Here is a 104,609-nt window from a genome sequence, read left to right as displayed (position 1 = left end):
TGTAAATAATTTCGTCAATCACAATGCTTGACAGTTTATTTTAATTAGATGCAAACACTCGCGGCGATCTTGTAAGCTGGTTTTTGTCACGAAAAGTTTTATTAGTTAGGGTTTTACCTCAGTGGGTTTTGCCCCAAGCAAACAAAAGGGCCATTAGCTTATTCTATTGTTTCATTGTTCTATTGTATTGTTTTCTATAATTTATGAATATATGCAAAACGTTTTTCGTTGCTTTTCTTGGCAAACTAAAATTCTCATTCCCTTTTTTTTGGCCGGAAAAGATAACTCAAAAAGTAAGGCATAAAGCTAACTTTATACTAACTTGATAAAATTTTCATGCTAGGCTTTTAATACATTTGGGTCGGACGTAGAATGAACGAAATACTACACTTTTAGGTTCAAGTAAAATAACGACTGTATATTTTAGATAGATCGTAGAAGTTTTATATTTATAGTCTGTAACTGAAACGTTTCATACTGGAAAGGTTTTATTTATTCGAGGTTCAGCTCCGAGGCAAAAATATTTAGAAATAAATAAAACCAATTCCGTCGTTCTAGCGTTAAAACCTAGTTTGTTATCATTTTTACAAAAATCGTCAATTTTCCACCATTGGATGTGTCTGGTATGAGTAACTATAATGATTGAAGACTCTTTTTTCACTCAGAGCAACTTGGCCTACAATATGGCATGAAAAGATTTCTATATTTTTCAAAATAAAAGAAAAAAAAATGTGTACAATAGCGTTTTGGTATCAGTGAGATACAGACTCTCTCAAACTAGATTAACCTTCCAAATGGCGTGATCGTCTTATTCTCCGGAGTCTATATCCCACTGATCCCATTTGACCAATACTCGGTACCCTACACATAAAATTATCACATTTTTACAAAAAAACTGTGCCTGCTGTTCTTGTTAGGTCGACTGTGTATGTTCTCAATGTCAGATTTGACTTCTTTTTAGCTAAAAAAGTTAGGAAAACAGTCTTCACTCTTCAGGATCCTTGCTGATCAACCCATAACCTTCAGCAGTTCTGGGGCCAGTTGTATAAAACTCTTCACTACATTTTGCATGGTTAAATTCTGGTTAACTCAGAAATTCACGATTCTGATTGGCCAATTCTGTCACGAACAGTGCAATCAGTAAAATAACGAAATAAAATTATTGGAGTTCACTGGTCACGAACTACAGTTAAAAGTTAACCACTAACCAGCTTTTTATACAACTCGCCCCAGCTCATAATCTTACCTTCAAGTACATATGAGATAGACACAGATGTGAAACTGAAGCCAAATTACACGATTTTACTTTCGTACAATGTGCGCATGCGTAATTTGCTTGGCAACTGTCATGTTAGAACTTTTAACTGAGTAAATCGGTAGAAGAATTGAGAATTTTTGACAAATAAATGCCGATTTAAACAAAAAACTTTAGTGCGATGTCCTGATTTGATTTAACATTTTTCAAAAGAAGGATGGAGGGGGTCTTCAGATTTTTCACAAAAGCAACTTTCATCTTGAAAAAATCTTCATGACACTTGTCTAGGCGTCTTGCCAAGCTCACCGAAAGTTAGCACGTGCGGCCAACACATGTGACACAAAACAATGAGCAAAAACACTGAGCTATACCGTAGATATAATGTCTATGAGCTATACTTATGGCTAAAAGTACCATCATCCAGCTGATCTGAGATCATGACGTCATAAGGCGTCTCGACAAAACTGAGTTATCATGTGCCTGGTGTTATTTGTCCTTATTTTTCTAACTAATAGTATAAAGGGTGAAAAATTTAAATTCTAATTTACAGTTGAGAAAAAATAAGCGTGTTTTTGCCTAAATATAATAAAATTACTTGATATTTCGAGTGTCGAAGTCATAATGCAATGAAGGAAATGATAATTCAGTTTTGTCGAAGATCTGGCTTCTGATTAGTTAATTTTTATACCCAGATCAGCTAAATAGACAATCCAGAAGACATTGTCCTGAAAGCCGGGCTGAAAAGACTCTAAAGACAGCCGGCACAGCCCATAGAAGAAAAGACAGCCCCTAAAAGAAAAGCTACACCAGTGGTACCATAGAGTAGCCAATAAAACTTAACCATTTCAGACCATGTGATCTAAAATGGTTTCAAATCACGTGGTCTATGCTAGAAATTAGAAAAATAAGAAAATAGCACAAATTGATACATTTTACAGAATCTGATGAGACTATGTCGGTCAAATACAGGCATTTGCAAATTCAGTCAAGTATTCACTGTGCTTCTTCTCTCGACAAGGGAGGGCCGGGAAGCATTAAGTTGTACGGCGACAAAGAAGAAGTGGAACGACTCTCTGAAATAATTAAAAAGACTGGAGTGTTTCCATGTTCGCACAGAAATGGGGAAAACTTTTATAATGTTATAGGATTAACATTAACTCTCCTAGAAGAAAAGGGCAACGACAATAAATTCCAATTGATGAAAATGGAACTCATTCGTATTTTAGAAAATGAAGGTTTTCAGGTGAAAAGTATGACGTCTACTCTGGTTGGAGTGGTCCTATTGGAAAGGCTAATAATGTACAAAGAGTTTCCGGCATAAAAAGGTAAATGAAAAAAAATAAAGAATTTTATTTTGTGCTATGTTTTGTGGGAAACGATCGCTGAGCTCTGCTATAATTCCTGCTGGAAGTGCTCGCCATCTGGCCCATCTCCAAGTGAAGCAGAAAGCATGGCGGATTTTAGGCTTTGCCCTAGGAATTTTTCCGCAACTTACTTGCATATGACTGTTCTTATAGGGGCATAGCAATGACAAAAGAAAGAGACAAAGAACTTTTGAAAACAATGCATAATATATCCTATTTGCACAGATTCCTCCCCTCCCTAGTGGTTGTCATTTTTAAATTCTGGCTATGGGCTTTGCCCATGCCACAGCCCAAAGCCCACGCCACAGCCCAAATGGTCCTAAATGACCATGGTAATGATCACATTCACAGACATACCACAATCCAATTATATCATGCCCATCTGCTTCTGGGGTTTTGACTAAAAATACTTTTGGTGCTTGGTGAATATTTTCCCCCCCAATTTTTGTTTTTAAACTAAGAAGTTCAAATTGTTTCCTTTCGGGCTTTCCTTTTTTTAAAAATTGAACAAAGAAGTGGTTTCTTGCTGTTCTTGTGATGCGCTCTAAATGCTTTATTGAGGAGGAAATCAGGTAAGCAACTACAAAGGGTTTTAAAAAATTAAAATATCTTCATTTCTTCTGTTTGGACTTTAGTATATAAAGCATCTATCAGTAGTTATATTTTCTAATAATATTTTCTTTGACAAAATTTATCAGGGTTTAATAATTATTCTTTCTGTACCTTAATTGTACCCACTATTAACTATCAATAAAGGGTAGACTAAATTGAGCACTGTGAGACTTATCAGATCCCTCTTATTTTGCAGGTATAAGATGCTAATTGGAAAAAAAGCAAGAGATAGCTTGCATTTTCTGTTCTGAAACATTGCAATGAAGCAAAATACAATGTATCATACATATGAACTGCACATTGATTAAGAATTGTGTCTCATCAAATCTTTAACAAACCTTCTTAATTTCCTAAACCATACCCCCAAGAGGGCTAGGTAATGCATGGGGTCATTAAGGATAATCAAGAGTGAGAACCCCCCTTGCATTTGTCAAAGTTTGAAACATGAAATCACTGCAACTAAAAGAAAAGCTACACCAGGTGCCATATTAGCAGCTATAGTCAGGGACTGATATAGGATTTCTAGAAGGGGGTGGTGAAAGCAGATGACTGGAGGGCAACTTATAAGTGTCTAAAATAATTTGGAAGTCAATTTTGTAACAAGTTTGAAAAGTAGAAAATATATTGTAGGTTTCCATAACACAGTCCAGTAACTGGATCTCCACTTTTGGGCTGGCCCTGATATAGTTGCTGAGACATTACCTAAATTTCTTAAAATTCCTTGGTATTGCCTTGATAAATGATGATCTGCATATATTATGTCAATTTTATTTTCAAATTGGGCAGTGTAATAGTAATAATCATGGACAACATCACAGGTATTACCATAGGCAGTCTAATAAGCGATTTTTACTTATGCGCTAAAACAATGCACTGACAGATGCAAGTAACAGTGTGTCAATTTCATCAAAGATCAAAGTGAAAGATTTGAAAACTATGACCTTTTCCCCCCAAAATGGCGGGTAATGCAAGTGGTCTATAGCGATTAGCGAAAGCATTGTGGAAATTCATTGATTCTTAAAATAATTTCAAAATGTCAGCATATTTTGAGATATGAGGGATTCCATCTATTTCAGCGCGTCGGTTCTGATCAAAGGATTGAGCGAGTCTATTGATTCAAAAGTTGTCCAAATTTCACATGTTTTTAATTTCTTTGAACAAACACTCCGTCATTAAGAAATAGAGCGAACAGAATTGGTGTTGAATAAACCGACAGGACCGAATATTTTAAGAAATATCGCAGTTTAATATGCGAACAAATCTCTCTAATATAGGGAATATTTCTGAAAATATTCCCAGTGAACAAAATAAAAGAAACTATGTAGATATTAATTTTACAACACTGTGATTTTACAAATAGTTATAGACTTGACTCCAAATGTATATTTTTTAAAGAGTGTAAAATATGTCAGTTCTGTTTTTTTAAAATTCGTTTGAAATTTTTCCCTTTCTCTGCAACACAGTGACACTGTTTATTATTTTTTTAGCCCAATGGACCATGCTGGCATGCTCATGAACATTTTATTCTAATGTTTACTTATATTCCTGTAAAGTTTGTTGTCTTATTATAAAGGCCCTGTTACACGGTGCAATTTTTCCTGCAACTTGCAATGCAATTCCTCTTTTGAGTGATGTAAATTTGGCAACGACCAAACTTTTGTCATTACATTCCATGGCGTTTCTTACACTTACATTTTCAAGACTCTTTACTAATTTACATCTTTTAAAAGTAAAAGTGCATTGCAACTTGTCCTTTAGTCGGGCCATTGTAACATGGCCTTTAGTCGGTCGGATTACGAGTAATGTGGCCATTCCAAAATTGCAATTGGAAGACTGGTGACTAGGAGATTAACGTAAAGTACAACTGAAATAAATAATATTGAAAAAATGTATCAAAATGTTGCTGTCGTTTATATCTTGAGACTGACAGTGGCGTAGGAAGGGGGGGGCACTGGGGGCACGTGCCCCCCCAAGATTTTTCAAGGGACCAAAAGTTCCCTTTATGTGAAAAAAAAAGCCTTTTTGGGAAGCGAAAAGAAACAAAAAAGTATCTACTGTTTCCCAATATCCCTTAAATTGAGAGGGATTTGCGCCCATTTCAGAGGCCTATATCTCAAAATTTTCTCGGGGGAGCATGCCTTCGGACCCCCTAGCAGTACGAAGCCCAAGAAATACGAAAAATGCTCTCCGGTCGGCGGTCCCTGAATCAAACCGTCCCCTATATATATATTTTTACTTACCATTTAACCGTCATTTTTATTAACCAAAAGTGCCCCTAGAAGCTGGTGCCCCCCCCAACCTCTGGATGCTTCCTACGCCCTTGTTGAGACAATTTGGATTGCATGAGTAAAATAACCCGCGCGCGTGGTGTAATTTGGCTACTTTTGCCTACAGAACTTACAGTTTCAATTTATACAATGACAATTTAAAGGAAAACTGAATATCAGATAAGAGCATCTTGATGTGTCTATCCTAACTAAGTAAAATTGACAATTACAACAACCAATACCCGGTCAGAAGGTTTACAGCTGTTTCTATGACCAGAGAGGTCTCAATCACTGAAACAATTAATTTCTAAGAGGAAGATCTATACTATACTCAAAATCTTGTACGTAACGATAATCCAGGCAGCATAATAAAGAAAACATTTATTAATACAGAAATGTACAGTTTCAAATTACGGGAGAGTGATTGACTATAGCTCAAAATATTTAATGCAATTTCTTTGAGAATGTTCAAATTTTGGTATATTACAGTGTTGCACAAGTAACAAAAGGGACAGGTTTAAATAGAAACAGTTAAATAAATTGTCTTATAGTTATCTTCTTAGTCGGTTAATTTTACTCCTTCTGCAAAAGAATGCAGATTATATGAAACTAGTTGCCAGTCTTATACGCTAGTGCGCTGTTGTCGTTAATGTTGTCTATTAACATGACCCGTTAGTGCGAGTTCTTCTTGTGGTGGCGGAGTTTGCGGAGGACTTTGGAACGCTTCAGGATCGTTTCTTCCATTTCTTGGCCAGGTGATTTGACATCGCTGGTTTCTTTTTCTTTGTCGTCTGCGAAAAAGAAATCGCACTTATAACCCATGCATCCTCTCTCCATGAAATCCATCATCAGGGTGACCATGTATGCAATTCTATAGAAATTGAAAACCAATAGCTGGCTATTAAAGTATTTTGAAATTAAAATTAAGCCTCGTAATTTATTCAGCCTAACCCTGGATCCGCCTGAAATGGAAACGTACAAACATAAATAAAAGCGTACATAAACCAAAACGTAAAAACATAAATAACTTAACGCAAGTTCTCTGGCACGTTTTCTAAGATGCACAGAGATGATTTTTCTCAAAAATCAAAGCGATTTTAAAAGACGTACTGAATTCGTATAGACTATAGAATAACAAAAACAGACGCGGATGAAGTTTACAGTTTAGATTATAATTTCCAAATCATTTATTAAACATGTTTTTCAATAATACGTTTATGTCACAATACAACTGCTTTTTTATTATGTTAATCGCCAATTGGCTGGAAAAATCAACTTTAGTCCCGTTTACACTACACTCAATTTATTGGCACGGCACGGCTAAAATGGGCACCCGTACCCATTTCATCTGTACTCGGCCTTTGTTTTGGTAGCCTGAACACTAATAAAATTGGGTACGGGTGCCCATTTTAGCCGTGCCGTGCTGATAAATTTAGTGTAGTGTAAACGGGGCTTTTATCAACTAAACTTAACTTTGCAAGTATCTTACAATACACACGACAAGAGTCTCGCTATTCATAATCGTTCCTGTCACAAACGTTTATCAGAAAACTAGAATTCGAATCACGTCGCAAACACCTCTTGCGACAAAGTCTGGAGAAACATTTAAGACAAGCCCTGCTGCACACGAAAAGAAAACGAGCGAATATCGAAATAATTGCAAAGCATACAAGAAGAACAAGAATTGCAGGAAACATCCCTAAAATAAGAACCTCCAGCCATATGAAAGCTTTGAAAACTGACACGAAAGGTCCCTCGATGTTTTGATGAGAATTAGAAAACACGGACCTAAATAGGTTTATCAGAGCTAAAACTATCAAAAACATCAAGGAAATGGACTCGAGGTTGTTCGAGAAAGAATTTTGAAATGGTTTAATTTTGAGATGAAGCCATAGAATGAAAAGGCAAGCAAGCGTCATGCAGAATAATCTGATGGATGGCTCGGTCACCACGCAAAATATTACAACAAAAATAAATCGACGAGCAATCAAAATGCTCTGCCAATACAAAGCTCCACGCTTGCTCGTTTCATTTGGCTGTGCGTATGGACCTAGAAGCAACTCTTTTAAAGCGCTCAAATTTTCGCTTTCCTCGGCATGTTCATCTTCAAATCGACAAACAATGCGGACTAGCATTTGAAACACGAACGACAGAGGACAAACAACAGCTAGAAGGACATTTCTGACGGTTATTTTATTATGGTAAAGTTTGAACGGAATCCAAGCGAGAACTAATATGAATGGAACGACAAAGATGGCATTGAAAATAAACGATGCATATTGCCACCATTCATAGCATACGACGTTCCCATTGTAAAACCATCTGAGCTTGCCTGCAACGGGGACACAACGAATTAGCGAAATACTGACAGTAGCCAGGGTCACGTAGCCAAGGAACACTGTTTTGACGCTGGCTTGAAGGTAGGGAGAAATGTCAGGTCGACGAAAACCTCTCTTGCAACGTATGAGGACGTGGAAGGCATAGAGAAGAAAGATTGCAGCGAGCGTCCCGAAGATCGGAGCAACTTTAAAAAGAAGCTTTGTTTTTGGTGTCAGCCCTGGAATGGGACAGACAAAACCACGATTTGTTACACCTGGTTGGAAGTTGAAGAAGCCAAGGACGGGCATGAGAAATTCAGTTTCAAAGAATTCGGTCAGCGAAGTCGACCAGAGAAGCAGTTGTGAAATTTGGTAGAAATAAAAGATGATCTCCAATAAACCCGAAAATTGTCTTTTATCTTGTTTTGTTTGCTCTGATGAAGACAGCGATGGATTGTTTTGTTCAGTGTCGTCCTCAGGAGCCAGATCAACGTGACGGTACAAAGCCGTTTGCCAGTTTGCGAAGCGACTGCCATCTATAAACGTTTTAAACCAAATAATCTGTCGTAAAGGATATTTTATCATTGGAGGTTTAAAGACGACGAGAGCTGCCATTAAGAAGACATACACTAGAAATACAATCCAGAACCAATAGTCGTTGCATTTTCGTGTTAAAGTACAGTTCGTTGACCAGATAGCCTCTGAATAGCCAGATGAACACAACCCACACATAAAACCAGTACGTTTACCTTGACATGCATTGTTCTCAGTGCTGTCAGATGGCGGGGACCTGCAGTAGCCAAACGGGCAAGTGAGGAAAGCCAACGTAGGTGGATTCGAACTTGTTTTATATCCCCAAAAGTTTGGCTTTGATCTAATGTATGGAACACATACTGCGCCTCGCGGGCATGGGAGGCACTGAAAACCAGAGTCTACCTTCAATCCTCTTGCCGTCCCTCTTTGCAAAGAGTAGAAGTTATAGTCACATTTCCTGCATGAGAGAGCGAGTGCGCTGTCATCCCGACTGTTTAGGCTGAAGTATTTATAATTAGTCTTTTCAATGGCGTTAGCCAAGGGACAGATACTCAGGGAAGAGTTGTCCAATGATATTTGCTCAGCTTTGGGTATCAGGATTATTGGTTCGTCGACAGGTTCAGTGATGCGATTGAATGTTGTATTATATATGTCCGCCTTTCCAGTGCTGTAAAATCGTAGGAAAGATGAGGCTACAAATCCCGTCCCATCACTCGTAATGATGTTGGGAATAGTTTGCCTAAACACACAATGATATAAACTCAGATCCGATTGACCACGATTAACAATTTGACCGCCTTGGAACCGGGAAAAATTATTCAAAATTGTGCAATTTGTTAATTTCACTTTTACTCCTGTGACCGCCAAAACGCTGGAAACTAAAGCGATATTTTCTTTGAACAATACATTGACAATAACAACCTGAAAGATCCGGTTAAAACAGTTTTCTTCCTGCGACTTATAACTGAACAAATCGGGGAGAAATGCTAATTCTATTGCGCCCCCTGAACTGTCCAAATTCCTGTTCCGGAAAAACGAGGAATCTTCTATTCTTAGCGAGGTAGTTCCTTCCAATAAAACATTAAGTGCTTTGCAGGAATTGTTCTTAAATGTTGTATTTGTAATCAGAATCTTTGAATTGTTCAATAACAGCAATATTACGGCCGTCGTGCAAGGAATAATCCTGTTTGAATCGATGATAGAATTTTTGCATGTCAGTGAAGTTTGACCTATGATTGTTATTATTCCTGTCAAGCCAATATTCTCCCGAAATACACAGTCATCCAAAGTTACATTATTTAATCTAGATTTATTTGAAGAAACAAAAATACTGCTACCAGCCATATTTAGGTTCCCGAGGAAACGCGTATTTTTTAAAGTGACATCACCTGGTGTATCTTCAAGTGCCAAATACAATACACCTAAAGCACCATTTCCTGACAGTTTGTTTCGAACGAAGCTCACGTTGTTGGTTTGAAGATTAAATGTCGACGTTTCAGGTGAGACATCTGCTTGCACAATACCAAAATCAATGGCGCTATTTTCAAGAAAATTATCATCGTCAAGACGAACTGTAGCAGCTTCGTGGATAATAAGAAACAAAACCCCGCCAATATTTCTCAGAAATGAACTGCCACGAACAATTGCAATAAGGTTGTTGGCAAGTATGAACACCGCAGCATTGGCTCCCGTTACGATTTCTGAGAACGATGAGTTAATTATACTTAGAAAGACGGAACTCTTCGATTCTGGTGGTTTTTGCTTACCAGTATATACCACGTTACCAATATATACCACGCCACCGTAATTTGATGTCGAAATGTTCTCAAAATTTGAGTTTTGGATAGTTAGCATCGAAAACGACGCGTCGATTGTAATTATACCGCCCGAACCAGTGTTTCTGCCATTACGAAAACAAGAATCACGAATGTGAAGGTTACATTCAGCGACGACAAACACTTCAAATAAACCACCAGCGAAAATGATCGAATTGTATCTGTCCAACTGAAAGTTTGAGATGTTCATGTGCGCTGAACCTCCAATCACAGTAAGAAAAGTAGCAAATGTTTTGTAAATAAACCCGTGATCAAATGTCATGAACAATTCGTCGGTGAAAAGAGTAAACATGCTGTCATATTCGTCGCTCGCGTTTGTTTGACTATTTTCTTCCATCCTCAGTCGATTGACTGCAAGCTTCGTCGTTCCAAGTTGGTTTATAATGAAAATCATTCCGTATCCCTCAAAGAGGTTTTCCTTAAAACTGCAGTTTCTCATTTCAATGCTGATCGTAGAATTTCCCTCGCGGCAATATAAAAAAAGAATTGACGAAAGAGAATTTCCATTTTGAAGGAAAGACGTATTAGTTACGTCTATGGAAACCTCAATCCCAGTGTCGACCTCAATTCGTATGCACGCTTTATTCTGTTGGAAGATAACAGAATCCAACGTCAGATCAAATTGCCGCAGGTTCAACACTTCAATATGCATGCTGGTAAGTTTAGTCTCCGCAAATACGGTGTCCTTTGCAAATACAGAGGTGTCAAAAAAGCGAAAAGATGTATTCAAAAAGGTTAGACCGAAGAAACCAACTTGTACACCGTTGACTAGCTTAGTTCCGTTCACCAACCAGGGGTTTCCATGGAGACACGAGATGTAAGCACGTGATCTGATACTGACGAATAATATGCTTTTATTAATACGAATTCCCGGTTGTCCAGGGTCTTGGTTTTCGCATTGGTAAGGGTTTTTGGCCGTTTCTTTGCCATCCAGGTAGATTACTGACCCCTCTGTTAGTTGTAGAATGCCATAAGATATACTGCGACAAGGGAATATTGGAGTACCGCAATTTGTCGTATCATTCCCATTGAAACGCGATACATAGATTGAGTGTTGAGATGATTCACGACACACTGAAATATAATGAAAGGATTAAACAAATAGTATATATTTCGTAATACCCATACAGATGGACTATTTGGTTAGCATCTGCAGGAATTGCACTAGGCAAAGTGAGCGACGCACAAGAATTGGAAAATAAAACAGCTGTAAAATAGGAAAGTTACGCAATTCTATCGCGTAATAGTTTTTTTACAGATGTCACAAATGATGTGAAATCTCTAATCATCAGCTTGAAGTTTAAATGACAAGGTCGATTACTTAACATTTCGAAGAGAGTTTTAAAAAACAAAGATATGCTTCTTACCAGAGGAATATACTAAGACTGCATACAATCCTGCCAACCAGATCAACAGCATCTTCTGATTAAAACAAGCGCAAGCAATGACGAGCAATCAAAGTTACAGTGATATAACTGACAGCTCAATTGTACAAAGAACTTCTGAGAAAGTGAAGAAAAACAATTTATCATAAGCAGGGCATCACAGAACATAATGAAATTCCTTTTCAAACAGGAAGTCCGTTTTGCGCCTATATTTTCAATTTTATTTTTTGCTTTTTTTCGTTTTCATAATAAAGTGTTCCGTAATAAATTCAAAATTTAATTTTAAGTATATATTTAAGAGTATTTTCTTTAAAACTAACTAAAGATTCAATGCTGTGTCTTACATGGCGATTTTTGCTTGTGGCGCACATGACACTATCGGTCTGTACGTACTGTACTTAATATTAAAGCGGATATTAAATCTTGAATAATATGGGTTATTTCACTTATTTGATAGTACACTCCCTTCATATACACTGAGCAGCTGCGTAAAATATTATATGACTTGACTTAATTTCATTCTAAGCCATGCGACTTAATCTACTGACAAAAACGGCACCAAAACTTTGAGTTTCTTTTTATATTTCAAAGCACTCGGTTGGTTCCTTTATTCATTTATTTATTTAGTGAATTTCGTCGAAAACGCAAAAACATTACATGAAATATTACATTTGAAATATTACATGAAATATTAAAAGCTTATTCACACGAATTATAAAATATTTTAAATATATACAAATTATCAAAGTGAATTGGTTATATTACACATAGACGAAATAAAGGTCCGCTTGAAGCGTTCAGTCCGTATCATGGGAATATTAAGGACCCGCGCGCTTCTTCCTAATGTTGTAGCTTTCTTCTTGTAAGGGAGGTAATAGGGTGCAGTTTATGAGATTCTGAATTCATGATAGACGAGAACCACCTTTCGCATAGCTGAGAACGTCTATCTTTTAGAGAAGATAGGTTAAACGTCTGCAAGTTAGATTTGTATGGTTGGCTTGGTGAGATGATAGCAAGCGCTCTTTTCTGAACATTTTCTAAGTCATCACACTGGTATTTTGGGAGGGAATGATGGAACACTTGTGAGCAGTATTCTAACAAGGGTCTAATACAAGTGGTGAAAAAATTTCGGATTTCCACAGCTGGCACTCCAGAACGCTTCAGCAGTATTAAGAAATACATACGTTTGTTAGCTTTTTTTACTGTTTCGTCAATGTGGGAGTTCCACTGGAGGTCAGATGAGATGTTTTGACCTAGGATCTTTGCATGTTTAACAACCATAAGTGGTCGGCCATTCACTGTTAAAGGATCAAAAATGTGTTTAGAATGTTTGAAGTCGATAATAAGTTCTTTACATTTCTTAGCATTCAACTGAAGTTTGTTTTCAGCGGACTACTTTTCGACAGACGTGACTGAATTTTGGACCTGGCTATTTGCTGCACTCTGGACAATTTCCGATACAGTTGTATCATCAACGAATTTCCAGCTACTGACATTTTGGATCTTTAAGTCGTTGATCATAAGTAGGAACAGCCACGGCCCTAATTTTGTCCCCTGCGGAACACCAGAGGGGACATCTCCCCATTCAGAAAAACAATCGTGTGAGAGTTTAACACGTTGTTTACGATTCGTTAAAAAGTCGGCTACCCACCGCGCAATCCTCCGGGGGATGTTTAAACTAAAGATCTTTTGTAGAAGGTTTGGTGATCGATTAAATCGAACGCTTTTTTATAGTCAAACAAAACTACTCTGACTGCAGCTCCTGTTGCGTCCGTTGCTTGAGCCCATGCAGTGGTGTATTATGGAAATAAGGGCATGCGCTGTCGAGGACTTCGGTATGGCTCCAAACTGACAGGGATCAATAATATCCAGAATCGCAGGTGCGATATACAATTCCACAACAAACTCCTCAGCGACTTTGGAAATAGTTTGCGTTAGGGAAATGGGTCTAAGCTAGGTGATTGTTCATATCCTCGACCGGGCTTTGATTTGGTACTGGGATGACATTAGCTAATTTCCAAGATGAGGGAAGATATTGGTCAGCAAAGGAACAGTTTATAACATGGCAAATAGGGTCGGAAAGTATTACGGCGTATTCCTTTAGAATCCAGTTTGGAATCCCATCAGGTCCCTATAGTATAACAAAAAGAGACGCAGATGAAGTTTGCAGTTTCAGTATATTATATTTCCAAAACATTTATAAAACAGGTTTTCAATAAAGCATTTGTCACAATACAGTTGCTTTTTTATGATTTTAATTAGCTAGAAAGAATCATCTTTATCAACTAAACTCAACTTTGCAATACACACGAAAAGATGCGCTTATGTCACAATACAACTACTTTTTTATTATGTTACCAATTGGCTTGAAAAAATCAACTTTATCAACTAAACTTAACTTTGCAAGTATCTTACAATACACACGACAAGAGTCTCGCTATTCATCGTCGTTCCTGTCACAAACGTTTATCAGAAAACTAGAATTCGAATCACGTCGCAAACACCTCTTGTGACAAAGTCTGGAGAAACATTTAAGAAACGCCCTGCTGCAAACGTAAGGAAAACGAGCGAATATCGAAATAATTGCAAAGCATACAAAAAGAACAAGAATTGCCGGAAACATCTCTAAAATAAGAACTTCCAGCCATTTGAAAGCTTTGAAAACTGGCACCAAAGGTCCCTCGATGTTTTGATGAGAACTAGAAAACACGGACCTAAACAGGTTTATCAGAGCTAAAACTATCAAAGACATCAAGGAAATGGACTCGAGGTTGTTCGAGAAAGAATTTTGAAATGGTTTAATTTTGAGATGAAGGCATAGAATGAAAAGGCAGGCAAGCGTCATGCAGAATAATCTGATGGATGGCTCGGTCACCACGCTAAAGATTACAACCAAAATAAATCGACGAGCAATCAAAATGCTCTGCCACTACAAAGCTCCTCGCTTGCTCGTCTCATTTGGCTGTGCGTATGGAGCTAGAAGCAACTCTTTCAAGGCGCTCAAATTTTCGCTTTCCTCGGCATGTTCGTCTTCAAATCGACAAACGATATGAAATAGCCTTTGAAACAAGAACGACAGAGGTAATTTCTTTCGGTTATTTTATCTTTGTTAAGCTTGAACGGAATCCAAGCAAGAACGAATATGAATGGAACGACAAAGATAGCATTGAAAATGAACGATGCATATTGCCACCATTCGTAGCATACGACGTTTCCATTGTAGAATTATCTTAGCTTGCCTGTAACGGGGACACAGCGAATTAGCGAAATACTGACAGTAGCCAGGGTCACGTAGCCAAGGAACACTGTTTTGACGCTGGCTTGAAGGTAGGGAGAAATGTCAGGTCGAAGAAAACATCTTTTGCAACGAATGAGGACGTGGAAGGCATAGAGAAAAAAGATTGCAGCGAGCGTCCCGAAGACGGGAGCAACTTTAAAAAGAAGCTTTGTCTTAAGCTTTGGTGTCAGCCCTGGAATAGGGCAGACAAAACCACGATTTGTTACACCTGGTTGGAAGTTGAAGAAGCCAAGGACGGGCATGAGAAATTCAGTTTCAAAGAATTCGGTCAACGAAGTCGACCAGAGAAGCAGTTGTGATAGAAATAAAAGATGATCTCTAATAAACCCGAAAATTGTCTTTTATCTTGTTTTGTTTGCTCTGATGAAGACAGCGATGGATTGTTTTGTTCAGTGTCGTCCTCAGGAACCAGATCAACGTGACGGTACGAAGCCGTTTGCCAGTTTGCGAAGCGACTGTTATCTATAAACGTTTTAAAGCAAAAAATCTTTCGTAAAGGATATTTTATGATTGGAGGTTTGAAGACGAGGAGAGCTGCCATTAAGAAGACATACACTAGAAATACAATCCAGAACCAATAGTCGTTGCATTCTTGTGTTAAAGTACAGTTTGTTGACCACAGAGCCTCTGAACAGCCAGATGAACACATCCCACACTTATAACCAGTACTTTTACCTTGACATGCATTGTACTCATTGCTGTCAGATGGCGGGGACCTGCAGTAGCCAAACGGGCAAGTGATGAAAGCCAACGTAGGTGGATTCGAACTTGTTTTATATCCCCAGAAGTTCGACTTTGATCTGATGTATGGAACACATACTGCTCCTCGCGGGCATGGGAGGCATTGGAAACTAGAGTCTACCTTCAATTCTCTCGCCATTCCTCTTTGCAAAGAGTAGAAGTTATAGTCACATTTCCTACATGAGAGAGCGAGTGCGCTGTCATCACGACTGCTTAGGCTGAAGTATTGATAATTAGTCTTTTCAATGGCGTGAGCCAAAGGACAGATACTCAGGGAAGAGTTATCCAATGAGATTTGCTCTGCTTTGGGTATCAAGATTATTGGTTCGTCGACAGGCTCAGTGATACGATTGAATGTTGTATTATATATATCCGCCTTTCCAGTGCCATAAAGCCTTAGGAATAAAGAGGCTACAAATTCCATCCCATTACTCGTAGTGATCTTCAGAATAGTTTGCCTAAACACACAATCCGATTGACCACGATTACCAATTTGCCCGCCTTGGAACTGGGCAAAATTATTCAAAATTGTGCAATTTGTTAATTTCACTTTCCCTCCTATAACCGCCAAAACGCTGGAAACCGAAGCGATATTTTCTTGGAACAATACATTGACAGCCTGAAAAGTCTGATCAAAACTGTTAACTTCAGACTTATAACTGAAAAAATGGTGGGAAAATGCGATCTGTATAGCGCTTCCGAAACCGTCCAAATTCCTGTTCCGGAAGAACGAAGAATTTTCTATTCTTAGCGAGGCAGTTCCTTTCAATGAGACATAAAGTGCTCGGCAGGAATTGTTCTTAAATGTTGTATTCGTAATCAGAATCTTTGAATTGATCAAAGACAACATCATTACGGCCGTCTTGCATGGAAAAATCCTGTTTGAATCAATGATAGAATTTTTGCATGTGAATGAAGTTTGACCTATGATTGTTATTATTCCTGTCAAGCCAACATTCTCCCTAAATGCACAGGTATCCAAAGTTACATTATTGAATCCAGATTTCTTTGAATAAACAAGAATACTGCTTCGGAATATATTTAGGTATAGTTCCCGAGAAAATGCGTGTTTTTAAAAGTGATGTTAACTGGCGTACCTCCAAGTCCGAAATACAATATACCGAGAGTAATATTTACTCGTAGTTTGTTTCGAACGAAGCTAACGTTGTTGCTGTGAAAATGAAAAGTTCCACGAAGGACAACTGCTTCGACAATACCAAAATCAAAGGCACTATTTTCAAGAAAATTATCATCGTCAAGACGGACTGTAGCAGCATCGGTGATATCAAAAACCAAAACCCCGCCAATATTTCTCAGAAATGAACTGCCACGAACAGTTGCTATCAGGTTATTGGCATATATGGACACTGCAGCATTTTCGCAGAATTTTTTTATTTTAGCTATTTTTTTAACGTTGAGTTCTTTTCCGGCCAAAAATCTCTATTTTTCTTTCTTTGTTTTATTAAGGCAGAAATGAGAAAGACGTCATAAGGGGTGGTATTACAACAGATTCTGTAACAAAGCTGGCAAATTGATAATGAGAAAATGCTCATCTGGCCGTGAAGAAAAAATCGGAAACTAGCGGCCATTTGGACATGTGAAATCTAAAATTCAACCCTAGTCTTTTTCTGCATTTTTAGATCACCGGGTATTAATCTGAACTCAGTAAACCTTTTATGGATAAAAAGGACTTTGAGGGTCTCAGCTCGATGGCTTTTTCACTGGAATAACATGTTAAATGTACGTCATTTTTTTAAACGTACTTTTTTTCTTGTTTATGAGATCGTCTTGAACCAACTCCATGTCTTTCCAAACATCTTCTTCGCCCTCACTATCAACTTTGTCTTCTTCTGTATTAACATTATGTCTTCGCTTGTTTGAGTTATTTTTACCTCCGCGGAATCCTGAAAATAGTTTGGAAAGTTAGGAAACGAGGATTTGGTGTGGGCGCAGGGGCCTGGGTTACAGAAAGGGATGAGGGGGGTATTAGGTGGATACGGGGAGATAGTAGAAAATCATTTGTTTTACCTGTGTATGTGTTTTTGAAAACAAGAGACCCTTTAATCGGGATTTTAAGTATATCTAAATAAAATAGAATTATGATGATTTATTATTAAGACGCTGATCACTGACCTCATAATATACTGGATATAGCAAGCATATCTAATAAAGCTGAACGTTTTTTAACAGTACTTTGAACTTCTGTTTGATCTGGAGCCCATATTTCTCACCTTATCTACAATTTGCCGTGTATCAATGTGATGAATTCTGAGATATCTGTCCAGGCCACAAGATGCAACAAGTGGTTCTGTTTGATGGAATTGAATGTCCTGAACACTGCCAGAGAATAACTTGTATGATCCTAGATTTTTACCTGGGGTGAAGTGAAAAACAATTTAAGTGTGGGAAAACGTGAAGGTACTAAAGAGTGAAAAATATAAAACACAGCAATTAAAACACAGCAACTTTTGAGTACTCCTGTTTCACAACCAACCCAAACGTCCGCCATATGGTTTTCGTTTCACACGTGCATTGACGACATATTTTGCGCGATATTTTTGGCTGAGGATGCAACACAATTAAAGAACATGCGCAATACTTGAAAATTAAACGTAGTTACGCACGGGTAGAAATGCTGCCTGAAACCACTACTCAAACCTAGAATGTAGACTTTGTGGACTACATTCATATTTCTGGTTTGCACTTTGAATGGTCAGCAAGTTTCATGACCGGTCAGACAAAACGATGAACACTGGTACCGTCGTACAATGCGTCAAAAGGAAATTTTTATTTGCGCCTCAAATTGTCCATTAGACATTAGAATCTGTTGGGTTGTTCGCTTGCTGCGGCAGCAGTAAAAACACTGCGGTGTTTTACCAAGAAAATAAACGCACTGTATTACTTCAACTCTCGATACTTCTTTTTTTTGCGAAAGAAGTTTATTTAATATCAATTCATTTGCGGTTTTATTGGTGAAATTTGTGTGAGTTTTATTTGTGCACTATTTCCTGTCGCTATTTCATAATATATATCGCTTCTTTCAACGACAAAACATTGTTCTGAGATGAAGATAGTCTCTCTTGCATACAAAACTCATAGTGCAGATCACAAAACAAAAAATATCATACGAGTTGACATTACATCTATTTTAGGAAGGGTTTCAAACTCAATATTGGGTAAACGTTTCTTAAATATGAATTTTGCACACTAAAAGACAAGTTTATTTTTCAGTGCTAAGTTACGTCAAACGTGTGTATTTCGGCATTTGTTAGTTTGTTGTTGAAGATTTTCGTGGATAATTCGGGTTTCCATTGAATCACAATGGGAAACGTGGTGTTGAAGTTGAGGATAAAACGTCATTCCGGATCCTCGTCAGGTGTTTGTAAACATTCGTCGGAAAGCTTCGCAATTTCCTCGCGCAGTTGCATCGTGTGTTGTCGTAGTTAATCGAGATGATGCGTGATTGAGCGCATTGTTCGTTTATCTATTTATCTATTTAGCCCGAAGGTACATTCTATATGGTACATTCCATGGCGTTTCTTACACTTACACTTACATTTTGAAAACTCTTCACTAATTTACATCTCTTAAAAGTAGAAGTTCATTGCAAGTTGCAAGAAAAATTGCAGCGTGTAACATGGCCTTTAGTCAGTCGGGTTACGAGTATTTTGGCCATTCCAAAATTGCAATGGAAGACAGGTGACTAGGAGATTAACATAATGTACAACTTAAATAAATAATATTGAAAAAAAATGTATCAAAATGTTGCTGACGTTTATATCTTGACTCTTGAGACAATCTGGATTGCACAAAAATTAAAAAATAAAACAACCTGCGCGCTGGTGTAATTTGGGTAATTTTGCCTACAGAACTTACAGTTTCAATTTATACAATGACAATTTAAAGGAAAACTGAATATCAGATAAGAGCATCTTGATCTGTCTATCCCAACAAAGTAAAATTGACAATTACAACAACCAATACCCGGTCAGAAAAATAACAATTTGATGAAAAGGTTTACAGCTGCTTCTATGACCAGAGAGGTCTCAATCACTGAAACAATTCCTAAGAGGAAGATCTATACCATACTCAAAATCTTGTACGTAACGATAATCCAGGCAGCATAATAAAGAAAACATTTGAACTTTATTAATACAGAAATGTACAGTTCCAAATTACGGGAGAGTGATTGACTATAGCTCAAAATATTTACTGCAATTTCTTTGAGAATGTTCAAATTTTGGTATATTACAGTGTTGCACAAGCAACAAAAGGGACAGGTTTAAATAGAAACAGTTAAATAAATTGTCTTATAGTTATCTTCTTAGTCGGTTAATTTTACTCCTTCTGCACAAGAATGCAAATTATATGAAACTAGTTGCCAGTCTTATACGCTAGTGCGCTGTTGTCGTTAATGTTGTCTATTAACATGACCCGTTAGTGCGAGTTCTTCTTGTGGTGGCGGAGTTTGCGGAGGACTTTGGAACGCTTCAGGATCGTTTCTTCCATTTCCTGGCCAGGTGATTTGACATCGCTGGTTTCTTTTTCTTTGTCGTCTGCGGAAAAGAAATCGCTGAAACTTTAGTTCACTTTTAACCCATGTATCCTCCCTCCATTAAACCCGTCATCAGTGTGACCTTGTATGTACTTTTTTAGCAAAGCTGCTTCAAGTCTAGTAAGACTTCCCCCTCCTAATCTGATAAAGTAAAATCAGGTGAAACTGTTTATGTGAAAAAGAATAATAGATCTGATCACACTGCAGATCTGATCCTTTATGCAGTGGCAAATCCAGGTAAGGATAAAAAATTACTAAAGACAATATTCTTTAGAAATTGAAAACTAATAGCTTGCTATTAAAGTACTTTGAATTTAAAATTAAGCCTCGTAATTGATTCAGCCTAACTCTGGATCCGCCGCTGCCTTCATGTCGAAATATTTGCATAGGATAGCAATATTCTATACTTTCTTCGTTGAACGATATTTCGCACAATACATAATTCTTCATATATCTGTTCGTACATTTTTATACATAACATGTATATATGTATTTTCAGAAAATTTAGTGAAAAATTGAATTAAATGGTTTTAATATTTTCGTACGTGTAAGTAAAAAGGAAAGGCTAAATCATACCATTGATAAGTACAGCATCATGAGTCAACGAAACGGGTGGAGCAGGTGGGGCAGGTGCTCCTACTACCGCTGGTTTTGGTGCTGGGACAGGAGGTGGAGTTACGGCTGTAGTAGTGCCTCCAGCTGAAAAATGAGAAACGTTTTATGAGATTGACTTGCTGATTGGTAACATAAAGTGAATGGAGAAACAATGGTATTTCCAGCTAACATTGGGCCAAAGAGAAAATAATGCGTCCGACACTACATGCAGCTATGAAAGGTTAAAAATGTGGAAAAAATATGAGAAAAAATATGCTACGAATGAGTTTTAAGCAATTTTGTGGTGTTATTTCAACCTTGTTGCCTTATTTTTTTAAACTCATATCTTGAGTTTATTTAGTCAATGTTGTTTTTCGGAGAATGTTTTTTCTAGTATATTTCATTTAAATTGTCTGCTGGTAAATGTTGGTAAAAAAGATAGTTCTGCAAATTTCTACATTAGTATATAAAAATTAGGCACGGTAAAATAGCTAAAATTAATAGTTAGTTATAAGCCTCCCTCCTCAGTTGATATTATTTCTGAATCTTGAATCATGTATTATGGTCCAAATTATAATTTATTTAGAATTCGTTCTTGTCCCGCACGAACGTCGTTTATACTAACCTTGGAAGTTGCATTTCTTCACCATATCATCGACTTCCTTTTTGGTGACTGCATAGTTATATACGCGGAACTCGTCAACGAAACCTAATACTGGTCGGAAATTTTTGTGGTCACCAATCCCAACGCGCATGTTCCAGTCACGTGATAAGTATCCGCCATATTCGTTGACAGACATATTCTTTAAATCACCATTGACGTAGATTTTTGATTTGCCAATTGTTCCATCGTATGTGCCTGCGACGTGAACCCACGTGGCTAAAATGGTGAAGTCAAAATATGTTTTCTGACGTGTGTTTCATTAAGATTTTTTTAAAGAATCTATCATAGTGTGCATTGTTGGTCAATAGCCGACCGTGACGTTGATATGCATTTAACAACTATACTATTATAGGTTGATGCGCCGACGTGATGCGTATGAATCATATACACAAACTCGATAATCGGTAATTGGTAGCTATCTGTTTAGCCCGTAGACCTGACTTGTAGCTACGATAATTATGGTGAATTCCAAAATGAATTACCTTGTTTGACAGGGGCTCCAGTTGCCTCAACACTGAACACAGTTTGTTGAGTTTCATTTCGATGGAACCAACGGACATTACCATCGTTGATTTCGAAGTGATATTGGCCACACTCATGGCTGCTACCAATTGTATCGAAGATAGAGTGACTGCCGGGGAGCTCTAGGATCCTCACCCAAGCAGCAATTGTTATACCTTAATTCAAAAAGAAGTTGCAATTTAGTAACCTTGACACTTAAGCGTGGATATTAATATAAACCTAAGCGGACTAAATAGGTTGATTTCCCTTCGGGACGGGTACGCGATTTTGAAGTCATCATTTGAGGCGAGCTAGATTTCGGGCTTTGACGCTGGCAAGTACAAATCAATCAGCAAGTTCAAAAGAGAGAAATCCTTCGTAACGAACACTGTACGTAGTATACAACTGTTTTCCTAGACAATTGAGTATTTAGTATTACCTTCATATGGCTTTCCTTGGAAGGTATCGCCATGGAATAAAATATCTCCAGAATAGAGGTACGCAGCGTTACCGCAGCCTTTGAAATTGACCAGTAGGAGACCTTTCTCACGGTAACCATCATTTCCACTCTGCGACTTGTCTTTTATTGAGGTGCCTGTTTCAGGCTGACTCTCGAAGTCCAAGTAACATACTAGTTTACCTGAAACATATATGCACAGTACCATCAGGTCAAGTTTAGTTTTTACTTTGCAATGTAGTATACAGATAAAGAATCCTTTGCTATTACGTAAGGGACCCTCAAAAAAGTAACCAATATGTAGATAGCAAAATTTGAAAACTGAATGGGATTTGTTGGTTACGGAGTGGTGGGATTCACAATTGGCGACGCTAATGGGAGGGGGGGGGTGAAAAGGTACTGCCCAGTTTTTTTCCAGGCTATATTTATTGCAAAAAGTAACAATTAAGATGACTTTAAACCTGATAAAACTAGTGTCCTGTGTTTGCCTAAGGCTTTACCTTAGCATGCAATTACTTAAGAAAACTATATCTGTGAAAACTTACGCGTCGGAGCGGATGTATCGGCATTCATAGTGGTCGTGGCTGGTGGTGACGAAACAGCTGATGGCACTTCAGCTCGTCTGTATTTTGATTTCAAATGATTGTTATTCCTACATGATCCAGCTGCAAAAAATGTTGACTTTATCATCACCAAAAAACAGCGACATACTATCGCAAAATACCGAGCACACAATCATTGTGTCATGATGGTAGCTACATTGTGTCACAATGTACACTTGCCGAAATTGCTCTGTAGCAAAAGACTACACTATAATAAGCGTAGCTATATTGCACCATGCATCATCAGCATCAATTTTATTCCCAGGGATGAAAATAGCCTTTTTCTCTTTATCTGTTATTTAAACAATTGAATTTGCAATTTTAAACAATTTATGTCCAGTAAAATGTACGTCAAACATTTGCTGTTTATTTAACAACGAAACTATCCAGCGAATCAATATTAAAATTGTCATTGACAATCGATAAATAATTTGAAAACCATTATAAACCTTACCTTCTAATGAACCAACAAAAAGGAGCAAAAGTACAAAGTTTTGTACGAAAGTCATCGTGACTCTCTGTAATAGAAAAAAAACCCGAAACAGGTTAACAAGTTTCAGTGCAAACACTAAAATCTAAAACTAGCTGTTGAGAGTTTTTCAGATTTTGGGAAATTTTTATTTAACATTACTACATGCATATGATGATCTCTGACTTTTAGCTCGGCTTACTTAATTAAATCGACCTGTTTGTAGTTTGTGATTTTGCTGGGGCCACCTGTTCATTTTAATAGCAATACGAACCAAATGTTATTTAACGAATATAAGATTAGAAGAAATTTAAATAAATTTGGATATCATATAGCCATAACTAGACATGGCGCAATCTTTATGTTAAAATTGTCGGCAGTTAGTCTTTCAAACAGATTAGTCTTTCGTTAAACCAGATTGGTTCAAACTTATAACTATAGCTTTTATCGGTTGTCTCAGCCTCAGATGCATATATTTCACTTCGCATGCATAATTATCGTTCATGTAAGATCTAAACCCAATTCCTTTATGGCATTTACGATTCCAGAATGTGAAATAATCTCCAGTCACCATAGTTAGTATAATTCATGTTTATATATATGATTTGTAAATCACATTTCAATGTCAAAGACAAAGTTCATATATATATATATATAGTTTATTTGTCATGATTGTGTTTACATGCCTGATTGTGAATGGTAAAAAAATAAAACTAATAAAACTAGAACTAGAAGTAAAAACCTTTATTACAGCAAGTTTAGTTTGTTAGGAACTTATAGTAGGTATATGTAATAAACTTCAAGATTTATGAATATAGTAGATCCATTGTTTTGTATCGTCTAGCGTAAAATTTCGTCTGACAGAGTAAAATATACTATTATTAAAGAATGTAATACAAATTTGCTCTGGCTAGGCTACTGTAGTTAATTTTTATTCATTTCAAATGCCAGAAATCAAACATGCGAATATACGTTCTTTATACAATATAAAAACAAGTTCAGAAGGGATAAATGTAAGATTTTGATCCAATTAGAAATTAAATAAGTAAAAAGCACAATATGCCCTGATGCTTTAAGAGTATGGGCTGTAGCGTTCGCCAGGATTCAGGAACCTTATTTCTGACGCTACTAAAGTTTGCTAGCTAGAAATTCGATTGCTACTTTATTTAATAGAAAAGGGAGAGCAATCCAATGTATCATACAATAGTCTCAAAAATAAGAATTATAAAACATTCGTCGTTTAAGAAAACTATCATTCCTCATATACTACTTTATATAACTACAATTTAAAAGACTAAAAAGCGTCAAACTAAATTATTTTTATCCCCCTAAGAAAGCAGGGTGATGGTTGATTTTCGACAGATGTATAATGATAATTATGAATTTGTTTTTGCACGTTTTCAAATCATGAACAGAAATTTTCCAATTCGCATGGAAGTTTTAAAGGAATAAATTTATTTTGAGTAATGTAAGCCTTTAAATATAACTTTAGAGCCATAGAGAGCCATTTCAAGCGGCCTTATTTTAGAGTCATTCATGTGTTACAGAAAACTAATCAAGCTTGAAAAAAGACAATACTTGTGATTTTAAATTACGATTGTCCTTCGTTTTTCTTCCCGACACGTTTTGCGTCACTCTTTCGGTTTCTTTACACTTACCTCGGCCCAAATCGAGAGAATCCCTTTATCCAACAAAGATTTTAGTGTAAAAATTTCACAATCCAGCAGGACAGGTAAAATTCGATGATCTTGCTCGATTCTGATCCTGTAACATTGTCAGAATCTGACATCACAGTAAACATTCCACGCTTCATTGAGCAATCCTAGTTAATAATTCACGTCTCTCATTGGACGGTCGATATTCCGAGCCTATGCGGCTTTTTGCAACCTGTCTAGAAATCAATGAAGCGAATAAGAACCCGTAAAGCTGCCCAATCAGAAACAAGCACTGGGCTAGGAAGTAAACTAGACCATATAAAGTTATTGTTAAAAGGCTGGCACTCCTATATTGAAAAATAAATAATAAAGTGCACAGTATCATTAGGGTCCCGTTTTATCGGACGATTTGGAAAAACTGGTAGTATACGGAATGCGGAAACCGGATAATTTCGATAAAGCCTTGTGGAATATGAATCACGGTACAAAAGGTCAAACTGAACATTAAGTTTCCACTCTCAGCAATCTCCATGCACTTGCAATATTTCACTAACGTCTAATTGGATTTTACTCTCGTTTTAGAGCACTCAGCTCTGCCAACGGCAAAAGGGTAAATTCGCTTTCCCCTGAAAGTACATTGAAATAAAATAAGAACACTTGGCGAAAGATTTCACTATAGGATAGTTTGTCAAGGTGCATGGCCGGATGAAATATTGTTAATTATCTCATCGTCATGGAGAGATGTCATATCAATTTTTCACTACATACACACTGACGTTGTCCTATATAGTCCACTCTGCTCACCTCTGCCTGTAAGGCACCGTACATTGTGCAGCCGTTAGGATTTTTCTCTTAGACTTTCCATTTTCACATTTTAATTCCAATTCAAGATATTGACATTATTGCCGAGGCTCAATTTCCATTAAATTCCAAGTTACCAGTGTCAAACTTTTTATCTGCTGCATACTTTAGAAAATAAAAAGAACATTAACTAAACACAAGAAAGTTATCTTTGAAGCAAGTCTTTCTTGTTAACATTATAAACATGTTGACATTGTTTATACCTCCCCGTTTTCATGATGGTTACCATGCATTAATGTGTAGCACCTTTAGTTAAGAAATTTTACCGAGGGGCCGCCCAGTCCCCCTAATTTTTGAGAACTTAATAGATAATACTTCGTATGTTAGGTTGTGCAATTGTATTTTAATGCTCTAGCTAGCTCATATGTAAGGTAAGGGTTTAAACAAAATGTTTTTCGAATTAAAATGAAATTGACACGGAATGCCAGCCTTCGTGCACATGCATTAATTGGCTGGTTGTCTATGATTAAAGCAGTTAGCTCAGCCCCTGTCTGAGCGTTCAGCTCTAAAAATCCACAACCCGTGATCCCCCCCTGGTTGCTAAAATTCATCGCTAAGGGTGAACTGCTGGTTGCATTGTGCTATTAACAATGCATATGCCATATATAACAGTGAGTTTAGTCTCAATATAGCGGGTTGTTAGTTCTTTGTTCAACTTTTGATGCAAATTTGTAAAATTCATGGGATATATCTGACGGTAAAGCTGGGCAATTTAACTGTAAAGGTAAAGAATTTAGATTTTATGTATATAGGTTATCTTCGGGATTCGGCTGATGATCTGTAATTTCAATTAAGCATTTTTTGTGAGAATGACCCGGCTCTTAGCTATTAAAGTGATAATAATACTGATTTAATTAAAAATCACCTCAAAGCTAATATCACACAAAATTTGGAGTTTCGACTTAAAGAATCAAAGAGATACTACGTCTATATATTTTATTATGAGTTTGTTATTTTATCAGTTATGTAATGTGATTTGTAAAAATTTAAGAATATATATCTTTATGACAATTTAAATAAGCTTAGTTTGATATTTTAGGTTAGAAGAGATTAAACCTGGAAGCAATAAAGCATACTTAGGCTAATAACCATAGACAATCCAAAATTTAAAATATACTTCGGCAATCTTGTACTAGGCATAATGTGAAATATTATCTCCCAACTCCCAAGCTCCATTCTTTCCAAAGGTAATGAAACTTATTACAAACTAAATTTCTACCAAGCTATCGTAGTTGATTCAGATTAGGAAACAGTTTCTTGTACTATAACTATGAATAACCCTGCTTTGATTAAAATGATAATTTTCACATCTTTTGCAGAAAATGATAATCCGCTTGATAATTGTGTTTACTATCCTATATACGGGACATGCGCAGTTAAGTAACTTAAAACCTTTACGGGAAAGAGCCGAAGACATAATGATTCGGCGAATGATTATTGGAAAAGGCTGCCCTGAGTGCAAAGATATTCAATGCCCTGGTCGTGCAAAACAGTGTTCAAGAGGCATCTTGCGTGATGCGTGCAACTGCTGTAACATATGCGCCCGCGATGAAGGGGAGCTGTGCGGTGGAAAATTTTACATTCATGGAAAATGCGCCCAGGATACACATTGTGACATGAGAAGAGCGACCATTGAAAATCCAGTTGGAGTTTGTGTCAGCAATAATTATAACAATGAAGGAAAGAAGTAAACAAACTGAAAGACACAGTAGAAAGTAAACAAAGTTTCAGAAGTAGTCTTTCAGTATACACATTTAGAAAATAAGTAAATAAGTGCACAAAACAAGTAAACAAGTTATTAAAGTATAAACAAAGAATCAAAATTCTGGCCCGTTAACAATTGCAAATTTTGTTGCGAGTTCCGGCACGATTTTCTTCTTATTGACTGCTAGACGTGAATGAGTCTCAGAGTCCAAACACATAGGGAACAGAGTGAAAAGACAACGGGAATCTGTCGAAAATATGGTTGAGAAACATTTTGGATGACGTGATGATAATTTTATAACATTGTGCATAGGGTTATTTTGAAAATATATGTTGTATCCTTTCAACAACGCTCTCTTTTGTCTTGTTTTATTCAATTTGCAGGCCATGTTTACCCAACCAAATATTACTCGGGTCTTCAGAGAAAATCGAAGCCCAGCCATTGATTGCTATTCCAGGTAAGAAATCAGGTTTAGTCTCAATATCATAATATGTCCCTTAATTAACCAACTATACACTATTGGGAGAAACATCCAGGGGCGGCAGAACATAATATATTTTGGGGGGGGCTAATTCTTTTGGAATTTCAATGCTCTAGATCTTCGGAAATGGCCATTTCAGAGTCTTACTTGCCGCTTTCATCGTAGTTTTTCATGGGCAAACACAAACTGAAACGGCACAGCGCGTGTAGTGATATCTTCTACATTTAAAGAATCATCTCTCAGAGAAAATAATTTCTAAACAAAATGGCGGTCCGAAAATAATAACAATATACAACCACGAATATTCTGCTGTTAAAGACAACTATGAAAGATCAATTTACATTCACTTGATCCGTAACACAATATAGGATATCTTTTTAGCATTTGATACGCCAGCGAGCATTAATTTGACGACTTCGTGGTAACGTAATTTGTATATTTAATCTCCCATTCTGGCATTCTTCATGAGATTTTTAGGGGGCTTTTAGCCCCCTAGCTCCCCCCTGTTCCGCCGCCCCTGGAAACATCCAAGGGTTTGCAAGCAAATACTCTGTCTTCTAACTCTTTCAAGTTTCTATCCGTCTTTTTATTCTGTTTTGTAATCAAAAGCATAGATACAAAGCCAAAATCGCGAACATAACAATGATACCAAGGCTGTGACTCGTGTCTTTCTGCTAAATAGACCCGTGTACGGTCATTAAATCGTGGGGCATAAGCACCACTTTGACCTTGTAGACTTTCCGTGAAAAAAATGAAAAGGTCAAGGGTTTTGCAGTCAATCAGAGTGAGACCAAATTGCCGAATATGCTAAATAAAGTATACTATGTAAGTGCCCTGCACGAGAGCAACTGGCTAACGCCAATGGCTACCAAGGACTTTTTGGTAAGCATAGTTCTGGTGTGCGCCTACTTTAACACTCAGTGCTATTAACAGAGATTACTTCATGGTTGGCGAGTGCGTACGATTTTTATGCACGAGTTGTGAAGGATCGCAAAACGAAGGAGTGAGCGTAGCAAACAAGTGAGTTTGCGATCCTTCACAACGAGTTCATAATAAAAATCGTTCAAACGAGCTAACCATGAAGTAATTTGGAGACTTTGGTCATTCGTGCTACTTACGGCAAATATCTAGCATGTTTGATAATTTCTGCCTCGCGTGCCGAAATCTTCCCGTGTGCGGCTAAATGAAAGCTATTTGCTTACGCCGGATTGTCTTAACAGCGCATGCGTAGTAATATGGCCGATTGAATTGTTGGTAAACTTGAACGCTAACTCCTGAGAAACACCCCTATATTAGCTTGAACTTTGAAGCCAAAATAGTTTTTAAGGTCTTAAGAGTTAAGCTATTGAAAAGTTATATTTTTTGTCGAATTTTCAAGATTTAAACTGCACAAGAAATATATAAAATAATGATCTGGGCATTTCCATCCAAATTCTTACGTCGAAGAACCCCATCATTTCCTATCAAACATCGAGGTAGTTCCTTTTCGAGGCTTTGACGTTCGTTGTTTTCAGTGACGATCTCTTTCTTTCTCTTCCATTTCAAACATGCTTTAATCTAGTACATGACATTCGTCTTGTTGCTGACGTACACACTCGAGGTACCATTTCTCTTCTTTCTTTGTTCCAATAATTCTGACCCTACTCAAGGCATCGGCGACTGTGTTTTTATTTCCAGGAATGTGCTTCACCACATATTGAAATTCACGCATTTTATCTACCCACAGCCGACCACTATGCTCCTTAGTCCGCTTGAGTAACCATTTAAGTGAATGACGAGCAGTAGTATACAAATCGCGCTAGTAAGTACGGCCGATAGGCTTTGAGGGCTTCGATCACTGCTAATCATTCCTTAATTCTCTGTTGTTGAATAATTGGTTTCGGCTTTAGTTAGCTTTTGCCTCCAAATGAAACTGGTCTTCTTTGTCCAGATTTATCGTCTTGTTCCAAGCACAGTTATTAGAATATACATGGTTTGGAGACTAGATGGAAGTACAATACAACTCATTATCTATGTTATTGTCCAGGTTTATGCAAAAAATGGTTCCTTATCCGTCACATGTCTATTGTATTTTTGCCAAACTAACCAATAGCAATGGCTTGACTTAGCTCCTCGACCGTGACTTGAACAACATGTTAATTCAGACCTTACTATTGGTTTATTTGCTCAAAATACAACAGACACGTGACGAATAAGGAACAATTTTTTGCATAAATGTTCCCCGACATAGTTAATGAGTTCTATTGTACTTTTATGTAGTCTCCAAACCATGTATATTCTATTAATTGTGTTCCAAGTAATAGCCAACTGCGTAATCATATGCGTCACAGGTAACCGAAAAGCGAGCAAATCGCTCTGGTAGTGTTAACGTTACGGATGAGCATAGACATTCTTTCAATTCTTCAAATGCACCTTGACACTCTAGTGCCCACACAAATTGCGGCTTGTTCAACAGGTTGTGTAATGGCACCGCAACTTTCGCGAAGTCCTTTACGAATCGTCTCCAAAAGGTGCAGACTCCCAAAAATTGACGAAGCTCTGCTTCATTTTCAGGTGCCTTCCGACAGCGAATAATTTCCACATTCTCTGAAAGTGGTCACTTTTTGCCTGATTATTTGAACCCTGCCTTTCTGACCATCTGGAGCAGTCTGTTTATTCCTCTTAAATGTTCCTCGAATGTGTGTGAAAACAAATTAGATCTTCCAAATATGCCGTTATCAATAATTCCCCACGATGATTTATAATGACTCTCAATAAAATCAGCTCCCAAAACAGATTCATTTAAATTGTCCAGAACTAAGAATTTCCAATTTGTTGCCAAGTGGCCTAGACTCAAGTTCACATCAGTTTCACCTCGAATTATGATAGGTTGGTTGGTTATTGAAACTGGTGCCACACCTGATTCCTTTGTTTCTAGCCCAGGGACAGTTGCACTCATTAAACTAACTTCTGCTCCAGTGTCTAACAGGAAACTTGTTCTGCACCCATTTACAATTCCCTCTCTGCACTTGGCTTCTGATAAAGGGCTTCTATATGGGTACTTGAACCCTTCTTGACTCTTCAGGGCTAAACCGGGGATCAGCGTCCAGCCGGCCCTTCATTCGTTTAAAGAAGGACAGCTACTTGCCCAGTGTCCCGACCATTGCCCTACATATATCAGAGGGTTGAGGACCCGGTCTCTGCTTCCCAGGAAATCTCCAACCTCCCCTTTCAACTGCTGCAGCTTGCAAAGTGCGTTGATTCTTCAGGATTTCATCTAATTTGTGTTCCAGACTGGACTGCCCATCATCTTCACTGGAGGTTACAGTATTTTCCACTGGGCTACTTGATTTTCCAGTCCCTTGTGCAGCTGAAACTCTTTTAGTAGCTCCTCGTTCTTCCTCTAAGATAGATATTTGCGTAAGAACAGTTTGCACTGTTTTTTTTAGCAAATTATCTTGACTAATTAAGATTTCTCTTAGCTCTTTTCCCAAACCATTAACAAACTGGCACAAGATGTCCCTTCTCATCTCTTCTCTCATTGTAAAAAACTAAAGCCCCTTCTTGTCGGGCATACCGCATGCACCTCTTTCTCGGTGGCATTAGCTTCAGCTGATAATAGCTATACTTTGGGTGGGCTATATGCCCTTTCATACGACAGCCTTAACTCGGACAAATACGAATGCATTATCAATGCAGTGTCTCTCGTCCTGTCGACATCTTGCATCAAACTCTTTCTTATACTTTAATAAAGCCAAACCTCCCTCGTATCTCTCTTTCAGTGCTTGCGACAGCAAGTCTTTCCATCGACAGCAAGGGTTTTCCATAGTCTCATAGTTTGCGATGTAATGAGAATTTTTAATTGAATTGAATTATAATATTTGTACAAAATCTTTTTAGAAAACATTTTTCTGTGCTTCTGTGACTGTATAGACGGAAAATGTTTTCTATTTCTTAAATGCATAACACATTACACCTATTTAAACCTGTTTATACTATTCAGTCCAATGTTGTCCAATGTTCTTCTCAGGCGTTAAAATTTTAAAAATGTTATATAACGCAAATTGAACCATGTATGCGATTGTAGGCTCAGTGGTCTAGTGGTATGATTCGCGCTTCGGGTGCGCGAGGTCGCGGGTTCGATTCCCGCCTGAGCCCCCAGTTTTTATTCCACTAACTCGGTTTTTTTTCTCCATGGATTGTTCAGAAAAATTATTGTCTGTGTTTATCCAGAATTTGAAAAAGTGTGTCCTCAATTCATATACGACGAAGAAAATCTAAATCGAAAATTGGTTCTAAAAATTAGACTCGTGCCCAAGCTTCAACGAGCAAATGAGACATTTTTCGATTACGAAAGAAACTCTGAAATGATCACGATTAATATCACGATCATCTGGTTCATTTTATAAAAGCTTTTACAGTAAGAGTTGTGAATATTAACTATGTGAGGTATACAGATAAGTAGAAAAATTATTATTCTAAAAAAATCCAAGGTAAAAAGGGGGCTCAGGCGGGAATCGAACCCGCGGCCTCTCGCACCCAAAGCGAGAATCATACCACTAGACCACTGAGCCATCACCAAATTAAAACGTGAAATTTTATTTATTTTAATCAAAGAGTAACATTTGAGACAGTCGACAGTTTTGACTAGGCTGAATCTTTCGATCAAATGAAAATTATGAAATATTTCGCTTGATTTTTAGTTGTGCTATTGCCATAGGCGGCCCAGAACTGATCTCGCTGACCTCGCGCGACGCTCATGTTGTCTGAACAGTCTTATATTATGACAAGGTAGGCAACTCTCACGCCAAATCATAGGCGGCCCAAAATTGCGCGATATTTTTTTGCGCGAAAAATTTTTCGGCAATTTGTCAATGTAATGTATAATATATAATTGGCCAAATAAGCTAAAAACGCACGCCGGTTAACTCGAACACCTTCACAAAACCGCAAATATTTCATAAAAATATAGCGAATAAAAAAAAAGTACAGCACACTAAACTTGAATAATTTTACTACATTTATACTATATTTTTAGCATTCAAATGTATTCCTATGCATGTATAAAACGTGAATGTTTTTTGGGTTTGTGCAAAGGCGGCCCAGAACTGATCTCGCTGACCTCGCGCGACGCTCATGTTGTCTGAATAGTCTTATATTATGACAAGGTAGGCAACTCTCACGCTAAATAAGCTAAAAACGCATGACGGTTGACTCAAATACTTTCACAAAACCGCAAATATTTCATAAGAATATGGCGAATAAGAAAAAAAAAAGTACAACACATTAAACTTGAATAATTTTACTACATTTATACTATATTTTTAGCATTCAAATGTATTCCTATGCATGTATAAAACGTGAATGTTTTGGGGGTTTCTGGCAAATATATTTCAAAACCTATGCTGGGGACACCCAGCCTATACCTTCGTCATATTTTTAAATCGAAAATAGAAAGCTGATTGGCTCTTTTTCCAACTGAAAAAACGACAGCCAATCAGCTGGCACCAACATGAGCGTCGCGCGAGGTCAGCGAGATCAGTTCTCGGCCGCCTATGGTTGTGCCGGAAATCCGGAATGGTCAACTGTATTCAGGCTACCGGTCAAGAGAATCCTCTTATTCATCAATTCTCAAATTCGCAAACTCTAAGAATTCAAAATAATTTAGGCGAATCGAACTAAAGATTTAGATAAACTCGGCGATATCCCTATCATCCTTGTCTACTTGATAAGCTGAAATCCTTCCACCCACAAATCGATTTACATTTGAAGAATTCATCAATCATTATGATGTTCATTTCTCGGACATTTTTAAAATTTACCCACAAGGAACTACCTTATCGTAGGTCAACTGATACATACAGGAGTAACAGGGGTAACAGGACTGTTTTGAAAGTCTCCTTCTCTGATAAAAGTTCCCATATAGATATTTCGGCGCTAAGGTTGTCCTTGGTACCCGAGATAATATCAGCAGCACCTTGGGCCCTACATGGAAGACTAGTCAGTCTAGTCCTAATATAAGCGAGTTCAATAATACAAAACCAGCCTATCCTTTTTAAACTCAAATTTACGAAGATTTATTACGATCCAAATATGTAGCTCTCACTCTGCAATAATGTTCTGTCGATAATTGAGATTATCAATTACTTTACCACATGAACAGAAAATATGTCATCATAAAATAGTAAATGAATATGCCCCAATTGTAACACGTGCAAAGCGCAAATCTATAAACATCTGCTTAAACCATGGATAACGAAAGGTTTACTTAAATCAATAAGAATTACGAACAAATTATTTTATTCTGGAGAGGAAAAAAGTATAAGCTGTATAGAAACAAAATAGCAAGATTAACAACGTTCTCTTTTACACTATTTGGGCTCACATTAACGTTGTCGTCCTTCTCATTGAATCAACTGGGTTTTGCTGATCATTACTATATTAAATTAAACTAAATTGCTATTCATTTTCCTTTCTTACAAAATTATTGTGCTGTCATGTGTATTAGTTGTATTTAACACCATACCCGCTTAGATTAGACCGAAGGTGTCCTTTTCCTACGTATACCCACTTGAACCAATTTTTTTTGTGGAGCATAAATATACTTTACAGCCCAAATCTTTAGGCTGGTGCCCTTCCCCCCCTCCATCATCTCTGGATGCTTCCTACGCCCCCTGCATGGATATAAGTATACTATCTGAAATATAAATATACGAATATATATATATATATATATATAAAAATATAGATATATATACAAACAAAATACGATAACGCACGATATAAAAAATACACACGAAATATCATTCACATAAAATGGAATGCATACACCCAAAACAGATGTAGCCGCATAGTAAGAATCTCCTGTATGAACAATTATCTACGGTGAAGCTGAACCATGCATCAATTGTGACGTGGATAAACAAGGTATATAAAATATAGTTAGAAGAAGGACTGTCGGACATGCATGACATTTACTATAGTTGAAATTCGTGCGTGATAGAAATATGAAGCATACACGCTGAGGACAGTTATTGACGACTTATGCTATATATAGTGTGACGAATATAGCTACTTCGCAATTTAAAAAACAATTCACTATTCCCATGTATGCAATGATGTGATTTGTACGATATGTTTCGCTGAAATTCTCATCAATATCATAGTATGTGTGTTTATTTTTTCAGGAGCACCCCCCATTACCTGGAACACTCTCGGGAACACTAACGGTTTAGCGATCTAGGCTTCGTATTTTTTTACCATGAAACATAGCTGAATTGACTTTGCTGCAAGTTTGTATGTTGTGAGAATATTTCAATTACTACGTAAAAATTTTGACTGGAACTAAAGCTTCTTTTGACCCACTTGGTGGCCTCAAATCAGAGTTTTGTAAGAATTTTAGCGGCATATTGACAAGATGCCCTTGGATTTTCTCCAGTTCCTTTCGCGCTTGTTGAGGATCCTTGACTGCGAGGCCTTGTAGATTCTTGAGAAAAAAGCAGTAAAAAAGTAATGATTATCAACCCTATACTGTATGCATGTACGCAGCATCTTGAAACTTGCAGGTAAAAACCCATCTATACAGGGTGTATCAAAAAAAAGGAGACCTTTAGAAATCAAGCTATTGTTAAAATTTGAATGCCTTTTCAATTGTATTTGCACATATGCTGAACCGTAGTGCGTGAAATATTCATGGCATGCATGCATACATTAGAAAATGAATTGACGTTTGTACACAAGATTGTCTGCTCCTGGGAATTTGAAAATAACTTTAATAGCATAAGGAAAAATAACGACCCAAAAATATTCAAATGACTAAGCACACTACCAGAACAAAAATAGTTCAACTGACTTCGGAGCAAAGAGTTTTTGTAGTCTTAACTTAACTTAACTTAACCCAGCCTGCCGTCATCAGAAAAGCAGTTCGCGATATGCACAAGCGTACGGTAGTTTGTGTTGAGAGAAATGGAGGCCACGTTGGAGGTCATGGTCCATGACATTCAGTTCTTTTGATGTTCAATTTATCAGTAATTTTCAATCCGAATCGAAATGTCAAGTGAATGTAAACATTTTAATAGGCAGAGTTTGTAAAATGGGATGCTGAGCCATTCCGGATTCAAAGTCAATTCTAACTCATGTGAACAGCCCTAATGCTCGCACGCAGTGTTAAAAATTAATGAACAAATGATTTGTTCATGTTTTGAAGGAACAGCTAAAGCAATTTACCACGCATACTGTTATCGCTTTTGTGCTTAGTCGTTTGTGCTTAGTCATTTGAATATTTTTGGGTCGCTACTTTTCCTTATGCTATTAAAGTTATTTTCAAATTCCCAGGAGCAGACAATCTTGTGTACAAACGTCAATTCATTTTCTAAAGGTCTCCTTTTTCTAATGTATGCATGCATGCCATCAATATTTCACGCACTACGGTTTAGCATATGTGCAAATGCAATTGAAAAAGCATTCAAATTGTAACAATAGCTTGATTTCTAAAGGTCTCCTTTTTTTTGATACACCCTGTACAGGGTGTATCAAAAAAAAGGAGACCTTTAGAAATCAAGCTATTGTTAAAATTTGAATGCCTTTTCAACTGCATTTGCACATATTTATGCTGAACCGTAGTGCATTAAATATTGATGGCATTCATGCATACATTAGAAAATGAATTGACGTTTGTACACAAGATTGTCTGCTCCTGGTAATTTGAAAATAACTTTAATGGCATAAGGAAAAATAACGACCCAAAAATATTCAAATGGCTAAGCACACTACCAGAACAAAAATGGTTCAACTGACTTCGGAGCAAAGAGTTTTTGTAGTCTTAACTTATACCCAGCCTGCCGTCATCAGAAAAGCAGTTAGCGATAAGCACAAGCGTACGGTAGTTTGTGTTGAGAGAAATGGAGGCCACGTTGGAGGTCATGGTCCATGACATTCAGTTTTTGATGTTCAATTTATCAGTAATTTTCAATCCGGATCGAAATGTCAAGTGAATCTGTGTCAGATCAAGTTGTAATTCATTCCTGACTCATTTAAACATTTTAATAGGCAGAGTTTGTAAAATGGGATGCTGAGCCATTCCGGATTCAAAGTTAATTCTAACTCATGTGAACAGCCCTAATGCTCGCACGCAGTGTTAAAAATTAATGAACAAATGATTTGTTTATGTTTTGAAGGAACAGCTAAAGCAATTTACCACGCATACTGAGTTATCGCTTTTGTGCTTAGTCTTTGTGCTTAGTCATTTGAATATTTTTGGGTCGTTATTTTCCCTTATGCCATTAAAGTTATTTTCAAATTCCTAGGAGCAGACAATCTTGTGTACAAACGTCAATTCATTTTCTAAAGGTCTCCTTTTTCTAATGTATGCATGCATGCCATCAATATTTCACGCACTACGGTTTAGCATATGTGCAAATGCAATTGAAAAAGCATTCAAATTTTAACAATAGCTTGATTTCTAAAGGTCTCCTTTTTTTTGATACACCCTGTATAACCAGACGCCTGATCTTGCGTTAACTCCGGCGTGCCACGCACGTGAACATAAACAATACAGTTCATACTCATTTAATTTTAATGCCTTGCGAATCTAAATGTTGTTCGATCGCGACATTCGGAAGCACATCGTACTTTAAAAAGTATAGATGTTCATTTGTTTAAAAATGTAAATAAACCGCATGATACATTCGCTTTGTCTTACACTTTGGAATTCGCGCTTATATTAAATATTCAATCCTGTGCAAACTAAGACGTGTCAACGCGCCCATACACGACCACATCTTGTTAAGGCGATTCTCCATTACCGTCCGCTTTACCCGCGCGGGCGAAGCGTCTTTTGAAAATCAGCACATGGAACCATGACGGGTCTGAAAAACAAAGCGCGCTTTGCCCGCGCGGGCGGAGCGGACGTAATAGAGAATCGCCTTTAAACGGCGAAACAGACGCGATATTAGTAAAATAGGGCCAGAATCTACATGTATTAAAAATATTCTTACGCCAATTAAATCTAAACTTAATCGAACAGCATGAAAAGAACGGTTTATTTGTTCCTCTTGGAGGAAATGCCGTACCGTAAATTAATCAGAGATTTCGAGCTGTGCACCACAACTCTGGGAGACAAAACTGTGACGTAGATAAATACGGTCACATACACTTTTCAAATACTAGTACATTTCGCGCCAAAACACACTTGCGACGGCGAAAAATAAACCCCCAAAAAACCCAGAACCTAGGTGAATTTTCAACTCCGTCGCTCACGCCGGAGTAATTATGATAAATTTTCATGGTATCAGAAAGTAGGAATGAATTCGAATGAATTTCCCTCGTAACTTCGTAATTAAGCCAGGTCATACTTTGCATGGGGAAACTCTGCATGTTAGAATTCGTCTGCATCTGTGGCCAGCAACATTAGTAGAGTAATATACATATACATAATAATATACATTATTGTGAAATTCACCTTGTATTGAGGTAACTCGCTAAAATGTTCAACAGCGTCAGATGGGAGAGCGTGAAACACCTTCAATTGAAACACATGCATTATATAACTATGAAATTCACGAAACACAAAAATGCACCTTGTTACAACGAACATCCCCCATGCAAGTCCATTATTTTGAGGTTTTTCAATGAAAAGTGCATAAAAAAGGAAAGAATACGACCAAAAGGATAATTACTGGGAAGTATAAAATGCAGTACATGACGCATATAGTATACGTCTATTGTATAGTGTGATCTAGTAAATAGTAACCATTATGACGTAATCTGATGTATATAAACTAAGTGGATTGATATTAAAAGGGATTATTGTTCGAGACATAATTGCACATCTATAGACAAACTATCTTGAGTTGCGCGATGCTTTAGAGGAATAATCGAGTAATAAATGCTTGCCATATAATAATCTTTCCAACTTCGTTGTTAGTATTGTGTCTCAAGTATAAAGACGGGTAATACAGGATTGGTTAAACATGAAATAACTTTGGATACTCGCCTGTTCATATATTCTGGTATTAGCATCAGCAATAGCAGACCAAACGTCCTTGATTGAGAAAATGAAAACAAATCTTAGCCCCACTTTAGTTTTGGCCTTTCATAGCAGAAGCTGTCTTAAGAGAGACAACATCCTTCTGACATTACTCCACGTACCTTAAAAAATGATTCTGAAATTGGATCTTTTACCACAGAATCGTCTTTCTCATCAACTGACTCCAACAAGCCAAGATGTTCGCTAAAGTGAGCCAATAAATAAGGCCAAAATGAATGAGGACAAAAAAACCCAAACATAGCCAAGAAAAGTTGAATAATATTTTTTCCTGACAACGTAACAATCAAGTGATCTAAACAGCCTATAACCTTTTTTTTCAATAACTACCAAATTTATATCAGGAGGGAGAAGCCTAACTTGATTTAGGCAGCTTGGTTAGTAAAATTGCATATATGGTGAAACTGGGCAGTAACGTAGCCAGCCTGACAATTGTCCCACTATGCTAATATTTGGTGTTCAACAACATTCAAATAATAATTTTCTAAATAAATGAATAATTATAATAACCTAAAATTTGCATAGCTGGATTAAATGTCAGGCTGGCTATTCCACCTTATGAAAAACCAAGATGGGGACAAACAAATGATAAATATGGCGTGTTGTATACAGTTTATTCATACTTCATTAATCGATGCCGAAGGCTGGATGAAAAAACACCAGATTGATACTTTTTTCCATTCATCTTTGATTCGATCTATCGAAAATATGAAAACATTTATTTAGAGATTTTACGGTTGATGGAAAATCAAGAAGGATTTTATATTACTTGTAGAACCTAACGAGGAGCAACAGTCAATTAAGAGGGAACATGAGTTTCTTGCATAATAATTATTATATGGCGATGTAATGCCGGTCTATTTGGCATTACTGACATCACCATTTATGGAAACCTGCCTTAAACGACCCCGCTCGATAAGGGTGAATAAGTAAAGCCAATGGAATGGGGTAGTGTAAAATGTTTGAAACATCGGTCCTCAAAAAAAGACGAATACTTTTTTGGCAACACACTTTATTAGCAAACCACGGATTCCAATATCAAAAGTACATGCTAGTACTTACAAACTCGCAGTCTTCAGCTAATATTGCAATTTCAGAATCTCTTTTTCCTAGTAAGCTTCGGTCGTTTATATTTGCTGGAATGAGACAGGAGAAGATTTTAAAAAAATGTATGAAATATGATATGAAACTTCATGACAAAATGCCGAAGTTCTCGTTATTTATACCAGCGTACACTTCACTTACCTGATCCTATTATAGTGTAACGATCATCCACAATCATGACTTTCGAGTGCACATAGATCAGTTCCGTAATCTAAAAATTAAAGAAATGTTTAATATGTTGCTAACACTGATTTAGGCATGCGATCAAAGTCGGTTGGGAAGGGTTAAAATTTCCCTGTCGTATTTTTTGCACGTCCCATGCAGAGTCAACTGATGCATGGAAATCACACCCGGGCAAGGGCTGTTTTCTACTGTCGCGTTTTTTGCATATGTATATACCTATAAATGTATACGCACGTAGAAGTTTAAAATAAAATTAATTGACACTTATGGAATCAGCAATTGAACAGGTGCATAGGGTTGGTGTTGATGATTTGGTGTGTGTTCTTCTGGCATAAAATTAATTATACAACAACTTAGAAGGTTTTAAGCTTTTATATACGTGCATGTACGTACGTGCAAAAAACGTTACAGTGGAAAGCAGCCCTAATGTCACTGAACGTGCAGTCGACCCTGGATAGCTGGGAAAAAATTAAGAAGGTGCATGTATTTCTAATCAATAAAAACGTACGCCGCATGCAAAGTTAACAATGCAATGTTCTACTATCTGATCACTCAAGATGGGATGTTAAGATCAACAAGATCAACATTTAACTAACAAGCCTCATTGTGTTGGACTATCAAGTCACCAATATAAAGTACTCATGCCAGGAAAATGACTCCAACGCATTCAGACATTTTTTAGCGTTTAGCCGAAGCATTATCTCACGCGGGAAACCCCCACGCTGTTGTCATATACGTGCTGCGCATGAGTGTGGCGGAAGGAGGAAGTATTTCTGCACACGTAGATCCGGATCCGTTACGTGTGTTTCCTAAGGGCTGCTTTCCATTTATGCGTTTTTTAGGCATTACACCCACGGAAAATTCTAAATGATGTTATATCTATATTGTTTAACATTTAGGTGAACAAATGCATACTAAAATATACGGAAAACTAAGTTCTTTCGATTTATTGACTTAGTTTTTAAGTTAAAGACAACATACTATATAGCTGCTTTCCACAGTGGAAATCAGCCCTAAGGGTGGTCCACGTGGGGAAAGCGAACGTATACGCCCAGCGCACCCGACGCGATTCGAACAAAGCGTACGTGTTTGTTCGATAAAATTCATTTGCGTTTGCATGGCCAAAATGGAAACACTTTAATTATTAAGCAAGCAGCAGGAAGATTTAAGACGCATGCTCATTTCAATCGCGCGGCAAACGACAGAAATATACATACAGTTATTTAAAAGCAAACGAGATGAATGCAGTTAAGATGAAACCGCGCGTCTTGCTAAGTTTAACAGGGTAGCAAAAAGTCCAAAACAAATATTTTCGTGGACAGGATAGTGCAATAGAACTTTTGGAATCGGTAACCTTTGCAAGCGTTTGATGACCATTTATATTTTTCCTTCAAAACATATTATATACCGGATTAGAGGAATTATACAGAAATATCCGGATCACTTTTCATATCATCTCCAGAGGGATTTAATTTCTTGGAACTTACCGGATTGCTACATCCTAGCTCGTAATGCAACGCCTATCTGATATGGAAAGTAATCCGGTACGCTACTAATCCGGTATCGTGTAACTGGTGCCTATGTCTATTATTACTGCAATTATGTAACTTCCAGAACACTCAATATTTAGTTTCAGAACCTATACGCAGGGCATGTCGCACCCTTCCTTTCAGGACACTTTAGGCAGGAGTTAGCAATTATACTACAAGCAAGTCTTTAAGGAAAAACGCTGAGATGTAAGACAATTCTTTTGCCAAAAAAATGGACGGATATTATTTACTTCAGACGAACTTGGTACACTTTGCCAAATATGTGCAGGTCATTGAAGTTTGAGACACTTTAAACGAGAGCTACAACTCAGTTTAGCGGGGGTGGCACACAGCACACAAATGTCGCCCAAAATGGCCAAATGTATTCCTGATGATGGCACCTACAGATCAAATGACTCAAAAAGTCGCCTAACACTAAGTAGTGCTATTTTTTATGAAAATCTACAGATATCGTTCATCATCTCATGTCACATAATATCCGAAACTGTTAAACTTTTAACTAGATGCTTTAGATTCAGAATAACTTTAGATGCAGAATAATTTTCCTGCGAGACCATTTCATAGATGATAATGTCATTGAATTGCATGAGCTTCAACCGTACCAGGAAATGATATCTTTTATAACAAATATACCAAGTACAGTCTGTAAAACTTATTCATTGTACATTATAAGTATTAAATAGTTACATAAACTATTTTGAAATGCATGATTACTAAAAAATTATACACCTGCTATCATTTACCTTTTCAACGAATTATGCAAGAATTTATGTGACAAAATCTCGGTTACATTCAATTTTAGTACTTTTATAAGGATACGACTGTATCAGATGATATCAATTTTATCACAATATCAATTAAGCATGACGTGTGATACTTGCTGACGCCAGACAAGATATCATTTTTAGTATGCCGACTAAGGGTATCATATTCATGCGGGGATTAACATCGGGAAGTTGAAGTAATTCTTAGAAGAAATTCTTTTTCGATTACAACACTTTTTAAACAAAATCAACAGCTTTTAAATAAAATTATTTCAATATTGTGTAATGCAATGTAATACCGCAATAATTAAAAAATATTAAAATACCACAAAGAAAAATATTGGGCTGATGGCGCAAATCTTAGATGCCACCCATATTATACTTACGTATCATTATCGGGTTGACATTGAGGACATCAAATGAAAAATCAACTCGTCTTTTAAAAATTTTCCCTCAGTGTTTTTTTTAGACTTTGCTAAACAAGATTGATAGGATTGGATTTATAATTATTATGTGTCATCAGCAATATAATCCGAGGTGAGCGGTTCCAAACAGTTCTAAATATTCACATCATTAATTGCATGGATGCAACCAGGAAACAAAAATCAAAATGCTCTATATATATTTAGTGAAATCGGACAAACTAAATAACTATGGGTTTATGTAAAACCAAGAATGTAAAGAAATATCTTGATTTTCCAGACCCATGCAAACATCCGGTATGATCTCTTAAATACAAAGACTTAGTTTAAGAGATCAAGTGTGTTGCATACACAAAGGATCCTTTGTCAAAAGAGAAACAACGCACTTGATTAATATTGGCAACCATATTCAAACTGCATGGCAGGGAACAGATGACAGGGAACGCATAGCACAAACATGAGGTTACTATATTCAGTAAAGAAAGCCTAGCTGCATGTAAACCTGTAGCAACTATTTCCTGCCCTACATCTACTTGCGCTAATTTATTCTGACCGAAATTGATTGATCCGAATTTTTTCATGCCATAATTATGCACGATGGTAATTGTCTACAATTACACCATACGACATAATATCATGCAATCGCGGGGTTGAGCACGTCTCGAGTGTGTCGTGGCTGACGTCAAACATCCTGAGTCTAAATTTGCTGAATAATATCTGGTACGTACTTTAAACTTGAAATTATTCTGTGTCGCAATGTAAAACTTGGTAAAAACGCATTTAAATTATATTAGATAACTGACGGTGTGAAAGTGATAACACCGTGATATTTTTTATGCATAAATCGTCATATTAATTTTTGTTTACAACTTTTGTACAATTTGACCTGGTATAATTTTGGGCAATTGAGGCTATAGCTACATGGATAAAAAGTATGCTATAAAAGACCGTGGTTTTTAATATTTAACACGCGAAAAACCTATGCCTGAACAATGGCTTCTAACTTTTCTGCTCAAAATGATACAAAAGCTGAATATAACTTTATATATTTTATATCCCTGATTAAAAAACGTCCCTGAAACTGAGTATTTGAATCCAGGGCAGCTGAAATTCTAAAAGGCCATTCGAGAACATTTTTTTTCATTCTGACAAAACTTGAGTGAGGTTTTCGCTGTTTTGTTTGTAGCCGTTGCGCTAGAAAAAACGCTGTTTAAGAAGTCAGTTAAATTTTTACCCAAGGGAAAATACTTCTACCTAAATATACTTGAAGGAAGTATACTTAAAAGTGTCCAAGCATTTGACATTGTTCCATACATTTATTTATTTATTTCACTTCACAAAAATGGTTAATGAAACCACCGCATAACATTTTTGCGACTTTTTCAAACTAACCAAATTGTTTTAATCCTTCGGTACACGTGATAGCATACGATAAAATTTAACATATAATTATATGCATCTGTGACATTTTTGGCAATTAGTCGCCGCAAGAGATATCGCTTAAACAGTCCAATATACTTTGAAATGGATTGTATAAGCACACCCTCGTAAGCACGTTTGAAATGGCTTTCACAATCAAATTGTGGGAAACTACTCAGTTATTGTAATATTGTCATTTCAGTCTTAGTTCAGGTTGCATCACACAAAAGAAACAAGAAACTTTCCAAACTCTGTTAAAAATTAGGTTAAAATAACCGTAAATCGCGATGTAATTAGCATTTTGCGGGGGATTGTGGTGAAATCCGTGTGATAATAACAAAATAGGGGTCTAAACAATTGCATGCATATAATTTTTCGGCAAACGAACATTGTTTTTTAGTTCACGTGCATGGCATACGTATTATACCGATTCATTAAATTTTAACAACTTTAATCTTATACATCATAATATCATTATATTTCCTCACAGAACATTATAGACGTCACAAACGAAAAACATCATCTTGCAAACTTAAGATTTTATATATTCCAATAAAACACAGTGACGCACTATTATAGTATAGAGACACGAAAGTCTGGTGACATTTCGACTTTATTCCAAATTAAGGCAAAGTCAAAGTCATTGCATGTCAAACCAAATTATTTATATCTATATGATAAATACTTTGGGATAAAGTCAAAATCTCACCAGAATTTTCGGTCTTGACTTGAGTTTGTAAGATTATGTTATCCGGAGTTTGTTGGCTTCTATATAACACTCTTTCTTCTGCATGGCTCATATAATTCATATGCTATATATTGTTTATGAGAGTTAATTAAATGGGAAAAATAGCCATACTAGTCTGGCCAGCTCACAATGCAGTGCATGGTTTAGTCAGACCTATCTTACATAAAGCGAACCCTCGTAAAATATGGAATCGATCTGAGATCGATCTCACTTAGCGAGTCCGCTTCGAAAGGTGGTCTGATATCAATCTGAGCTAGGTTGGTCTGTTCACTTTCGAACGCGAATTAATGAATATCAATCAACCAAGGCTTCACTCTCTCTTGTTCTTCCTGTCAATTAAATGGATACAATAGGGTTCACCAGATGACTAGAATTTACTAGGATTTTCTAGGCTAGTAACAGGGAACCTAGCGCGCTCGTGAACGCGATTATCTCGGATCGATCTTGCAAAATGTGTTACGAGATGTCCTACCGTATCTTTAGCCAACTGAAATTGCCATGTATTACCGCGATTGTTCATTGGCTCAGTCTCTGCCTCTGGTGATATTTTTTGAAATAGTTTAATTACTTCATATACTGTTTCTTTTGGAATATATTTTTGTGAGAAGAATAAAAATATTATAACTTCATCACATAAAAGTATTCAAGAATCTAACCAACAAATCAAATTTCCGATTTGTCGCATCCTCAACCTAATTTCCTGATTTCGCACGATAACATCCTATTAATTGTTGCGAAATATATGTTTGCAGAAAGAAGACTAATAGTGAATTCGTTGTTTCGTGGGGAAAGACCACCACCAACCTCCATATTACACCCGATATAATTCATAGCCATAGGCATAGCAATTTCCTTCATTTGAAAATCCCAGGAAGGATTTTACTCAAACCGAAGTATATCGCCTTTTCACGATCTCACATGCCTTATGAATACTGGCCTGTCTATACCAATCAGAATCTTAAACCGCGAACGTAAAGAATATTGAACACCAAGAATATTGAAATTAGTTATCGCTGCAAATAAATAAACATTATTGTCCATTAATTATATTCGCATTACCACCTTCAAATATCTTCTCATGTCTGAAGTAGGTTCATCGAATGCTTATACGAGAAAGAAAACGTCTTGACCTTCGACCTCAGAACCTTCGTCGATCAGGAGAATTTACCGTTACGTGCATGTACCACACACAACAGAATATGGATTTTCACTTGCAGAGAAAGAGCTCGCTAGCGAGATTGAATTTTAACAAAATAAATAAAGCTTGACTGTTCTCTGGTCTGATCTATGATTCGAAACCAAAGTTCGAGTTATCCGGGCACATTTGACCAAGGGAAAACAAAATTTGTTCGAATTAGCGAGGAGTTCGAGTTAAGCGGAGTAAATTACTTTAAAAAACATTGTAAAATTCGAGGGGAATTAGATTTAGTTCGAGTTAGCGACGAGTTTGAGACTGAGTTAAGCGAGTTCGAGTTTGCGGTGGACTACTGTATAATCAAATTTGCCTGTCTGTAAAAACGTAAACACAGCTAAACAAAACGATATTTGCGTGTTATAATGTTATTTAGGATTGTTTCCCCTTTATATTTAATTGTGAAGTATGAATTTGATCATTCTATGTTAAAATTGTTAATGCAAATCCGCTAATTTAATTAGTCTTCCGTTCTGCATGAAGGAACTTGATTTGCAATAAATAATAGAATAATATCAATCATCGTTTGCGGTAATATCTCTTTCCAATTAAATTAGGTTTCATGAAACTTAATTGTTAGCACAAACTGTTAGCAGAATTGTATAACAAGCGATTACTGTAATACATTAATCACATCTCACAATTTCAGACTGACCAATAGAAAAGCTCTAAAAATAGACATTATGAAAGTAGAACACCAAATATGAATATTTTATGCGCTATAAGCTGGAAATGATATTTTGCCTTCCAAACGAAATCATAGATAGGCACAACTTGCTGTTTGCGGAAATGTATAGTACAAAGAATTCTAGGCGCGGGGGAAATTTGTAATGCATTCAAAAATAACATCAGTGACAGTGGCAGTGCAGGCGTATATAAGCAGGGGCCAGGGCGATCCTTCGTTGAGTTATTTAAGTCACTGAAAGTGAGACAATATATAACATTGTAGAAGAAAGTTAGGATATATACAAAGTGAGATAATATATAACATTGTAGAAGAAAGTTAGGATATATACAAACATCAAGAGAAAAGAAAACATGGAACTCTCGAAATATATATTTAACGAGGGTAAATGGATAATCATTAATGTAAGTGTTACTATATTATTGTGAATTGTTTTCACCCATATGGCTATATCTTTACCATTGGCTCTGATATTCGAAGTACACATGCTTGCTAATTACATATGTATATCAGAGAGTTTGAAAATGGTTGTAGATCACTAAAACACCTTTCTACAGATGATCACTTTTTGTGCATGGCATTTAATATCGAATAATTCTCAGGAAAATTACACCATAGAAATGGAAACTTATGAAATATTTTGAACGCTTAAGGCTAAGCACCGGAGGATACTCAAGGCTAAGCACGAGGAACTAGTTAATTATAATTTAATTGCCTATAAATTTTATTGCTGATTTCCCGCAGAAAATAAGCCAATTACATTTAAATATGATTGCACACAAAGTATGGCATCAGATTGAAATATAAATGTCTTCAATGTAAGTCGTTAAATATTGTGGCTCAAAATTTAGCTTGACCACGGTGGTAGTCCAAGTAGTTCAAGTCCTTTCTATACGCGTGTGTCTTAAACTTATCTGACCGCACCTGAGTCATATGCGGTTGACGTCGTGCTATTTATTTTCAAATGAATAGTTTATCTAGATGGCAAGTTAAAGTAATAAATGATAGCATTTTAAATGACTCCTAACGTTTCGGATAATCCAGCTGTAATGACTTATATTTATATGAAAGAATGCACATTGTTTATAATTTTTTTTCTGTTCTCACGCAGTTGTTAGTACTACTTACCCTAACGTCGGCGCAGCCTGGACTGAATGCTAGGGGCAATACTGGATGTGTTAATTCGTCTACTCTTCATGCTAATTCTGACCCACAGACGTTTGAACTCGAATGTAAAAAAGGTTGCCACAACGTAACGCGCAAGGTCACATTCGCAATTACAAAGGAGATTGTCGTGGCTTGCACGGAGACATCACTTAAGGACACCAGTAAATACACAGTGGGTTTATTTAGTGGCAAAGTGAACCAAGTCTGTAAAAAAGGTCTCAAAGCATTCAAGCACAATGTCACAGTCTTGGAGAAGGTTGGAGATTATTACAAACCAGTAAAAAGAGAGATTCTAATTGAATGCAAAAAAGACTAACTGAGACATCGGAACCGCCATGACGTTAATGAAGATAATTATTTATATATGTAGTGAAAATGACTGTATATAGCTAAGACCTATTTAAATATTCTTATTTAAGATAATGTAAAATAATTTATTTGTTTTTTTGAGTCAGTAAGAAAGGTACATACGCAACGCATCAAAACCGCTGATCTCACAATCAGTTATACATGCACAAACTCAAAGAATACAGCACATGCCATCTTCGACGATATGAAATATCTAATTTAATTAAATCACCATGCAATGTTAAATTTTACATAATAATTTACAGAAATACAATAATAATTTATTTTTCTTGTAAAATATGGCTCAGTCTATATGGTAAAAAATATGTATTGTTTTATTAATCGATCGCAGGGAATGTTTTTATAATATTTTTACAAATGTGGTATAACAACTTCGGCAATGAAGTATAGTGAATGCTGGGTACAAGAACATAAGAAAGGTTGCATGGTAACCAAGTTCATAATATCACAATCATTGTACTGCAAAACTAAATTGATCTCAACTACCCATAAAAAATTATGCATAACAATGCATAACAGCAAAGATTTGCAGAATTAAAAAGCATTTAGAAGTGCGGCCGGGTAATAAACCAAAATTCTTTCGACCATTACTGCATAATATGCTTTTGGCATTTCTATATTGAGATGCTAAAATCAAGGTAGACAACAACCTAGCCCCAGCTAGGTAAGGAAATTTCAAACGCTTGGCGTATAAATACCATTAAATTGCATGTCTGTATGTGTATTTATTTTGGCTATATTTTGAAAGTAATAGTGAGTAGTTTTTCGCTCTCATTATCTTTCCTTAAAAATACTCAACATATTTTGAATAGTCTGACACGCATGCATGAAGATGCAAACAACGATATATATCAGGTGTGGGCGTTTTTAGCTTGCGTGACTTTTCGCTTTTCATTGTGTTTGTGTTCTCAAAGCACTTCCCTAAACATATAAAAATAGTGTTTTTCGGGGCCAAACCTTACAACTAGTGTGGTCGGCAGGATGCGGGAGAGATAAAGAGGATATGCTCATCGCATGGAACGACAAAAACTTGCCGAACGAAATTGACGACACGATGATTGAGGAAGCGGAATTAAGTAGCTGAAATAAATAAAACAATATTTTCGGTTTATTCAAAAGGCAAAATGATATATAATAAAACAGAACTTTATGAACGATTTAAGAGTGGCAACAGGCACAGCATATTCAATAATCTAGCTAACGCAATTAATTAGCCACTTCATATCCTTGAACCGCGGTCGGATACGAATGGAAAACTCAAAATACATTCTAAAGCCATGGAATTCATGATCCAGAAGTAGACACAGGAAGGGCAACCACGCCTTAGAAGATTGCACCAATTTAATAGCAGCGTCACTCGAAGAATTCAAAAAAGAAATAAGAAAGAATTTGAACGGGAAATAACAAAGTCAAAGATGGATGAAAAAGATCCCCAATCACGACTCGAGGCTCATTAATATCTCAAACTCCAGTTTTCCCGAAAACACGTGTTGAAATGAAAAGACCTTTAGACCTACCAAGTATATTTGTTGAGGACACCATGCAGGGCTGGTGTCAACCTAAACGCCATGCATGCCCCAAAATGCTTATAAATAAACAGCATGCATGCAGCAATGTCGTACAAAATGTTGAATTCGCCCAAAGACGATTAGCTCGACGATGCAAGATAACTAAAAGATGAACAGTTTCTTACAAGGCATTTTATTTGTCAGTAAACATTCGACAATGCACGACCATCGCCTATAGTTGCGATATATAAGAACTTGGCTCAAGCACTAGTAATCCGCAGCCGTATTGCCGTACAGCCGTATATGCATATACAGTATATATCCATGGTTGCAAACAAGACGGGCACAATCTGTCTTATTGGCTGCAACACGGATTCTATAAGACCAAATAACGGATGAGCTAGCTGACAAATAAGGAAGACAATACCCAACAAGAAATTCTATACGCATACTGCACAAGGAGAACTACGCGCATAGAATTGTCATGAGTATGGCAAACTGAGAAAACAACTCTTCGACATGTGAACAAGAAAGACAGGATTGTTGATATGGCTCAAATGCAGTTAAATTAAATACAGTGAATCATTCACCAATAACGCTTGACCCACTCTTAATTCCCCCTTACTTGATCGCGAAATTATTGATAATTTAGGCAAATTGAACTCAAGAATCAGCCAGTCTCGCTGAAGCATATAACCATATGAGGCTTTTTAAAAAACTTCAGCTTTTAGCCAAAAATTTCCCCGACACGGCGCACACCCATAGTCTATATACTTATTTTTTTGGACAAGTTTGAAAGTTAGTAGTGATCAATGGTTAACTTGATTTGAAAAAAAACCCAGTTAATACTACTTTCATAAATCAATGATTGTGCATGCTTGTAAATTAAGTGTTAGGCATGGAGTGGTAAACAGGACGGTTAATTTCAAACTGAATTGAAATCACTCCGCCGAAAAATAACGGGATCCACTCACGGGAGTGTTTTAATAAAATATAAAACAATAGAAATTATAATAACAAGGCGCACAGAGTGGTCGTATTGTCTTGTATGATTTTCGCTTTTTGTTGCTGCTATTGTCTACATAAGAAAGGACTTTCCTATGTGATTTTAAATATAAAACCGATTGACGTCAGAAATATGTTGATACTTGACATCAATTTAGACACTTGATTTCCTGTCTATAAAATCTCATAAAGTATAATAATATAAGGTAATCTTGAAGGTATGCCAGCAATGTATGATTTATGTAAAGGGGATAGGAGGCGGGTTTTATGACATTTCTCGACCCATTTAGAAGAAAACGGCGTATACTAGTCAATTATAGATTATCATTCAATCGAATTAGTGTGACTTACCCATTGCGACCGACGTCTAATACTTAATTGTGAGCTTGCCAGCGCGCGCATGCAATAAATATATGTTACCTTCTGTTCCACGTGTCCCTAGGGAAGCATGCATGTATGCATATATGCGTTCGAACAAAAATTTAGATTTAGGCCGAAAACGGAATTGAAATGGATATATTTAAAACAGTATATTAAGAAATTAGAGAAATTTTCTATATAATAATATTTAAATCTTTCAGATATTCACCGCTAGCAATGCAGTAATATCGAAATACATTACCTTTGCGAACTTTACATAAATTATTGCTTACATGTTCCAATATACGTAACGAACCAAAACAAGACTTGGATATTAACTAACGCTTAATTACATAAATATGAATAAAATATACAACAAAATAATTGTGGGGATATGGAACAATAAATTAGTGTTATTTTCAGGGTATTAATTGCATGGGTTTATTCGAGACTGATGTTGAAACTAATTAAAACTAAAGTTAATTCAGTCTAAAATTGCACAGCCGCATGGGGTTAAATAAATTTCTAAATCAACAGTGAAAGAGTAGATATTCCAATGGTAAAAAGATATTTTAGTCATAGAGTAATATAGTTACAAACAGACAATCTCTGTTACAAATAAACATGAACTTCTCAGGAATTTCTCCAATATAATTAACAAACACTTTTTTAATGATATCAATAATTTACACTCAACATAACAGCCAATATACTATTATAATGATATAAACTGGAAGATGCTATTTTTGGTGTACAGGAAGGTGGGTTACAGTAAGCACGTTACATTGTGTCTACATCCAATTAAATCAATATTATAATTTGCTAAAAGCAATATTTCTACTTCCTACACATTGCATGAGTCTGATGTTAAAGATGTAATAAGGAATGATGAATGTTAAAAAATGGGGTAATGATGTTAAAAATAGTTTGATGGCAACGGTATATATAAACGATTATCTTCCCGACAGTAACACAGTACATCAAATTTGGGGTAAAATCAAAATCAATCTAATTAAATCAATTCATCCAAACCGTTGAAATTACAATCAAGATGTGGATTATTTCAAGAGCATTTTCATGGCGTCATATTATTAAGATCAATGTAAGTACACTTAATTCGACTAACGAAAGTTATAAAACTTTGTAAGTTCTCTCGCAATTTATTTTCAGAATTCCGTGCAGTGTTTATATAATTTCCTGATGGTTATTAAAAAAAGTATAAATTTACAATGACGTACACCATCACATTAAATATTTTAAATACAATACTTATTAGTATATCGGTGTGATTTGAATGGTTGAAGATCACTAAAATAATTTTTTATACATGAACATTTTTTGTGCATAGCATTTAATAATATGCTTCTCAGTGAGATATTGTAGTCGCGAAAGGATAATTGGTTTATCCAAATTTGTAAAATATTTTGAGATACTGCATGTTCGCCTATGCCATGTTCAATGACAGTGTTGAACGCTTAAGGCTAAGCACGAAGTTACTTAGCTATAGTTGATTAATTTTGTTGCTTATACGCGAAATTTAAGAAACCATGCACTCTCTCGACTGTAATCTTTCATTTGCCGCAAAAAATAAGCCAATTATATACATAGCTACATTTGAATATATTCTTAAAATTAAAGAAAAATCAACATTTTTCTTGCAACTTGCAATGCAATTATACTTTTAAGGGATGTAAATTTGGAAACTACGAAACGTTTATGTCTATTTCTCTCTATTTACGTTTCTTGCTTACACTTACATTTTGAATACTCTGTACTAATTTACGTCTCTTACCGTGTAACATCACTAACATGGCTTAAGTAACGCCGCGTGGAATAGCTGGTGTCAGATTAAAATATATTTGTAAACAAAGTCGTTAAATATTGTGTTGGTGCTACTCTGAGTTACGACCTAGCATGCTCAAAAATTAGCTTGACCACGGTGGAAATAGAACCGCCGCGACCTTTGATTTGCTAGTCCAATGCTCTTTCGGAACTGAGATACTTCAGGAACTCAATCACGTCTCCTCTACATGTGTGTGTTTTAAACTTATCTGATACCTGAGTCATATATAATGCTGTTGTTGTTGTGGTATTTGTTCGTTGTTCGTCTCATAACATAATATGCAGGGTATCTGGATTATATATTATAGCATTCTGAACGGCTCTTAATGCATTTGATAATCCCGTGCTGTAACGACATTGAAAGAATTAATCCACATTATTCATTCATATTTTCTTTTCTCGCGCAGTTGTTGGTACTAATTGCCCTGACGTCAGCGCATCCTGGATTCAATGCCAGAGGCAATACTGGATGTGTTAAATCGTCTACTTATCGTAAAGATGTTTTCCCAAGGACGGCCGAGCTCGAATGTGAGAAGAAAGATTGTCATAAAGTAATGCACGAGCTCACATTCGCAATCATAGTGAAAAAGAAGATTGTCGTGGCTTGCACGAAAACACAACTTGAGCAAACCAGTAAACTTGCAGGAATTCTTCCTAGTGGCAAAATCTACCGTGTCTGTAAAAATGGTTTCAAAGCATACAAGACAAATGTCACAGACTTAGTGAAGCAAAGTAATTATTTGGTACCAATAAAAAAAGAGGTTCTAATTGAATGCAAATAAACCTGAAACATTGGAAAATGCCGAGTTTTAATCTAAAATAATAAGGGCAAATATTTGAAGATTATATATATTATAATATAGTAAAAACATTTATAAGACCTATTTATATTTACTTATTTAAAATAACGTTAAGTATTTTGTATAGTTTTAACTTAATAATAATAAATAATAATAAACCACAATTCTTTAGAGCATTAGCTCAGATTTTGCTTTAGCATGTCTATTGCATGCACGAGACGTTAAAATCAAGATATATCAAATAACCCAGGTAATGAAATTTCAAACGCTTGCCTTATAAATATACAATTATAATGTCTGTGCATTTCTTGCGGCTATTTTGGAAAGTAATAGTGGCTAGTTTTTCGCTCTTATTATTGAACAGGTGTGGGCGTTTTTGGCTTGCGTGATTTTTCACTTTTCATTGTGTTCGTGTTCTTATTATAAGAAAGAACTTCCATGGCGTATAAAAATAGTGTTTGTTGGGGCCAAACCTTACAAGTGTTGTGGTCGGAAAGGCTAAAGAGGAAATGCTGATCACAAGATCACAATAAAGGAACGGCAGAAACTTGCCGAACGAAATCGACGACACGTAATTGGAATTAAACAGCTTAAATAAATAAGGATATTTTATACTTACTATAACAAAAGTCCATAAAATATAGTATGAAAGTATAATATCCAAACTAAATGCTATTTTCCTGATACTATGGATGTATATGCATAGAAACAACATGAGTGAAGCATATATATTTGCCTAGTATGGATTTTTAAGAAAATTTCTAGTGAGAAATACTTTTATGAATACTGATACATGTATGTAAGTATATACATATCCACGCACGATCCAAGGCTGGGACGTGTGAGCGGAAATGTTTGACCTTACATACATGCATGCCTGCACATATCATTAGCTATATATAAGAAGAAAGCGTTGGACGCAAAATGTACAATGGCGATATTTAAGTACAAATGTGTTTGCCTGCATGATGAACGTTTCAAAAAAAGGGAAGATAAAGAAAAGCAACTGAAAACCAATTTACAAAAATCTTCATAGTATTATTAGTTTTTAAGTGCATGATATGTTTTTATATATGGCGTTTAGTAAAAGCAATATAGGCATATAGCAACACTTGCATGGGTTTCACTTTTAAAACTGACTTCCATACTCCAGAGATACACAGAGCTCAGTGGGGTTTTGAGGATTGTACATGCAAATCATAGAGCAATATAAATATGCATATGCAGGCAGTTGTAGTTTGTTAATTCATCGACTTTTAAAATTTCATATTAATGAAATTAAGGACATCAAAGCCTTATAGCTACTGGGCAAACAAGATCCTTTATTTTTGCGACTGCATGCATCATGTTTTAACAGTATTTAAATAAGTGTTTTAGGATAGAAGAATTTTAGAATTAGGATAAACTTCAAGACTTCTTGCTGCCTCTAATGCACACTAAAGTATTGAATGATTGAGGGAAGTGACATCATTTTAACATTATTTATTTATTTCACACTATTTAACGATAACAAAACGCCTGCTCAGGCGTTCACTCGGGCTACAAGTTATATGACGTATAATCTGATGTTTTCAAAACGGTCGTGACACCCGCGCGAGAAACGATCCTAGGACGATTTTGATTCGTTCGAAGACTTCATGCCGCCCGTGAAGACTTTGTCCTCGCTTTTCGTTGTCCGCTATTTTAATTGCTTTTTGAATCAATCCGATATTGCGTAATCAAGACAAATCCGATGTCATATGTATATCGAATCAACGTAGATAATCCGGTACGAAAACTGATCCGGTATCGTGTAAGCAAGACAAATCCGATACCATATGTATATCGAATCAACGTAGATATCCGGTACGAACACTAATCCGTTATTGTGTAAACGCTAGTTCACACTCAGGAAAGATCTCCTTTGGATCGAAACGGACAGGAAAATATCCTTTGCCGGTGAGTTCTTAGGCAGCGTTTATACAAAGGAAACTTTCCTGTCCTGTCCGATCCAAAGGAGAATTTTCCTGAGTGGAAACTAGCCTTAACTGGGGCCCTTATTGCCTCTCCTTAATTGATTGCTTTTTTCCAATAACTTTGGAAAAGTTACTTTAAACAATAACTTTATGGTTTCCGTTTTAGAATGGCCTGATCCAAACACGAGCCGAAGATTGTTTTATAACTGAAATAAACACAACAAGGATATGCTCCAAGTTGTATACAAGGCCCTGTCCTTGGGTGGCCTGATCAATAAGTACACGATTCTTAAACAGCGATTAAAAAACTGAGTTTGTACTTACAGGAGTTGCACCAAATTCTTCATGTTTTCGTAGACTGCAGATAGACAAATAATCAAAAGGTTTGTCAACTGCGGAAAAATAAAATATTTATAAAATAAGGTGAGCAAACGTCGTATACAGCAGAGACAGAAAGAATCACTGTTCTTCGATATCAATTTGCTTGCTGTCGACGATAAAGTCATCGCTCTAAGACATGTTTACGTTAAAGCCATAATCTTCATTAAAGGTAAGGGTTAGTTTATACGTCGCATTTTGGTGGCGTAAATGCAAAAGTGAAACAATCGTTCGTTATCTTTTATTGCCTATTGTTTAAATTGCATTTGCAACTTCTATATTGCTATAGAGTAGAATTGATAAAAAATGACAATAGTGCAAAATGCACTTTAAGTGTAAAATAACGTTAAGAATTCAAGCAATGTCATTGGTCGAGAGCCATAATCTATAGGAGGACACGCGCAAGGAATAACGTTACAGGAAATTTTAACGAATTTGGTTATAGCTTGTTTTTTTTTGTCAGCCAATCACATTTTAGCACGTGTCTCAAGCTAGCCAATAGCTTTTCGTCAATGCTATAGATCATGTACGCGTATTTCTAAGCACAATGACGTCATAACGTCAAATCACAATGACATCATAACGTTTCACGCTATTTATTTGTCAATTAAATATATTATAGTGCTTATATTTTATTAGATTAGTATTGTACTTTAATTTACGCGATCTAAAAAAATGGGTTTTCCCGTTGCCTAAAAAAACTGGGTGAAAAATGACAAGAATTTCTTGGGAATATAATTAATCTTACCAGCATTCTTTCGAAGTTTCTCTATAAGTGACGTCTCGCCTCTGCACAAGGACATGTAGTTCCAATGAGTGATAACACAAATAGATGTTCCTGAAGCATCACCAATTTCACCTGGAAAACAAAGCGAATATAATAATGTACAATGAACCTTCTTATCTCGCAGGAAAAACGACAATTGCGGCTAGTTATTATAGCAAAGTTATTGCAAATATCGACGCATATTTCACATAAAACCCTATACAACCTAATCGAAAAAAAATTAAGCAAATGGCTGTTCATATATATTTTTTTCAAGGAAGCATCAAAAGTGCCGCGTCTACCCCGTTCAAAATGATAAATATAATCATGTCTTTGGATATGGAACAACTTTGACGAAAGAAACTAGCATAAAATCAATACGATTTAACCCTAAATGATAGCTCACGAGCAAGAAAAACAAGATCGGGTCTGTTATAGCCTTACCTTCAAACGCCGGCAAGAGAGGCATAACAATGAAAACCTTGAAGTTTTCGCCATTACTGAAAAGGAAAATCCAACACGGTCAAGCATTGCGTTTGACAGTAATGCGGATTAAGGTTCAAGTAGATACTCGCTTTATAATAGCTATAACAGTGCCATTAATTGAGTACTGATAAAAATCATTATTTTCAAAACTGGTCGTCGGGTTTATCAGTGCGAGTTTGTTGTCTTTTTTATCTGGTACTTATATTTCGAGTTACGAAAATGGTAAATAAAAGGCGATGAAAAAGAAATTATAGAGGAGCTTTGCCCACATCACAAAACTAGTTTTTCATGTTGAGAACTTGTTCTTTTGTGATTTTACGTATGAAGAATAATATAATTTAAATTCAATACATAATTGATTCAATGACATTAGATCTACTTTGGGGTGTTTTTGGCGAGATCTAAAGAAAATACCGAATGTTTTCATTCTTGCAATAGTACGAATATTTTCATTTTTCATTAGAAACATTCATTATTAGTAAAATATGTTACTCGAAACCTGCGCTAAATATGACATGTCCTATAGATCTTTTCGTTAATTATATGTCACAATGTTATTGTTTTAAATTCAGATCCACCTTAAATGAGATGGATTTCAAGTTTTACTCTAACAAGCTATGTGCATGCAAAGATGCAAAACACCCTTCTTCAACACATGCGTGAAAAAGAATTTCACATTTTGACAAGCGTGGAAATAAGCGGTAACACGAGAACGAGGCTCCCGGTCCTCGCATCTGGGCCTCGTTCTCGTGATGGCATATTTCCACATTTATTGGTCAAAATAAAATATTATTTTTCATGCATGTGTTGAAGAGATTACAAGATGTTTACTTGTGTGCACGTGTAATTCGCTCCACCAATGCGTCTCCGACGATATTCTTAACATCAGGAGGAAGTGACGTGATAAAAAATTGATTCTAAAGAAATACAGGGAATAACTGCATGGGTGGAACGCGTTTCAGACTAAATGATTACAACATGCACTTATTACAACTAAAGGCTACAGTATACGCTTACTTTACCTCGATGTAAATGTAATGTTTGGATGTTTTTATCAAATGAATGTAAGCATTGTATATTGACGACTCGCTTGGACAGCCCGCTGACCATTCTCCCACAGAACGAAGTACCTACAGCAAAAAACCTAATGATTAGTGGCGATTAATAAATAGCACGAGTTTTAAAATCTGTGGAACGTTATATTTATTTGCCTTGCGTTCACCAAAAATGTAACTATTTTTTAACATAATTTTATGTGTTTACACGACAAAAAGAGTTTAGAATGACAAATGATAAATCTGGTATACAAATCACGTACAAACCTGACAATTGATATTGCTAGTTTTAAGTCCATCTGGAGCGGCGTCAACAAGACCGGTATAGGTTTTTGGGAGGAGTAGAGGGAAGAATGAATCTGCTTTCTTTTTCTCTAACTATAGAATTAAAACACAACACATATTTAAAATTGTATACCTAGCTTTGATGGAAAGAACAGAGAAGTAAAAAATCTAACTGTATCTCGGAAATTGAAACATAAAAATTGATGTTGAAGAATAACAATGCATAGGCTAGGTGCTATATACATGCACATGTTTAACACGCTACGTGAATAAATGTGTTATTGTCAATACCTTGGTAAAGTTCCACCTTTGAATAAAATGTCTGGCAACATCTCTTGCGACTTGGCCCCAGATACAGACAGCAACATCATGCCAAGGCATTCTGTTTGTACTACTTCTATCAATGATATCTACGAATCAAAGGTTCAAATCAGACATAAACAAGAGGCAGAGAAAAACATTGTAAACTGACAGTGTATTGGTAATCCCTAAGTAATCCACAGCACGTTGAGCAAACCAGTCATTGCCCTTTTCGTGTTTGTGCCAAATAGGGATCAAATTATATAAGTATTCATATAGGCATATACGTAAAAGCTGGGTCCCCAGAACTGCAGAAAAGATGTGAACGAGTAATATGTTACAATGCTCTGCATGATGTGTACGATGACGGTTTATGTTATATGAAAATGATCAAATTAGCAGAATAATGACGTGATAATCTCACGTGATCGAAAATGCTAAAATCTTCGATCCTCACACCATAGACAATCCAAAAGACTGTCTTCTGGATTGTCTATGCTCACACGCAATGGAAAAATAATCTTATAGCTACCTTGCTCAGGTTTATGTAAATCGACAAAATCTTTTATAATCGGATTGGAATAATCCTTCCCCGTCCACAGCCGTGCTCGTCCCAGCAATTTCCTTGACCGAGAAATTTTAGCTTCCTTCGTCTTTGTCCTTTCCTCTGTTATTTCGCTAAAGTTTGGTATTGCATTCGCTGTGGCAGTCATGAAAATGTTTCCGATATTTGCTATTACCTTTTCCTACAGTATAAAGAATTTTAGTCTAGAAGGGTAATGAGTAGTTATAACCACATCTTGGGTTCCATTGCATTAAATGTAGCTAAAGTTAATTCACGTATAGTTAGCGCAAATTTCAACCAATAACAGTCGAAGAATTTGTAGTTAACTATCTAACAGCGAAACGTAGTTGAGGGTATTTGTTTGCAGTCCAAAGCATGCCGCCTCGAAGAAGAAAAAAGCTGTTTGGATACAAGCTTACATTACCCGAAAAAACTAGCAGGATTCGCGCTAGGTACGTAACACACTCAGTGTCACCCACTAGGTGGTTGATAGAAAACTAGAACTCATAGGCCTACATACTTCAGTTGCATGGGAGTATAGTATAGTGGCATTTTCACAAAAGCTTTTTGATATTTTAAAGAAGGGCTCTTTGAAATAGAAAAGCTGGATTATAGGTCAATTCAAGTAATTTACATTTGTGGGTGAAATAAAACCATGCACGGGTTAAAACATACCGTTTTTGAATATGTGCTGGGCACAAATTCTGAATCACAGTCTGTAAGAAAATGCCTACAGTTGTCCCAACGACCATAACACAAATCCAACCCTAAAATATTAGGACAGACGCAAAGCTAGCTCATGTATTTGCGTTTCTCAATCTTGCCAGATGAAAATTCACGTATATAGCATCTATACCTCCAAGAAAAGCAACTTTTTGATCAATGCAAACTATTTTTTCGTGGTGAGCCCAATAAAATATTCCAGTTTTTCCGGGGGTGTGGTCAGGGTGTCGTAATACCTATAAAGAATAAAGGATAAAATATACACCTTTATATATAACAACCACAATAATATTATTTAACATGGAAACAGCGCAAGTTTCTTTTATACGTGCATTGGATCCTTGTCACAGGGCCACGCTGCGTTGTTGCACTCCTTACGTTTGAATATGTGGCTATCGGTTTTGTGAAATATATACTTGTTTCAATACCTTTATATTAGTGGGATGAAGCTTCAAAAGAGCAGTTTTACTGTAGATACTTTTTATTGTTAAAGCCATCTCCATTTCTTTATATATTAGAACATATATCATAACCCCAGCTTCCTGGAGGAAAAAAGAGATTATTATTTTGTACAGTATAGGTCAGAATAAAGCAAAGTGAACGTATACAGTAAACGTCAGACTAAATATAATCAAAACCTACCGCTTTGCGTTGTAATATCCTATCCAGTCTCCAATGATCATTTTCTGTCGACGGACGAACCATGTGCAGTTCTGGACTAAACCTTAAAGAAATATATGAAAGATTAATTCGAAAACTTAATTAGTTATTGCAGATAGGAATAATTTGGCTCTGATGTACAAACAATTACAGGAGATCCAAAAAGTAATTCTCTGTTAAAATACTAGCCCAAAAGCAGACATGAACCTATAAATAAACTTCTGTCTCTTGGTAACCGCCTGTTTCACATTCAGGAGATAAATTTACACGATCCTCGAGATGCCATGCATGAGAGCATGATTCTAAACATTTTTTATGAAAAAGAAAGAGCGGGATTATTACATATACAGCTCCCTCCCCAAACACCCCATCCCCCCCCCCGCAAAGAGAACATTCTTGGCCCTTTCCCTAAGAACTTACGAATATCTGTCTTAAATGAAGCATGCAAATTCCTATAACATATCACAGGTGTGATAAGGCATGAGGGGCATAACACTCAACTTTACACCTCAAAAAATAAAAATTCAATCTACCACCAGTCTGTGATGAATATTTCTTCTTTAGCTTCTTCAAGAGCTTGTGAGACTGAGTAAAAATATTCTTCACCATCAACAAACCTAACATCCCCAAAACGATTAAAATTTACGATAAGACAACTCTACAACAGCGTTCTGCAAAACAGTGTTCCCGGTATGTTTCTTGGGTTAGGCAAAATAAGACGAATTAGTGAATATGCACCCTCCCCAAATTAAGCTTCTAGCTACTAGGGCCCTGGGAACAAGGTATAAATAGTCATACCACTGAGCCGGAATCTTTTGTCTTTGTGGAGCATAAGAATCGAAAGCATTATTCTTGGTCCAAATTGAACCAGTATCGGCCATAGTACGAACCATCTCTGCCATCCATTCGCTAAAAATAAAGCCCCGCAATATTGTAAACATCGCTATAAGAAGGGCGGAGGGGAATGGACGTTAAAAATTTTCGAAATTAATTTGATGGCGACGCCCGCCCCTTTAGAGTTTCCACGACCTAGCCAGTTTGCGGAAAAACCTTTCTCCTCTTTTTCATTCATGCCCGCTGCACGTTTGATTCGTTTGTCAATGCGTTTATATCACATTTAAAAAAATAAACAATACCAACTTAACACCTTTGTTTTCGATGAGTCCAACAAAATACAGTTAACTCCCTAAAGAAATAAAGGAAGTTTAGTTTATGATAACTTTTTGTTGCGAACGAAAGAAACAGAATAAAATTACAACAGCGGTTATTTACCTCTCACGATTCCTAATTAGCAAACCACGAGATAAATGCGGGGGAATTTCAACTGAAAATTTTTCATCTAAAAGCAACACGCCTCGGACCTCTTGATTTCCTGGACTAGAATAAATAAGCTCAGGAATTCAGTATTCAGAAACGTAAGTTAATAAAGTCATAAATTCTGGACCCTTAGGCATTTGTTCGGGGTGTTAGAGGTATTACACACTCACACCCCATTTGTTACTCAGTTGATGCAAGTTCTTCCTAAAATACGAACCACTAAGGCGTTTGTTTGGGGTGCCTCAGGATTTTTTTTCAAAATCCATACTATATATTTGCAAACTCCGAAATTGAACCGCTGACAATACCTTTAGGTTTGGTTTTTGATTATTTGAGGGTCTGGTTTATTTCTTAGTCACTTTAAAAAAGCGCGAGCGTTTGGCGGAGGCCTGGTAACGAAGTGCTCTAGCATATCTGAGATAGCCCTGACCTTGGTGAAGTGTGTTGCAGGAAGACGACATAGTAGAAATTAGAATATTTTGTGGGTGATTCCCTGTAATTTAGGGCGAGACATTACTAGTATAATTATGCCATTGAGGAAAAAATGTTGTCAGAGGAATGAATGAAATCTAATTATTAAAACTATCAACATGAATAAAGCAGGAAAGCGCTGTTTTCAATACGGTCGTCAGGATAGTTATATTAGTATGAAGTACTTACTCTAAGTAAGCAATAAATGAATCCTTCATCACGAACCACCTGAAATGTAGAAACAAATTATTTATTACAAATTTATCAACAATCACTCACAAAAAACAGATATATCAGATACTGATAAAACATTGACTGAAAATAAATCAATAGTCGGTCGAGTTTATTTTTTTATACAATGTTGATTTCGCTGATTTCGTCGTATATGCATGGTTAATAGCCCATGCTTATACGACCGAGCTCGTGATATATACGACTTGACTTGCCAGAAATACTGGAAAACAAATAACATGATATGGGATAAAAATATTTATGTACTTGGTCTTCAAATATCAAAATATTGAAAACTATAAGTCAATTTTTTTTAGATTTGCCAGTTTCAGTGCGGAGTTATACTTTCGTCCGTTTTATAATTCGTCTGTTTTTGTTTGTTTGCCGGCCTGCATATGTAAGCAAAATTTCTATAAACGACATATAGGAATAAGTAAATTTTGAAAATTTTGATTCATTTTAAATCGAATTGGGCCAATTGGGATGAGAAACTGCGCGCATCCTAGGCCCCAGGTACATCGCAGAGATCCGTTTATATATGAGGTATAGAACGTTGAATGCGAGCTCATCCCATGCATCAGGTAACACAAAGCCAACACAGGCAGTTTGCATGGGAGTAAACTACAAACTTAAAAAAGGAGGAGTATTAATAATCTGTCACGTCCGCACCTAACTATTCACACGTGTACTGTAAGTATAGTCACGACCAATAAATAATAAGAATTGGTAATATATGAAAAAATTACACCTCTCGCTCTCTGTTCTCTAGGTCTTGATACATATACAGTATATTGAGACTTTGAAATTTCTTTGTGTTAGGGAGGACATACAAGCACATACAGGGTGTATAAAAAAAAGAAGACATTTAGAAATTAAACTATTGTTATAATTTAAATGCCCCGTCACTACGCTAAGCCCTTGGATGCGGTGTGAAATTTATGAGCAGTATTAATTCGTGCCATGCATTAGATTTATTCGATTGACCATGTTTGTGCACCAGTGGGCTTGATCAGGCATTTAAATTGTAACAATAGTTTGATTTCTAAAGATAAACCCTGTAGATACGAATACACGCTTTGGGAGGGCTCCAAATAAATCTTTGAGAAATTTTAATCTCCTTAATTTAATCTTTTTAGTTTTTGATTTATTGATAGGTTTTATGCACTTAGCATTTAAATCATGCAGTAATTGACTTGTGGGCACAGCCTCAAATGTTTGCCGCTTTTGTTTCGTTCTTCTCGACTCCACGAGAATGAATCAATTAGGCAATGGTACATATTTTTCTAAAAATCAGCATGCTGAAGCGAATATATAGACATTATAACAATATAACAGCCAAAATACACAATATAACAGACAATAACTAACTCAGTGCGATTAGTTGTGTCATGATTTAGAGGCGACTAACCCCTACTCGACGCAATGACGTCAGTTATACTCATTATTCCTGTTAGCCTCGCCCCATTAAGCTTCGCATGTCGTGTTGCGAAAACGATTTTACAAATTTCTAAATCTGAGTGGTTGCGTTTACGCGATAATCATGGCCAGGCAATGTTTTTTAACGACGGCAAGTGCATGGTTATATCATAGTTTCCCGAAGAAATAAGTGAACAGAAATAAGGGAAATATTTCACCATGACCTCTTAATCTGATCAAATCCTTTATCGTAAAACCCGAGAACAATATTTTAATCATTTAACAAATACCAACAGGCACATATGAAATTACGTAAACCAAAATATACATAACGTATATTGTCATCACCATAACTATAAAACGCTAAAAATGTTTACCAAATATACACTTCATACAGGGTGTAAAAAAGTGAACAATTATTAAATTGTTTATATACATCAAGCTAAATTTTAGAAATGTTTTGGTAAATATGGGTTATTTTTAAATTGCGTCAAAAGGTTAGAGTTAGGTCATTACTCATTATTTTGTTCTTGCGCAAGAGTCAGACTGTGAAACGGATAAGATCCAGGCAGTGCGTTTATTATGCGGTTATCATATATGGGAGTGGTTGACATTGATTCATCTCTTTCATTAACCCTAGTTTCATATGTGGAAGTTGTTGACATTAATCCATCTCTATCATTAACCGCAGTTTCATTTCGTGTTTCCTGTGACACCAGTTCGATAAAGTCATTATTGCATGGTGGCACGGGGAAGAGGAAAATAAACTTGCTCTCGCGCTTCTGTTTGGGTCACATTACTCACATAGATGTTCTGGACGGCTCTTTCATGGTTACTATAGAAAGGATCCGGAGTGTTTTCCGCAGCATTTTGATCAGATTGTGCGTTCATCTTTTTACGAGAACAATAAAACACCAATCCCAAAACAGCTAAGGGTAAAGTAAGTCCAACAAGCGACGCAATCAACCACTTTGGGAACTCCCAAGAACACTCGGTGCACCTACCATCCTCAGTACAGCATTGATTTTGGCCAATGCAATGACTATCAGAACTACATTGTATTTGACCTTGATTGCAGCTTCGAGTACAGCGCTTCAGACCTGATTCGTTGTTAATACAGCAATAATGTTGTTTGCCATCGTACGTAACACAATCCGAGGAAGAGTGGCAAGGTTTGGTGCTAGAACATAGACCACCTTCACACCATGTGTCTGATCGCAAACAATGAGCAGCAACAGTACAGGACTGTTTTTCACATTCTTCCACGGCACATCTACTGTCCCCAAACGATTCTTCTTCGCAACAAAATGTACCGTTAAGGCAATCAAAGCTGGATTCACACAAATGCCCGCATTTCACACACTTGCCATGACGACAGCATACGTCTGGTTCATCACAGTCGTTGTCATGGATACACATATATCCGATGCAACTTCGACTACACTGGGTAATTCTATCAAGTCAATCTTGCAACAATGTAACCCGGCATTGCAATTGTCATTGCTTTCACACTCCGTCCTCTTGATACAAAAACTGTCAGAACAGCGCTCTAAACTGGCGCAGTCTTTATCATTGTAACAATTTTCCCCAATACAGTTCAATTTACATGTTCCGTAGCCGCTATGCAAATTGTTACAACAATATTTCCCAGAACTACATTCTGTGTGAGATTTACAACCAGCATATAAACAACTAACACATTTTCCGGAACGGCAACAATCGTTACCACACAGAGAATTGAACTGGCAACTTAGCCCAACACACGAAGACAAGCATTGAGTCTGCTCGTACCAACTAGCAGAAAGACCTCTGATACAACAAACCTGCGATTGTCCACAGTCCGAGTCCACCGTACAAAGTGGACATAAATGACATCTATTTGACCGACAACACAACCGCTGTTCATTCTTTAGTCCTTTGCAGTCCCTATTGTTCGTACAATAATAGCCCATACACGATCTTGTAAGGTTAGCTGTCTTTAGTGTCTTATAGTTGTTTAGACAATAAAATGAATGGGGAAACGATAGAGTTCGACAACAAACCTTTTTCATACGACAATCCGCATGAGAACTACAAGTATCATGAGAAAGCGTTGACAATAATCCAGTAACAACTAGAAATAAACAAGCGAAAAACTTCGACATCTTCGAGAACAAACTCTCATGGCAGTGATTGGTATTTGTTATACGTGATCTGTAGGGGATGTCAAATTATATAAGTGATAGTTGGCGGAATGGTGTTAAATGACACACCTCGTGTGAACCACACAAAAGGAGTGATATCCGAGAGGGTGATATCCGTGATATCGTGTTTGATTATACCGCTGTGTATATTTCATCTTGCTGGATCGTATTTTGCTTCAGATTGTTTGTATTTATTCTGCTTACGTCAGTGTCCGCTAGACTCTTCCTCAGAAACTAAATTTCAAAGAACAAAATCCGGAAAGAATAATTAATTGATACACAGTGCCATGTTGTGTTTAGTTGTTGAGAATATACAATGGTATAATATTGTATTCATATCGCAAATTTTCATATCTAACGGCTATATCTGGGAAGTATATAATAAAGATGATGCTATTAAAACACTTTAGCGATAGAACACCGTAAATAAATGAGGAAAGAGTCTTTAATGTCAAAGCGAGGTACATATAGGTTTGCCCACACGCTCCGTTTTCTCGCCAAGTTTATTTCAATAATCCGCTCAGAACATGCTTTCCTAATTATTGGAAAAGGTGTTTATGTTTCTCCGCCCACATCTCGCGAAAACAAAAACTGGAAATCCGATGTCGAAGGCAGTTTTGTGGCGAACGTCCAGAACTCCAGAAGTCAATATATAGTTACATATATATGGAAGAGCTATATATGTGTTAATGAAATGTGAACTGAGTTATACAGAAAGAAGTATTTTAACCCCGAATGGACCTCGGCTAGATCATCAAAAGTCAGTTGAACGATTTAAGCAATTAAGTCCCCACTTTTAAAGAACCGGAAAGGATAAGTACAGAAAACAGCTGCTAAATGTGTTTTAAAAAGGGAAACTGCGTAGTTGTCGACAACTAATAGTTATCGACGGCCTCATTTCTTGGGGTTTTTCTAGTGTGTGAAAACTTTTGTTTTAGTTGTCGACTACTTTTAATCTCGGCACTATTTCGGTTGCTAAATCAGTATTTGAGCGCCAGTGTGTGGAATCCTTTATCTAGTTTTTTAGTTGTCTAGACTTATTTAGTTGTCGATAACTTTTAGTTGTCGATCACAAATAGTTGTCGTCAACTAAATCCCTAGTCTGTGGAGGCCTTTACACCAGTTATCAGCATGATACACTAGTTAGATATTCTTGTATTGTTTCATAAAGACTTATTTCAATACCTCAAAAATCATCTCACGTTTTGTTAAATTCTCGGGTAACCAGGCTCATGATGTAAACAGACCCTTTATCATTTTAAGACGAATGACAAATGTGGACTTCTTATCTACTAAATGCATTTGGAAACAATAGATAATCAGCTTACGTGCCTAAAGCCAAAGAAGACACTGAGAATTTGATACAATACAAATACATAGTATATTTTTACATAACGCATGAGATGTCTGACGTTGAATATGGCCTTGTCTCCTGTATATCTAATGCCTGGTGTTCGGAAGTGATTCATATAATTCTGTGTTTGAAAAAAACCCGAGTGGCAAAATGAGCACATAAAACAATTTAGTAGCAATATAGGACTTATTTCATCGTATTAACTAGGCTACTTAACTATAAGGACGCCTCAAAGGCGCTTATGCGCAAGGTAAGTAGAACTCACACATTTATGCATAATTGAAATAAAACATGAACTGTTGTCGGATTGAAAAGTACTCATGTTTTTACCTTTGCGTGAATTAACTCCATACTGATCAGAATGGTCGAGGAAAGAGAACACTTCCTATTCCTGACGTTAATAGTTTTATCATAATTAAATCGTGCTAACGTATTCCATTCTACCATGATAGGCCTGATAGCGTATTCCATTCCACCATGATAGGGTATTCCATTCTACCATGATAACGTATTCCATTCTATCATGATAGCGTATTCCATTCTATCATGATAGGGTATTCCATTCTACCATGATAACGTATTCCATTCCACCATGATAGCGTATTCCATTCTATCATGATAGCGTATTCCATTCTATCATGATAGCGTATTCCATTCTATCATGATAGCGTATTCCATTCTACCACGATAGCATATTCCATTCCACAATGATAGCGTATTCCATTCTATCATGATAGCGTATTCCATTCTATCATGATAGCGTATTCCATTCTATCATGATAGCGTATTCCATTCTATCATGATAGCGTATTCCATTCTACCACGATAGCATATTCCATTCCACAATGATAGCGTATTCCATTCTATCATGATAGCGTATTCCATTCTATCATGATAGCGTATTCCATTCTATCATGATAGCGTATTCCATTCTATCATGATAGCGTATTCCATTCTACCACGATAGCATATTCCATTCCACAATGATAGCGTATTCCATTCTATCATGATAGCGTATTCCATTCTATCATGATAGCGTATTCCCTTCCACCATGATAGCGCATTCCATTCTATCATGATAGCGTATTCCATTCCACAATGATAACGTATTCCATTCTATCATGATAGCGCATTCCATTCTATCATGATAGCGTATTCCCTTCCACCATGATAGCGTATTCCATTCTATCATGATAGCGTATTCCATTCCACAATGATAACGTATTCCATTCCACCATGATAGCGCATTCCATTCTACCATGATAGCGTATTCCATTCTATCATGATAGCGTATTCCATTCTACCATGATAGCGTATTCCATTCTATCATGATAGCGTATTCCATTCTACATGATAGCGTATTCCATTCTACCATGATAGCGTATTCCATTCTATCATGATAGCGTATTCCATTCTATCATGATAGCGTATTCCATTCTATCATGATAGCGTATTCCATTCTATCATGATAGCGTATTCCATTCTATCATGATAGCGTATTCCATTCTATCATGATAGCGTATTCCATTCTACCATGATAGCGTATTCCATTCTATCATGATAGCGTATTCCATTCATCATGATAGCGTATTCCATTCTATCATGATAGCGTATTCCATTCTATCATGATAGCGTATTCCATTCTACCATGATAGCGTATTCCATTCTATCATGATAGCGTATTCCATTCTATCATGATAGCGTATTCCATTCTATCATGATAGCGTATTCCATTCTATCATGATAGCGTATTCCATTCCACAATGATAACGTATTCCATTCTATCATGATAGCGTATTCCATTCTATCATGATAGCGTATTCCATTCTATCATGATAGCGTATTCCATTCCACAATGATAGCGTATTCCATTCTATCATGATAGCGTATTCCATTCCACAATGATAACGTATTCCATTCTATCATGATAGCGTATTCCCTTCCACCATGATAGCGTATTCCATTCTATCATGATAGCGTATTCCATTCCACAATGATAGCGTATTCCATTCTATCATGATAGCGTATTCCCTTCCACCATGATAGCGTATTCCATTCTACCATGATAGCGTATTCCATCCCACAATGATAGCGTATTCCATTCTATCATGATAGCGTATTCCATTCTATCATGATAGCGTATTCCATTCCACCATGATAGCGCATTCCATTCTACCATGATAGCATATTCCATTCTATCATGATAGCGTATTCGATTGTATCATGATAGCGTATTCCATCCCACAATGATAGCGTATTCCATTCTACCAAGATAGCGTATTCTATTCCACCCTGGTAGCGTGTTCCATTGTACGATGGAAGAGTATTCTATTTTGCCTGGTAGGGTATTCCATTTTACCAAGGTAAGGTATTCTATTTTACCATGGTAGGGTATTGTATTTTACCATGGTAGGGTGTTCTACTTTACCATGGTAGGTATACTATTTTACCATGGTAGGGTATTCCATTTTGCCATGGTAGGGTATTCTATTTTACCAAGGTAAGGTATTCTATTTTACCATGGTAGGGCATTGTATTTTACCATGGTAGGGTATTCTATTTTACCATGGTAGGGTATTGTATTTTACCATGGTAGGGTATTCTATTTTACCATGGTAGGATATTCTATTTTACCATGGTAGGGTATTCTATTTTATCATGGTAGGGTATTGTATTTTACCATGGTAGGGTATTGTATTTTACCATGGTAGGGTATTCTACTTTACCATGGTAGGGTAGGGTATTCTATTTTACCATGGTAGGGTATTCTATTTTATCATGGTAGGGTATTGTATTTTACCATGGTAGGGTATTCTATTTTGCCATGGTATGGTATTCCATTTTACCATGGTAGGGTATTGTATTTTACCATGGTAGAGTATTCCATTCTACCATGATTGGGTATTCTATTCCACCATGATAGGGTATTCCATTCTACCATAGTGGCGTATTGAATTTTGAGTTCCAGACTAAGGCTTATCTAAGGTTATACTTAAGTAATCTTACCTTTTTCTCCAGACGTAACAACAACATTGTGGGAAACAGCAACAACACCTGGCCAAATGGGGAGACACATGACCTCCAGAACGCTTGAGCAGTACACCTTCCCTACACCAAGAAAACAAAATCAATTAAATTCCTACATTCACAACTTGAGTCATTGCGAAGTGCGTCTTGTAAAACCAAATCGATGGGTGGTTTTCATTTGGTCTTAATTGCCGTGAAGTCATTTTCAACTATGTGAAATAATCCAAATGGAAATTTGTCTTTATTCTCTGCGTTTAAATTGTCATTGTTGACGGCAAACACATTAAAATATTCTAACACATCAACTATCTTAACATGTTCATGACCATTACGATTAAATGAAAAACGCCATCGCTTAGCTGCCTATTGAACTCACCTGCGTTTTACTCCAAGGTCTCTGATAAACGACACTCGACTGATCTCAAAGAATTCTTGAAGTCTTCGACTTTTATGATAACCTTTCTTGTCTAATATATCCTGAATGTATGTCTCCACAGCCTTCTTTCTTTCTTCTCTGTTGTGTAGCAGAATGGCTGGCGCGAATGAAAGTCGTCCGGGATCGTCCGAATGACGCACTCCAGCTTTTTTGGCGCGGTGGAAAAGAAGGTCTGCGTCTAACTTTTGAAAGTGATGATAGCGCTTCTTGATTCGCCATGAAAATTCACCATGATGAAGTTCTATTACGTAACTTGAAAAAATAAATAAATAGGAATAGGGTAAATCATAACATGCTTTCTATAAAGATGACCGCCACATAACTGTTTTCTTCTCCGAACTATATTAAGCATATTTTCGAGGTTATTACGAAGCATATTTTCAAGGTTTCATGCATTTTACCGAAGCTACTGAAAACCAGTTTGTTGCTTAATATGGTCGAGAAAGAAACCAGGTTTTGTCCGAAATCTTCTTTAAAAACATCTATTAAAAAATGCCAATATTTAAAATTCGGTTTGGACGGAAAATATAGATAAAGATATACATTAAAATGTAAATAAGGAAAAAATTGGTTGAAGACCACCGATACAATTTTCCATTAAATGTAATATCCTGTCGGGTTTGCGCATCAGTTCAGTTCTGCATGGTAAGAACAATGTGGGCCCAGCATTTGAAAATTGCCTAAATCTTGCATTTTTCTGGACACAGACTCAAGGCTATACTCATTTAAAATCATAGCGAATCAATGTTTGACATTGCACAAACAGTTCGTCGTATTTCAAAAATAACGACTGGACATCATGAATAATTGTTTCCATGTTACATGCACACACCGAGCGCAATTCGTCATCCGGCAACGCGAGGCAACTTTTAAAGCTTAGCCGTCAATAATGAGATGATTCTTCCTCAGATACGAAGAGCTAGAATACCTCGACATGGTACCGCACCTCTAAATAATAAAACAGGTAAATCGAGTTTGGGTTCAACCAAAATAGTTCGTGTCTCGTTGGCTCCCGTCTGGGCAGTGTGTTTTGGCGAGGTTCTAGCTTATTTAGACCTTATAAACAACTATATTGTTGTCATAAATATTATCTAATAATGTCATAATGGCATCATATAATCATAATAATCTCACGTGCTATAATACACGTGCAGCAAGTTGAAGGCCTTAATTCGCTGACATTCAAAACAAACCACGGATATTTGTCGGCATTAATGAATATTAATCGATAAAATACGTTTTCCACAGCAAATGCTGCCTAGTACCTTGTAGTTGTAATACGTAACCTCGTACAGTACAGTCTACAGCCTTTTTACCCTACAGCAGATTTTGTCTTACGTAGCTCTACCAAATCAAATAAATATACCCAAAACTAAACCCATACAATCATGCAATAATGTACCTATAAAATGAAAACATTAAAAATATACTCACAGGTTTGGATTAAACGGGTGATTAAAGACGGAAGATCTTTCGACTTCCACAACATGAGCAACCATGTTTGTATTCGGTACAAATGTTTGTTTACTATCACGGACATAATAAATTGTAAGATAAGGAATGGAATTGCTTCTTTCGCTGTGATTTTCTTCGTCTAAAGAAATAAAAAAGTCTTCCATGCAATGACCATGTCTGTCGACCTTATTTTGAATGAGGGTTGTAACTTGTAACCGAATGATAGCCTCAAACAATTTTCTCCAAGAAAAGGTCTTTTAATAAGCTGCGAGCTATGGCAATTAATTTAGATAAACATATTCAGAAGTGGTTGAAAAACAAACTAAAAAAACAATTGAATAGCACATGACAGTAGTTCCACCTAGATTGCGGTAACACAACAAACATACTCAAAACTCACGTAAAATTGATATAGATGGAGACGAAATGAGATCATGTGTTCGAAACAACCCATCATGATCAGCTGTTTCTGAAGACGTATTGGTTGTGTTGATCGGTTCAAATTGAACTTTTTTGGTTGAAGCTTCTTCGTCAAGAAAGTTTACGCTGCCTGACAAGCTTACAGTTAATGGATCTTCATCTGCCATCTTTACAGCCAGATGAACACGCCTAAAATCCTAAATGCCACAGGTCGAGTCGACTAGAGTTTATTGTGCCCATGAAAATATACATCAATCCTAAAAATATTTTGAAAAAGTTATAAACAATTAAAATTTAACAACCATATAAAATGCACAACATCCAACTAGCAAGCTCTTCTAGTTTAATCATTGCCAGCCTATGCACAACATATAACGTGATGATTGGGTGGGGGTGGAACGTACGTCTCTTAAAAAGCACTCATTATTACTGGTGTTGTTAAAAAAAAAACGATTTCAAAATTTTCAGCAAGAAAGATGAAACTCTAGTTATATATTATACGGCTAAAACAAATAAAAGTAAGAGATAGTAAAGATATATAGATAGACATACGATAACTAATATCTTTTTACACTTCTTTATCAGCCCTAAGGCTAAGCTGTTGCATGCTGCAGTCATATAAAATCGGGTCAACATCGAAATAGACTGAAAAAACTGGTCGTGTGGTCCGAAAGATTCGCCGACAAGAAGAAGTTTCACGGGTCAAGAACTTTTTACGATGCAAACGTCACTGTCAGGCAGTTGTATTGTCACGCGTAAAATAGGATGCAACACTGCCGATACATTCACGTGTTGATGTTCGTTCATATGGGGCAGGGGTTGTCGGAAAGGTGGATGAATAAAATATCCATTGGATGCCAGTTTGGATCGAGTCAATCGCTCTAGATTCTAGAATACGGGTACACTGATACAAAACCGGTTCTTTTAGAAAATACGAAATAAATAAATATTTTGAGGAATGAATAAAACAAATATTCTGGGGAGTAATTTTATTCAAGTGACAGATGCAGTCAGCATTCGACTCCAATGGCGCAGGGGGTCAGTAACATTATGATCCCTTGAGCTGGCCAGGTTTGAAAAAATAACTTAAAGATAACTTAATCATTCTTTCGAAGGACTGCCTCCTGGTGCAGCAATGTTGAACCCGTACGAACAGTTAGTTACTGGAACCCCAATTACCCCAACTGGGATATGACAAGTGACACCAAACACAGCCTCAAATGATTACCACACTTTTGTGGCTATGGCTATAGAATGAAATTGAAATTTTCTGAAATATATACCTGTGATTGAACTGAGAAATGCAACCTTATGCCTCTGGCAAGATCTAACCTATGCTTAAGTATTAGAATTCCAAACTCACTTAAGATGACTGATCCACTTATCTCAGTGCCTGGAAAAAAGTGGATTTTTGTAGCTGTACTTATAGAAGCTGTTTTCATGGTTTTTGTTTAATATTAAGTGGAATAAAAATAGCAATGGAAAAAAGTTTACACATGGAACCTTGATCCCTAATAACAGTGAGGTGTGGTTAACCTGGGGCCAGATTAATTAACCTTTGACTGCACATGTAAGGCCCATGGCATTTTTTTTCAGGATGGAGCCATTTAATTCACCCCCTTGTAGGTGATGAATTCCATGTGATGAGCAGCTATTCAAAGAATTAATATTTACTGCTCCATGATGTGAACAATTGCTATTAAATTACATATACAAAGGTTATTGAGTCATCGGTGCACTGGGTCCCTAAAGCTTGAGGTTTGACAACTAGCAGATGCCCCTTTAGCCTTATATGGTCAATCTAGCTCTGGTTTTGCAGCAAAATGTGTAACTGACCTAGCTCATAATTTTGTAGAATCTTAATGCTCTTGATATAATGATAGCTCAACATTCCCTAATTTGAACTCATCACAATTAAAACCATATTGGCCATGGGGCAACTATATCTGTCATAAAAACCAGAAGCATTTGTTGTATAATCTACACAATCACAAAGGAACCTAATGATCCAGTCACAACATTTTTATTAGGAATACTGAGAAATCTTTCAAAGAATTCGATGGCATTCAAGCACTTTGTATAAATTATATATATACTATAGGCTATATGTCTAGTTGTCTACAAGTCGTGAATTATTTATTTCTAATAAACTCGAGAGCATTCAAATTTGTATTGGACCTTTAATGACAGAATTCAATTGAACTGACAGAAATACAAAAATAATTTTAGCTTCCTCGAAGATACTTACATATTTTAGTAAAAGTCTCCAAAGAGTCAAGAGTATTTATTCAATATGAAATTAATAACATATTTGCAATAAACAACAAGAATCCAGGCTTTTATTTTCATTCACTCCTTGCCATGCAAATGCTCTCATCAAATTATTAGCACCGAACCTTATATTCGTGGGTGCTACTTCGGTATTTTAAATATCAATTTCATTTATGATTTACCTGTATTTATTTTTGTAGGAAGCCCTTGTGTGTTCTATTTTTAGAACGTGGGGTCCACGCACAATCCACGCGATGTAATTGCGCGGGAGGAAATTATCGCATTCCAATGGCCACAGAGAAGAGATGGACAGAGAGTCGACTCTCTGTCCATCTCTCCTCTGTGCAATGGCGTCCTTTGATTGGCGTCAAAAATGATCGATATATGTTAAGTTCAAAACACTTTTCCACCAAAAGACTCGTGATCAGAATGATAGTCCATTTTATTTGTTTTCTCTCATCACAGTGCTCTCATTTATATGAGAAATTTTATATAAAACAACGAGAAATGTAACGGCTGTGAGTTGTATCGAAGCATTTTTCCTTGGAATTAGGAATTGAAATGTTTCAATAGTACAATGAACATACAAAAATAAGGGAAATTTAAGGATTCGTGAGGTATAGCGATAAGGAAAATTCAGTGTGGTGCATTGTTCTATTTGGTAATTTTGGTTGTTGTAGGTCTTCGATAGCACGCGGTTAAAACATGGATGATACTATTACACAAGAGTCGGAGAGGCGGAAAAGCAATCAGAAGAAAAAGAAAAAAAACAAAACGATCGCTGCAGATGAGCAGGAATCTGTGATCTTTGGCGATGCTGATGGTTCCCAAAAGGAAGCAGAAACTACGACAGAACAGTCGCCTGTTGCTCGGAAAAAGCACAAAAAAACCTCAAGGACGAGGAATCCTCTAATCCTCAAAGAGGAATCCACACAGTCTGATAGTGCGAATAGGAATCTTCGAAACGAGAAACAATCCACTCCAAAACAAACTCACGAGCAACAATCTACTGCATTACAATGTGGCGATGCAAATGGTTCTCGTAGTGAGGATCAAGCTACGACAGAACAACCTGTTCGAAAAAAGCACAAGAAATCCTCAAAGACGGGACAGGAGTCTTCACAATCTGATAGTGCCGATACCAAACGAAAACAGAAACAATCCACGCTAAAACCGAGTGCTGATGTCAAAGAAGAATCCAAACGAAGCCCGGAAAAAATGGCGCCAACTCCGTCGCCTATACAACCACTATTGAAACAAGAATGGACCGACGATCAGGAACATAAGCTGCTGGAAAATGTAAAGATGTACGCCTCGAAATTAACTGGAAGAGTGCGACACTCACAACGCGTCAACTGGTCTAATGTAGAAAAGGTGGATAATTTCACAGAGGTATTTAATAGAATTATTGTCAACCAACTATTAATACCGCGTGCTTCATTTTAAGATGCACCATGCGTTTTCTTCTACTAGCCCAAATTAATTTAGTTACAAAATCTTTCTGTAGCCCTGTTTACACTACACTTGATTTATCAGCATGGCTAAAATGGATACCCATGCCCATTCCATCTGTGCCTGGCCTTTTTTTAATAATACCAGGTACCAATTTTAGCTGTACCAATGAAGTGACTGTAGTATAAGGGGGTTAGTGCCACATTTGAGAATTGCATCTGTAATCTTATATCACAGGGGTTTTGTAGAAAGATTCAAATTAACTAAAAATATAATTGGTAACATGTTAACTTGTGTTTGTTAGTTGTTACAACTTACAAATTATTCATCAATGGAAAATAATCGCCATTCAAGTATATCACTCCCTCTATATAACTCTTTGATTTATTTGGTGGTCGTGGTTCCAAAAGAAAATGGTTTTCATTATCTTTATTCTTATTAAGGTATAGCAGTAAAAAACATTTTTTTTATTATTAAATTCCCAAATTGTACCTGCCATCAAATGATTACCTATACCTTTAATATTTCTTATGTAAAGAGTAAAGAATTATAAGACTGATAAAAATAATAAACAAACCAAACTTTCCTTCTAGTCCTTGTTTCTTTATTACACTAAAAAATTAAAAAAGATATGTCTTACTCTGGCCTCATATGTATGAAGGGTTATCCTAGAGTGATTACTTCCAATATGGCATCAGGACCACTGGCCCTTAGCCAGAAAATTGTTATTAAATCATATGATACCATTGTCATTTTGGGGTCTTCAATTGATCTGAGGAATTCTAGAAGTTTCCAGCCTGGAATATCAAATCTATCACAAGAAACATGATGTGTTTTTCAGGCTAAAATTCAAATGTACCTGCCTAAAATGAGTTTGTCTGTTTTGATTCATCCTCCAAAGATATTACATCAGTATACTTAACTTACACTTTCAGTCATAAATATATTTTCCACTCTACTGCTAACTAACTCTTGTCTTTACGTTAGACAACTGAAAATTTGTTTTAGTCAGCCCAAGAATACATATAATATATGGTTATTCTGTGCTTTATGAATATGGACTATTTATACAAAAACAATTGGTCTTCTCAGTCTCAGTGATTACAAGCCTATTAGATCCACTAAGTCGAAGGCGAATATGGGCTTGTGATCACCTCGCCTTCCGCGACTAATTGTTAAATAGAAACTTATATAAGCATTGAAAAATATCTTAGGGTAATATCACTGTTTTAACTACAATTCCCCCTGGTTGATACTGAGTGCAATAAAGTTCTAAACCTCCAAGCTAGAAAAGCATAATGTGAATTTGGTTAGGGTCACTGATTACCAGAATATTTGCAGTTTTAATCTTGGCTAGACATAACAATCAGGTTTTGTTGCGAATAGATTAAAATAATACTCCAGAAATCACTAATCATTTGGGCAAAGTAGCAGGTATTGTATTGTAATGGGTTAAACGTTTGCAAGCTTCAATTGTTGTGTTTCTTTATATCCTAGACTGAAATTCAAGAGAAGTACAAAGAGCTGACGAAGAGGGTACGGAAGACCCGAAGTGTTTCCGAGATCATTGAAGACGCTCTTACCTTGCACGCGGAGAAGCAGAATACGCCACCCAAAATCAGAAAACTTGGAAAACAGCGACCGAGTGCTTTTTCAATTTTCTGCAAAGCAAAGCGATCAGGTCTTGTTGAAAAATATCCTGATTTGAAATTTATGGATGTTCATAAAAGACTTTGCCAAAGGTGGAAGGATCTTTCTGAAGACAAGAGAAAGATTTATATTGAAAAGGCGGAAGTAGCTCGGATAGAATATGATGAAGAAATGAGGAAGTTCAATGAGAAAAGAATCTCTGCACTTAAGAAACCAATGTCGGCGTATGACCTATGGAAGATGGAGCGTTTACAGGACGACAGCTTTGAGGGAGATGAGACCGAGAGTGATTTTTTGTTAGAATGGGAAAACCTGCCTAAGTCGAATAAAAATGGTTGGGTTCGCACCGCGGCGTTTGAGCAAGAGAAATACGATTCGAAAGTAAGGAGCATAGCGGGTGGATTTCGCCGACAGGGAAAAGCTGGGAAAATTAATGAGGATAAAAAAGATGCTTCTGAAACAAAAACAAAGGAAGAATCCACGTCAGATGATCTGCACCAACAAAGTTCCTCATCACCTGATAACTCCAGGCTGAAGAGAAAAAGTGATAATTCAGAGCCAGCTGTGAAGGCCCCTGTTAAAAAAGTCAGCAAGAATGACTCCAGTAGTGGTTCGGAGAGTAGTGATTCGGACAGTAGTGATTCGGACAGTAGTGAATCGGACAGTAGTGAATCGGACAGTAGTTAAGAACCCGTGATAAGTGCGGTACTTTTAAATCTAAAAAATTCATATTTTTTACAGCTTGTGCTAGCAAAATAGGGCAAATATGCAGATTGAGATTTTTTTTGTATCATGATTTCATTTTTTCTTAGGAATCGGCGCAAGTGACGTGTTAGTTCAACTGAGACTGTGCTTCAAAGTATCAATATGACATTGGAATCAAAAGAAAGTTAAAAATTCTTTTTAATGGTTCTGTAGCGTCTATTCGGACTTTCCAACTATTCTTAACCTACTACGTAGCTTGTTTTGTTTTTTAATCATTTTCTAGTGATGCCTGATGGGAAGTTGTGTTGTAATGTTAACATAGACATTAATATACGTATAATACATACACGTATATTCACATGTAAACATGTATACTCTATTATTCTCAACTAAAAACCACACATTGGTCTTATTTAAGCTTGTGCTAGTATATATAATTATAGTCATGGTGCAACTTCTAAATAACTCCTTTAGTTTTGTTCGCCTTGATGGGTTCCTGCTAATTTCCTCGTTACCTTGAAATTTCGGCTCTGTAAGAATATCCCTAGACAAAAAAATGATTAAAAAAAAATCCACTGTTCTCTAGTTTAAATGTATTTATTATTAAATAATAAAGGAAGTTAATGTTATACGGGTCTTCGTATCGTAGTGTCGCGGGTCCTAGAACGCTTGTCCGGTCGGCTACTTGCCCCCTCCGGTGAGTACAAATATGAGCCCAGTTTGCCTGATCGAGTTGTTAGTTGCTTGCGTGACCCATCCCGCCCCTTTCCCTAACGACTTCACGCGATGTTGTGAACTCTACGGGAGAAGCGTCTTATTAATCTCGCTGGGGTTTGTTTTTTTTTTGTTAGTTTGTTTTGCAGGATTAAGCACAGTTCTTTTCACACCCGTTTTGGTCGTGGAATGGGTGTTTGGGGTAAAGGTAAATTCATTAATGATCGCCACATTTACAGGTTTTTTTTTTTGTTTTGTGTGTGTGTGTACTTTGATGTTCGTATCGTTTATTCCACGGTTTCACTTCAGTGACTCACGTGTGACAGTTGATCACGGGATGGAGGAGGTACCGTTAAAATAGCATGGTTCGTTGAGTTATTATCTGCGCCGAAAACAGCAAACTCAAAAGAAACACCGTTTCACCCCTAGCCCGACCGTTTCGCTCGGATACCGTCTCCATCCCTACCGATCGGCAGCGGGCAAAAATATAGTGTAAGAGCTGGTGTGCTATCGTACTGATGTGAGCCTTAGGATCCGTTAGAACGTTAACGGAACATGATAATTTTCACCTATCCTCTCGCGTTCAGAGATCAGTAAAAGCCCTGCACAGCACGAAGGAGTGAGAAGCCAAATTACATTGTTCGTGCTAAACTTTCATTGTGATAGGTTGGTTGAGACTTAAATTCGCTCGGCCATAGCGCGAGGCTTTTCATTGAGGCGCAAACCTTCCTGGCCCTAGAAGGTAACGTAATTATTTTTCGTAAGCAGCCCACAGATGTATTGAATATAAACATAATGTTAGGAATCCCAAGGCCAGAGCTGGGTGTGGCTAATGGACAATTTGCGCCTTAGGCGAATTTCTTACCTCGGCTTTAAAAAGGACATTTTCTGAAAAAGCATACTAAAGTTAGTAAAAATGCCAAGTTTGGCTGGAAATTGTTGTAAATTACGGAAGATATAGCCATGCGAAGTTGTCGATTTTGTATACTTTTGTATTACGACCGGAAGTGTGTAAATTAGTTACACATTTCCGCACGTATAAATACAAAAGTATACAAAATTTGCAACTTCGCATGGCTATATTTTCCGTATTTTACAAGATTTCGCAGCCAAACTTTGCATTTGCACTAATTTAAGTACGCTCTTTTTAGCTGTGGTTATTTATTTTCTTCTTATTACTTCGATCAAAAGTTAGTCTAAAGCGCAAGTGGTCCATTAAAAGAATATCCGGTAGTAATGTGGAAGCATCAAACATTGGTATTGTCAATAAGTTATCATGTATTTGTTCCTCAGTGTATTGTTCAAGTTTCTGGTTCAACATGGATTCCAATTTTCGGTCCGATTTTATCAAAAGTCGTGGGAAAAACGAAATCGGTGACTCGGAAAAACTACGTGTGTTGACGCTCAATTGCTGGTAAGACGTTTTGGTCCTGTTTTTAAAAATGAATAGGGAGGAAGAATACTATTTATATGATTTCATAATTTTTCATATACATTGTTTGTGCCTGTAGAACGGAAATATACATGCACATTCCCCTTCTGTTTTCACTTGGATTTTAATGATTTTTAAAAAAAACAAATATCTGTTGAAGTGGGCTGTCGTTCTTTGCCCGACAAAAGGCTGTGGTTATGCAAAGTAGGCCCATGCTCTAATATAAACGGACTGATGCATACAGTAGTGCAAGGCCTAGAAGGCTACAACACTGCAAGGTGTCACCATGTTTACCTTTGTGTATAAAGTGACACTTTGCTGGGAATCAATAGTTTTTTTGGAGAAATTGTTCAGGTATATAAATGCAATGGAAATGTGAAAATGGAATGTGAATTTCTGTCAGTAATCATTAGCTTATTGATGGTTGTTGTTGGTTGTTGTCAGATTTTAGCTGGATCCCATTGTTTTGTAACAATTGTTTCATAGTTGTTCCTTTGCATAATATATGTGAACCTATGTATGTGCTAGTTATGGTTGAGATTAGTGTGTCAATATCAATGCAGACCTAAAACAGTGAGTGAAATGAGTGGATGGTGTCAGATTGTCTAGTGACAGGGGCTCCTAACAAAAATAGTGTTACCTTAATATAACAATAACACATCAAGGGCCAGTTGTGTACAGTATGTTGCTATCCACTGCATTGTAATTTTATGCAACCATTTTAACATGCTTGAAGAGCAATGAAATTGCAGATTTGGAGCTAATAGTTATAAAAAGATTCCCCAATTAAAGCATTTATTTAAAGCATAGGTTTAGGCAAAATAACTATCTGGTGAATAGCACTGTCTGGATTTTGTACAACCACCCCCAAGAATTGTGCTATGAACACAGACAGATCTAGGCAGCTGCTTTGGAGATAATCATCTCAATAATGTAATAGAACAACAAAATATGCACATAGAGATTGCACATGTAAGGGAAAATAATGTTTTTAAAGCAGTGTATACAATACTAATGGTTCTTGTTTTTCTGTAGCTCATAAGATCTATGTCTACTTGAGTTTTTTACTAGTTGCAAAAAAACTCTTTTCAACTTTAGAGTTTAGAACTATCCAATAGACCTTTCCCCTTTTAGCTTTCAAGCATGCAATGTGTGATGGTAGTTAATTGGAAATATAGATACTGTATTGGTTATTTATTTACTTTTCTTCTTTCTTTATCAGGGGCATTCCTTACTTATCAAAAGTGAAGAAAGAACGATTTGATGCCATTGGTCAAGAATTGAAAAAAGGAAATTATGACATTGTTTCACTTCAGGAGGTAAACTGCGCATTTAAAAGTATTGTAAATTGCACATACAAAGATAAATTTAACTACAACACAGGAACATAGATTAAATATCATTTAGGACCAAACCTGAAATGTTTTAATAATGCAGCTTAGGTTTTCCAACAGAAATTTGATACTGATACCTCTGTGACTCTTATTAATATATGCACACCTATTAACCAACTAACAGTTTTAGCACAAGTTTTGTAGTATGTATCTACCTAACATGCTTGCATTTTGTTATTGGCTTTTTGTAACAATAGTCAACAGTGTAGATTCATTCTTTTGAGAGAAGTACAATCTGTAATTATGAGAAGATGATGGATCATAGAAGTTCACTTTACTAAAATGTGTGTAGGGCAACTTTTCCTCAAGGACAGATGTAAAACAGGAGTACCATAATTTCTTTGTTAATTATGTTGAAATTATGCATTCTAGTTAAAATTTGCATTTGCCATGTTTTTCATACTTGTTGATTGCCCTGACGTAGCTGTTTTTCTGTTTTTATAGCAGTTCTTAGGCTTAGTTTGGTTTTATAGGTTTGGGATAAAAAAGATTATGAAACCTTGAGGGCTGTTTTGGAGAAAATTTTTCCTTATTCATATTATTTCTTTGGGTAAGATTTTCTCACAATATCACTTTATTATTCAATACATTAATTTTTTTTAACAATTTCTAAATGAGATATCAAATACACACAGTACTAGAACTCAATTTTTATTCTCATTAAACACTTTTTATTTCTACGGTATACTGTATTGTATTGTTTATTTCGTAAGTGCTATTCTGACGGATTTCAACTTTTCCATGTACTGTATGTACCTGAAATTAGAAAGTTGCATGAATAAAGATACATTGACTTCTCTAATTGTAGCGGTGTTTATGGAACAGGGATTTGTATATTTTCGCGGTATCCTATACTCAAAACATTTGCCTATCCTTTTGCTGTGAGTGGCTATCCTTATGCAATCGCTCATGGAGATTGGTTTGGTGGAAAAGGCGCTTGTTTTGCTTTGATTGATCATCCAAAAATGAAAATACACTTCTTTACTTCGCACGTAAGTATTAGTGCTCGTTTTTCAGCCCTGGATGCAGAAGGTATCCTATTCTGAATACCTAGTTTGAGAACATTATGAGCGTTCAACCTTTTGAGATGACTCTATCTCTGTTTACTCAGTTATCGTATATACTTTAATCTTTATCTATATACGTACTATCATTGGCAGCCTTTTCAATATTCGAAGAATTTTACATATAGTATATAATACTGACATTCGGCTTAAAGATATTAATTCTAACACTAACCAAAATGGGGTTAATAACGTCTCAAATAGAACTTATGCAGCCAGCTTTATTATAATGATGACTGAGTGACAAATCCCTGTACTATGTATAGTCCACTACCATGGCCGTTTTATTTTTGACAGTGTAAATTTCCCAAAAAGCACTAACACATTCTCTCGCATATTGTGCCGGCGTAACACGATCTGGAACAATAAAATTTTAAAAGTATAAAACATACTCCAAAGACCAACCATGTTACACGATGCAATTTTTCTTGTAACTTGCAATGTATGTAAATTACTGGCGATTTTTCAAAAAAATTGTATACAGGACCGAAGCTAGAACGATAATTGGGAGGGGGGGGGGGTGTTTATTCATATGTTCAGTTCTGCCCGACAGATTTCTTTTGTAAGCTATTTCATCGTGTCACGTGCTTAGATGGTGTCTTTGAAGTTTGAGATGCGATTATTACAATATTTCCCAAACTTTAGCAAGGAAAAGGAAAAAGAAAAACCATCGGCTTAATTTAGCCCCGTTTACATTACATTCAGTGGCCAGTTGTATAAAAGACTAATTAACTTTTAAATGTAGTTAAGGACAGAATTTGCCAATCAGAGTCGCCCGCACCAATTTACTCAGCGCCCGGCCTTTGTCTTGGTAGCCTGAACACTAATAAAACTAAACACATATCAACCAATATCAACCTCAGGTTACCTCGTACCCAGGGTTTTATTACTGTGCCTACGCTCCACGGCCAAGCATAGGTACGATAGGCACAGATATCAATTTTAGCAGTGTCGTGCAAATAAATTGGGTGTAGTATAAACGGGGCTTTTCATTGTAGTTTAGCACTTATATGTGGTATTTGATTATTTGTGAATATTATTTTAGTTACACGCAGAGTATGACCGTAACAATGACGTATACCTATCCCATCGTGTTGTGCAAGCGTATCATCTCTCCAAACTGATTGGTCAAATCACCGATCCTGAGGATTTTGTTTTATTATGTGTATGAACACAGAGCCCGAGGATCCATGTTATCGCATACTGAAAGAATTACCTCAGCTTAGTGATTGCTGGTTGGAAGGTGGGTCGAAGGTAGGATGCTTTATTCAGATTCATGTTAACAATATAACGTCGGCTTATAAGTGTAATAAAACATAAAATTGCTTTATCGCGCGCAACATTTAGATATAATATATTTTTTCAGATCACACAGGATCAATCTCGAATTTGAGTGCAGTTTGGAATTCGTCCGGGCTGCACTGCAAAGCATTTTAAAAATCACTCCGTTATCATTCATATTTCTAGTCCAATTGCTATGGTAATACGTCAGACAGAAGTGAGAACATGTTTACATCAGAGAAATACGACAAGCACAAAGTCGGAGGTCCTGAGGATGGCAAGCGTATAGATTACATTTTCTACAGGTCGTTGGATCAGAGATGGGAGTGTGACAGTGCAAACGTGACGATGAGCAAAGTCCCTGGGGCTGAATTTCCATTCTCAGATCATGATGGTGTGGAGGCCAGTTTTGTGTTCAATCAAAAAACGTCGGAAACGCCAGGTATGGATACAATTGCCTCGTTTTGTTATGTCGTATATTTGGTTTGTAGAGAATACTATTTAGGTCAGCAACAAGGTATATCTTTGCTATTTGTTCTCAAAATATTTGTTAATTAACCCAGGCACTGCATGTGGTAGAATTTGTTAGAAATGCGAGGTTGAATTTCTGATATACGGAAATTTTTCCAATTACGCTTTTTGAAATGATTCTTGAACATTCGTGTGCTCTCCATGAGCCATCGTTTTGACTATTCAGTATATTCTATTAATTATACTTTCAGACTTCCCAAGCGACAGTGAAACAGTCATATCTGTTCTTTCAGAAGCTACGACTTTAATCAAAACTGAGCTGAAACATATTAACAAACACTTCTATAAAAAATGCATTGCTATCATCCTACTTATCGCTTTTATATTGTTACCAGTCTTCCTGCCGGCGAAGGAGGGCTCTTGGTTCCTCGCCAGTGAACCGTTAGGAAGAATTGTGTATATTTACGCATAGTACTGACCGTTTTTGTGTGCGGGTTTACTTGGTTATTTTTAATCACACGAAGCCATGAACGACACGTTTACGAGAGTGTGCTGCGTGAGATTAACCTAGAATTGCAACATGATCATACTTCATATAGGCTAAAATGAATATCTCCTGCATGGGCATAGATCCCTGTTTTATGGTGAAAAATGATTTTATTAAGAAAATATTTCCAATAAATATGTCAATCTTGTATGTTAATGTATAAATGTTCGTAACTTAGCTACGTTCGTAACTAACTTCTGCTGTCTTACAACACCCAAAGCGGAACTTAAATTTGTATATAATCAAGGGTGAATGATTTTATTTAGATTATTTACAATTTTAAAGCTATTAATAAAAACTCAACTATGTTATTTTATGTCGGTCACATCACTTTTTGTAAAAGTTGCATTGTCATCCATATTTCATTTCTTCGATGTTTTCCATTCTTTACATGTGAAAACTTCATGTTGTTATAATTTTTAAACTCATTTGAGAAATTTGAAAGTACCCCCAAAAACGCCATCGCGAGAAAGGCTAATCAGATAGACTTATCAGACTAGACTTTAAATTTCTTCTTGGAGCGCTGATATTTTCAATTCATTAATTCATTTTTATTCATTTCTATAAACTTACTGCATACTACAAAAACAATATATACACAAGCAAATGACAAAAGATCTCCAAATGGCCCAACAATGTGAATTACCCAGGCGAAGTATAATATACAATCATTAAAGAATATATACTGTTATAAACAGCCATCTTAATATTCGATGGTAAAGATCTTTGAGTTTTCTGCCAGCATTAAAACTCACATTACCTACTAAAGGCCTACCCAATTTTACCTTTTTGAATTTCGTTGCAAAACGATAATATTCAGGTCCAGAATTTAAACTTTGTTCTGCCTCTCGCTGACCTGGTTCGGATTGACTTCTTTCCCTTAGTCGAAGTCAAATCTGAACCTCGCTAATAAATGTTTCCTGGCTACATTAAATTAATACCGTAGCTAATGTTTCTCGCGCGAACCAGGGGTGGGAAGCTCCCCCTTGCTTTTACCCAACCATGAAATCTGCTTTGTGCAACGCTAGAAGTGCTGCCAACGAGATTCAAGAAAAGCTAAGTTACACAGAGTCACAGACGGTGTTTTGCAAATATCTGGTATGCGGCAGTACAGCAGTACGCTTTCGCAAAAATCTTCCCCTCCTGCCTTTGCATCGTTCCGGCTTCCCTGATTACAATGATAGTCCTCAAAACATTTCATTATATAGAAACAGCCTTTAGTCTAAAATAGAATTGGATGGGACTAGAGGGACTTCCTATGTGAGCGACGCAGAATTTCGTTGATAGAAGCGCATTCTTCTAAGACATACTGGCTAATATAGATCTACTGTATGCGATTTTTACTTTCCACAGTTTGCCTTAGCAAGATACTGAATCTCACTGTCGGAAAGAGCGTAGTTATACATTAAAAATTCGTCTGTGGCGCCATTCAGGTACTCCTTTTCGTAAAAATGGCGACCAATACCGGCAAAATGTCCCCAATCCTGGGATAAGAGTCCCGTGCCGGATTTTTCTTTAATTAATTTCCCACCAGTGTAAACCTTGGCGAGCATTGACGTTGAGTCATATGTTGCAGTCACGTGTGTCCAATTTCGCGCGGGAATTATGGGTATAGTCTCTATTCTAAAAATAGATTTGCCTTTCTCGTCATTGTGCGACCAGATAACTTTGCCGTTGTCAATAGCAAAATTGTACTGATCGTCTTTATGCTCAGAACGACTGCCAATGGTGTTGAAAAGCTGGTGGTGACCCCTATGAAGCAAATGGACAGAATGAGGTTTTCTCTCAAAATTCACAACAGATAAAATACATAATGACCTGTGAATCAATGGTTCATACACATTTATAATTATAGAAAATAAAAAAACACCCTCAAAGGTATTTTACTCTTGCTGTGTCAATTGCTACGAAATTTCGCTACAACACTTCGCTTCAACAGTTAGACTCTACGAAAACCAATTCAGAACGAATTCAGATATATCTAGCCAAAAACAAATATACCATTCTAGATTCCTCTATAAAAAGAAGAATTTACATCTATTTATATAATATAGATTTATCGGAACGCCTGAGGGAAAGATTTGAGAGAAAACCACAAAAAATTGCAAGTTAGTTTAAAATAAAGTAAGAAAGGTTTAGTGGAAAGGTTATGATTCATTATAAGTCAACCTACTTAGTCACTCCAACACTGAACTGACTAATATGTGCATGCAATAGACCTCATCTTAATAATTACCTGTTTGTATTTAACTTCATCCATGTAGCTAACGTGATTGCGTTCAAAGGTTTCCCTTTGAACCGCTGACCATCGATGTCGATCTCACCGTGACTCATGTTCATACCCAGTCCACAAATACCTGGCATATCCGAAAGAGTTAAATTTACCAGTTTGCCATTATTGCCTAGCCCCGACTGGTCCAGGGTGAAAAGTCCTTGGCCTTTCTCAAATCCAAAATGCAGTACAACTCGATGCGAGTTACACGTTTGGCTGAGAGACTGAATCTCAGCGGCAGGCAGTGCTTTGCCAAAAATGTAAAATTCGTCGATAATACCAAGTAGTGGTTGACTTTCGATCCATTGACCGCTGTCCGACATGTCATACAGTTTACCAATCACGACTTTGCCACTCCAGTCCTGTAAATAGTTTTAAAAAATGTAATTATATGTGGACTTATTAAGGGTCGCTAGTACCTATGAAACAAGATATGATATAGATTTCCGATGGTCTATTTATATACAACTGGATGTTCAGAGCGATACCATATTTCTTCACTAGACTGACCCTTTCTCTTAAACAAACCGTCTTATAGCTTATGGACATTTCCTAGCGAACTATATTTACTTATACTCCAGTTTTCGTACCTGTGATAAAGCTCCACCCCCAAGACTGGTTTGGGAATTCTTCAGCTGACCATTGATATATATCTCAGCTTTACGAGTCCTGACATCGTACGTCGCACAGACATGTGTCCATACACCGGGCTGAATAATTGCTTCTTTAGTTTCAACGCTAAAAATTGTCTGAAACAAAAACCCATTTAAGCATTACTATGCAATCGTATGGTATCGAATTAAAAGAAAAATCTCTAAAACAGGGTAAACAAGTGTAAATACTCCAGAGGAATAAGCCCAACACTTTGAAAAAGGTGAAATTTTTACCACTGAAGTTCCAATAATACGTTTGTGCGTGGTGTATTTTCGAGAGATTATTTTTATAGCTTTATACTTCTTATATTTTTTATTTGTTATTATATGGTCACTGCAAGGTTTTTTTCTTTGCAGGATCATGAGACCTGAAAATGTGATTGCATTTAAGAGTGTTTAATACAACTTACTTGTGACATTGTGTTTCTATGAAACCATCTGACGGACCCTGCATTGATTTGGAAATGATATTGACCGTGTTTATTTCCAGGATTCTTAGGATTCGTAGTCATGAATATTTCTTGATCCCCTTGGATGTTGTCTAGCTTCAACCATAACATGACGGTGATACCGAACAATGGACGCCGTATCATCGCTGATCCCTTTATGCTTATGTCACCTTGACAAAAAATATTTTAATTAATTTCAAAGTTCACTGATAAAATGTTTTTAAAAGTAAAGAGACTAGATGTTGTGGTACCATTACAATTTAGAAGTTGAGACATTCTTATACGCCGAGGCATTAAAATAATTTTCAATATATAATTATCTAATACGATTTTGTGGCACTTCACTCGATGTAGGTAAATTCTAAAGGTTTTTTAGGGGGCTTAATTTCGAGTTGAATTATACACAACTCAATTGAAGCCAAGAACAGTTGAGAAAAATTAGTCATCGTATAAGCTAGGTTCGATTCCTGCCGGACGACCAGTTGACCAATTCTTCTTAACTGTTCCTGGCTTGAATTGAGTTGTGTGTGATTCCACTCTCTTTAATGCGTTCATCGCATGAATATTGAACGACATTTAATTTGACCCTGATCAACCTGTGCTAAATAGCATACCTTGGTTTAAGCGAAGTCCACTACCACAATTCCCACTTGCTTTTGTGACCTGCGCTAGACTGCTAACTGAAGCATCGATGCTATTACCAGAATCATCAAACACAATATTACCAGATTGCCTTTCAAAACTATAGTACACCAATTGGAAACCTTTGCTGCCTAAAAATTGAAAGTTAAGCTTGATTGATGTTCTGGTACTGTAAACTACGGAAATATCCCAAAAACGTGGTTAATGTTATCATATGTTAAAATTATAATTATAAAAATATTAATGTTAAAATTTCATAGTTAATGACCTGCAGCGACCTCCACATTTCGAGCACGTTGGTTTCACTTCTCAGACTTACCTCCACTATTCCCACCAAAGTTACATTTACCAAACAGGTTTTTAACTTCAAATGGCGTTAGTGCGCGATTGTACGCCATTATCTCATCAATATACAGCATATCCCCGGCTAACCCCGTGTGCATCCCAAAACCTGCTTGTCCGTCCCAGTCCTCTGAGAGTGATCCCGTCCCAGGAGCTTCCTTGACCAATACCCCATTGATATATATCCCTGCTTTGCTGCTTGTTGAAGAGTACGTCGCTGCGAAGTGAACCCAGTTTCCTGTCAGCATAAGGAAGTAATGATTAAGTATATAAACTTAATTGTACACGTCATACCACACAACTTAACGACAAATTGCATGACCTTGTCTCCAATTTGAAAACAAATATCGTATGGGAAGCAATATTCATACTAACGTGGCAATATCATGGCTCCTGACTTCACTTCAAACACAATTTGATCATATTCATTTCGATGTCTCCATAAAACGGACCCATCATTCACACTTAGTTCATACTGGTTCTTCGAATGCATAGAATGTCCTCCAATGGTCTCAAACAGTGTATGTCTGCCTTCAACGGTCGTAAAGTTCGCCCAGAGGGCAATAGTAACAGCGTCTGTTGGCTTGTTTCGAATAGTCTTACCATCCAGTTTGATAATTCCTGTGTTACTTGGAACCTTTAAGCCCATACCACAGGTACCATTGACAGCTAAGGGAATTGATAAACAGAAAAAAAAAGAATCTTGAGTTCGTCTTGTTTCCATAGATAGTACCTCCTAATTAGACTGTCGTGGCTTTTAAATATTTTTAGCATATTAATTTTAGGGTTGGGCGCCACAAACTCCCGGTCCTTAGGGCAATTTTGGGGGGCTTTACTCAGACACTGTCTTCCTAAATTTTTCTCTTGCGCTTTAAATATTCCGGGAGTCTTGTCAGCCTGGGGTCGGAAAATATTGAACTCTTTGCTCCGCCCCCTGAGATGAGAGGTTCTGGGCCAAAATATAGGCGCTCCAAGCTGGTATGATCCCATTATACAGGGTCAGTGTATTGTAGGGAAGCGTGTTTATTGGTAATAAAAAGATTACAGTAGATTAGTTATTCGTTAAATCTTGCCTAGTTTAACTAGACTTTGCAAAAACGATTTACATACTGTACCTAATGAGGGCATCAGAGGGGTGATACCCATGATAGAAGCATCGTTTTTCAGTCCAGACGTGTCCAACGAAACATTTCCCATATCTTTCTCAAACGCTAGATGAAGTATGACGCTGCTTTTCGCTCCACTGCATTTTGACATGAGGTTCTTAATTTCCATTTCTTTTAACGTTTTATTGAAAATATAGAATTCATCGATATATCCACGCAAGTCTTTCTCTCCTTCCTCAGAACCGATACCTAAATCCCAAATGTTCTAGAACCTTACATTTTTCTAATAATCATTTGCATTTAATTCGGACAATTAATAAAATAATCACAAACTAATTGCCTAGTTAATAAGAAGAGCGTTATTCGTCATATGAATGACAAAATACACTTCATGATCATGCAACTTGAGGGGACAATGTTCATGAAATTCTTTGTTATGCCTGTGTGATTAAATAGTAAATAAGGAGCCACATTTTAAGTCACTGGTGAATGGCAGTGTTGAGTTCCCCCTTAAGACATTGTCGTTCAAAGCTATATATATATACTAAGCGATGTTTTCTTCTGTTAAGTCAGTGTTTGTAAGATGGAATCTATTCAACGAGAATTCTGTTTACTAATAATATTTATTGCTACCAATTAACCACAGTGGAAGTACTTACCAACGTATTTCTCCCAATCAGTAGATAATGGTACGCCCGGGTCCTTGACAACTTCTTTCGTTAGTGCACCATTAATAAATACCTGAGCGGTTCCTGTTACTACAGTATATGTCACTAAAACATGATTCCAGGCACCTGCGGTCAGTACTGGCTCATCCGTAGCAACACTGAACAATGTGTTTCCCAATGAATTGCGATGAAACCAAATTAATTTCCCATCTTGAACTTCCAAACGGTATTGCACTAGAGGAATGATTATAGTGTAATATGCACAGAGAAATAAGAGATCAGAGATGTCAAGCTGTGGCGGGGGGACAGCGGAGCTAGAAGTTAATGTGAGGGGCGAGGTTCCAAAATTACCTGCAGAATTATTATATGAACAAGTAAAAAATTTCGAATAAAATTTTGAATACGAACTTCGCTGGCAGACTGTGTTCTCTGTGAGCTGTACGTCAACCCCCTATAAAAAATGTTCTCCGCCCCTACTTTTGGTTGGTAATCATCACAAAGCAAGTAAAAATTGATGCAGTTTTTAATACAAGATGAGAAAGACATCAATACAAAACAAATATTACTCCGAGAAAGAAGATATCGTATGACTGAATTCACTTCGACAGTGTGGCTGTGTGGCTCAATCACATTGCGTAGTAAATTCATTAATTCGAATTTTGCGACTCAAATACACCACTCAGCTAATATCGCTTATTTAATACAATCTAAAATCGTCTTAATACTTCCGCGTAAAATTCTGTCTTTGTAAAACAAAAAAGTGGTCCGTTTGACATGACAAGTGACTATCATGCTTACTCATTTTAGTTCTTCATCTACTCACGTTTTTGGTGCTTAGAATGACCACCAATGGTTTCAAACAGATGCAATAATCCATTAACTCGTAACAACTTGATCATGAATGCTATTGTAACTTCTGACTGAGGAATTCCTCGAAACCCTTTGCCTTGTATATTAATGTTTCCACCTAAAAGCTGAGCACATACTCCACAACTTCCTTCAACCTTGGTAACCGTTGCACCATGATTTAATGTTGCATTATTGTTCTCCATAGAATTGTCTAAAATATGACTTCCGATGTAGCGGTCAAAGCCTAGGTACAGAACGCAGTCTTTGTTGCCTGAAATAAAATAAGTATAATTTTAAATGAATTGGATCAACAATAATAATAATGATTTACGATTTCCTAAACGATAATTCAATAGTTTTTGTCTTCACTAGGCAGAATTTTTTTGCATAACGTGTTAAGGAGGCTAACTATTGATGCAATATGGAAACCGAAATATAAGCTCTTCTATACACTGTCCGAGCACGTTTAGAGAGTTTGGAAGGATATTAATTGAAAAATAGAGAGAGGCTGTCATGATATATTAACTAAAAGACATGAACGTAAATGTTATTAGGGGGGGGGGTGGGGTTGAATTTGTTTGAAAAAGTTGAACCGTAAAGCATCTATGGACTGTTTGGAGGGACAGGAAATATAAGTCTGAAATAATTTGTCCCTCCAAACAGTCCATAGATGCTTTGCGGTTCGCGGCTAGACCTAGTACCCTGCTCGATTGGGAAATGGCTAATTTAGCATTTAGCAAAGCATCGAGCCTGAAACAACAGCAGAAAGGTTGCGTCTCGGTGCACAAGATCGTGAGAGAATTGACTATTTAGAAGTGGAGGAAAGCACAATATTTTCGCCCTTTCCCGGAAAATTGTCTGTATGTAGGGGGGGGGGGGAATATCTCCTATCTAAACCCCTCTCCCCGCGGATGTGTTAACGACTTAAACGCTGTTGAACTGCGAATGAGTTAAACCTAAATCATTTGAGCAACTTAAACTGGATAGTGTTAGCTAATCAAACAAACCAAAATATAACGTACCGTTGAGTCCAGCTCGTGACAAACAAAAGAGCGTTGAAAATACTAAAAATAATTTGTCCATCTCTCAGGCTATCTTTTATCAACCTTATCTAATAAGAAACAAAGACGAGCTAAGAGTTGGATAACAAATCTAATACACACAGTGTGTGACAAGAGAAAATGAAAGTGTTTGAAGGACAGAATATCTGGATACTTAATTTCCAATTATCTAAAGAAAACTCAAATAGCTAGTTATATTTATTCAGCCATATAGGGTACAATGAAACAAATTCTGGTTAAAAAAAGGTTTCAATAACAGATCTGACTCAATTAGTATACACTTTCGCTCTTCATGTTTAGACGAACATGACAAATAGTCAATACCTCAACAGTTAATAAATTGCGAGGTAATGTAGTAACAAATGACAATTGTAGCCAAATAATTATCAATATAAAGTTATTCATGTAAAATATGTATTCATCCACTTCGGCCATCAACGACTGCCAAAATCAAACATGTTTGATAGCCAGTTTTATCTTTCTGAAATAAACTCTAGCCTGCGTTAAAGCGCTGTATAGTATATACTTCGTACTCTACTGACCTTTAATCTAATACTTAATGCAATACAATGTCACTAAATCTTTTGAACATTCGGCTATTTCGGATCCAGCATATGCTATGTCTATAATCATTCATTTCCTTCCGTTTCATGCATTTAATTTAAACATTATAAGAAACTGAAGAACACCGCAACAAAATGTACAAGTCTGAAATAATTGTTAAGCATGAAACTGCTAAAGTCTTACAATACGACGTGCACTCATTTATTAGTAATTACCCTTAATTACAAATGATGAGCAATCAATGTTTTGCACTTACAATTTTGGCACTTTGTTGAATATCCGATTAAACAATTCCTTCCAATTTTCATAACCACTGATAAATAGGCAACATATCAGAATTTTTCATCTGTGTCGAGTATAACGAACCAGCATCACTTCAGATTATCATCTTGCTCACGCCGGCTCATGTTGTTTCCAGTCCAAATCCACCTGCAGTGAATACAAGTCCGACAATGAATCCTCGAAATATATCCTAAAGATTGTGTATAAAACGGTTGATAAATGTCTTCAGAAGTACAAATTCGATAAAGTAATCCCCAATTCGAATAATTTTAAGAGAAGAAATTCTTTGACGATGTTTTCAAAAATTTATTCAAGCGTAACAGGTACCAAAAGTTACGTCAGTTTAAAGCATTTTCAGGTCTTTTTATTTAGTTTAACTGTGTCCATTGATATATTCAAGTTTCTAGTTTCATTATCAAGATATCTATATCGTGAAAATCAGGGGTTTTTGGATTTTGACTGCAAAAGCGAGCCGTGTCGAGGACATTCTGACTGGGGGATGTTCTCCAATTAATAATATAAAGACGAACTTATGTTATTGTCATTGAGATGAATAAACCATGTTTTCATCTCAATGATATTCATCTGAATGTATTACAATAACTTCGAAACTCATGATTTATACTAAGGAAGCCTCTTGACTGATTTTGGATATCATAATTTGTAAATTTAATTTGAAAATGTAATTAAAAGGTCCAAGACAAAATGACAAAAATGAGAGTGTTTTGATCTAGAAAGCATCCCTAAAAGCAAATATTTCCGTTTCAGCAAATGTGCTTGCATGGTTTTCCCGTTGATTTGTATATAAAACGAAATTAACGTTTGAAATACAAATCAAAACACTTAAAAGACATCTTTAGATAAGTAAAATTTATTCTACTTTTAAAGTTTAGGCTATATAATTTAAAAAAATATTCGCTTTTATAATTTGAAGTATTATTTGTGAGTACGTGTTTGAGACCTGCTCGGTTGAATCTGGCAGAGTTGTTGGGATTTAATCGGACGTCGACTCCGATTACTAAACATGGACTAAACATGGACAATAACAACTTTAGCAATCCCTGGGCCGGTTGTTCGAAAGGAGGTTAGCTTAAACGGTGGATAAGCCAAAGTTTGAATATTCTCATAGAACTTGTGAATGACTGAACTTGCATCTTATGCGTTTAATTTGTACTTCCATTGAAAATTAAACTATTTACATCAAAATATTCCAGTCCGGTAGTTCTATAATGGATAATTGTTTTTCATTTTAAACTTATCCACCGTTTAAGCTAAACGCCTTTCGAACAACCGGTCCAGGTCATGATCCTCCGATGGAGATTACTGTTTTTATGGATATTTCGATCAATCCTGGCCCATGCAATGGCCAATTTTTCATAAAATTCCAGTTAAGGCTAGTTTCCATTCAGGAAAATTCTTCTTTGGATCAGACAGGACAGGAAAGTTTCCTTTGTATAAACGCCGCCTGAGAACTCACCGACAAAGGAAATTTTCCTGTCCGTTTCGATCCAAAGGAGATTTTTCCTGAGTGGAAACTAGCCTTTAAAACAACTGGGAACTGGCGGTTTAGCAATCAGCGTAGGCGTAGCTTTGTCAACAACAGTCAACAGTATTCAAATTAGATCTCGAAGTATGAATAATCGTATAAGAATTCAAACGTGTAAAGACACTCCTTTTCACATGACTGGTGAAATTGGGTCTTTGAAATTTTCTACACAAAAAACGAAACAAGCCTTTGCTTATCAAAGACTTTGTTGTTAACTATGATGTTGAATCTTACATCAATCTTTTTCATCGCTTGTGAGTTGTGTAAAAAAGTTAAATATCTTTTCGATTAGTATTTTCTGGTTCAATAGAAGTGATATATTCTAAAGTTTTAAAAGAAACAGTGGTTCAGAAGCACAAAAACTAAAACAGTGGAGTAAAATTTACCCAGGGTTAGCGATAACCTAGCTTTGAACAACCGGCCCCCGAACTAGTCTAATCCTGGCGAATGCGAAGTAAGGCTACGGTGTATAGTTAGTACTGACCTCACGCTCGGCCAATAATCAGTTAATATTTACATAAATTAGAATAAAATATTCTGCTTCAACTTCTTTTTAAAAGGTATACAGTAAAGTTGTTAATGTCATCTAAGTCGTTCCAAAACTTAGTTGCTCGAAATTTAAAAGTCCTTTGCCCAGATCTCGTTTTGAAAAAAGGTATGTTTTTAAATTCATTCATATTGTAGGTTACGCTATCGTGGATACTGATACGGGTAAAAAATCACTGAGGTATATCTTGATGTATCTTTGTGCCATGAATACGATCAAGGCATTTAAACATTGTTAATAAGTCTGCAACTTAATCTTACTGCAAAGTTTGGGACTAATTGTAGTTTTTTTATGTTAAAGTCTGACGTGTTGGCCCATACTGTCATGCATGCAAGCAGTAAAATAATTTACTTAAAGCCAGTGACTCTATATACTTCAAGATTTCTTCATTAAAAAACTCTGTAAATTTGACATAACTTCGACATGCATGTTGATACCAACAACATTATATGTTCATCATATGATAGTACATCAAGATCAAGGACAACACCATGCAAGGTCCTTAGCGGAAGCGACGACATTTAAAGTGACTATATCACTTGTGGGATCTTTACGGATTTGAATAGAGCTTGAAAAATTAGTTTATAAGTTCTACAACCCTTTTTGATATAGTTAAATAGTTTCGGAAATATTTACATCTGAACATGACGATTTGCCTAAATTTCCGTCGTGCTCGGGGGCCTGGAACTCAGGAACCGAGTTCTTGTCAAACATAATATAATCAATTGAATTTTATCTTCCAATAACGTAAAATATTTTGAGAAAAACTCGCCCAGTTGCTACAGCCATACACAACGCACCGTTCCCGCATTTTTTTCTTCAAAAGCGCAAACTATATCGCCAGTGAAACTCTTCATGTTTACATTATAAAAGACGGCGTGTTTGCAAATCATTCCTGAGTCCCGGTCCCCCCAACCGACGTATTTTCGAAACTATTGAATTATTTCAAAAAAGGTTGTAGAACTTATAAACTAATTTTTCAAGCTTTATTCAAATCCGTAAAGATCCCACAAGTGATATAGGCACTTTAAATTTTCACAAAAAAGGGGATAGTTGGCTCTATAGCTTCTATGCGTTGCAGTTATCTTGTTCCAGTTATCAAGTATTTGGTTTTCCCGGGGTATACTCGAAGTCTAATTCACAGCACCAACGTGCGATCTTTAACAGGTTTTGTTTCATCGTTGCTAAAGCTAAGTATGTGATGCGCCTACATTGGACAATTTATGTAACAGGATTCAATGATCGATGCTATCAAAAGCCTTCGAAAGTTCTAATGCCCTTAAAATTTTTTTATCCATTATTTCCAGAATCTTATTGGTTACTTAAAGGCCATGTGGACAAACATTATTTTGTCATAAATGAAGCAGAGAATGCCAGATCAGTTCTGCTGTATTAATACTATTCTGCATATCAAAGTGCAAAAAGGTTCTGCTCTAGGGCGGGCTTTGAGAGGTCTTGGAAGTTATTTCATATTTGAATTTCGCTAATGCTACAAAACGAGTAATTTACATTCAAAGTAAGGAATGTGTCTTTCTCCCAATCTCATTCGGGACACATGAATTTTGATAGGAACTTTCAGAGATAACATGGCACGAGTAAGATTATTGGGATATCATGCCACATTATAGTCATGGGAGTAACTCACAAATGTGTCTTGAATGTGTCCACCGGTTTTTTAATTGACCTCATCTTGAATGACTTGATCAATACGTGTTAATGATGGGTTTAATTCTACGAGTTTGCAAGTCGGTCTAAACGAAAAACAGTGAAGATGTTGGCAGGAAAACACACAGATTACACACTTAATTATTTAATCTCTTCACGACTGAATGAAGGCGAGGCCTGCATGCACACGAGTCAGTATTAAGTGTTGTATTAATTGGTGCAAATTAACAGCTGGAAAAAATCAACCATACTTTAATCTTAACGTTTTCTGCCTGGAAGGAGCCGGCCTTCAATTAAAGCGCCGAGTCCTAGTAACATTTCTGCAGTACACTAGCTAATCGCACAGGACTACTAATAATTCCAGGCGATATACTACATAGAATACAATTCAATAATTAGCGAACGTCGCAATTGTTGCATTTGATTCACATTTGATTTCGAGTTACTAAGAATTTTCATTTGCTTTTAATTTGTTCATATAATAAACAGAATACTACATGGTTGCTTGAAAATACACGTTCGCTGTGCTCACTCGTGAGCAATAAATTTCATATTTCTACGCAACCATATAATATTCTATATTTATTATTTATTTAAAAGAATTCACAGGCTCTGATTGGCTAATAGCCATGTGTGAAATCGTCATGTCTAGGGTGTGACGTCATAACTTGTGATATGACTTTTTTTCTTGCACGTTGCAACGTCTTAACGTGTGATAAATGGTCGTATTTTTAGTCGTGTGTTTAGTTTGAATACCATTTTTCTCGATGGCGTAAAACTCTATATAACACTCATGTTCATATTATAATAAAAGCATTTATATATAACATGCAACATTTAAAGTACGCGCGTGCTGATTGGTCGAGAAGCGTGTTTCTTCTATAACTATATAGAATTTTCCCGCCGAACTTGACAAGCGAAGTAATGTAAATCGAATTATAGTATTTGTACACAATCTTTTTATTGAGTTATATTAAAAAAGAAATATAAAACATTTTTGCTGCGTTCTTTACAGTTATAGAAACACTGGTGAGAGTTTGTGAAAATGTTTTTTATTTCTTAAATATTTAATTACGGAGTTTCTATCGATATGCCGGACCACTGGCAGACAGGTCAAAGCAAAATAATTTTGTCCAAAATATACTATCGTGCCTTTTAAGCATGATAGTCCACTTGGAGAAATATGCAAGTTGGATGGCATTGAGGAGCAAACTCACAAACAAAACATTTTTTGTGGCAAATAATCGGTATGGAGGATTGATCGTGGACAATAGGCATCACCGACGTTGGTGATCTATAAGAACCTGGCTTTATGCCGACGACATTATTAACATATCAATAGAATGTGAATGTACATTCTATACATACATGCATGCATATATATCATATCCTAATAACCAAAATTCCAAACGTACTTGGCGCGGATAATATACCTACGTATTTTTAACTATACTTATTTCCAGCATGGTAAAAGTGTTCATCACGACGATGAGATGAGTTGTGTGCCGCTTGGACATTTGACACGTATCTTACGGCCGTGGTTTGTGTCCGTTTGGCCTCCCGTTTTGCTTCCATGCATGATGTAATAATTTATGTAATTACCAAAAAAGTATATATTATAAAGGTATAGACTATAAGTACAGTAAAGTCAATAGAACGTTTCGCAGCGATCAATATATAGGCATGACCTTTCTCCAAAAGATATTCGAAGATATTTTAGTCAGTTGACCAATGTTGCCATAGTGTTATTCGAAAAAGCTAATATCAGCCTTCCTAGGCATTCCAAAATCTCGTATTATGTATACTTACTCATGCAGTCTTTGGCGAGGAGACGGTGTCAGTTTGATCCTCAGCTCTTTCTATAAAGAAGAAAGATTACCTGATCAAGAGGGATCATATATATTATAATAGAGCAGTAATATAAAATTGGTGGATATATAAATAGTATATAAAATTATATGAAAGATCAAATTCATATAATTTGAAAATTAGCGAAAAAATATCTTAATATACATACATATTTTGTAATTACAGACCTCGCGAGTCTATAAATTAGTGACTACAAACATTATAAGGTTTGCAGATTTTGTAGAAATTAAAAAAGTTATCATTCATCGCGGATACAAAGATTTTAGGCAATTACATTTTGCAATGTTTCTTACACAAATAATGCTCCAAAACTTTATCCATGGCATGGCTAAAGAGCACTCGATAGTCATTACTTTCTGCTGCAAGTACTCATGAAACAATAATATACGCTATGATAATTTAGCTGCATTTTTAAGGCCGTTTTACTCATCAGCTCTAGGCGAATACATCGGAAACAAGTAAGAAATACGCTTACGTTACGGTACCGTACGGTTGAAGTTAATTTTGCGGTTAAAACAGCCTTTTTGAGACATCCTAACTTTCACGCAGTTGCGCAACCAACAGATCACATTAGGTTATTTATTTGAGCTGGATTTGTGTTTTGATGATTATAGAAATACCTTTCGTCTTTGATGATCCTTGCTTCGACGTTGATGCACGGCTGCCTACATTTAAAAACGTACAGTCAAGACCGAGGGTGAGAAAAATTATTTGAAATATTGGGTGGGCCGCATGCAAGTTCAAGCCTGGCTCAGCATGTTTCCAATAAGTCACCGCCGTGACAGTCGGCTGTAAGAACCAGGCTTCATATCCTGTTCTGCCCTACGGAGCTCATTGAAAGCACAATGGTCTCATGCACGGAAAAATAAATTCGTCAAAGGGAACGAATATATGAATACGCAACGCGTTCCCCCAATTATTGCGGTATACCACTCACTGATGCAGTGCACATTTTAAATAATATGACATATTATACATACAGGTGTATAGACTTCATGTTGTTACTAGGAGCACTGCGCGAGAAGATGGGAGGAGTACGCAGATCACTCTTTTCTAAAGCAAAAAGATTTATGAATGCCGGATAAACTATATAACTATGATTACACTTTTAGTATTACACTTACACAGAACTTACTCAGAAGTTATTCCAATTATTCATGTTAAGTTGGGATGTTTATAAAATCACCTCGTGTTTTTGAAGCCTTAATCGACTTTGATGAACATGTGAAACCTACATTTGAAATATGCATACAGTCCAGAGCAAGGAATTTTTACACTCCTCTTTATGTCAGGCAGGTTAAGCTGTCAGCTTTGGTGTCAGTTGGTTGGAATAATTCAAGTGATCGCAGAGACTCTGATGATATGCTCTTTCCAAAAATGGCATTTTTCTAGCCCAGACAAAATTGATCTATAGCACATACGTCCATTGAAAAATATACCGCATAAATTATAATATAGATTATAATAACCATTATTGATTTACCTCTTAGCGTACTATACAATCCTACGAATATTTAATATATCTCATACACTTAAAGAAATCATACTATTATTCATCATTACCAAGGTTGTTTGCAGCCTCATCATCTTCGTCGCATGCGAAATTTTCAAACTTTGTAAAGAAAAATAATACAGGTGTAGCTCGTCGCCACTTTTTTAATAATTGACTGTTGATTTCGTATCTTGGATATTGATGTCCCGCGAATTTCGTCCCTTGAACTTGTGGGCGGCCCTCCCTTCATCGATTGCCAGGAGCAAATTGCCCACCACAGCAATTTCAAGAGCATCTATAGCTGCGACGTCCGGTGTCAAGATGACCGGAACCTTCCTGTTTCTCTATTAAACCTTAGAATTAAAATAACTCTCAGTCAAAAGCTGTATACATACCTCCCTATTTGTTGAAAAGTGTCGAAAACTCACAGCTTCCAACAAAAATGTGACTGTGTGTATAGGGCCGAGGTGTAAATTGGTACGGTTGGCCGAACTCTGCTTCATAAACTTTATTTTACGGAATCATTATACTTTATTAAAAATTTTCGAATTTCAGAATGTTTATTAGCTCATGAAAGTAGAGCTGAAAAGAGCATCGTAAATTTATGGATTAATTTTAGCCGGTACGCGTCTTCAGCTTTTTGATTTATAAATTTAATGAATTATGTTTGAATGGTTTGTTGCAAGCTTGATACTTCGGACTTCGGAAACAAATAAAGCTGAATGCATATAAGAAAAATTTGCCCACACGCACACACTTATAAATCTTCCGCGGCCACTGCCCTGAACCGAACACGTAGGTTTTGAAACCAAACAATTGCAACAGTTGATTTAAAGATCGTGCATGTTATTCTTCTACATCGTGATATATATACAGTAGATGTGTGAAATGTGACATGTGTGTAAAGTGTAGAAAGAAGGACGGAAAAATTATTTAATGCAATGTGAATGAATAATAAACATACTTTTTGCAAAGCTGCTTTTCAGAAACCGAGAGCGATTGGAACATCTCTTGGTTTTGATTCTCTCTCCAATTACATCGCAATTAGTATGCCTTCAGTTTCTCGCTCTGTTTTCATGCAAAACTCAAAGTTTTTTAGCTGTTGAATATGTTCTGACACTTTGAACTTTCCAAAAATTGACGAAAATTTCGATTTTCCTTTGATCGCTTATAACAATTCACCATGCAAAATTACAAGAATATTACCTCTTTCTTGTTAAACATTATGAGTCTTGCAAGGCACACTTCTGTCGGTTTCACACGGCTTCGGAGGTTTTTGTCTCCATTTGAAATGGCCTCCAGAGGTAGTCACGAAACTTTATCAGATCGCTCGTGAGTGGAAAGACATGAGACTTGTTCGTCTTTTACAGGTCGAGATTGTCATGGGTTGGTGACGTTATTCTCTTGCTCCATTCTGTTTCATGGAGCTCCAAAGCGAGGATGGTTGGATCTGCCTGGGCGACCGCAGAAATGTAATCACGAGCCATGGTTTTAATTATGCTTTGCAGCTGTTTGCTGCATTCACCGGCCCCGCCTACAGCTAAGAGTAGCTTGCGAATTGCATACGCTTGGCAGTTGGCCTTTCTTCCACACAGGCCGGCTCGTCCGATCGTAAGCACCGTTGCAGAAAAGAAAATTTGAGGCTATAACTTATGTGTCAAATTTTCCAAGCAATTGTACGGGCGAATGTGATCCAAAAGCGTGCACCTTTAGTCTTGTCGGTCCTAACGTAATATGCTTCGATCTATGTAATCTTTCAAACTCTTGGGAAGATAGAATCTTCACAGAAGCGCCTGAATCAATCAGTCCTTTGACACGATCTTTGCCGCCGATTGGTACAGCTG

The 104,609-nt window shown here is 36.5% G+C and overlaps 5 protein-coding genes and 2 non-coding genes across 10 annotated transcripts; 3 read left to right on the top strand and 4 right to left on the bottom strand.

Moving 5' to 3' along the window:
- Positions 1-19,735: 19,735 nt before the first annotated feature.
- On the bottom strand, positions 19,736-25,240 carry LOC114532846. The gene is made up of 8 exons (XM_028554446.1): positions 25,110-25,240; positions 23,437-23,500; positions 22,926-23,045; positions 22,363-22,563; positions 21,905-22,099; positions 21,384-21,638; positions 20,741-20,863; positions 19,736-20,165 (listed from the first exon to the last, which is right to left on the bottom strand). The coding sequence occupies exons 2-8, from the start codon at positions 23,489-23,491 to the stop codon at positions 20,047-20,049; spliced, it is 1,068 nt and encodes a 355-aa protein (XP_028410247.1). The 5' UTR covers positions 23,492-23,500; positions 25,110-25,240; the 3' UTR covers positions 19,736-20,046.
- A 6,978-nt stretch (positions 25,241-32,218) lies between these two features.
- On the top strand, positions 32,219-32,290 carry Trnap-cgg. The gene has a single exon. It is a non-coding gene; the product is annotated as a tRNA-Pro (tRNA).
- Positions 32,291-32,634: 344 nt separating this feature from the next.
- Trnap-ugg lies at positions 32,635-32,706 on the bottom strand. Its single transcript has one exon. It is a non-coding gene; the product is annotated as a tRNA-Pro (tRNA).
- A 2,222-nt stretch (positions 32,707-34,928) lies between these two features.
- LOC114532801 (phospholipase D1-like) lies at positions 34,929-76,239 on the bottom strand. Of its 3 annotated transcripts, XM_028554391.1 has the most exons (29): positions 76,026-76,239; positions 73,758-74,034; positions 73,337-73,496; positions 71,843-72,154; positions 71,446-71,547; positions 63,445-63,483; positions 62,740-62,844; positions 62,615-62,653; positions 62,266-62,376; positions 62,001-62,084; positions 61,450-61,531; positions 61,236-61,349; positions 60,941-61,043; positions 60,760-60,851; positions 60,052-60,265; positions 59,511-59,629; positions 59,202-59,312; positions 58,902-59,009; positions 58,711-58,796; positions 57,838-57,893; positions 57,376-57,486; positions 56,574-56,641; positions 40,422-40,491; positions 40,239-40,312; positions 39,800-39,873; positions 39,281-39,362; positions 39,126-39,173; positions 38,592-38,651; positions 34,929-35,618 (listed from the first exon to the last, which is right to left on the bottom strand). In XM_028554391.1, the coding sequence occupies exons 2-29, from the start codon at positions 73,942-73,944 to the stop codon at positions 35,454-35,456; spliced, it is 2,976 nt and encodes a 991-aa protein (XP_028410192.1). In that variant the 5' UTR covers positions 73,945-74,034; positions 76,026-76,239; the 3' UTR covers positions 34,929-35,453. The 3 variants fall into 3 exon arrangements, with proteins under 3 accessions (XP_028410192.1, XP_028410194.1, XP_028410195.1); XM_028554393.1 differs by lacking the exon at positions 76,026-76,239 and having other exon boundaries at positions 73,758-74,288; XM_028554394.1 differs by lacking the exons at positions 71,446-71,547; positions 71,843-72,154; positions 73,337-73,496; positions 73,758-74,034; positions 76,026-76,239 and adding an exon at positions 68,770-69,757.
- Positions 76,240-76,546: 307 nt separating this feature from the next.
- LOC114532877 (nucleolar transcription factor 1-A-like) lies at positions 76,547-80,267 on the top strand. Its single transcript, XM_028554471.1, has 2 exons — positions 76,547-77,440; positions 78,998-80,267. The coding sequence occupies exons 1-2, from the start codon at positions 76,754-76,756 to the stop codon at positions 79,835-79,837; spliced, it is 1,527 nt and encodes a 508-aa protein (XP_028410272.1). The 5' UTR covers positions 76,547-76,753; the 3' UTR covers positions 79,838-80,267.
- A 1,585-nt stretch (positions 80,268-81,852) lies between these two features.
- LOC114532824 (sphingomyelin phosphodiesterase 2-like) lies at positions 81,853-86,683 on the top strand. The gene is given in 8 exon segments (XM_028554418.1): positions 81,853-81,983; positions 83,224-83,320; positions 83,869-83,945; positions 84,204-84,387; positions 85,505-85,622; positions 85,625-85,713; positions 85,927-86,182; positions 86,463-86,683. Coding segments are annotated over 8 exon segments (1,137 nt in total). The 5' UTR covers positions 81,853-81,888.
- A 176-nt stretch (positions 86,684-86,859) lies between these two features.
- On the bottom strand, positions 86,860-101,248 carry LOC114532854. Of its 2 annotated transcripts, XM_028554453.1 has the most exons (13): positions 101,214-101,248; positions 95,621-95,836; positions 94,762-94,850; positions 93,714-94,010; positions 92,882-93,124; positions 92,232-92,471; positions 91,492-91,785; positions 91,094-91,354; positions 90,747-90,905; positions 90,094-90,302; positions 89,621-89,779; positions 88,995-89,392; positions 86,860-88,510 (listed from the first exon to the last, which is right to left on the bottom strand). In XM_028554453.1, exons 3-13 carry the CDS (start codon positions 94,820-94,822, stop codon positions 88,099-88,101), a joined length of 2,733 nt encoding a protein of 910 aa, XP_028410254.1. In that variant the 5' UTR covers positions 94,823-94,850; positions 95,621-95,836; positions 101,214-101,248; the 3' UTR covers positions 86,860-88,098. The 2 variants fall into 2 exon arrangements, with proteins under 2 accessions (XP_028410254.1, XP_028410253.1); XM_028554452.1 differs by lacking the exon at positions 101,214-101,248 and having other exon boundaries at positions 95,621-95,897.
- Between the last annotated feature and the right edge of the window lie 3,361 nt (positions 101,249-104,609).

The sequence above is a fragment of the Dendronephthya gigantea genome, unplaced genomic scaffold (genome assembly GCF_004324835.1).
Source record: "Dendronephthya gigantea isolate DGI-Jeju-01 unplaced genomic scaffold, DenGig_1.0 000081F, whole genome shotgun sequence".
In the NCBI taxonomy this organism is placed as follows: Eukaryota; Metazoa; Cnidaria; class Anthozoa; order Malacalcyonacea; family Nephtheidae; genus Dendronephthya; species Dendronephthya gigantea.
The sequence above is the reverse complement of the archived record's forward strand: the minus strand, read 5'-3'. Positions and strand labels throughout refer to the sequence as shown.

What these genes read in the sequence shown, in the direction of transcription:
- LOC114532854 (XM_028554453.1), bottom strand. Translation starts at nt 94,822, where the DNA reads ATGGACAAATTATTTTTAGTATTTTCAACGCTCTTTTGTTTGTCACGA. An exon ending in CCCTCTGATGCCCTCATTAG is followed by an intron (nt 91,786 to 92,231) that starts GTACAGTATGTA and finishes CAATTCCCTTAG; the next exon opens with CTGTCAATGGTACCTGTGGT. An exon ending in GGGGTGGAGCTTTATCACAG is followed by an intron (nt 89,393 to 89,620) that starts GTACGAAAACTG and finishes AACTATTTACAG; the next exon opens with GACTGGAGTGGCAAAGTCGT.
- LOC114532846 (XM_028554446.1), bottom strand. Translation starts at nt 23,491, where the DNA reads ATGACTTTCGTACAAAACTTTGTACTTTTGCTCCTTTTTGTTGGTTCA. An exon ending in TTTTGTTGGTTCATTAGAAG is followed by an intron (nt 23,046 to 23,436) that starts GTAAGGTTTATA and finishes CATTTTTTGCAG; the next exon opens with CTGGATCATGTAGGAATAAC. An exon ending in TGGAGCCCCTGTCAAACAAG is followed by an intron (nt 21,639 to 21,904) that starts GTAATTCATTTT and finishes TCACCATTTTAG; the next exon opens with CCACGTGGGTTCACGTCGCA.
- LOC114532877 (XM_028554471.1), top strand. Translation starts at nt 76,754, where the DNA reads ATGGATGATACTATTACACAAGAGTCGGAGAGGCGGAAAAGCAATCAG. An exon ending in AGGTGGATAATTTCACAGAG is followed by an intron (nt 77,441 to 78,997) that starts GTATTTAATAGA and finishes TTTATATCCTAG; the next exon opens with ACTGAAATTCAAGAGAAGTA.
- LOC114532801 (XM_028554391.1), bottom strand. Translation starts at nt 73,944, where the DNA reads ATGGCAGATGAAGATCCATTAACTGTAAGCTTGTCAGGCAGCGTAAAC. An exon ending in ATATTCATCACAGACTGGTG is followed by an intron (nt 61,532 to 62,000) that starts GTAGATTGAATT and finishes TATTTCTTTAAG; the next exon opens with GTTTAGTCCAGAACTGCACA. An exon ending in TAGCTGAAGACTGCGAGTTT is followed by an intron (nt 39,874 to 40,238) that starts GTAAGTACTAGC and finishes TATTTTCGATAG; the next exon opens with ATCGAATCAAAGATGAATGG.